At 45.4% G+C, this 144179-nt stretch overlaps 3 protein-coding genes across 3 annotated transcripts; all 3 read right to left on the bottom strand.

Annotated features, from left to right (window-relative positions):
* Positions 1 to 77116: 77116 nt before the first annotated feature.
* slc6a5 (solute carrier family 6 member 5) lies at positions 77117 to 91342 on the bottom strand (the record flags this gene model as incomplete). The annotated part of the gene is made up of 16 exons (XM_084437375.1): positions 77117 to 77269; positions 77860 to 78027; positions 79609 to 79709; positions 80174 to 80273; positions 81765 to 81896; positions 83488 to 83600; positions 83923 to 84047; positions 84319 to 84422; positions 85113 to 85247; positions 85705 to 85837; positions 86297 to 86447; positions 87785 to 87958; positions 88147 to 88278; positions 88872 to 89019; positions 90142 to 90633; positions 91337 to 91342. The coding sequence occupies 16 exons, from the start codon at positions 91340 to 91342 to the stop codon at positions 77117 to 77119; spliced, it is 2367 nt and encodes a 788-aa protein (XP_084293501.1).
* Positions 91343 to 94414: 3072 nt separating this feature from the next.
* On the bottom strand, positions 94415 to 134104 carry prmt3 (protein arginine methyltransferase 3). The gene is made up of 16 exons (XM_084437268.1): positions 134068 to 134104; positions 133719 to 133842; positions 133523 to 133605; positions 133259 to 133308; positions 132952 to 133057; positions 132303 to 132453; positions 131456 to 131600; positions 129989 to 130054; positions 128833 to 128954; positions 124476 to 124575; positions 115806 to 115884; positions 111156 to 111343; positions 109617 to 109703; positions 102933 to 102983; positions 102364 to 102451; positions 94415 to 95135 (listed from the first exon to the last, which is right to left on the bottom strand). Exons 1-16 carry the CDS (start codon positions 134081 to 134083, stop codon positions 95026 to 95028), a joined length of 1566 nt encoding a protein of 521 aa, XP_084293394.1. The 5' UTR covers positions 134084 to 134104; the 3' UTR covers positions 94415 to 95025.
* A 2376-nt stretch (positions 134105 to 136480) lies between these two features.
* On the bottom strand, positions 136481 to 140375 carry htatip2 (HIV-1 Tat interactive protein 2). The gene is made up of 6 exons (XM_084437219.1): positions 140188 to 140375; positions 139330 to 139519; positions 138671 to 138778; positions 138195 to 138332; positions 137976 to 138037; positions 136481 to 137509 (listed from the first exon to the last, which is right to left on the bottom strand). The coding sequence occupies exons 1-6, from the start codon at positions 140301 to 140303 to the stop codon at positions 137293 to 137295; spliced, it is 831 nt and encodes a 276-aa protein (XP_084293345.1). The 5' UTR covers positions 140304 to 140375; the 3' UTR covers positions 136481 to 137292.
* Between the last annotated feature and the right edge of the window lie 3804 nt (positions 140376 to 144179).

The following is a 144179-nucleotide window of genomic DNA, read 5'->3' as shown; positions in this document are numbered from 1 at the left end:
AGTCAGGATGGGCTCTCGTAACGTTCCCTACTTGACCTAGAGTATCAAATCCTCTCACAGTCCCCCTGTCCCTGCTGCAGACATTCAAGAGGCCCTTCCATTCACTACAGTTGTGTGGACACTGAAAGAAAGAAAAAACAGAGGATAAAATATTGCAAGACATGATATTTTAGCCATTGTTAATGACTCCCTATCTACAGGTATCTTCCCACCAATACTTCAAACTGCTTTGGTGAGACCCGTGCTAAAGAAAAACAACTAGGACACTTGAGTTCTTAGCAATTTTTTGACCAATCTCCAACCTTCCCTTTTTGAGTAAAATTCTGGAAAAGATTGTTTTCAAACAGATTAATGATTTCCTAGCTACAAGTTCTACCCTTGACATTTTCCAGTCCGGCTTTCGCGCCCATCATAGCACAGAGACGGCATTAGTCAAAGTTGTAAATGACCTCAGAACTAATGCTGACTCCAAAGAGCTCTCTGTTCCTGGACCTGAGTGCAGCCTTTGATACTATAGATCATGCAATCCTCATCAAAAGACTGGAGAAGTGGGTTGGCCTCTCCGGTCCAGTCCTAAATTGACTTAGGACCTACCTAACCGGTCGTGATTTCTTCGTTGCCCTCGGTGACCATAGCTCAGGAAAGATCCCTATGACCTGTGGGGTGCCCCAAGGATCGATCATAGGACCTCTACTCTTCAGCCTGTACATGCTGCCCCTTGGCAGTGTCATCAGGAGGCACAACATTAGCTACCATAGCTACGCAGATGATACCCAACTCTATATTTCTGTAACACCCAGTAACTACAGCTTGCTTGACTGCCTTGTCAAGTGTATTATGGATATGTATGGATGTCACATAATTTCCTCCAACTAAACCAGGACAAACCAGGACCAACTAAACCAGGACAAAACAGAAGTACTGATCATTGGAGAAAAAGCTGAAAGAGAGAAACTATCTGCACATTTAAAAACCGGAAATTGACACCAAATACCAGGCTAAAAACCTAGGTGTCATACTTGACTCAGATCTTAATTTCGAAAACCACATCAAGAATATTACAAAGACATCTTTTTATCACTTAAGGAACATTGCCAGGGTGCAACCGTTTCTCTCTCAGGCTGACACCGAAAGACTAATGCATGCTTTCATCACAAGCAGGCTGGACTACTGCAATGCTCTACTATCAGGCCTACCAAAGAAAGCAATCTCTAAACTACAAATGATACAGAATGCAGCACAAGTCCTCACTAAGACTAGACGGAGGGCACACATCACACCAGTCTTAAAATCACTACACTGATTACCTGTCAACTCTAGAATAGACTTTAAAATACTATTACTAGTCTATAAATCTCTCCACAGTCACGCACCTGAATACATTTCAGACATGCTTGTCAGGTACATGCCTAACAGACCACTGTTAAGAGTTCAGGTACTGAACTCTTAACAGTTCCAAAAGCCAGGACCAAGAAACACGGAGAGGCAGCTTTTAGTTCCTATGCCCCCAACCTCTGGAACACCCTGCCGGAGTGCTTAAGAAGGGCTTCTTCAAGCGAGATCTCAAGACGTACCTTTTCGGCATAGCCTACAATCACTAGCCAGGACCTTGAGACACAGAAAGGCAGCCTCCAACCTACCTGTGAATCCTCTGTCTACATTGGTGTATATCCTTCTATGCATTGTATGTATATTGAGATGTGTACAGAAGCTGGTTGCCCTGAAACAGGCATGTTCTGTTGTAATATCTGTGTTGCTTCTATGGCTCAGCGTGCTACTAACCGTCGGCTTAGGCCTGGACCTGGACCCAGTTCCCCTTCCCCTCACCCTAACCCAGGTCCGTATCCTTTTCCTACCCACACCCTACCCCCGACCCCTGCCTCTACCTGGACCCAGGCACACTCACACACACACAGACATACACCAGTCCTGGGCTCAGATCCCCTTCCCCTCACCCTAACCCGGGTCCATATCCTTTTCCTACCCCCTCCCTACCCCAACCCCTGCCTCTCTCTGGGCCCAGGCACATTCACACACACACAGACATACACCACTGTTTGTCATGTCTCTCCTATGATGTTTTTAGCCTTTCTTACTCTGAAAATGTAATTTCATGTAATTTATTGCTTTATAAATGTCCTTAGCCGGTAGACAAACATACTCCAGGAGCTTGCTTGATCGCCTTGTTGAGAGGTGTTAGGGAAGAATTTTTACAGCTCACTTTTCTGGCCCCCGGGTGATACTGTTTTTTTTCTTCCCTCTGGAATATGTAGGGGTGGGACGTATGCCCACCTCTCTTGTTCTCTGTAAAGTGCATTGTGTTGCCTCTGGGTATGAAATGCGCTAAACAAATAAAGCTTTGATTGATTGATTGATTGATTGATTGATTGATTGATTGATTGATTGATTGATTGATTGATTGATTGATTGATTGATTGAAGAATGTCTGATCCCTAACAGCCTCAGCTTTATAAAGCTGAATATGGGTAAATCTGCCACAGTGTCGTATTTACTGTGAATTTGTTTTTCACACTTGAGCACTAAGGTGGTGAGGTTTTCTTCACATGGGAATGTGAAAGAAGAAATCTTTATTTGTCATACAGCACACTCCAATGCACGTGCAATGGGCCATAGGCACAGGAACCAGGGGTGATTGTTGGGATGCGTCCCACTCAATAAAGACCAGCTGTTCACTTTCACTTTACTCAGAGCATCTTTTGTAGAGCAGGTTACCCCCACCGGCTTTGAATTTGAGGATAGTCTGGATGAGGTAATTATCAATAGTCTCTCAGACGTGGGTAAAATAGCAAACTTCATGAAATAAAACAATAGATATGATTAAATCAACAAATGAGTTTTGAATCGTTTGACTGGCTGAGTTTTAGCCTACTAAAAACGTCTTGTTTATCAAGTAACTATTCAGCGCTGTGCCTTCAGTGGCAGGGACCAATCTCTCTGACTTCCAACTTAAATACTTTACCTTAGACATCACTGACATCACTGAATGAGGTAAGGTCTTAAAAAGGCTAAGTGATGACATGTTTTCTTCTGGTGTAAACAGAATATTTGTGCATCTGCAAATAAGTGGTATGAAATAATAAAAATCACTAGTTCAGTCTCTGACAAAACCTTAGTAAATACGAGCCTTTGTAATGGTTAAAGGTACAATTAGGAGAATTTGTCAGTTGTGTTTTGTAAACACAACATTCAAACTTCGCCCTTCCTCCCGCCTCCTTCTCCGCCTAATATTTTAAACACGGCTCATAGTATGCAATCTGAGAACAAGTTATCGTCAAACAAATGGCCGGTTGACAGAATCGTTACAGTTGTCTGTCCAATGCTATCCATGTGGAAGATCAAGTCCAGCTGTTCAACTCATTCATTCACAGGGTTGGGGAGTAACGGATTACATGTAACGCCGTTACGTAATCAGATTACAAAAAAACAGTAACTGTAATCCGTTACAGTACAATTTAAAATTTGTAATCTAGATTACAGTTACATTTGCATAGTAACGGGGATTACAGGCGTGATTACAATCACCCATCGCCTCCTCATCAGTTTTACAAAATATCTTAAAAAATATTAAAATAATAAAAATAATAATAAATAAATTAAAAAAAAGAAGTAGGCTAGTACCAACAGCGAGCAGCACGGGCATCATGGCAGAAATACCGCAATGTGCATTAAAATCCTGGAAATACCAGCATTTTTTTTATTTACCTGTCACAGAACCACAACAATATTACAGCACAGTGTAAACTATGCCTCCCAGCCACCTGCCTCGACGGCCAAGAACTCAATGTCCAACCTGAAAAAACATTTGCCGGTAAGTTAACGTTAGCTAATGTCAAACGTTAGGGTAGCTAACGTTAACCTTACTTCCATTGACAGCTAAATTAGCTAGCAGTAGGCTTCTACAGTATAGCACTAATGTTCAACCAGAAAACCAGACCCAAGCGCCCATTCAGATTATTTTCCCTCAATAGTGCCTGTCGGTGTTATGGTGCGTTCGTTTGCATTCGAGCTATAGCGAAATATACGATGATGATATATGATATTGACACCAGCCGGCAACTGGAGGCTGAGAAACATATCCGAATTTGCGACGAGGAAGTGCGAGTTCATGCAGCGTTTTATTTAATCATTCCTAGTAGCAAGTCGCAATTTGCCACCTCCCAGTTATAAACGAACGCACCATTATTCAAGAGCTATAACTAACTGCCTGGGAAAACTGGTCAGTGGGTGCTTTATCCATAATATATAAGGCTGTGTGTCCACTGGCAAGCTGTATAGCTGAATAGCGCCAATCACAGCTGCTTAGAATGCATTAGAGCTGGAGTTTAGAGCTGGCTCCGACGTTTACACCTAACGTTAGCTACATTAGCAACGAGTGTCATGTTTTGCAGACTGCAATTAACTAGCCAAGGCAAGATGACACGCACCCTAACCTCTTGGCATTAACACTTGCTCTAACTGGACGGGGCTGGGCAACTGCTGTTGATGTTGTCAGCTCTAGAACACATAAAAAGAATAAATAATGTAGGATTTCTGGTGGAATACACAGTACATTTTATATCTGGTGAAATACACAGTACATTTTATTTAAAGGAATCCAAAAGTAACTGAAAGTAATCCCTTACTTTACTTTTAAATTGTGGTAATCGGATTACGTTACTGACTACAATGTTTCACAAGTAACTTGTAACTGTAAGGGATTACTTTTTAAAAGTAACCTTCCCAACCCTGTTCATTCATTATATTGTCTTATTGACTTTAGTACTATAATAGACAACAACTGACTGAGACTCTAATTGAGTCTTGAGTGACATTATCAGTTGCCACTGGATGTGTTGTATTTTGTTTGCCGTTTTTGTCCTCACAGGTGAACCGGAAAGGCGGCGCCGTTAGGGTATAAAGGGGACGGAGACCTGCATTATGGCCCTCTTTTTCTCCTCTTGCAAATTCCCACACCGGAGTTGTGCACAATATATGCCAGTGTGGACTGCGCCTCATGCAACGCTCGCCATTTCCATCTCCTTGTTGAATCCAAGCGCGCTGCGCCGTCCCAGCCCGGTAGTTTGGGTCTGTTGGTGAAAGAATTAAGTCAGAGATTCCTACCACTTCGAGATCAAGGCTGTCTGATCCTTTCTTCTGAGCACCTTAAGAGTTTATTCTCCTATTTGGATTGTGTTATTAACAAGTTGGTTTGCCATTGGATATTGTGCCGTGTTTGAAGTGTGTTGGTGCATAGTTCTGTTTGCTCTCATTTATTAAGAGTGTCCTTATGCATGCTGTGTGTGGTGGTTCGATCTTCCCTGCACTATTTGGAGCCCAGATATTGTATATGACTGAATGTTATATTGACTCACCATAGCCCATGCTTTACCTGCCTAGTATAGTCATTGGAGCCTGTTATTTTAATCAGGACTTTTTGTTTGAATTTCATCATTATCAAGTGTATTGATATTTTTCTAATCCATCTATTGCGGTACTTGGGGATTCAAAAGAAACAGTGATTGGTAGAGGTGTAGAGGGGTCATTAGGCAAGGCAAGACAAGTTTATTTGCATAGCACATTTCAGCAACAAGGCAATTCAACATGACATGACTTGGTACAAAGACAAGACTACAGGATTGCTGCTGGAGTTAGAGCAACGGTTTCAGGTATTTGGTGAACTTGAGACAGAATTCACAGTTTTTCGCTCACCATTCACAGTCAAGTCTTCTGATCTGCCCGCCAACAGCATAATCTGCCCCTTTTGGCATAAACCCCCCCCTCCCGTCGGTTGAAATGAGGGCTCCCCCAAGGACCATGGTATAATTCGCACACTGCCAACATCCAACTTGAAATAATTGACTTGCAGTGTCATTCAGATTTGAAGGGCAAATTTGCCTCGGCGGGCTTGGACACATTTTATCAGTATCTCTTGCCAGGGAGCGCCAAATTGACAGCCCTTGTTGCAAAAGTGTTGTGCATATTTGGAACTACCTAGCTTTGTGAATAGGTGTTCTCTCTAGTAGTGAGCATCAATAAAACAAAGTTGCACTCAAGGCTCTCACACAAGCACTTAAAGGACATCCTGAAATTAGCTGCTACTGAGGATTTGACGCCTGATATTGATGCACTTGTGAAGGCTAAAAGATGCCAAATTTCAGGAGCAAATTAAACAGCGAGTAATCCTACTTAATGTAAATGCTGCTCCAGACCCTTTTGCACCCTGAAAAATAGGCCTATATTTCCGTGAAAAGTCAGTCAGCAGCTTCAGTACAAAAGAGTTTGGTTTGGTGGAACCCTATTGTTCATGCACTGCCACAATATTTATGTATTTCTTATGTATACATTTTATAAATTTAAAAGGCAGCCACTCTCTTAAGCACCTATTGTATTTTAGATTGCTATTCTTGCACTTTGACTTCAGCACTAGATTATGCTCTTTGTCACTTGTTTTGGAAAGGAGATGCACTTGTGAGTTCTGGCAAGTAGTAGTACATTGGCTTTTCCTACGTTAAATGCAATTATTGTTAGTCGCTTAGGATAAAAGCAGCTGCTAAATGACTAATGTAATGTAATGCAGAGGGATAACTTAACCTTCTAACCAGTAGTTCCCACTTTAGTTTGTATGGTGTCAGTTCAGGTGGTCAGGATTACTACACATGTGGAAATTAATGTAATTTGTTTTGATCATAAAGTAAATTAGTATATTGTTCAGTTCCAGATACCAGTGACTAAATGTTTTGTGCCTTTGTAGATACACTGTGATCTGTACGGTTGTAAGTTGTAATGCAAATGTAAATGATAAACTGAGGCATTCTATTGTTGAAATTGCACATATTTTTCTTAAGAAATGTCAGGTTGTTCATGTTTTGTAAAAAGTTAATTAAATGTAAAATTTTCAGAATGTAGCCTACTTGTACTTTTTTGCACTAATAGGTTATCATGCTATGATACTGGTCTGGCCCACTTGAGATCAAATTGGGCTGTATGCGGCCTCTGAACTATAATGAGTTTGACACCCCTGCATTCTGGGGTTCAGAGCATGTATGGCCGAAGTAGAAACAGGAACAGAGAGTTGAAGCCATTTTCTTCAATATGAAAAAGGAGAAGTGGGTTGTATATTACCCAGAGATTGCACTGATCATTTCATTCTGTGACTGACTCAATATTGACTGCTCTTGCTAATAATACCTCAGGATAATGGTGAAGTAAAATTTTAAAAAGCACACAGAAAAATGGTAAAGTAAAAAAAAAAAAAAAAAATCCTTCCTGTGGCAAATGTGTCCCCCCCAATGTCAAACTCGCTCTTATGCTCTTGCAATGGGCGACACATGGTAACACACTCACACACACATGCATTTACTGTAGGGTCGCAGATTAAATGTTCTCTGTGGTTAACCCATCCCTTCGTCATTCCCCCAAGGGCAGCCGGGAACATGCATGAGCCACGTGCTCCTGGGACGGTGTTAGCGTTTTTCATATTGGGCTCTTTATGGTGGTAACCCTTGCGAACACATGGAGAACAGGTGCAAACTCCACGCAGAAAGGCCCAGGAGATACCACACCTGAGTACCTGACAACCCTGGGGAGAACATCTCCCCAGTGCAGACATCGTCCCAAGTGGGAATCAAACCCAGGACATTCTTGCTGTGAGGTGACAGTGCTAAGTACTGTGCCACCGTGCCACGTGTGTGAGGTTCCCAGGCTCCTAGAGATGCCAAATTCTCTGAAATTAGGGGTATTCTATGTACAAGAGTCTGCACAGTTCACGCTCAATCCACCATCATAAACTGAGGAGGGCCCTCAATACGAAGAGTTCCACTTTATGTGCATCACCGCTAGCTTAGAGATACCACAGACCAATCACTCACTCTTTAACAGATCAGCATGTTGCGATAAAGAGCTTGCTTCCCTGGGAGACAGACCGTGACCAGTCAGAGATAACCTGCTGCTGGTATCTTTAATAAAGCCTCAATGCCACAACAGCCTCTGAAAATGCCACAGCAGCACACCATCCCAGAGAGAGAGAAATACTCGAGGGTACAGTGTATAGAAACGTCATGGAGCGATGAGGAGTAACAGAACACTCAGCGGAGGTCTGGAGGGTGTTCCTGGGTATTGAGTCATGACACCCAGTCCCAAATCATTGACAAGTAACACTAGTCTACTAGCCTATGGCTCAAGATGCTTCTAGAGCCTAGCGGGAATACCATAACCCAAGAATAGTACATTTCCCTATGTGAATGCATAGGATGGGTAAGTGACCCTACATGTATCTTCCCTCAAAAGTGCATTCTCTAAACCTATGCCTAGGGGTGCATAGCGAGAGTTTACTCACTGAGGGAATGTTATCAGTATACTGTGGCCAGCTCTCTTCTCACTGTGGTTCATTCAGGTTTAAAATGAAAGGTGTAGTACACCCCAACAAGAGTGTGTGTGTGTGTGTGTGTGTGTGTGTCAGCAAGTGTGGCACGCTTTTCCATTATATGTGGCCATGTGCTCCACTCAACTCTGTGCGTCCCCAGCTGAGTTCAACTTACCAATCATAAACTCAAAGCCATGCCCCTATATGTCATCATCAGTTTCTTTCCCTACACTCCACACACAACTCCACTAATATTAACCCTAATTAATCCTAACCAAATCAATTAACATAACTAATCTCAACCAAAAATCCTATACATTTTTAAATCATTTAACAGGCTGCCATGGCTCGTCCTAGATCTGACGGTATTGGATAGGTGTTAGCATGTTAGCAGCAGTGACAAAGACAGACCGGGTGTATTTGCTCTATTTAGCCTTCGCCCATCTGGCCGTTCCAGATCTGTCCGGGGGCATCTTGGACCATCTAATCTCCGTGGTCGGTTTGTCCTCATCTGGACGGAGACGGCTGCTGTCATGAATATGAGCAGATGGACCACATAATGATCTCTTTGAACAGTATTTTGTACCGTATAAAAGGGCACAAAGAGGCCTAATCACTATTCGGTGTGTGTGTGTGTCTGTGTCTGTGTGTGTGTGTGAGAGAAAGAGAGAGAGAGGGAGAAGGAGAGAGAGAGCACAAGTGGAGGAAGACTGATTGATTGTGCGTGTCAAGCACATCCACCTTCTTTAGAGGGAGTCTGCAGTCTGGTCTCCCCTGAACTCTCAGAGAGAGAGTACCCAGACAGACATCGAACCGAGGTCGTAAGCATAAGCGTCTACTATTAGAGAAAGAGGACTTCAAAGAGAAGCATTTGGACTTGCAAGTCTCAAGGTTATTGTTGCTCCGTAGTTAAATGGTAAATGGACTGGACTTTTATAGTGCTTTTACTCAAAGCACTTTACAATTAGAATTGTAAGACCATCCTGATCTCAAGCTCACATTTTTCATTCCACTCATCAGTCTGGCAAAGCTCGATAGAGATCCTTTTGTCCCCGATCAGAAAACAATCCTGCCAATCAGTGTTCTTTGAGGAAATACTAGCAGCTACGCCGGGTGTGGTTTAGGTGTGACAACAGCGAAATGAGACTGTTCAAAACAACAATTGCAGAGGTTAGCGTAGATGCTGCTATCGTATACATTATCTGAACTGGAGAGTAGTTATTTACTGAAAGAAAAGCAAAGAACGACACTGAAGGCTTTTCTCTGTGGAAAATATGTTTTCGCTCTTCTCCCGACTGGTTTCGGTAAGAATTTGATTAACCCGTGATGGACGGTGTTGGACAGATGGTTCATCCAATCACCTGCCAAGTGGTTTTAAAAGTGCCTTTTCAAAACAGTTTCCAAGGAAGCCTTCCCAGATGGCGTGGAGCAAACCATCTGGCGCATCAGGTTACTTTACAATGGCCTCTTATTTACCCATTCACACATACATTCACACACCAATTGGGAGCAATTTGAGGTTCAGTGTCTTGCTCAAGGACACTTTGACAGGAGGAGCCAGTAATCGAACCGTTGACCCTGCGGTCATCGGTCGACCCTCTCTATCTCTGTAGCTTCAGTCGCTCCCTCATTGGATAGGGGCTAGCTCCGTCGTAGTCGTAGAGTCGGAACTCGCCCGGAGAAGGGGGAGTGAGGAAGCACCCTGGCTCCGGTGGTGGACGGCAGAAACCCGGTGAGTTTGCGGCAATGGCGCAGGATTCTGCCGGAGAGGGCCAGAAGCAGCGCGCTGCGCAGGATTACGCATGGGGGGCAAGGAAAGGCATGTTTATTTGTACTGCACATTTCAGCAACAAGGCAATTCAAAGTGCTTTACATGAGACATTAAAAGCATCAAGACAAAGTGCAACACATAAAAGGTCATATAAAACGAAATACAAAAAAGGACACTTAAAACAAAATGCAGGAAAAATAAAATATAGGAATAAAAGTTAGTGCAGTGTATGAATAAATGGTAACACTTTATAATAACGATCACTTATAAGGCATGTATAAAACATTTGTTGATAATGAACTAATCATTAACAGAGTTTATAAACATGTGTAAATGATTCATAAATGATTTGTAAATATACTAGTTAAAGATTCACAAATGATCTGTAGATTTATAACACATTATCAACATTACTTGTAAATGTATAGTTATATTATAAACTTGTTTATAACGGTATTTGGGGCTGCAATAATGTCTACAAATCATTTGATAAACATGAAAAACAAATAAATAAGGCATTCTTCAATCATTTACAAATGTTTTACTACATATTAACTAACATTAATTAATGTTGAACACATCATTTACAAGTAATGTTGATAATGTGTTATAAATCATCTACAGATCATTTGTGAATGTTTAACTAGTATATTTACAAATCATTTATGAATCACTTACACATGTTTATAAATGATATGTTAATCATTTGTTCATTATAAAAAAAATATATATAAATGCCTTATAACTGATCATTATTATAAAGTGTTACCGAATAAATAATTATTTCATTTAATAAAAAGCAGCAAAAAGAAAAGTCTTCAGCATTGCAGCAGACCTGCAATTTTCTGGAAGTTTGTTCCAGATATGTGGAGCATAAAAACTGAACGCTGCTTCTCCATGTTTTGTTTTAACTCTGGGGACAGAAAGCAGGCCTTTGCCAGACAACCTGAGAGGTCTGGATGGTTCATAACGTAGCAGCAGATCAGAAATATATTTGGACCTAGACCATTCAGTGCTTTATAAACCAGCAACAGTATTTTAAAGTAAATTATTTGACAGACAGGAAGCCAGTGTAAGGACCTTAGAACTGGAGTGATGGGATCCACTTTCTTGGTCTTAGTGAGGAATCGAGCAGCAGCGTTCTGAATCAGCTGCAGCTGTCTGATCGATTTTTTAGGCAGACCTGTAAAAACACCGTTACAGTAGTCGAGTCTACTGAAGATAAAAGCATGGACAAGTTTTTCCAGATCCTGCTGAGACATAAATCCTTTAATCCTTGATATATTCTTCAGCGTGGTGGGGGGGGGGGCGGTTGTGGAGGCGAGGGATGAGGGAGTCATGGGATCAGCATGTGGTACGGGCAGCGCCGTTGTTTAGCGGTGAAAGGTGATGATGATTATAAGGGCCCACAAGCAAGCAGGGCCCACAAAAAAAACAAGAGGTCCCTCTTTATATGACGAAATTATTCTGCATGTAGATCAGTCACACTAATGCTGCATCAGAATTCAAATTAAGCCACAAATTATGCAATACAGATGAAAAAAGTTTTACTTTCCTGGGCAATATCCCCCTTCTTAAATGGTTTGGTCCATGCCATGGTTCATGCTGGCAAGTCTCAACTCTTTTGACATTAACGTCACTATACCGGCTGGCTGTCAAATACTAGCACTAATAGCCTAACGTTAAATCATAAACATCAAGCCCATACATAAATCCGGGCACCAGAAAAGAGTGGAGAGAGTGGCCAGGAGAAAGGGCAGCAGAGCGGGAGCCCATAAGCAAGAAAGTTGAGAGTAGCTATGTTAAGACGGTCGGTCAGTTGCCCGCGGTCTCACATTAACCATGACAACGAGAGCCGTTAGCCTAGTGTGTGAAGAAAGTGCTAAGCTAACGTTAGCTAGTTAGCCCTTCTCAGTCCCGTTGTCGCATTACGCTCGCTCATGCCAGACAACAGTCCTTTGCTGGTCCATTCACTTTGCCGTCAAAATAAATCGGTGTCGGCCTATTTAGGAGAGGCGCTCATATTTACAAGTGTCAGATAAACATGAAACTTCACTTACCTAAGCAAAAGGGTCTATTTTAACAAATGCTGGGTTTTGAAGCCTTGGCGCTACCATTAAATAACTTATTTAGACGCGTTCTGTCCAGAAAAATAAATACATAATGATATATATAAAAAAAGGGGGTTGAAAAAAGTGGTGACGAAAAGTCAGAGGGGTAGGGGCCCACACCAATATTCTTTAAGGGGGCCCAAAATTCATAGCAACGGCCCTGGGTACGGGAAGAGAGGAACGGGGCAGGGTATACATGTTAACATGGGAGCAGGCACATGTAAATCATCCGTGTCAGGATGTCATCCGGGCTGTTCCTGATAGAGGAGAACATGGGGGGGAGGGTTCTCCGAAATGGAGTCGAGTCGTGATTTTTATCCGCTGCTGCGTGCCTTCTGCTCCCAGCGCTGGAGACAATCCAGCATGGAAATTGTCTGGAAGGCACTTTGCAAATTGCATTGATCTCTCCCTAGACCTGCCTTCCACCTGCCTTCCATCCTAATGCCCGTCTCTCTCCCCAGGCCTGGTCCGGCAGTGAGCACTGAGATAGGCAATGACAGCCAGAAAGGACAGTCACGAGCTACACAGTTATACACAAAACCCCGCCTTCCTTTTTTTGTTCATGTCCCAGCTAATCTGATTAAAACGGTTGAAACCTCAGTTCCTCAGTACTGTATAAATGCAAGACATGTCAACACTGTAAGCTCTGTAGTAATGAAGGTCTTTGAGTGTCTTGATCTGCTGCACCTCAAATCCATCACAGACCCACCCCTGGACCCTCTGCAGTTTGCCTACAGAGCAAACAGGTCGATGGACGACACAGTAAACATGGCCCTTCGCTACATTCTACAGCACCTGGAACAAGCAGGCACCTATGCCAGGATCCTGTTTGTGGATTTCAGCTCTGCCTTCAACACCATCCTCCCGCCCACACTGGAGTACGAGCTCTCCCAACTCCACGTGCCCGACTCTACCTGCAGGTGGATCACCGACTTCCTGTCCGACAAGAAACAGCATGTGAAGCTGGGCAAAAACATCTCTAACTCCAGGTCCGTCAGCACTGGCTCCCTTCAGGGCTGCGTCCTCCCCCCCCTACTCTTCTCCCTTTACACGGACAGCTGCACCTCCAACCACCCATCTGTCAAGCTCCTGAAGTTTGCAGACGGCACCACCCTCACTGAACTTATTTCTGAGGGAGACGAGTCCAACTACAGGTGGGAGATCAACCAGCTGTGAATTTCCCCAGGCAGGCTTAGACTCTGGCTGGGGTTCCACATGGAGACTCCATGCAGCTACTGAGTGGTGTTGACTGGCCTGCTTCCTCTTCCTCTCTCCTGCACCGGCACCCACCCACACATCCCACATCCGCACCCTGGGCTGCTCCTAGAGGAGGCTGATGACATACGGGCTTCCCTGTCTGCCTACGCAGCGCAGGGGACGTCTATTCATAGTAATGCCCATCAACAACCTCAGCTTTAGCAACGCGCGCGCGCACACACACAGGGAGCCATAAGGGAGGGGGGGGCACTGACAGGGGCCCCCATAGCCCCCATAAACTACTATTATTATTATTAGTAGTAGTAGTAGTAGTAGTAGTAGTATTATCATACAGTCTAGGTTTGGGGGGGCCTAATATATTCTTTCATAGGGCCCAACATTTCTAGTGGCGCCCCTGTGCGCACACACACACACACACACACACACACACACACACACACACCCTGTGCGGTAACCAACGCTGCTTCTCTCCCCTGCCTCAGTCAGCTAATACTGGAGACCCACCAAGAGTATCAAACCTTTGTTCTGGTCACACAGAAATGCCCCCTCATGCCAACCAAAGATCAGCAAGCCTGCGGCGGGGTGGGGAGGGGCCGAGAGCCGAGGGGAAGGGAGGGGAGAGGAGCCACAGTAAAAATCAATTACTATCATTGTTGCGTGCCAAGCAGTGATACATAAGCAGGGCATTGTGTGGACAGCAGCCTGGGTGGCCCTGCTGATGCTCTTGCAGATGGCATCCACACTAGCTCTGCCCACTGGCACACTGAGAGAGATGGAAAGAGTGAGGGAGAGAGAGAGAACAGCAAGAGAGAGAGAGAGAGAGAGAGAGAGAGAGAGAGAGAGAGGGCGTAGCAAGACTGAGGGGGGAAGAAACAGCCCTCAGTATACAGACAAAACACCAAAACAATTTGATTGTTGGGACATTTTACATAGACAGGCCAAAGAAATAGTACCTGTGGCAGTTTCCATTGTCTAAGAATATATTATCTTCTCCTTCACATGATGCATCATCAGTATTCAACAGTCAAGCATGCTAATCAGGGATAATACATTCCTTTCCTAATGAAATGAGTCTATTGACTCCTAAAGCAATTCTAACACTAATAAGACATTTTCCCCTTGCTTCTACAAGCAAATCAATTATGGAACAAAAGCCCATGCATATTTTATTTCTGAGGACACCATCAAATCAAAATGTATATTGTTTACATGAACAATCATTTGACTAACAACTGATTTTCAAGGATACTTAAGGGAAATCCAAATTGAGAATTATCGCTCGCACTGTTGCACTGTAGGATTGTGGATAGTGTAGTTTGATGGGGATGGGATGAGGAGAGAATTCAAAATACTGTCAAATTGTATCTGAGATACTGTATAATTCTGCAAAACGTCACTACATCTACCATGTCAGTGATAGGTATGTATATTTTTTCATCAACATTTTTTGCAGTGAATGAGCATGGCTGGCTTCAGATAGCTCCAACTAAAAAAATCATAAATGGTACAGCCCATTTACACCATAGGAATCCTGGATAAACATTTTAGTGAGCCTACATACTGTGATGGGAATGAGTTGTGGGACTCCGGACGGAGCATAGATTCACTGAAATGATTGGATTGAACGCAGGTGGGACTGATTAGCAGACAAGACTGGTCAGATGAAGAGATGCAAACAAGATTAACAGTAACAGTACCCGTTACAAATTAGGAAAAGGCTGGCCTGATCTAGTTTGAAGCTGTACTGCATTTTCTTAACTATTAGGGGGTGACTAACATTTTAAACATACAAAGTAAAAAATATACTGGAATACTCCTCTAAGAACAAACTGTGCATAAAGGCCAATAGCTAAGCTAAAAAAGACTATAGGGAAGTGTGCATGAGATATGACAAATACATGAGTCCGTCAGCAGAACTGCCCGAACCATAATTCAAAACTTTAAAATATCTTTAAAATCATGTCACATGCATTCACATTTTTATTCTGCATCACCCTGTGCATGCACTCACAAAGTTACACCAAGGGCAAGTTTCCACAAAATGTTAAGGGTACCACAAGCACAATCCAAAAACAAAGACTAAACAATAAAACCAAGGTAAACACTCAACAAGTGGAGAACAAAAGACAAAGCTTACACGCTTACAAGCTGGCACAGGACAACACCAGGGAGAACGCACTGCTACAGCAAATAATGAACAGACAAAGAACAAGAGGGGAGCTACATGTAGGCTATAGACACACAGACAAACAAAACAGGTGGAAACCAATCAATCAGTGGAACGAGTAGTTGAAGTTGTCTGGAAAGGAGTCTGGATTGAGACGGACTTCCAAGGAAGCAATGCGTAACAACGTCATGATAATGTCACTAAATTCCTGTCGGTTAATCCTCACTAAAATATTCTGGAAAAAATGTTTCCTGTGTAACAGAACTTATCAGTTATCAAAACGACAACAAAACGGTTGTTATGCTGGCCAGCTAACGTGTTCCCAAATAAATGCTTGTCTAATACGTTAACCTAGTATTTGACTACTGGAGCCATACAGTCATAAATGATCTTAGCTTCAGATGAAGGAACACGTTTGTTTTTTGTATCCTGTTCTTTTAACAACTGCTAAGACAACAATATAGTAAGCTAGTTACTTAAAGTCGCACAGAAACGGACGTTTGAGATCATCTAACTTCCGTAGTTTGACGTATTTCCGACGCAAACAAGCTATGAGGGTGGGACGTTTAGAGGAATTTGATTGGAACATTGACAAGTGGACGGGTTTTAAGAACTTTAGACAGACTCAATAGAAGGATAGCGTTGATTGACGGGTGGATGTCGTGAGATTATTGGCCTAAAATCTAAGGTACCTGTTGTCGTCATTGCACGTGACCTATCGTTTTCAAGGAAGTAAGAAATTATATACTTTGATATAAGATTACAACAAAAGTTGAATTTTTTGGGGCATAGCTACATCGTTGAATAGGTGAACACTATGACCAATTATGTGAACGAAAATGGGACAGAATGCTTTTTTCATTTCAGTGCGACTTTAAGCTACATAGCTAGCTAAAGATATTGGTCCCCAAATCATTTTACAACTTGTTTAGCTATTTGTTCCGACATTTCTGTCAAACCCTGCATGTATCTGTGTAACTCACGTAACCTAGCTAACTGACGTAGCCTAGCTAATGTTAGCCTACAGAAGAGGAAAGCAAACGTCAGATCAGATATATAAATGGGCAATTTTGATAAACTGGCCACATTTTGGGAATTTACATGGTTACTTTCTTGCCTGAAAACATATTCAAACTTCATAAAGTGACATATTAACAGTCATGGAGACAAAATTGCTCTCCAAAATAGCTCTTTTGGTCTGAGCAGTGGGTCGGCCGCATGAGATTCTGGGATATATTGACCAACGAAGGATACATCTGTGCTGCCTTCAAAACCTGCCCAGTCAGAGGCACCTCAGCAGGCAGCATATTTGGAAACATTCAATTGGGACATGACTTGATGCCTCCCTGCCTCCGAATGCTGCCATTTTAGCCGTTTGAGACAGCCCTAGGCTCAGTTATTGGGGCGGGGTTGCAAACAATGTCTGATTGGTGGGGACATTGCTGTTGCACTATAGGATTGTGGGTAGTGTATTTTTTCCTGTATGAACAGCAGTTGTTTGAGGAAAATTAGGACATTAGTTCAAGAGACAGAGATGAAGACAATAGATAAAATTCTGTAATGTCATTTTTTTCATGAACATAGATTTACTGAGTGAGTATTTGCAGTAGCGGCATACAGTACCATTTACAGTAAACCATTTTGATGCGCTGTGGGCTCAATTTTTGATATTTAAAAAATCTGTGAAGATCGTCTGTGGAGGATAGTCTGAAGATGTAGTGTAGCATTTGGGGTGTCAATTGACCAAAAAATCTGGGAGGAGTAGGGTTTGATTTTTTAATAAAAATTTTAAACGTTAGATGGTTGCTGTAGCGCCACCATCAGGACTATTGGCCCACAATGCCAGTTGAGGGCTTTTGGCATACCATTGGACCTATGTGCAAAGTTTGGTGATTTTTCATGCATGGGAAGTCAGACTTCCTCAGAAGAAGAAGAAGAAGATTCAGAATATTGGGAAATACAAGAGGGCCGGCAGCTGAGGCCACCCGACCCCTAAGAATGAGGGAAATGAGGGGGAAAATAAAGATGTGAGAACATTGGATTCATTAAATCATATAATGCTTTTTTTTTTTCTTTCTTTTTTTTTACCACCGGGAAAAGTTTTAGAAAAGGAAAAAGGTACAACAAAGATAATTGTCATACCTGCATATCTGAGCAGAGAGGCAGGTTGCCCACTGTTCAGTGAGACGGTCTATAAGTCTATAATGTGCCGCCCGAACAGTCGCCTCATTACAGTAACAATGTCAAGACAAGACAAATGACTAAACAAACACTTCTCTGCCACTGAATGTGTGTGTGTGTTTGTGTGTGTGCATGTTCAAGTTTCAAGGTACAATGGAATGTGTAAAAAGTGTGTGTGTGTGTGTGTGTGTGTGTGTGTGTGTGTGTTTGTGTGTGTGCATGTTCAAGTTTCAAGGTACAATGGAATGTGTTAAAAAAGTGTGTGTGCGTGTGTGTGTGTGTGTGTACGAGCACGCAGACAAGCGCACATCTGTTACGTACGTGCAGCCTATAGTCAGATTAGGAGTGCCAGTAGTGGTCTCAGGAAGAATAAGGGAAGCCTAGAATTTATGCATATTTTGGTTATTGTTGAAATGTATGTATATCTAGTTTATGTATTAGTGGGGTCAGGATATCACCGGTTAATGCCTGCTGCATACAGAATATGATAGTTAACAATGGTTGTGATTCTGGTGACATAGGGGGCGTGGTCTGCCCTTGGTGTGAGAGGCTATCACTTTAAAGCACTCTTGAGAAGAGCCTACGACAGGAAAGAGGGACACAGGAAGAAGCTGGAACATGAGGGATGAGCATGGCGGCAGAGCCAGCCCTAGCGAATGCGTAGGCATCTTCCTGGTGAAACTATTGTTGATTGCAGTAAATGGATAATTGGCCGGTGAGCCTGACTCTTTAAGAAAAGACTCTGGCGTCTGCAGTGGCTGTCTGCCAGCTGGAGAGATGGCTGTGTGTGTGGCTGGGACCAGCGCCCACGCAGGGGTCCGGAGCCAGAAGAGCCAGCACCGTGGGGAAAGGTATACTATAGGCTTTTGTTCATTATAATTTCTGTGCCACAAGTAAGCCGGTGCTATGTATAGGTTTGGCCCTGGGAGGAATACGGGAGACTAGTAGCGAGAAATGCACGCACATCCAAGAGAAAGTCTTGTTCAGTCAAAAACTAAACAAAACAAAAAAAGCATAACAACAGCAAAAAGAAATATACAACATATAAACAGAAGAGTACAAAGCACAGATACACAGTCATACACTCATACACTGCCCCAGCATACCCACAGCCCAAAATAAAAATAAAATAAAAAATAATAATAATATATCAAAAACAAGCACAGGTTGTCTTGAGTTGAGCAAATGATAATGACCTAAAGATATGCAATGAAGAGCTGGAACGAAGTGAGTTTGGCAAATGGTTCCAGTCCAATGGGGCTTTATATTTGAAGGCCCGGCGTCCAACTTCTTTAGAGATGCGGGGAACAATGAAGGAGGGGAACTGCATGTCTGAGGGAGTAGGCAGCATTGCATGGAACTAGGTATTGCTTTAGATAGATGGAAAAGTTGAAAAATATACATTTGAAAATAAATTGCAGCCAATTGAGGGAGTCGTACATAAAACAATGATGAGTGGGGTATGGGCATCTAAGGATAAATCTACACTGTTGTAGACTACAATAAGCGGATGTAAGTGAGATTCTGATGTATTGTAAACTATATCTGCATAACCAAGGATGGGGAGTACTAACTGAGTAATAATTATTTTCCTGACCTGACGTGTGAAGCAGTTTATTGACCTATAAAGTGTGCAAAGGCTGTAGTTTATTTTCTTTACAATAGAATCAATATGAGACTTAAAAGAAAGTTCCGGGTCGAGCCAAATACCAAGGTGTGTAAAAACTTAGACTTTCTCAAGTGTTGTGACATCGAAAAAATTAAGACTAAGGTTATTACATGAGCGAAGTTTATGTCTAGTCCCAAAAAGCAAACAGCAGGACTTATTTTTGTTTAAAAGAAGTTTGTTGTGGAAGAACCAGTTTTGGACAGCATTGAAATCAGACTGCAATGACTTTTGAATTGATGATATATCAGAGTAGGATGTATAGGTAACAGTGTCACCAGCGTATAAATGGACATGACAGTTAGAACAGATGAGGAAGATCGTTGATGAAGATGCAGAAGAGGAGAGGGCCCAGGGAAGGACCCTGTGGTACACCCTTTTCCATAACTAGGTAACCGGACTGTTTACCATGATATACAACACAGTGATGCCTGTTATGAAGATATGCATTGAACCAAAATAGGGATTGCTGAGAGATGCCGATAGAATGAAGCTTATCAAGGAGTAAATAGTGGTCAACAAGGTCAAAAGCCTTGGTGAGATCAATAAAGATTGATCCAGTGAGCTGGTTCTTGTCAAAAGCTGAGAATACATCATTAGTGAAGTTGATGAGAGGAGTAGTAGTGGAGAAATTTGGTCTAAAACCGGATTGGGATTCGGATAAGATGTTAGAGTCATTGATATACTTGTATAATTGGTTAAAGATAATCTTCTCAAGAATTCTTGCCACCGAACTAATAATTGAAATAGGCCTGTAGTTGTTAAAGACCAGGGGGTCGCCACCTTTATGAAGTGGGGTAACTTTGGTGCATTTCCAGATGTAAGGAAGTGTGCAGGTTGAAAGAGATGGATTAAATCAGTCAGCAAGGGGAAACATTAATATGTGAGAGGCAAGCTAACATTTTTGTAAGATTACAAAACCAGCCAATCCTCCGAAATGAGAAAGGAAATTGAGTAAAGTTCTCCCCAGCAATTCTGTCTACCTTCATCTCAGGACATTTGAAATCACCAGCTTCCCAAAATAAATAGTTGATAAGCACATTAGACATGGACTTAGCCTAATAAGCTCCAAACTGGGCAGTTTAAATCCCTCCACCCTCAGGGAAACTCACCCCGTAGCTCAGATTTAGAATCAAAACAAAGCCTAGAAACCAGGCAGTGTAATGGGAAGTGGTCCAACCTTGGCAATGCAGAAAGAAAAATAGCTATCCCAAAATGAAACGGGGAAACTGTGAAAATCACATCTATGCACTGTAAGAACCTTGAATATGGTTCTGGACTCTGAATATGGTTCTAAAATACTTCAGAGGAGTAAGTGTCAAGTTAGATGTCTCTAATCCGTCCCAGCAGAGCTCCAGTGTGTTCCTGCGCTAGGCCCTGGCTCCGTGGCAGCAGCCTAGACGGTTTACAACTAGCAGAATGGATCGATTGTCCATGGACACCCATTCCTGCTCTGCCGCCAACTCTCAGCTAATTAAAGTGCACTTATTCTCTTGTGCAACAGCAGCAAACCAACACATATCGCTCACATGGAAATGCACCAGCCTAAATCGTTCTGCATGTGCTGCTGGGCTCTGGTTCTGTGCGGGGAGCGTAGAGTCGGAGGTGTTCCATCCTTGGCTAATTGTCCGCCTCCCTTCAGTGATTCCCCAGGCTACCCTTGATATTCTCTGAGCCGGTCTGAGGGGTCGTAGCATGCAATTACCTCTTGTCTTGTAAACAAAGCTTCATCCGAGGTTGTCTCCTGTCAGTGGCTGCAGAGAATTAACTGTTCATTGAGGAGCCACACAGACCCCGGCATCCAGCAAAGCGAGGCAGCACAGATGAATAGAAATGAGACCGATGACATCATGCCTGTATCATCAGAATAGTTCAATAGGCCTACTAAAATGTAATTGTAAATGTTGTAAATATAAATAAGCTGTGACATGTATTCTTTTTTGTAGCTATCTGAAGCCTTGCTCTCCTCATATTCACTGCAAAATATCAGATGCTCATGAACAAATGACATTTCACTGACATGGTAGATGTAATGTGACATTCTTCAGAATAATAAAGTATCTCAAATACAATTTGACAGTATTTTGAATTCTGTCCTCATCCCGTCCCCCTCAAACTATTGCTCTTATATGGAAAAAAGAATACACTACCCACAATCATATAGTGCAACAGCACAAGCTCCACCAATCAGAGACGTCGCTGTTGGCAACCCCACCCAACCCCCGCCTAGGACTACATCCGGCCAAATTGATGGATTGGCCACTGAGCACAGCTGCAGTTACTCTGCAATTAGGATGACAAGCCAAAAATGTTTCGAACCCCAGCCAGTTTGTCACTCATGAAGATAATACATACATACATACATACATACATACATACATACATACATACATACATGAAGACTGCCACATGCCTTGTGTGATTTAAGTTTAAGAACTTTTTTTGTAGAACTTTTATTAGAAGATCAAGCGAAGTTTAAACTGCTAGCTTCTCACTTGGCTGAACAAGAACTTGACCTTCCCTTGGTGTCTATGGTTGTGAGTTCAGGCCCTGGATGATGCACAATAAACATGCTAATTCCTACTCAGGCATTGTACTGTTTGGATTTCAGACACATGCTTTTAAAGATATTTTTAAATAAGTTTTAAATAATTAGGGTCCAGGCAGAAACCCTCATGTACAGTATTTGTTACTTGTCTCCTCCCTCTTCCTCCTAAAAACGCCCGACCCCGATCCAGTGCTGCACATCAGCTATAGTTATACTTTGTATTTGTTTGAGTGTTGTTTGTTGCATTATCCTCCAGAACCATATTGACAACTGCAATCTCCTGCTAAGCTGTCAATAGATCTCTCCCACCTCGTTGTGGTAATTGTTCAATCCAGCAAAAGATACTAATAATCTAAACACTACAGTAATACTGGGAAGTAACAATACTATAGATTACTGTTTAGATAAAGTAGCAATACAGTTCCTAATCTCATCATATGTACAGTAAATACTGTAGAACATGCTTTGGTTACAGTACTATGGTCCACTTGCAACTCTATTCTACAGTAATCATTGAGTACTGTATTGATATGCAGTACTACAGTAAGGCGAGTATTTCTTACCTTTTCTGAAGGTCCAAATAATGGATGCAACTGAGAAGTGGCTCAAGTTGGGTTGAACCCTCTGGCTAGCCTCTTCCTCTCTGGTTGCCTCTCTCTTCAAAGTTGTCATCCATTGTTCTCCAAACCAGGAGCTCAGCTGTGGATCCTTTTATTGCTGATTGCAAATTGCACAACAGACTTGAGTGTTAAGCAATTCGAATGGTTGTGTGTTCCATGTGAATACAGTGAGATTTTATTTGAGACGATTGTGCAAAATATAGAGGATTGTGTGTAGCGTTTTGTCAAAAGGGTGGTTTAGAATTGACATCTGAGTGTAAAGCAGGACATGTGTGTGTAGTTCAGAAGAATTGGTTGAGAGAGTTGGTACATGAATTACAGATTGTGCACATTGTGTCTTAAGTTCCAGTTTTAGTGTGTAAACACTTTTGAAAAACTGTAGGAAAAACCACTCAGCATGAACAACTTAATCTAAGATCATAAATACATGTTGCCTCTGTAATATACACCTGCTTGTCCTGTCCCAAGAAGGTCAGAAGGGATGTGTGTGTGTGTGTGTGTGTGTGTGTGTGTGTGTGTGTGTGTGTGTGTGTGTGTGTGTGTGTGTGTGTGTGTGTGTGTGTGTGTGTGTGTGTGTGTGTGAGAGAGAGAGAGAGAGAGAGAGAGGGCAGAAAGAGGAAGAGAGAGTGAGAGAGAGCTTGGCAAGACTGAGGGGGAAGAAGAAAGGCAGGCAGGCAGGCAGGCAGGCAGACAGACAGACAGACAGACAGACAGACAGACAGACAGACAGACAGACAGACAGACAGACAGACAGACAGACAGACAGACAGACAGACAGACAGACAGACAGACAGACAGACAGGCAGACAGACAGTCAGACAGCTAGACATATTGATGTTGAGTGACAACATCATGTGACACATGCGGGAATCCTTCACAGAGCACATGGCCTTCTTTCATCATCACAGGCCTCCTGGGTCCTACTGCACACTGATATTAGACCAGCCCACTGCAGAACACAGAGAGAGGAGAAGAGAGGAGAGAAGGAGAGAGGTGAGGAGGAAAAGAGTGGAGAAGAGGAGAGCTGAGGAGGGGTGAGGTGGAAAAGAGGAGAAGAGAAGGGGAGAGGAGGAAGGAGAGGTGAGGTGGAGAGGAGAGGAGGGAAGAGAGGAGAGCATAAATATACTGATACCAAGATGATGTGGAGCTGATATATCATGACAGATTACAACATCGGTAGAATTATTCCTAATGTACCTTGAATGTCATACCACTGAGCAGTCCATCAAAGACCAAATGAAGCCTGGGATGGATAAGTTACAGATAACAGAGGATGAAACAAGGTCAAACGCCGTTGTGAACCAACTGGCATCTGAATAGAGGAATTCCATATGCTCATGTCTTCCACTGAGAGCTGCTTGTTCTTTATGTAACACAGTGTTTATGCTTCACCATTATCCTCATGGAGAAATACCATTTCACCTCTCACTTTGCTGGCTATGAATTATGTATGCAATTGCGCGGCCTGTGCCTTCTACCTGTGTAGGAACTGAATATGGATTTGTTCCCCTGTTGATCTGACAAGAAAAAATACATACTTAACATGTGTGACCTTAGTCAAGAGAGCACATTTTAGATTTTCTATTATCTGGTCTTCATTGTTTACATGTAAATATGTTTGATTATAAAAGGGAATACAAAAAGGGGTCTCTCCCTTTCCTTCCTTGTTTTTCTAGCAGGGTTTTGGTGTAATGTTTTAATCAGACACACCTCTGTTCCATGGTACCTCTGGGACGTGAGGACTGTTAACAGGCTGCGTAATAGAGTTGCAACTCATTTCAGACCAAGGTAATTCATTTCTCTGCTTCTCTCTCTCTCTCTCTCTCTCTCGCGCGCGCGCGCTTGCTCACTCACTCACTCACTCACTCACTCACTCACTCACTCACTCACTCGCTCACTCACTCACTCACTCATGCACCCACTCACTCACTCACTCACTCTTGATTAGATTTTAATTACAGGTGTCAATTTAATTAACAGTCATTACTGCCTTAAGAAGACAGTTATACACATACAAAATTAATACAACATAACGTGATATTGTAACTATGCAAATATTGAAATGGTACTCTCGGAGGTGAATTGGGGGCCGTGTTTGGGCAGCTCTGTGGCGCCCCCCTTGAATGTTCAAAAGACAACTCAAGACACTTGTTCAGACAGGCCTTTGGTCATTTATAATTGATACTGTTTTGCTGCTTGCAATGTTCTCTTTTTGGTTTTGTTTCTCATTTTAATGTGTTTTTGGATTGCATATTTTATGTTTGATTTTAATTTATTACTGTAAAGCACTCTGTGCATTCGTGCTGTTTAGAGCTCTATCAACAAAGTTTACTTACTTATTTTACTTACTTATCCCCTTGGGTCGCAGCCGGCGGCGGGTGGTTCGGTTCACCCCGCACCCCCCAGTCCAAACTCTGTCTCTAGCACCCCCCACACAGGGAGTTGGCTTCACTCAAAGTATTATTTTAATTTGTGAAAAGAGGGAGTCTTGGAGCACACGGATCATCTTTTAATTATAAACTTTATTTGGTGCGTTTCACCAACGTTTCGACTTGCATCCTTTTCAAGGCTTTTCACACTTTTAGTCCTCTCTGTGAGCACCGGACATCTAACAAAAGAAGGCTGAGCGCGGGACCTCCGAGCATATTATTTAAATTTGTGGAGTTTAATGGGTTCTAAATTGGCCTATGCTACACAGAGTTTAATGAAAATTGGTCTGGTACATTTGGCATAATCACCATAAACAAACCAACCAGTAAACGAACGAACAAACGAAAAAACACGCACCACCGAAAACATTACCCCTCGCCCTGCGCTGTTGCTGGGGTGGAGATAGTCCTCAGATTATGGCATGGGAGTTTAAATGTACTGTAGTAATTTGCTTTTCTCTCTCTTGCTCTCTCTCTCTATCTCTTTTTGCTGCTGGTGTGTGGATTAGGATCTCCTGTTAACCCCCATGATAGAGAGATGGCTAACTGAAATCAGTAAGACGCTGAGAAGGTTACAGGCAGTGCTATCAGTGTTGTCATGGGAGCCAGAAGTGCAATGCTGGGAGGCTAAAGCCTGTACATCATCTCACCTCATCCTACCACTGAGTCATCCATCACTATCACTGAGGATGGCATCTTTCTATAAAGAGAGAGAGACTACTGTCTGCTGGTGTTCGCCTGTATCATTATCTCTTCAATCGCGGGCCACTGTATGAAATTAAGTTAGTTTTGACTCATTTTAACATATCGTCATATTTAGTGGAGAGATAGGCTCGCACTCAGAAAAGTATTTGAGAAAGGTTCTTTACATTGCGTTTAATCTCAGCTATTTGGAGCATAAAAAATCTGAATCAGGCTGTGTGCACACTGCAGATTTTTTATGTAGCGGATAGGTTACGCAGAGCGGATTTTGGGTTGAAAAAAAGATGTGTATTTCGATTCCATAACAACATTCTTGACTCTACCCAAGTTCGATACATTGTAGGCTACCTTACGTTTTATCTTGTAACCAACCGTTACATTATTTATTTGCACTGGCTTTTACTGTCATGTCAAAAAGTAGAAAGATTGCTCTGGCTGTAGCCTATTTAGAGGCTGAGGAGTTGGTCGGACTCGATTATGGGTTCACGATATCCTCCATGCCTGCTATCCCACCTCCGTCACGATTGGTCGTCTGATGAAAATATGTTCCACGTCCTAGCGGATTTCTAAAAAAGTTGAACTATTTTCAACTTCAGGAATCCGCTCTGGCCAGCGCACAGCGCACATGCGCAGCGCATAGGGATGGATATTGATAAGATTTTAACGATTCCGATTCCATTTTCGATTCTGCTTATCGATCCGAATCCTTATCGATTCTCTTATCGATTCTCATTGGGCAAAAGAGTACAAACAGGTTTATTAACATTAATTTTTCTTTTATATATACTTTGAACATGCCAATTACAGTGCTGTTTTTTAGGTGTATTCACCTTGAACTAAAAATAAAACTGACATAAACAAATCAGTGTTTTTTCTATAGAAAAAGATAAATAAAACATGAATTATTCTGCTGAATTTTAAATCCAATAACAGTCTAACATGTTACTTGTAGAAATTGCAATGCTCCTTCCATTTAAAAAGGGTATATGAGCTGAGCTGACAAAAATAAAACTAGCAGCGGCAACTGGCAACAAATACAATCAAGTGAAGTCCAAATGGAACTGAGTAGGTCTGCAACCATCAACTGTATGGAGAATTAACAATTCTACAAGAAGTAGCCTCTGACCCAGACCGACCACGAGCCTGACTCTGAACGTCATCATCTAAATTACATGGATGGAAATGGAGATTATTCATATAGTGAAATCTGGTTTACACAATTAAACAAATGGCACTAACACAATAGTCAGGACTCTGTAGGAGTTTACCTTCGACTACATGTTAGCTGCGCTGCTGTCGTCACCCTGGAGCACATAAAAAACGGGACATTCCTGTAAAGTTATCGCATGCTGTGTGGCCAAATGTTTTTGCATATTTGTAGTATTTCCCCCCTTTGATGATATACGTTTTTTGCAAGCATGGCAAGTGGCCGTGTTGTCATCTTGTCGCGTGAAATGTAACCATACCTTCGAACATTTATGCCTAGACGACATGTTGCTGGCTTCTTCTACCGTGGTCTAATAAAATAAAACAAGGCATGCACTGGGCGCTCTCTAAACTGACCAGCCTTGCTGCAGGTTGCTTGACAACACTTGAATGTTTTTAACAATCCTTGGTTGAATAAACTCTGGTAACTCTGTTGAATTGTTTTGCTTCTTAACCCATATTGAACGAGAAATTCTACAACAGCCACTGCGTGACAGGCATGGAGATTACAACCAGACCAAAGGAATCTTTCTGAACAGATAATAAACTCTCCATTCCTTAGAGCACAGGTGCTTTGATAGAGAAAACTCTCTGGTAGCCTGCTCACTGTCACTCTGTCTCTCCCTGCATTGCAGTTCCTCATTCACAATGTTCTCTCATGCAGACGTGTGTACAGTCAATGCATCATTTCCTGTACAGCCCCCACCCCCCACACCCTCCAAACAGACATATTCAGCAACTGATATCCTTTGTGTCTAAATCGACACAGAAATCTAAAGTCCAGTAATACCTCACAACCTCCAGAATACGTGCGATTGGAGCCTGAGTTTGAACAGTCCTTCATATTCAGAGCTACAGTGTATTAACTATTAAGTATAATTAAAGCAGTTATATTTTCCCGGCCTGGGGGTGGCAGTTTGCTGATAAGACCCAACCGTTCCCAGAATTAACTGTCACTCATGGTCCACCTCTCTGAGACTGCTATCTGAAACAGCCAGGACACCTCTAATAAGAATGGCTGAATTTTATTTGGGAGGGAAATGACTCAACAACACATTGCCTGTTTGAGTGGTGGTGGTGGTGATGGGGGGGGGGGGGGGGGGGACTGAGAAACGGCCAAGGAAAAAGGGCCTTGCTTTGGGACAACCGCAATCCTATATGATCCATCTAAGCACTCACCTGCCTGCTGCAGACAGGGCAGGGATAGAGAGAGAGACAAGAGATATCAGTGTCAGGAGACTGTTCCTCTCTGGGGAACCTCCAGCAGAATAGACTCTGTCCCCTGGATCACACTCATAGAGACACTGATTAAATGAGAGTACGATGCATCTGTAATTACCAAGCCATTATCTATTAGATTAACTTTCTGCTGCTGAATATTTAAAATCATATTATGAGGCTTTCTTTGGAAGACCGACTTTGAATTTAAAATTATCCTCATTAAAGTATAAGATCTGAAAAAATCCACCCATGGTTATAATGTACAGTAAAGTATACTTATCACTAGCCCTTTCTTTAGCATGAACCACCCATGCAATGACAGAATATGGACTCATATAGTAAAGGTCACCTTTGAGCAGCATGCGATTTCACCCAGGGAGAGCCATGAGGAGAGAGAGAGAGACAGAGAGAGAGAGAGAGACAGACAGTGAAAGGGCCAGACAGAGAAAGAGAGAGTGCAGTCTGCAGCATCAGTGGTCCAGAGTGGTCTGTGTGTGTCTGCAAGAGGCGCGGCCTGGCCTCAGCCTCTGAAGAGGAGCCAGAACCAGGCGGGAGTCTCCTGGTGGTTGCCAGGGTGGAGAGGGAACCATAACCAGAGGGGAGCCAGGGACACCAGAGTGGCTGTAGTTGAGCCTCTCTTTCGGGGCAATCAGGCTCTGGGAACAAGACCAGAACGTCCGGTCATCAGCCAGCACATCTGTCGCTACCCACATTTAACTACGACTCACCCCCCTTATCAGCAGACGGCATCAGCTATCAGCACACTATCCCCAGATCACGCGTACACATGGACAAGTCAATATTAATTAAAACAAGCTTTATTAGTACAAAGTGTAAAACTAATTCATAGATAGCCTTCAACCCCGGGCCACTCAGGTCCTAAGATGTATCCCCACAATACCCCCTGGTTGTTGCGGGGGGCCTGACAGATCACCAATAAATACTACTATAAATAATACGGAAGGGGTGGCTACGCCTAAGTGTAAGAAGGCTAGTCACCTACACTGCAAACACCAAACAGCTTATTACACACAAAGTAAAATTCACACATTAGAAACCCACATTAAGACACTGCTGGATCGGAGTCAAAGACATATTACTGAACGGGCCTGCCGGGCCCACACCCAGGGGCCCAAGAGCTCAGGGGGCCCTTTGCATTTCTTGTCACATAGTGAAAAGTATTAGTCATTCATTCAATAACAGAGCCTCAAAAATTCTGCTGAAATACTGAAGCAATAGCCTAAACATTCACTTTGAAGACGTCACAAGAAAGAAACCATCATGATACTTGTAGTTCTGAAGTGAGTGTTTATCTATAGTACTTTAGAGGGGCTGAGTACTACATGCAATATGGGCCCTTCAACTCTTTTGGGGAGAAATCCAAAAAGCAGGTCCTCCTCAGTTGAGGTCCCTCGAGTCAAAACCGAGCTGGGTAAAGCTGCTTTCATTGTGAGCTTTCTCAAATCATCTGCAAATTGGATGCCGTCTCATTGGGCAAATTCAAAAATTCGATAAATTAAATGGGTGGGGGGGGGGCCTTTACGTGTCTGTGCCCAGGGGCCCATCATTTCATAATCCGTCTATGATCGGAGTGGCACCCAAAGGCTGCAAGATCCTAATCTACTGAACATACAACACATACAAATAGTCCGCTCGGTCTGCTGCAAAACCTCTGCGAAAACTATAAGTCACACTGCTTAGATACTTACAAGTTACGAATCAGCACAGTTGTGTGAATGTTTTGATGTATAATATGTGTGTGAGCTTTCAAAACTGTAGGAGTGCCAGCAGTTTACAAAATGTGTGAATATTTTCAAAGCAACTGCTGCCACCACTCTAAAAACATAAAGTTTCTGAACATTCCAAAAGCAGTTTCAAGCAGTTTCAATGGGACAAAAAATAGTTTTAAAAGTTACATTTCTAAAAAACTATAAAAAATATCAAAAATCTGAATGGATCCGTTCAAGAGCTGAACGTCATGAACATTTTAAAGTTTGAATGAAGTTTCTAGCAAAAAGTATGAAGAACTAGTTAAGGTTCAAAAAAGCGGGGATAATAATAATAAGAAAGAAAGAAAGAAAGAAAGAAAGAAAGAAAGAAAGAAAGAAAGAAAGAAAGAAAGAAAGAAAGAAAGAAAGAAAGAAAGAAAGAAAGAAAGAAAGAAAGAAAGAAATAGTGGGAATATCACAAGTTGGGCTAGCTTTTGCAAGCTAGCCCACCTAATAATAATAAGAGTAGTGGGCTGTTTAGTAGACCCTCTCTATAAGCCTGCCATGCTGTGCTCTCAATGACCAGACCTGGTACTCTAAGTCACATGTCTCTAGAACTAATAGGATGGTATTTTTGTCTTTGATGGTACATCTCAGCAGATGACCTGTTTCCCAGAGGATTAAGTGAGGGCTCCTTTCTCTTTAAATCCTTCCCCTTGCCAGGCTCAGACTGTCGGGGTGTGTTATTGATCACTGGAGGTTCCCAGCTCAGCTCGCAGCCTCATTTAGGACCCTTTCATTGTTTTCAAAATGAAATTCACAACGGCAGCCTCTTGTGGATTGAAACTGGGGCACACTGCTTTCCCTCACTTGCCCACTTTTCAAGGGTTTCTTTATTATGCATTCTTCCCAGTTCCCCAGATTTCTAGGATTAAAAAATGTAATGCAAAAGTAGACACAGACCATTTCTCTCTATGCATTTACAATGACTACTGGGAGATACAGTAGCACAAACATGTGGGGCAGCGTTTTGATGGGCTGGACTTTAGGGACAAACAGAATAATGTGTTATCACATTGGTTGAGCTAAGACAATGGGCAGAGTAGTTTTATCCATTATTCATGTCTTGTAGCAGTCTCTTGGCTTCAGACTGAAAACAGTATTGGCATGCAGTCTGTCTCCTATACAGAGGCACTCTTGTTCAGAGTTCATTCCATCATTTGAAAAACCGCTAAGGTCAACTTTTTTCAAAATTGCTTATGAAGTCTTTACTCAACTGATTAACAACCATGCTGTCACAAACCCCTAATGCAAATTTGCAATTAGAAATATTCTTTTAAAATGCTGCATTGTTTTGTGGTTGTATTGCCATTGAAGTATTGTTCTGTTGTTATTTATGTATTTGTGTGAACTCGTCAACACTGTAAATGAGGGACACCTTAGTGCTTTACGAGAATAAATAAAGGTTTGAAAATCAAAATGAAAAATGAAACAAATCTAAATTCTGGATGCTACAGTATCTGCACAACTCTCTGGGCTTTGATGACGCAATCCCAACTTATTTCACTAGCAAGAGCTGGCGTAAAAACAATGGCCACTCTTAAATGTGTGAGAAAGAAATGAGTGGGGAAATTAAGCTGCCATTTGAGTTATTTAAGCTGCCATTGTGTATTTGTGGAATGAATTATAACAAAAAAAAATCTATTTCGTGGAGCTCCGCCCCACAGGGCTAGCGTTTGTATCGTTTCAATTTTATCAATTCCGATTCCGATTCCAATTCTCCTTATCGAATCCCGTTGTTATCGAATCTCAGTTCTGATTCCAATATTTTTTGGAGAGAATAAAGAACAACTATTTCAAGAAAAAAAAAAGGTATACCTTTATTGGCAGTATAATCAGTCAACTGTCAAGACAGGAAGGTTTGACCAACAGCTGTGCAGACCAGCCCTGAGGAGAAGCGCAGGCAGGTGCCGCTTACTTAGATAACTCATCCACTGACCTTCAATCTCTCCCTCTAGTCTCGAGTGACTGGGGTTGCAACAGTGAAGCTTTCCCTCATGCGAGACTAAAGGGACATTAGCAGCAGAAAGCAAGCCAGCCCTGTCCTCAGAGCGCCCAGTGTTGAATTCCTCCAAGTGGACCAAGAAATAAGAACTTTCTCACACTTGAGGCTCTCTGGGGGACAACACCACATTGACGGCCATTAAAATACAATTTCTGCCCTAACCCAGGCACTCACAGATAAGCAATGGGGGATCAGATCGATAAAAGGTTGATCTGGAGGCAGAATTCCGTAGATCTCAGTGTTAAACATTCAGCCACCACCCTACAGTGGTGTATTAGCATTTTTATTGTGCCGGCTCCGTTGTTGACCAGAACTGCTGGGCCTTATCTTTGTATACAGGCTTGTCTGGGTTCCCTCCGCTGAGTGCCTGTTATAGCCTGCCATTCAGGACTGATGCACTGGGACCCTCCACTGGCCTGATTTGGAGCATCTCGCTGCAAGGGGGAAGAAGCAACTCTTCCAGTCTCAAACTCCACAATCAACTCATGCGCACACACACACACGCACACGCACACGCACACACACAGAGTACTACACACACTAGTGTGTGTGCGCGCACGCACACAAACACACGCACACACACACACACAGGCACACACATGGCAACTCACCATCAAATTCTGGTACTGTTGAAACTCTGGGAAAGCACATACTGTATACCCTGCAAGCTAGTCAAAACCATCGCTCATTCAGTCAAACACCTCAATGCGTGTCTGAAAAAGTCTGTGGGAGTAGATGAACCTTATCTGTTTGGATGGAACATTTCAAAATCTTTAGGCTGCTACAGCAGCCCTCATCTCTCAAAACACTATACATCCCCTTAAGCCTCAAATGAAGACAGTCTTTAGATGCAGTGGGAAGAAGCAGTTTGCCCATACCTGAATTACAAACACTCTCCAACTCGACTCCAACTCCAACTCTGGAAGGGATTCAATGACTTCGGTGAAGAGAGGAACTTGTGTGTTGCTTTGCACAGTGGTTACTGCAACCTTGAACTAAGGTCAGTGTAAGTAACTCCGAATTTCATTCGTACTATTGAATCAGAGACTCTGATTCAATAGTAAATCGAATGATGGAAATCTGCAGGTGGAAAAAAATAGTTATGTAATGCAGGTGGAAGACAGCGTTATGTAAATGTCTGAGTTTCTGTCCACTGGAGAGCAAGCTATTTCATAAAGCTTCACAAAAGTGATGAGGACATTATTCAGTCTGGGAGCATTTCAAATGTCAAGGGAGCACATAACATCCCATGAAATTATATCACAAGTCCGGTTTAGCATAACCTTGACTGATTGTCGTATAAAACAAGCCATCAAGGAAGGAGTGTTGAGTGATGTTCTGGAGTAGGCCAATGGCCTTATACAGCAGGCCAGCTGTGGTCACCGATTGAGAGCAGTGTCGGGGCTGGATCTGGGACAGACAACTCTTCATTATTCATGGTATAGTATGCCATTGTTTTTTATCTATATGTACAGGGCACATTGGAAAGCTTTTTATCCATAAACATAAGCATTGAAAAATAAATGTCTATTTCCATATCCTAGTGTAATTGTGAATGTCCTCAAATGAATGGAGCGGACACTGTTTAGAGGATGAGGCCGAGAGATGCTTGTTTTCCACCATCAAACCAGTCATTCAAATTTAGAGAGAGCACACAGTCTGCATTGTAAGTATCATGTGATGTGCATGCATTAAGAATAATGCTCCCGTTTACGGGCCAAAGCTTTTTATGCTTTAAAAAATTCCATCTGGATGCTCCGCATAAACAAGACAATGGATGATTGCTAATCTGACGTGATCTACAGCACAAATTGTGTCTCCATCAGACACAAGCCCTTCCCAGCCAAATGAAAAGGCCAAAAACAAAAACACTGCATAGCAGCAGCGCCTGTGAAGCCTGTCTCACTTAGCTGAGGGAAGTCAACAAAAACTTCAGGGAGACTGGATTGCCATGATATGTGCAGGAAAAAAAAAAGAAGGGAAATAGCAGCCCCCCCCCCCCCCCCCCTCCCCACCCACCTGTATGAGCGAGCGGTGGCAGGTAATCCCCCATTGTGTCTGTGACAGGAGCACACAGCTCTCAGACAGCCTCTATGTTAATGGTGTTTATGTGCCTGGGCTCCACAAGGCAAAGCAATACTGGCAGTATGCAAACAATGGAGTCAGCAGACAGAGAGAGAGAGAGAGAGAGAGAGAGAGAGAGAGAGAGAGAGAGAGAGAGGCAGCTAAAAGTGATTCATCTGAAACTGAGACTGATTGTCTGTTAAACTACAAATGAAGGTGTCTACTACAATAACACAGCATTTATATGACACACATGCTGTAATATGGTGGTTTCAACAACAACAACAAGCGTTATCAACATGACAGTAGGTTTTGTACACCTGGGTTGTCTGCACTGATGACAAATTGTGCAATTTCCCCCTGGGGCTCAATAAAGTACACTACAACTAATTTAGATACACAGTGGTATCTAAAGGCCCCTCAAACAGGAAGCCGGTGTAACAGAGTGGAGTTGAGGGAAAGATGAGGAGGAACTAGAAACCACAGTTTTCCCCACATGCACGCCTTCAGCTAGCCTGAAGAGCACAGACAAGGAGTCAGTTCAAAAGCTGTGGTTTTATTTATCGAAAAGGCTGTGGAAGGAAATGCTGCAAGGGAACTAGGGATTAGGTGAATCACAACTTTATTTAATGAATAATTTGTCCTTTGATCAATAACTAGGTGCCCTTTGTGGGCAGAAGGCGCGGGTAGAGGGAGATACTCAGTGATCAAAGGACAAACACCAATGATTGTAGGGTCGGCGGTTCGAATCCTGGCTCCTCCTGTCTACATGTGAAAGTATCCTTGGGCAAGACACTGAACCCCAAATTGCTCCCAATGAGCAGGCTAGCAACTTGCATGGCATTGGGGTGTGAATGTATGTGTGAATGAGTGAATGAGAGGCTATTGTATATGGGGTGTGATTCGTGCCAGCGTAACACTCAGTGCTTTCGTCGCCTGCATTGCGTGTATAAAGGTACTTTGGCGAGCTGATTAATAGGCGTGCATATACGCACGCGTTAGGAGTCGCTCGCATTCTCAGAGGGTGACGTGTAAACAGTGCCGTGCCACTTTTGCGCACATGCATGTAACGTTTGCACGCTCGTGTCAGCGGGCACTAGAAGCTGCGAGCGGGGCTCATTTGTCCATATTGAATACAAATTAAGAATATTTATTTGCACTCAATCAAATTCCAGGACCCTCCTTGCATAACTTTTCCTAGATATGTGTCGTTTTATCTCCACTATCGCTACATTTTCAAATAAGAGCGCGCACGAACTGGTGCTGACGGTGCTGCAGCGCCCTCTATTGACAAGAAACACGTGTATCTGAACATTTGTTTTAAATTGCGAAGAAAGAGTCATTCAGTTATTAGGCTTTATTAAAAACAAGTTGCTTAACATGTGCGAATTCCATTTATTGAGAATGCATTACCAATTGGCAAGGACGAGATTAGAACCAGCTATGATTTAAAGGCAACTGACCTTACACGTGCGGCCGCTAACACGCCTGCTGCGCTAGCAAGGCACTGGCACGTTTGACACGTCGCTATGCAATTTCTGCACACATTACAAGACGTACGTACGTACGTACATCTATGATTTTACCAAACTGTCATGTGTAGTGTTGGTGTCGCATATGTGAGGCGCATCTATCCTGTAGTGTTGCCGTCACGCACACGATGCGCAATACGTGTAAACAACATGTGCACAGCGTCTGCGTTACAGGTACGTTACAGCTATGAGACGTCTGTCTCTCCATTGTTTGTCAATGGAAATTATACACGTGCGTTTAGACGTTTGATGTCATCGCGTCTTCTGAAGTAGGCGCAAGTCAAGCGTTTCAGTATGGTGTGCTGGCACTAATCACACCCCATGATTGTAAAGCTATGGGGTGTGATTCGTGCCAGCGTAACAAACACTCAGTGCTTTCGTTGCCTGCATTGCGTGTATAAAGGTACTTTGGCGAGCTGATTAATAGGCGTGCATATACGCACGCGTTACGAGTCGCTCGCATTCTCAGAGGGTGACGTGTCAAAACTGCCGTGCCACTTTTGCCCACATGCATGTAACGTTTGCACGCTCGTGTTAAGTCAGCGGGCACTAGAAGCTGCGAGCGGGGCTCATTTGTCCATATTGAATACAAATTAAGAATATTTATTTGCACTCAATCAAATTCCAGGACCCTCCTTGCATAACTTTTCCTAGATATGTGTCGTTTTATCTCCACTATCGCTACATTTTCAAATAAGAGCGCGTATCATCAACTAGCTGTAGCATAGGGGTGCTGAGGATCAGCACCAAAACACGTAGGCTATAATAGTATAAGAATGTATTTTGTATTTTGACATACAGTAGGCTATGGCGCAAAAGGGATTGTGAGTGTAGGCTACACTAATTAGCCTACAATCAACTAGGATGGGCTCCATAGCCTAATGATTATCAATCCCAGCTGTGCGTAATTATGCGTCCTGTGTAGCCTATAAATTGACCTTGCTTTTCATTGTAAAATATTATGCTAGATGTGCTTCAGTTTTAGGAGTCAAACCATGGCATGCCAGCCTTAACACGTGCGGGCGTTTAAACGTCTGTTGCGTACGTTGGCATGGCACGTTCCACACGTCACACTATAATATTAGCAAACCACACAAACGTGTGTCTATACGCACGCTTATTCGTTTGATCAAACTATAAGGTGTAGTGTTAGGTGTCAGGTATTTGATGCACATATTAGGAGTGACGTGTCAAAAGTGCCGTGCCAACGTTCAAAACATAGAACACGCGGGCACACGCCTTTACGTGTTAACTGCGAGCACTAGAAGCACCGAGTGGTGGTAATTTTAACACAAGTGAATCAAAATGATAATTGTTTGCACTCGATCAAATTCAAGGACCCTCCTTTCATTACTTTTCCTAGATATCAGTGTTTTTATCACATGTTTACATTTCGGCCTTCTGTCTAGACTGCAGTGCTCTTTTCTGTCAGCAGATGTCGCAGGCGGGTGATTTATATTTATATTTGTAGCATAATGTAGGCTATGTGTTATAATTATGTGCAAAATGATGACAATCACCTAAATCAAAAACAATGAAGCACATGTATTGCTATAGTTCGTTACCAAATGTTAGGCTTGTAAGACTCAACTTAATCATTATTAATTCCGCTATTCCTAAATATCAGAAGAGATATCTGTCTCACTCGCTCTCGGAGCAGGTATTGCGCAACACAAAGCAGGTATTGCGCAACATAGCCGCGCGCCAGGAGACCCGCTCTGAGAGACAGAGAGAATGAGTCTTTTTCTGTGAGGGAGGAAACACGAGCAATATTTTCAATCATGCTTTCCATTGATGAATCACGAATAATGTATATAAACAGTGCAAATAAAAATAAATCGAAATAATAGGCCTATTGTGCAAAAAAAATAGCCAAACGAATTGTAGGCTACATTTGAAAGTGTTCAGCCTGGTGTAGGCTGGCCTATAGGCAAAAAAATGAATGCATTGATACTGCAAAATGGTTTCATTTGAGCTGAACACTACACAACTGATTTAATAATTTCTATAATATCAGGTGATTGCTTTGAATGTTACAAATTAGTTGAAACAGTGGTAGCGATTTGCAACCTGGTAGCCTACAGTCTGGGGAAGCATTGGGCCTTCCCGCGCCACCACAGAAGTGGGTCTTCGCTCGCTCCAGGTCATCTTGAGTTGAAGGCATAGTCCTCCTCCCCAAAGAAAGACCTGTAGGCCTATTGTTTATTTCGATTCATTTTTATTTGCAGTTTTACATTATTCTATATGTGTTTTTTTGTGGACCAATGTTTGAATAAAATTTGGCTTCAAAACGACATCTGGTAATTTACCTACATTTGATTTATTTTATTTAGAAATAGATAGCCCTCTATTGACAAGAAACACGTGTATCTGAACATTTGTTTTAAATTGCGAAGAAAGAGTCATTCAGATATTAGGCTTTATTAAAAACAAGTTGCTTAACATGTGCGAATTCCATTTATTGAGAATGCATTACCAATTGGCAAGGACGAGATTAGAACCAGCTATGATTTAAAGGCAACTGACCTTACACGTGCGGCGCTAACACGTCTGCTGCGCTAGCAAGGCACTGGCACGTTTGACACGTCGCTATGCAATTTCTGCACACATTACAAGACGTACGTACGTACGTACATCTATGATTTTACCAAACTGTCATGTGTAGTGTTGGTGTCGCATATGTGAGGCGCATCTAACCTGTAGTGTTGCCATCACGCACACGATGCGCAATACGTGTAAACAACATGTGCACAGCGTCTGCGTTACAGGTACGTTACAGCTATGAGACGTCTGTCTCTCCATTGTTTGTCAATGGAAATTATACACGTGCGTTTAGACATTTGATGTCATCGCGTCTTCTTAAGTAGGCGCAAGTCAAGCGTTTCAGTATGGTGTGCTGGCACTAATCACACCCCATACCCATAATTGTAAAGCACGTGCGCGCGCACACACACACGCACGCACACGCGCACACACACGCACACACACACGCGCACGCACAAACACACACACACACACACACACACACTTTGCTCAAAGGAAAGAAAATAAGTATTTAAAAGACATGGGCAGCTACAATCGGACCAGTTGGTTCATGGGCATTCATGCTGTGTCTCTAATATTCAAATCTCACCCACCGGTACTGTAGATGTCAAGTAATGTAGTATTCCTATTAAAACGTAAGGCAAAACAGCAGTGGCAATGTCCTACAGGGCAGACAACAACAACAAGAATAGGATACATGCAAAATACTATTTCTCTCAACCTACCCCAAGCAAACAGAAAAGCAGCTACTTGCAGGGAAGAGAGGAAACTGACCAAGCAGCACACCAAACAGAGGGTTTGATTGCAACTGACAACACCTACAGTAGATAAAGGCCCACTTGAAAGGTACATGCATCCCCCTTTGGGTGCTGATTTACCGTCATACTGGCTTTGTATAACTTTTTTACTCACTGAAATTAACCTCATACTAATTGAATTTGGGGTTGAAGTTCAGGGCAGTCTCTGTGGTCCTCATTTCCAAGTAGCAGTCAGGAAGACATGACAGAAATATCGAGGCCCTCTCTTATCAAGGCATACTGTCTGCACCGTCCCTTTTTAGCATGATGTGGATCTGATGTCTCTAAACATATAACTGTTTTTCTTTGCTTGTGAGTGTTTTTGCTGTGTTTTTAACTGTGGATAATTTAAAGGTCCCCATTATGAAAAACTTACTTTAAAGTGCTTGTGCACATGCATTTGGGTCTCTGATGGGCCTACTAACATACACACTTTAAAATAAGACCCAGTAATAAAAAAGATTTCGCCAAATTCAGAAAACATGTAATTCAATAAGACATTCAGATTTGTCTCCCGCTCCTATGTCAGAAGGGGACTCATTCGAATTATATTCAATATTCAAAGACAGGATTTGGACTTAGTCCAAACTTAGCATAATAGGGGAGGAGGAAGGAGGGTTGGAAACACCGTCCTGTCCACCAGGCTCAGCTGGTGCGGCCAGCAGTTAGCCTCGTCAGGAGCCTTTGAAGCGGTGAGCGTTGGCATGAACAATCAATGGCAGCGGCTTCCCCCAGGAGCGGCAGCGGCTCCTGGCGCATGGAGATGACTCCTCTCTCAGGAGGATGAGGTGCTGGGGAGGGGTGCCATCGCGCAGCCAGAGAAATGTGTCTGCTATTGGTAATGTTATAGATAACAAGGGTTGGTTTGATCAGACAAGAGAGAAGAAGAAGATAAATCAATTTGCGCCAATTCATCAATTAGTCCCACACATCTACAGTAACTACAGTACATGGCAAGAGTGTTAGAAACAGAACAGCATGCTGGGTTTAGTTTGGGGTCTAAGAGAATAATAAGGACTGCATACTTTGTTGTGGAGTTTGTTTAGTTTCTTTGATGTTACAGAAACTTCAAGTGGGCCAGAGTTATGGCGATGCTCACTAAGACAAGTCAAGGCTGCAGCACTTCAGCACTCTTAGATTATTCTCTGTGGCAGCCAACGTGCCTAGAATCTCTAACATTCAAGTCTGCACATTCACTACAGACAATCCATCATCGTCATCGTCATCATCATCACAGTGCCCACTGTACAGTCCCCAGCTCAGCAGGTACTACTCCGATTAAGCCTCTCTGGGCAGCTGACGTTCAAGCAAAGCTCTGTCACTTCCACTTGTCTGCAGAAACCGACAGAAAACAGCAACAACAGGATATGAATCACGCCAGCAGCGGCCCACTACACTCTCTTTGTATTTGTAGAATATATAAAATGTCAATGCGCACAAGAATTTCTTACAAAGATGGATGATATTGTTTTGCAAAGGTGCTCCGTCTGCTGTTAAGGTACCTCAGCACTTCACACTTCCTTGTAAATGTCACAAACAGGTTAGGCAAACAGATGGGACTACATCAGGCAAACTTTTATCATCAAGGACATCTGCCAATCTGTTTGACCGGGCTGAGGAACGTCACAACCATTTGTTGAACACCGAAAGAGAACTGGGACAAGGTCAGCATGGGGGCCTCTATGTCTGTGAATACTGCTGAACCCTCAGAGCTGCATTTACATTAAACGAGGTATTTCTGCATATTCCTCTGGCAATAGAGCAGAAATAGAAGATGAGCCACATGAAGTCCTGCTTGTCTGCTCTCCTGGGGAGAGGACTGGGAAGCTCACAATCGCCCGTGAGGGGAAAGAATTTGGAGCCGCACTGCTCCTCTAAGCCAGGACTCCGATGTTCACAGGGGGCAGGGAGAGAGGGAGGACAGAGGGAGGGAAAACGGAGGGAGAGAAAGAGTGAGGGAAGCATTCCGAGAGGGATTCCTGAGAGACAGAAACTGCTTTCTGTGGGAACTAAACTCAGGCGAGGTTCCATCTTGCACCTTATATGGCGTCTTTCCATAGCATGTACTGGGTCAACTTGATCCGATTTTACTTGCTTTACTTCTTTCCACCGCAAAATAGTATTCCCCTAAATGTATATGGTCATCATAGCAGCGCCCGTGAAGTCATATAGAGGGAGTTTCCCTTCCTCCGTGCTACTCGAGAGCAATCGAAAGGGAATAAATATCACACATATGAACACAAACAAACACAAAACTGCTTTCCTAGATCAATCAATCTTGTATTAACTAAGATATTCGCTGGAATTTGTTTTCCATGGACAGATTTACTACTGCTTAGCGTAGTAAACTGAATAAATAATAATGAACACAGAACTGTATATATCCGCCCGAAAAAATATTTGTTCTCTTGGACTGAAATACAAGGATGAAGAGTACTTTGGGAGGTTTGCATGCAATGTAGAGAGGTAAGTTGTTGCAACTTGCAGCCCTCTAGTAGTTGATCGGAAGTATTAATACACTCACAACTAAAGAGAAAAATAATTTGTGGATTTGTGCCCCGTTATTCGGATCCATTACAAAATCTAATCAGGTCCAGGGAACCTTGGGTGGAATATATGTACCAAGTATGTTTTCGAGCTTTGGTGTGAACAAGACCCATCCAGCCAACCACCCACCCACACACACACACATAGTAGTGAACACCCTACTTGTGCGCATGGCGGCGGCGCAAATAATGAGACCCCTTAGAAGGACAAGAAAGAAGTAAAATATAGTAACTCAAAATGTAGCTGGCCCAGGTTACTGCAGTTCACATATAGCCATTTCCTGCAGAGGAAGTGGAGACAGAACAAGGTGACAGGACATCGTCCTTCACCACATTTAAGTGTGCAACTTGCGGACATTGCCAGCCAATAAAAACCTTGTTCACGCTATAAATGTTCAGACTATGGGTCTGCCATTGGCAGGAAATGGGTGATACACTTTTGTACTCTGCATTGACTGTGCCTGGTGGTGCTTTTTTCGATCAATAGACTGAGCATTACCAGACTCAACAGGCTATTATGGAGCAGGTCAAGACTATGACATTCAACAGAAGGAGGAGAAACACAGGGATCCAGGCTTCATTGTATGCACTATGATTGTGAAACGCAACAGCCCAGGATTATTCTTTTATCTATCGTTGTAAAGAACCGGTTATGTCTTTCCAACAAATAACTGATTAATTAAACTGGGTTTTGTAAAGGAAGAGGTAGCCGTGACCTTTAGGAGATGTATAGATATCCCTTTCAAGCATTCATCATTTTCTAATTAACTTATATATGACAAAACATGTATGGTGGGGAAAGGGTCTCTATTAGTCTGGTATTATTACACGGCCATGTTTAATTAATGAAGATATGACCCTCATGTCAAAGTGAATAAATCAAAAAGAGCAGGCTATGGTCACACTCGTCTGAAGCAATGAATAACCTTAGAAAACATCCCTGAGGGGAAACAGATGCTACCTCAGATAGCAGTGGTTGAAACGACAAAGAATCCTATATTGATTTGTATCTGTCGTGTAGCCAGTTAGAACCAGAGAGATGTTTTCTATATCAATAAAAAGTCATTTTTTTCCAACAAGGTTCCCGCAGGTGGAACAATAATTGATTCAACGTCAAGGCAACAAAAAGTGTTATTGATCAAGCTGAAGTGTAGACTTGTAAGGAGTAGTCTACTCCCCATATTTTTCACCAGGTCTTCATTCGAATTAATCAGTGCTTGTTTCTCTGACTTGAAACATGAACCAGAAACCATTATTTAAAGAATTGCCCTTATGCCACTGACCCTCTGAGTGGCACACTGTAGCTGGTTGCTGATTCCAGGTACAATAGTGACTTATTCAGCTCATGTTGTTCAAGGTGTTGGCCATAAGCCCATGCACAGCTTCTTTAATTGCTGCTCACATCCATTAAACACTGAATAAAGGGCTCATTCTGCTCTTCCCAGGGCTGACTGATTCCACTATGCATTCATAATGATAATACTCTGTTTCCCCCATGAATTAACTTGCTTACTACCGTCTACCGGCCAGAATCTAAATACCAAATTACTGTATGTCAATCAACCATGACAATATGTCTCTGTGAAGACAAGACGGGGGATGTGTATACAAAAACAACAAAATTGCTTCCTCTCCATTTCCCCTTTAGACTTAACAAACAGTGAGGGTCCTCAGAGCCGAGTATGACTTCCACTCTCTCGGCGGCGGCCATTTTGTCCTCTGCCTGGTTTCTGCGGAGGACATCACAGGACAAGGTGTTTGAGCTGTATGCATTCCTTGCGCGGTCAGCCTGCTCTCTTCAGCCTAGCTGTCTCCAAACATCCGTAACGGTGTTTCTCAGCATCACTGTACAGGTACCAGTGTGTAGAGTAGTAGTTGAGACACTTATGACCAAACTGAGCATCCTGCTGATCACAGCAATCCCCTCTCTTCCATTTAACCCCCAGTCCCGCGAATAAGCAAATCAAAGTGAAGGGATGTGAAGTAAGTACAATAGGCAGATGATTATGTTAATGCTGGGGTCAGTCAGAGGTGTATGTTCAGCTCCTAGTCCTCACAGCTCCGACATCAGGAGCAGAGTGGTAGTTAATGGAGGATGCAAAGTGCAGCATAATCACCTCATTCTCACCATGGCGTTTCACTTGGCTTTAATTACTATAACATTACCCCAAGCATGGAGGGAATAATGATAGCTTTATATAAAAGACGATGGAAGGATGCACAAGGAACTAGGAGAGCAATAAAGCTGCAGCGAGGCCTGATAATTTAGAGGGGCATGATACGTAATAATATAATCGATGGATGCGGTCAGTGGAAGGACATTCTTCAGACTGATATTTCAAAATCAATACCAATATGCCCCATTCTATTTATTGTGAATAATATGTTTGATAATGAAAGTGAACGTTGGAATAGGAGGGAACTGTTACGGAACCGCCTCCACACACAACCCCCTCGGGCTCCGCTCCTCCGAGCTCACCGGTGGTGGACCCACGACACAACGCGCGCCTGTCCGGCTCTGCCCCGCGGCATTCGGGGTCTCCCGAATTCCTGCCTCCTGACTCCAGAGTTGGGACGCGTTCGCGCTCCTCATTCCCGGAGAGTGATCCTGACACGCCCAGCACCTCAGCACACGCACGGCGCGTGCTCCGTCGCCACAGGTGAAGGCAATCGTGGTGATTAGCTTATGGCTGAATGCTGCGCATCGGGTCCCAATCATCATCATCGCCGAACCCTGATTTTCTCCATGTCATCGCCAGATATTCTCATAGAACTAATGTGGCAAGTATCTAGCCATTGTAGCCAACTCTGATTGCCGTTCGTATCTCTGTTGTGCTTTTTGCCCCCTCGTCAGTTCCCATCCCGTCTTTTGTCTTTCCGTTTTCTCCCGTCAAGCTACACTGTGCGATAAAACCCACAATTCTGAGGTCGTAAGGTGGTCGTGGGTTGTCTCAGACAATCGTAGCTCATCGTATGCAAAATTGGGACTCGCAAGTCGCACAGTGTGAGAAGGTGTACGATCTGCGATTCATTGCTACGACGTTCTACGACGAGGCTACGACCTCCCGACAAAATATCTGGCATGTCAGATATTTTTGTCGTAGATCGCAGATCACATGATGAATCGTGGGCATAATTGTGGCTGACAGAAATCGTATAGTGTGAATACACACGTCGTATGGTTGTATGGTCTTGAGACAGAGTCCTGGTCGTACAGTGGGAAGGGATCCCCGATCTAAGATTTTTTCAGTCGCACAGTGTACATGCGGCTTCAGACCCAGTGTGCAGTGCTCGGCTTGCCTGCTACGGATTCCCTGACACCCCTTCTGGATATAGACCTTTGATTACGGATTACTGATATTGGACATTGTTTGTTGATCGCCTGACCCCTGCCTGATTATCGTTTTTGACCTTGTCTGCTGGACTTGTACTTTAATATTAAACCGCCCTTTGGGCTTTGCATTTTTTCTCTGCCTCCTGTTTCGTGTGTTTGGGTCCAATTCCAACCTGGTCATAACAGAAACTATGAGGAATATTGAGTGTGTGCGTTCATCAATGTGTCTGAACGTGTATGTCCATGTGAGAGAGGAGAGAAAGAGAAGGAAACATATAGAACATAAAGGTCAGGTGAGCAAAAGAGAAACAATTGAATTACAGAATAATTCATCTGAACCGATTGAATTGCAGACAGAATTCCCTCTGCACTGATTTCCTTGGGGATATAATCTCAAAAGCAATTATTCTCAAACCACATGCCCCTAAGATGTCTATTTTATGAACTTATGGAAATGGGAGGTCTGTCATGTTGGCTAGCTAGTTTCCCTTTGGCAAAGTCCATAACCTTGGATACAAATCAATTCCAGATTAAAGCGTATCATTATTACACCTCTCAAGTGGAATGGTGCTATGACAACTGGAGAAAAATCTGTCCCTTGCAACACCATCAGTCTTGCTTTATTTAAGCAAGCCACGACTGTAGGGACATTTTTCCTAAAGGTTCATGTCACCATTCCTCCGCAATGCAGAGCTCAGTCAGTCAAGGAGGATCTGGGAGATACATGTGATTGAAAAAAAAACAGGTTTAGCTTTCTCTTACTTCCTCATAGAACATTTAGTATGGAAACAATACTTACAGTACATGCAACTGTGTGTTTTTAGTTAACTTACACTTACCAGCTCAGTGGCTTTGTGGTTAGAGTGTCTGCCGAGACTGGAAGGTTGGCGGTTCGATCCCTGGTTGAGTCATACCAAGAGCTGTAAAAACGGTACCCAATACCTCCCTTCAAGCCACACAGCATCAAGGGTTGGATTGGGGGTGAGTCCTAGCGTCATGTCCAGGCGGTGTACTTGTACATCAAGCTGCTTCACGCTAAAGAATCAGGAGACTATGGGTCAAGAGGCTCAAGAGCATTGGTTCTCAAGGCTACTTACTTTTACACTTTCACTGCAACCTCCTGTAGATCGTAACATCAGCTGGAAGATGTGTGTGCTGTTCGGCCAGTGACTGTGACAGAGGTCATCATGTCCTGGGCTCTGGCTTGTAGCTGAGAGAGGCTGTTAGATCCAGCCCATCCTAGGCATTGCTAATGAACTGTGCAGGTTTCATCACTGATCCAATAAGGGTAAATAACACTGAGCAAATCCAATCGTGAGGAGGGGGAACGGGGGTACTTGTCCACACCTCCCTCCAGGGGAAATGGGATCTGGAGCCAAGCAGCTCTCCTCAAGCATGACGGTCTCTAACACACTACTGATATCTGTTCCATAGCCCTGCCCCCCCCCCCCCCCCCCCCCCCCCCGCAAAACAGGAAGTCAGAGGCTTACAGCGCTGTCTTGTATTTGCATTGTCACTTTGTTTGCTTATGGGTTGCAATGCATTTATGTGAGTTTCCCAGACACCTCTCTGTCATTCATTACGCCATAAAACAAACAGGTCGATAGTCTTCATGTGGAGTATAGGCATGGCAGAGACTGCGCTTCAGTGGTCCCATTGACTGATGAGTGCTTTGCTATGGGGACAGTGTGATAGATGTAGCAGGTGTGTGTGTGTTTGTGTGCGCGCTCATGCACACACGTTTGTACTGGTGTGTGCATGTGTGTGTTGTTAATGAAATTCAATTATCACCAATGTGTTACACCCAATTTGTTTTTTCTGTTTTCCTACTTGATTGATGTTTTCTGAGTTTCTCTCAGTTTATTGTTTTAACCTCTGTTAACCTTCCTTTTCCTCCGTTCCCAGAGAATCCCTCTGTTTAGATAGAACATTTGGTTTGTGACCTCACTCCCCTTTACCCTTTGTCTGAGTGCCCGTCACCTCCCTCTATACGAAGTTATAAAAGAGACTGCACAACTGCACACTCTTGACTTGGATGCACTTCCTGTTCTAGAGTCCTTTTTGCAAATCGTAACAGAATAAAACTATTGTCTTTTGTTTGAAACCAGCTTGAATCGGGGAACCAGGGGAAACGCACTCAGGGAACCAGGGGAAACGCACTCGGAACCAGGGGAAACGCACTCAGGGAACCAGGGGAAACGCACTCAGGGAACCAGGGGAAACGCACTCAGGGAACCAGGGGAAACGCACTCAGGGAACCAGGGGAAACGCACTCAGGGAACCAGGGGAAACGCACTCAGGGAACCAGGGGAAACGCACTCAGGGAACCAGGGGAAACGCACTCAGGGAACCAGGGGAAACGCACTCAGGGAACCAGGGGAAACGCACTCAGGGAACCAGGGGAAACGCACTGCCAATCAGGCCAATGATCTAGCCGTGCTGACATTTGTGTTCTCTGCACTGGGGCATAAGTAGCATCAAGACCTCAATTTGGAATGAAAATAAAAGGAACAATGCCTGAAATGGGGCCTTGATAATACTGATACATTCTCTGTCAACACGAGCTGGTGAAATGAAAACAGACAAGCGATGATGATACTGTAATAACAATGTCCTGGCTGATAAAAAAAAAGAGGCCAAGGCTGTTATTCCCTCCCCGGTGTGAATCTGGTTGATGATGACTCAGAGAGGCCGGATTTCTTGTTTTCCTTTCCTGCTTTTAGTTCAATCGCCACATGGGGAATCAGGGTTTTCAGAATTAATTGAACTGGTTTCTGTAGGACGAGAGGGACACAAGCGAAAGAGAAGCAACAGAGAGCATAGATGGTTCAGGGGGAGAATCGCCAGGGAGGCTGGGAATGGAGCATTGTGCAGATTCTGAGGCAATTCATTGTCACGTTCAGTTCATTCATGATTAGACTAATGAGGCCAGGGCTAGTCTATTTCAACTGAGTTTCAATTAACCTTCTCTCAAAGGTAGACACACCAATAAGTGACTTGGGACTGGACTGTTACTGTTTTGGGAAATAGAACTATTTTGAACCGTGTGTTCTTGTAGACACTAGAATAGGCTACTACTGTGTTTATGTATCAGACACCTCTGTGCTCATGGCTTGACGTGACTGCAGAGATGACCAACGCCTGCAGGCCGTCACAATCAGAAAGTATCATAAAAGAACAGATTATGGGTTGCATGAACAGACTTTACTACTGCAATTACAAATTATGGTCCACGTTGAGTGCATGTGGCTGGAGAGTTAGATGGCAATGTAAAGGGCTTCCAGGGGCTACTACCAAATGGATAAACCTAGCCGATGAATGACTAAAGCAGTTAATGTCCGTGGTTCTACACCAGCTATAAAACCCATCAGTGGCAGTAAACTGGGCCGTAGACAGGAGGTCGTTCACCATGGCTGGGTTTGACCGAGGGGTCCAGGGCTGCTATAGAGCAAGTCAAGTGGAAAACAAATGTTATAGTTGGCCCTTTGTCTCAGCCTGTCAGCTTGTCCAGGCTCCGATATGACATCAGATGATGCATATTATATGGTAATCTCTTTCTTCAGCCACAAAAGATAATGCTCCAGCACAATAATAAAATAAAAAAAACATTAGGGGTAGCTGTTGCTATAGAAACACCTTTCTGTCATGTTTGCCGGAGTCCAAAAATTCAACAGAAATTAGTGATGAATACCCAGATATGAGTCAATAAAGCAGCAAACAGAAGACAGGCATCTGAAAGAAGTGGCACAGTGCAAAAGGAAATGAAGCGAAGTTGTGACAAGCATCTAAGGGTAGACAAGGGGCCCGTGAACCATGAGACTGAGCTGCCTCCAGCGAGCATAAACACCCCAAACATATTCATACAGGATGTCTCTATTGCAGCCTGAAAAGCTTTCGAACACATCTCATGAATAAAATAATGACAGCCTCCTTCGCCTGAATCCCTGGACAGTAATGGAGGATTATCCATTCGGGGGTTAAGAGACAAGATGCAAACCGATGACTCACTGCAACCCCAGAGTCTGTTCTCCTCCATTCATGCTGTATATTAATTACTTCATCCGGAAAAAAAGAAAGAAAAGATTTGTACACACTAGAGATACGAGGGATTTCGTTGGCAGTTCCCTTGTTTGTGTCTCGAGAAACTGGTTGTTTTTGTGAAATAATTTTTTTTTATTTTATTTTACCAGAAAGTTTAATCTCCTCCCAAGGAGACGAACAAGCAGTTTTATTTTTTTATCCTTCAAGTACAATGTATCACACTGTGCGATGAGAGTGAAGTTTTACACAGGACACTTTATATAAGTGCAGACAGGGTGAGCTAGAACAGAAGAAGCACTCCATCCTGGCCCAAGATGTGCAGCAAGCCTTGGGAGGCTGGAGAGTCAGACGGCTATGGAGGTGGGTGGGTGTCCCTGGCTGCTCCCCTAGGTCCCCCTGCCACAGACCTCCTCCTGGCCTCATCCCTCTCTCCTCATCCTGATTCCCAGGGGGCCAGGCTGGGCCTGCAGACTGTCGGCTACAAAAGGTGGGCAGGACCCTGCTGTGCAGTGCTCTGGGAGGCTCGGGTAATGACACACTCCATCACACCTGGCACAGCCCAGGACGGCCCAGAACACCGGATGAGCCTTCTCAATGGAGGCCATGAAACCAGGTCTTCCAAAATAGCTGTGAGACAAAATGGCGCCGACAGAAACCTGTTCCTCAGAGATACCGTATACAGCAAGGATCTTACAGCAGTGCAACAAATGTGTTTTAATATACAGTATGATAGCACAAAATATAACAAGCCACCAGGAGGACTTGTGAAATAAATACTGCTAAATGCAGCTGTTGATGCAAACATCTACTGAAAGCTCCACCAGTAGATTCTATACTTCATAGTACATACTGTCTCCCACCTGAAACTCAGCTGTTTGCACCAAATACTAGCTGTACAGTACAGTGTGTCCTGGCTTGCTGTAACGCAGTGGCCCCTAATGGTTTAGAAAGTCACAGCTCATCAATTACAGTAGTTTCCTCAGGGAGTAGTCATGCAGCTGACTGCTGCTGGCCAAAAACACAATCAATGGCAGAAAAGGATTTCAATTTAACATTCATTGACATTTAAAGTTTTCCTTCATTAGACTCCATAGGGCAGCATGAGTAATTATCAGCAGAGACCGCTGGTGCACTGCAAAGAGGGACTCTCATTGATCTGAGTTTCAATTGTGTTAAGCTGAAAGTCCTCCCATTGACTGCAAGCTCAAATCGTTTCTTACTCCAGTGTTTACGGTGTAAAACTGTAATAAATGATGGGGCCTTCTGAAGCAGAGACAAATCAAAGGCCCTGATAGAGCAGCAGGCTAATGTTGACTTCTGTTCTCCAGCCTGCCACCCTGTGTTGACAGCCACACAAAGTAAACCTTCAGATTGAATTTAATTCACACAGTGTGAGAGACAAGGTTACACTATACTCACTAATTAGCTCATTTGAGGCGTAAGCGTAAAAAAAAAAGTGATGATTGCTCCTAATTCATTTCAATTGTAGAAGCAAAGCAAAGGTTTCCCAAACAAACAAACAAACACACGCACACACACACAAACACACACAGACACACACACACACACACACACCCAAGGGAATTAACGTGTCATGATGACCAAAGACAATGAGATCACAGGTCAACCTATCCATGTCTCCTTGGTAACCAAGCGCTGGAGATTGTGAGGCATGGTTGTAATCCCACTTGAGCCCCCTGTGATCTGATGAATGGCCCTCTTTAAATCTGTCCCCTGGCCCTCACGCAGACTGTCTCCTCCCACGGGGGGAGGGGGGGGGGGGGGTACGGCCATCGATTTCTCCCGCTCTGCTGTTGCCACTCACACCCTACCGGGGAGGGGCCTACCCCCATCTCCCATCTCTCAAGGGATTGCTGTATGTTATCCCCAGTATACCCCACCAAATGAGCATTGAAGGAGTCAATTCTAATACCACACAAGGGAACTATCTCCGCTCAACAGCGCACACCGACAAACATTATACACACGTTCGGTCTTTGTGAGGATGTGCCTTCCCAGTGTATTTTGTTGGTGGTGCTAAACCAAAAACATATAGTTCCAAAGTTGACTACCCAAACTTACCGGTACTTACCCCGGTACTTACCGGTACTCTACATTAAACTAAGGTATTCCACTGGTTTCACAAATTCCTAATGATTATTTGCGAAGATATTGAGCTTTTTTCCCATGTTTATTTTGTCACCGTAAAGTAGCCATCTTTAATATCACTGCCCTGAATTTCTTTGTTTTCATCACTTCTGTCCCAACGTGCCCGCTCACTCCGATGCCGATTGCACATGCTCAAATATCCCGACTTGTCCCGTAAATTGTCCGACGTAGCCAATGGTGCGCGACACACCGCACCAACTCGAGCCACCGACACTCACGACGCTCACAGATGTTCACGACGGCCGATTATCGGTTTGGTGCGTCAGGGGCTTAAAAGGTAAAAGGCAAAGCAAATTGGGTTTGTATGCGTGTGTGTGTGTGTGTGTGTGTGTGTGTGTGGTGGTGGGGGGGGGGGGGGGGGGGCGACAAAAAAAACCTTGAATCATTGACTGGCCTATAACGTGTGTATAATTCCAAAATTGACTACCCAAAGGGTAGATAGGTAGCACACACACCAAAATTCAGGATACCAGTGACTTTTTTCCATTTCACCTTTTTATTTTGGCCATGTGCCAAACAATCACGCTAACGTTTCAGCCTTGTGGCCTTCATCAGAGCATGAAAGGAAATGTTAGTCATGTAATTTACATAGGTTGCAGGGGGTTCGGGGTTCAAAGGTCACATGAACAACTTCCTGTATATAGATCTTATTTAAACAATTTGACAGTGACTAAACATTGGTGAAATGGTACATATCATTAGGTTTACATATTTACATTTTGGCTGACTGAGGTTAAAGGTTTTTTCTCGTCTACATTTGTCTAAACTGTTCAGAGGAAACATTTAAAACTGACATTCAGTCCAGCAGGTGTCATTGTGTTGAGTGTTGAAATCTAGTACATCTCTCTCTGAGAGAGCAGTTTAGGCAGATTGCCCCCTCTGGTTGGAAGAGTTACATGTTCAAGTCCAATGAAGTGCAGTGAGGCTGGAGAGCCATGGCTGTCTTCATGGTAATGCTTAACAATGGCATAGTCCATATTCCCTGTGCGAATGGCTGTTTTATGTTCCGAGATTCGTTGTTTAAGTGCTCTCTTTGTTTGTCCAATGTATGCTTGTCCACAGGGACATGTGAGCATGTAGATTACTCCTGATGTGTTCCAATTTGTGAACTGTTTGATGGGAAACTTTTTGCCACTGTGTGGATAGGTAAAGGACTTGTTATTGGTGGTGTTGTTGCAATGGGTGCAATTTCCGCATCTAAAGTTTCCTTTGAGGTGGAGCCAAGTGTGGTTAGGTTTGGTGGATTGAAAAGTATGAACCACTTTGTCTCTGATTGTTGGTGCTCACCGAAATGCTAAGAGGGGGGGACATTCAGTGATGGTTCTGCACTTAGAATGTGCCAGTGCTTGTTGATTATGTCTCTGAGTTTCTGGTGGCTGTGATTGAGTTACACTTGAAGCACTTATTTTTCCCTCTCAACAGAAACCTAGGCTACACTTTGATGCCTCTCAGTGAGACCCCAAAGCTAACAATTTTTACTAGACCTTCATCTTTCATAGCCAATACAAATTCAAGTCCAACCATCACTACTTTTGGTAAATTAATAGAACAAGATATGGACAAAATGATTAACAAGGATGGGGGACCGCAATATCACAACCTCAACCAGGCAGAATGTCAAGCTTTGGCAGAACCAAAGGACAACCCAGAAATAACCATCAGAGCTGTAGTCAAGGGAGAGGCATCGTGATTATGGATGCAAACTACTATAGGACTCAGATGCTTATCCATGTGGAAGACACAGATTCCTACAAGAGCCTAAAAAACAACCCAGTCAGTGGTATAAAAAGTGAAATGGTGGTGTTGTTGCAACACCGGTTGTGGGTGCAATTTCCGCATCTAAAGTTTCCTTTGAGGTGGAGCCAAGTGTGGTTATTAAAGATGGTTACCTTACGGTGACAAAATAAACATGGGGAAAAAAAGCTCAATATCTTCGCAAATAATCATTAGAAATTTGTAAAACCAGTGGAATACCTTAGTTTAATGTAGAGTACCGGTAAGTACCAGGGTAAGTAATGGTTAAGTACCCCGTAAGACACTGGTAAAAGACGGGTAAGACACTGGTAAGACAGTGTAAGACACTGGTAAAACACGGGTAAGACACTGGTAAGACAGTGTAAGACACTGGTAAAACACGGGTAAGACACTGGTAAGACAGTGTAAGACACTGGTAAAACACGGGTTGTATTTACTTGCTGCCACTCTTCCACTGTGTCTGGGCACTGGAAAATGACAATACAATGTATCGTTATTTATTTGGACCCTGAGTCAAGATGAAATTTAAAAAATTGTATAACCCATGAAGTGTACAGGCCACCGATTGTCCAGGTGGGAGCTACACCTCCATTCACATGTATCCTATGCGACCTGGTGTGATTACACCCAATTGTCTTCCATTGTCGTCCACAATATCCCAGGGAGTGCTATTTTAGCATACAGATGGCCCATCAGCATCTGATTTTAGCATAGAGACGGCTCATCGCCATAGCCTGCATTGTGAAGGAATGGACTTTGTTGTTCAAATGCCTACAGTCTGCACTATAAACATCAAAGTATCTAAAACAGGTATATATCACATACCTTTATACATTTCACTTTTAAAACCTGGTAGATTGCTGCACAGGTTTCGGGAACGAGTTTGCAAATTGTTGACACACTGAATTGGTAAGGCTCTTAAAATGTCCCCCTGTAAATATTAACATTGCACAAGTTTAAGCACTTCATTCAAAATCCTTGCGCTTATCAGACCATGAAAAACATAATACATAAACAGAAAATGCTGTAACGTTAATGTAACTAAACCGTTAGCTTACCTGTTGCCAAGTGCAGTAATCAGACATTCGCCTACGGACGTGGTAGTTTGGGGTTTTCTCTCTGGATGAGTGGACTGACTAGTTCCTTCAACTCGTGGAGCTGATCAGGGAAGAGCCAAGCGATTTTTTTTACATCAGATATTTTATTTATCTCTAACTATTGACACAAGTTCTGGAAAGTTTCTTGACTGTCACTGTAGGATCCGTGCACATTTTCATGTGGTTTCTTCTTCACCGACGCCTCTTCATCTGTTCTACAACACAAGGAGCCAGGGCCGATAATGACAGTGCTTATTTCAATTTATCAGACCTCTTCAATTTATACAATTTAGTAGACATTTTCAGAGATTATCGTCTATGCTGAGCGAGAGTGCTGTATTTGTAGCTAAACAAACGCTGTTGTTCACGTTTCATGCATCTGATGGTCTTCCTCTTCCACCTGGTCATCTCACGCAAGCGCATAAATGTACGCACTCGTCGGCTGATGGTTGTTCACTTGGTGTGTTCAAGTGAAACTTGTCGGCCCTGAAACAGGCGACGCAAGGCGACACAGCAGTTGTCCTCATCAGTGCTAGTTCTTTGATGTTGGGTTGGTGTAGCCTGGTACGACACTAACGCAGAATGGTCTGGCCTTCGCCTGCTTGAGAGCGATTATCCCAAAATCCAGACCATACCGGGCCAATCAGGGACTGCGTTTTAACTGCTGTTCCGTACCACAGTGGAAAGCAGCCCCTGATTGGTTCGTGTACCTGCCGCTCGCTAAACAAACATGGCGGCTCCCGAAGCAATGAGTGGTAACGTTAATGTTAGAAGAATAAACGCAGCTATAAGTGCAGTTATTGCAGAAATAGACTTAATCACAACACTTAAACAAGAACAAGAGTATGCACTAGCGGAGTTTCTCGGTGGAAAAGACGTTTTTGCCATTCTTCCGACTGGATTTGGCAAGTTTGCTGAACGCTGATTGGCTGAAGGTCTTTGTCTGTCAAGGCAAGTACCCCCGCCCACAAAATCGCTCTCTATGGGGCGAAGGCCAGACCGATATTGCGGAGCGAAGCAGTGAGCTCGCTAGATCGGGATGGTCATACCAGGCTAGGGTTGGTGTGCCTGGGCCTTTAAAGAGAAAATAAAGAGGGCAAAGAGTAGTTGGAGTCACTCTGTAATGGATTTCAGTGTCACTTCTTGAGTAGAGGTGTACTGTATCAATGTCCTGCTCCCAATGTCTCTTTACATCAATGGGACAATCTATATAGATGACCTGAATATAGATGACCGCTTAAATTGAAGAAAGTGCATTCATGGGTGGCTGTCTGGTGCACTTAACAGCATGGGAGTCATGATGAAAATCCGAAAGAGCTCCGTTTATCTGCAGCAGTGCATAGGCCTAGATGGATTTTCAGTATTGAGGTGAAATGAATGACCGCATGTTGAGTAATTAGAGTCCAGATGCTCCTCTGTAAGTTATTCAGCTCATCCATCAGTGAACCCTCTTATTGATTACTGTAGATAACCTCTTCTGGACACACACACACTCATACATACTGTACACACACGCACATACAAACAAACCACACACACACACGTACACACACACTACCGCACAGGCATCACACACACACACACACACACACACACACACACACACACACACACACACACACACACACACACACACACACACACACACAGTTTCTGCAGTTTGAATGAGGTCATGCAGAAGTGCCTACCTCTCAGTTCAGCCTGATCTGGAGCATGGATCAAACAGGGAACGGACAAATCACACTGGCAGCTATATGTGTGCATGTGCATGAGTACAAGGTATTGAAATACAACAGCAAAAAAACAATGTATCGCTGTGGTCTGACATCACATTATTTATCACACAACGTTGAAATGACACTGCCACCCTGCAGGTTAGTTTACCATTGAACTTAAAGGAACTCGCCAACTGTAGGGGAAATTAGCCTATTTGCCACCTTCCCCAGAGTAGATTAGAAGATACATACCCTTCACTCCACTGTGTGTGCAGTAGGAAGCACTGAGACCTGTTAGAGCCGTTTGCCTAAGCTAATGTTTCAAATTCCCATCCAGTGATTGAGATCAGCTGGGCTAACAGCTCTAATAGGTTTCAAGATAGATTTGATAGATAAATCTTTATTTTTGTGTCACTCCTTAACAAACATTTCCATCACATCAGTACAAAAGTGCAATAATAAAAAGTTAAGGACCACTCACAATGAGTTGTGAGACACGATATAATTACAAATAAAAATAGAAGTGTAGGCTACATTATAGTACTACACAAATACAACGATACAATTGAGAATACAGCACAGTATAGGGACATACAAATACAGTATAAAGGAGAATGAGGACTAAAAGAATAGAGAGGAATAGAAATGGGTCAGTTTATGGATCAGTACTCATGAAAGCTACTCTTCTTTTTAGGATGAGGTGGCAGGCTTTGGCGCATTCGTTGATACAGTGTCTACCGGCTAAAATTATACACAATTTATTTGGATCATCAAGATCATTAAAAAGTTCAAAGTGCTTTGAGAGGGCGATAAAAAGATATGAGCGAATGTTCTTATAAAGTTCACTTTCAATGCTTCCTACTAAAAGCACAGAGAACGGTATGCATCTCCTTATCTGACTTTGGGGAAGAGGGCAAATACGCTAATTTTCCTCAAAGTTGTCATGTTCCTTTAATACTGGAGAGCAGCTTCAAAATAGAGCTAACTGACGTTAAGATATCAAGTAGTCTCAAATAGCAAGCAAGGGATTTCATTACGTGCTTATTAAAGGCCAGTGGAAAATCGGTCCCCCGCTGGTTGTACATTGAGCAGTTGAAATTAGTAGTAAACAAGCTGGCATAATAGATGTGCTCTCAATAATTACCTTAACTAAGTACTTTCAATAATTGCCTTCACAGTACTTTCAATAAGTACCTTAACTAGGTACTTTCGATAATTAGGCTACCTTAACTAAGTACTTTCAATAATTATCTTAACAGGTGTCTGACCTGGGAGAATGCTGGTCATTGATGGCCTAGATAAAATGAAGTCTTTTGCAATGTCATTAGGCTACCCCTCCTCATTCTTTCAATCTTTCTAACGCCTCACACACTATAGACAATTTTAGCCCTGATTTAGCTGTTGCAGACCAGATTCTTGTGACAAAATCCTCCAGTTGTAGTGGTGTAGGACATGACACAGTCTACTGACCAACCGTTCTACTGACCACAAAACAGTTCTGTGATATTGTGGGACACTGCCTCAGGTTGGAATGCAGATCTCGATAAGGAGACCCTCTCACACCCTGTTGCTCCCCCATCCCCCACGACAGGCCAGGCCAACAATACACATCTACAGACACTCACAGTGGAACAAAGGAACCTCCATTCTTGCTTTGTTTCTTTAATAAAGATGAAACTGCTCCATCCTCCAGCCATGTGATGCAAACACCATGTGAATAAGCCCGATGAATAAAGTCATTGTGCTGATGCATCATATTTGTATGCAAGTGTAACTGTGTATTACAAATAACGGATTCTATGCTGTTGATTCTGTATATCCGTGTTTGGTATCCATCTTTGGCTAAAATCATGAATCAGTTGTTTAGGCATGTTGTGGAATTGTCATATCATGTTGAAACCATAACCGGGATATTTGATGATTCCAGAGTGAGTACAGAATGTGAGCTCTGTTTTACGATGGTAACAAGAACTCTGTAGTCGACACACGGCTTAGGAATCTTCACCAACTCTTCAAAGATCCACCTCTGGCGAGAGCAGAGGTTTTGAATGAGGTATTTGCAACTTGTGAACTCTGAAACTGAACTTTAAACTCTGCGAACATCAACTTCGCGCAGCAACGCTACTATCACTGTTTGAACGGGAGTGCAGGCGCCCCTTCATCAAACCGAGCGATCATCAGTCACGTGCCTCCTCCATGCTTCGAGCCAGACCACACCGCCCTGACAACGCGCACACCTCACTGTAAGGTTCGACATCCATGCATTCTCTTTGATGTGGGGTGATGCATAAGTGTTGTTTAAGCTTAGAAGATTTAGGATAGGCTGTGATAATCTGACATCATTTTTTTCATTTCTGCTGTGTTTTCATATTGCCACGTGTTTTTCCATCTACTATTGCATTTTGTTATAATATTATTTTGATAATTGATTAGTATAACTTCAATAAATATTAACTTTTGACCACGTCCGAGCGTCATCACATTATCTTAGGTCACTTGATTGAGTCACAGAATGAGATTGATGAATAAATTTGACTATTGATAAAGGTTATCTGTTTCTCTGTACATAACAGAGTGGTGCCCCATACGAGTTGACTTAATGCCTTAATGACTTAATGACTTAAATCCATTTTCCTTCATATTTATGATAACCGTGGTATAATCATAAATTATACCGATAATAGTCAGAGCTCTAACCCTAGAACACGCTACCCAGTCGTTGGGAACTCGGGAGTGCGCTCGTCTCCGTCGCTCGTTTAATGCGACATGCCCAGAGAGGCAATCCGAGGGCTACCAATCCCATCTCTGGGTCATAGCAGGCATCCTGATTTCTTCAAACATGTTTCATTTTATCGGAGCACAATGTGCTACTGTAGTGTGACATGTGTAATGGAATTACTGATCTAGTAAAAAGGATTTACCAAGATTCGCTCAAAAGGTTAAGTCTGGTTTATTGTAAAAACATACGAGCGCAAGGACTTTCCGGACAACGCAACAAAAGTGGTTTATCCAGACAAGTGCCGGCTCTGGGTTTTGCTGTGCCTTATATGCAATCAAAACACAGGTACGGTGCTTCCAGGATGTGATTGGCTACTCCATTGTACGTCATATGAAATGGCAGGCGTGGCCAAGAGTACAGACATGTGACATGAGAAAAAGGCGGCAATTGGGGACAAAGGATGACAAAGGATGGTTATTCTGTTGTAGACAGATTCAAAGTGTATGGCCTCCTGGAGGCCATTTTGTATGTTAGCACAGCTATGTGAATATTTGGGGGAGGTGATGAATTACAAAAGGAGAGAGAGAACAAAGGTTTAAGGTGTTTGGATGTAAATTCCTCAACAATCCCCCATTTGTGCCTGAACAGGTACACAAAAATAAAATATAAAATCCAAACACAAAGTGTAAACATTCAGCTATGCTATACATGTGAAAAGGAAATAATCTCTCCACTAGGTGGAGCAAAAAAAAAAAAAAATTTATTTTATTGTGAAATATTTAACAAAAAAAATAGATTATTTTCTTTCCACGTGCAAAATCACGCACCAAAACCCCTTGTTTCAGAAATATGACAGGAAACAAGGTAAAAAAGATGACATGATTATATACTATTTATAGTCTAAAAGTGGACAACCATTCACCAAAAACCTTGATTTAAAGTTTGAACAAGGCAAAAAGATGAATGGTTACCAGTGTAAGAAGGGCAAAAAACCTCTTGGTCAATTTAGAGGAAAAACCCAAACTTATTTATCAACTCATGTTTCAACCATTGTAACTCTTGTAAACAAATATGATATTTTTTCAAGATAATTTCAAAGTTCATTCACTCTTGTTGTGAATAATCGCATGTAATTTCCTCTGGATCATAGCTTCCATGTTTGCGTCTCTGAATGTTTAATGTAGGTTCCAGTGTGTGCGGTTAGAGGTGCAGTCATTGTTGTTGAGATTGTCCACGTTGTTATACCACAACCACGAGAAGGAGGTGACCGGCAAGGTCAGTCTCCGATTGCTCATCAGAGGAGAGGACAGTGTGGCGGTGACCGTCAAGGTCACTCTCCGATTGCTCATCAGAGGAGAGGACAGTGTGGCGGTGACCGCTTTGCCCTTGAGATCTCTGGTTCGGCTGCATGGACCGTCCTCTCAGCTACTTTTGACAGCTATTCCACACAGGCCAGAATGCCCTGGTCCTGATTGTTCCATCTTTGACGGGTAGGTTCACCCCGCAACTTCTCTCTGACGGGTAGGTTCACCCCGCTACATCTCTCTGACGGGTAGGTTCACCCCGCTACATCTACTTCTCTTCCATGTTTTTTGGCCTGTTCTCAGGCTGCTCCTCTGCTCCTTGGTTTGGGACGCAACGGCATCAAAGTTCTCTCAGCTACTCTGGCAGCCGTCTGCGTGGTGAGTTGAATCTGGTACGGCCCCAGGTCGCGGATCAGGACCCAACGGCCTGGTTGGAGATGATAAGAAGAAGCCCTCTCTGGCGTCCGGAATGGTCACCTTTCCTTAGTGGGGACTTCATACGGGGAGCAGGTCGGCAATGTCTTTGAGAGACATGGGAGGAGAGACCTGAGAATCCACAGATGAGAGAGACAACAGAGACAAAACAGAAGAGCAAAAGGAGAGTCCTCTGGTCTGGTCTCCCTGTTCCCCTCTTTGAGTGCTCTGGTCTGGTCTCCCTGTTCCCCTTTTTGGTCAGGAACGGTTATCAGCAGTCTGTTGAAGATACTCAGAAACATGGTTAAGTGCAAGCTCCTGCTTTGGGGGAAAATTGTGTTATTCAGTCAGGAAAACTTAAACAGGGTGTCTGTTCAAGTGTCATTAGAGCCAGTCGGGCTCGTCAGTCTATGTAGTTTGTCAGTGGGGAATCTAGCTTTTGTCCATTTACCGAATCGGACAGTAGCAGGGATCTAGGCTCTGCAGTAGCCTACAGTGACATCAGGGGCAGTGTAAGAATTACTTTAACACGCCCAGTCTCCAGTCATGATCAAGGCAATTGGATTTTGCTCTTAGAATTTCTCTCGCGATTTTATGAAATAAAAATAAAAAGATTCTCATCTCAACAAAACAACACCCCCTAAGGGTGAAAACAAATTCCCTGAAGTCAGGATAAAACAGAGATGGGGGAAAAAAGAAAATGCATCACTCAAATAAAATAACACTAAAATGAACTCGCTTCATCTACAATTAACAAAACATCAATTATCAATTAATCAAAAAAATCAATCAAAGCTTTATTTGTATAGCTAATTATTAAATATTGTATATCTAAAACTTCCCTCTTCTGCATTTGAGGACAGAATATTGGGCACGCTTCGGACAAAATGGTCTCTTCCCTATGTCATACTTATCTGTCGTTCACGGTGAGTCGGTGACATGGCGTTGGCCCTGCATCCCACGAACCACAGGTCGCCCATCTGTAGGGAAACAGGCCGGTAACCTCCATCTCCACCTCCGGTCCTGTGCCCGTCTCCTGGTTTGGCATTCACCCATCACTCCCGGAACGACAGTTGTCTGTAAAAACACTCAGAAAAACACTCAGACCCGATGAATGTGCCTCAAACTATAAACATGAGATATTTAACATAACCATTTAAAAATATATAATTGGGTTAGGAGATGCTGCATGCAGATCAAGACACTGGCAAACATTATCTATCCCCCCACTATCATGTACAAACCTTACGTCCTCAGCTACATCAGTCTTGTCCTGTTTATTTACCTTAAAAAAAATAAGTCTATATTGGCTAGATAAAATCTGCCTTGTGGGTTGTTCAAGGGAACCCCAGCAGGTGGCGCCGAATCCCAGGTTGCAGGATTCTCCCTCTCATTTTGCCTGCGGTAACTGTAACAATTTCTAATCCAGTGGCCAGTTTTACCACAATGAAAACACGCGTCAGTTTTGTCTCCGTTTTCGTTTCTCTCGCTCTTTTTTATCCTGTAGTCCGTTCTGTTTCTACCTTTACGATTCTTGTTCATGTGACGGCCCTGTGGTCGTTGTTGGTTGGGAGCAGACGGAAAAACAGAGTTGGGAGGCGGGGCGGCAGCTACAACAGCGGGTGAACCAGTCATAGTTTGGGAAGGATATGCGAGCTCTGAGTGCCGAGTCGGCGTGATAGAGTTCAAAACGGAATGACTAGGAGGGGGGAGGGACTCTGAATATTCATCTCTCTGATTAACTTCCTCAGCTACGCTTCTTTCTGACTTGAAAAAACACTCGTGTGCGACTATTTCCCACTTCCTGAATGCATTCCAATCTATCGCATTTCCAGGCTCCCTTCCTAATCTAGTCATCTCAAACGCCTGTAACTGAGCCCTAACAGTCGCCAACTCGAGAATCTTGAGTGTACCGGACAGGGGGAAATCAGAATGTCTCGCCCAGAGCAAAAACTGCATACAAGCATCATCCCAAAACCTTTGCGCAACAATCTTAGCTGGCCCAGACAGCGAACTAGTATTGGTATTCATAATTAACACAATACCCTACAGCCTATAATTCAAAACTAACGGTGAAAAGAAAAGTATAGTTAAAACAGCAAGGCGGGAAATAAACAAAGGAAATACAATTTCGAAATAAACAATTTCGAAATAAACAGACACAATAAACCGCTAAGTAACTTACCCAGCAACTGGTCCTTTGTTCTCCCTCTGGCTCGATGGCGGATCACGGGAGAGCGGAGTGGTGTTTTCTGCGTCTCCCAGGCGACCAGCTACTAGATTCTAGCAGTTAGGATTTAACAGTCGAAACAGTGTACAAAATACTTACAATACTTACCTGGATAATAGGCGCGCTTAATAAACAATACAAGGCAAGAGCCGAAGCTCAAACAGTAAACAACAAAACGAACAACCCCGTGTAGGGACACGGAACACAAAAGACGAACAAAGGGGACGAACACAGGCCCACGTTTACGACAAGCAAAAAAATATATGCCTGCCCGGCTGAAAACCAGCCTCTTGGTTGAAAGCTAAAACTCGTTTAGGTTATACCAACCACCCGGGATCAAAGGGACAAACGCTTCTTTAAAGAAACGCGGGTCGGACTACTACCAAACCACTCCCAGTAGCTACCTTCGCTGAGAAAAACATTCAACGGTACAACTCCCGCGACCGGCCAAAGGGAAGCCCGTTCTGTGCCAACTTTGGCGTATTAACTCAAAACCGTTCTAAACTGCAACCGATAAACAACCTAAACTGTACATCAACTGCAGGGGAACAAATCACGAGACCAAAATCCACACTTCTTCCGAAAGGCATATACCCTAGTAACGAAACAAGGACGAAGTCAAAGAACAATACAATATAATATATCTATTGTTGAGTCACAACTACTTAGATAGTTACTAAACCCACCCCGGGGGTTTCTGTTTACAACAATCTAGACCAACACAATCTGAAACGAAACCAAGGCAAATACCAAGCATAAAAGGATTCGTTTTTCAACGTACCGTGAGTTTAGCCGAGTGAAACCAACGAGGCGGACTTCTCCGAACCAATGCGAATAGGCGCAAAGAGAGAAGATTTTCCAGAGCTCGCTACTGCTCCGTACGTCTGGCTTCCTTTGTTGTTCACTCCAGGCGAACCTCACAGCAGCCGATCCCATCCCCGTCGCCAAATTGTAATGGAATTACTGATCTAGTAAAAAGGATTTACCAAGATTCGCTCAAAAGGTTAAGTCTGGTTTATTGTGAAAACATACGAGCGCAAGGACTTTCCGGACAACGCAACAAAAGTGGTTTATCCAGACAAGTGCCGGCTCTGGGTTTTGCTGTGCCTTATATGCAATCAAAACACAGGTACGGTGCTTCCAGGATGTGATTGGCTACTCCATTGTACGTCATATGAAATGGCAGGCGTGGCCAAGAGTACAGACATGTGACATGAGAAAAAGGCGGCAATTGGGGACAAAGGATGACAAAGGATGGTTATTCTGTTGTAGACAGATTCAAAGTGTATGGCCTCCTGGAGGCCATTTTGTATGTTAGCACAGCTATGTGAATATTTGGGGGAGGTGATGAATTACAAAAGGAGAGAGAGAACAAAGGTTTAAGGTGTTTGGATGTAAATTCCTCAACACATGGGCAATGACCAGAGTGAACAGCAATAGCCAATGAAAGGCCTAATATTAATATTATGGCATTACATGTTGCATTACTTATTATAGGATTACTGACTGACTGACTGACTGACTGAGTCTGAATGTGACTGAGCCCAATGGTCTGTTTTAAGAGAAACAATTAGCCTAGGCCCACAATACTGTATAACCCATAGGGCTATTATCACGCATGAAGCATGGATACATTTTATTTTATTTTAAGCATGGGATGAATTACAATGATAGAGCCAAATAATTATATGAGCTGTTATAGTTGCTTGGGAGGAGATTGGACATTTTTTGTTATGGACAGATTTAGAATCACTTTTGTCTTTTGTATATGGTCAAATATGCTTTTTTGTGCAAGATAGGCCTACTAGAGGGAGAGAAGTGTGTATTATTCAAGCCAGACTTCAATGTTTTCTAATGGTGTGGAACAAATGGCTCATAGGCCAGACATAAGTAAAAATAAATGAATTTGGATAATGGAATTTTGGCTTGTTGGGAAAAGAAAAAGAATGTTTGGAAGATCATCCATTGTGAACCATGAATGTGTGAAACCGTGTCAATGATATGGACCACTGCGCTCAGAAATGTTTGTTTTGGATCCACAAATGGATGGACGTTTGAATCCTGGTAAATGTTGATTTTGCTCTGAAAGGATAAAAGAATAAAAGTTAAAACGTAGCAAGAGGAAGTAGATGAGATGGTGGGGAAGGAAGGGAACTGGTTAAATTAATGGCAAAACGTACAGGAAAGGCTGTCCTCACATGAATGCATAATGAAATAAATGTGCTTATTGAGGCTGGTGATAAATGATGAAGTAGTCTAGCCTAAAACAGCAAGTTGATGTTTTTAATCATTACCTGGCTGAGTTTATGGAGGGCCTACTAGATGAATTGAATGTATTTAATGTGCTCTGTGTGTATGTGTGAGATGTAGTGTCTTGTTGTGAGATATATCAAAATGCCAGTACACTTTGGAAACTTGAATGAGACATAAAAAAACGTAGCCTATTTCCCAACGCAGATACCTAGGATATTGGTTTACTTTACTTTACTGACTTTACTATTACTCTGGGTTATACTGTAGGGTTATACTGTAGAGAATCCCTCCAACTTACCACTATAAAGCTGTGAATTACGACACTGCAGTTTGGTTAATCATCGTGTGGAGTGGGAGGCAAACGCCTCCAGACTCCGTGATTTCATCCCGGCCGTCGGTCCTTCCCCTCCCGGAATGGACTTACGCAGACTGGCGTGGGTGAGGCTTAATTGCCTCTGGACTGGCGTCGCACGCTTCTGCTCATCAATGCACAGATGGGGCTTGGGTTGCGTTCCGAATCACATACTTCTACTTCTTACTACCAGTACCTACTACAGCCTCCCTTAGAAAGTACGTACTTTGCAAGCAGTAGGCATTCAATTGGGACATACTACCTTGTCATAACATTGCGCCTTGAAATTTGCCCACACCCATCGCTGTCCATAACGCGACATTTGTCTACAGCTGTCATGACTCGCACATGTGACGCACATTTCCGCTGCGCACAGGATTGTGGGTCAGAATAACCAGAAAAGCCTGCTGGCTTGCATACTGCAAAATACGACCGGATGTAGTAGGTCATCCTGGTATTTTTGCCATACTGCATGTGGCATACTATGTATTGGGACATACTACATCCTGTTTTGGCATAGTAGGGTAGTATGCAATTCGGAACGCAGTCCTAGTATCCTGTGTGGCGTGCGAGTGTGGCGCCGAGGAACAAACCGAAGACCATAGCTGTGTTCGGAATCGCTCCCTCGTTCCCTCACTCCCTATTCCCTATATAGGGTTCACCATGTAGTGAACTACCTAGGGAACAGAGAAAATGTAGGGAAGCTACATGCACTGTTCCCTGCAAATCAAGGTGAATTGTGGGTAATAAATAGTGAACTATATAGGGAACGAAAACTCTGTGGAGAATTCGGACACTACAAACAAATTGGCTGACGCCCTATATAGTGCACTATATAGTGAATAGGGAGCGAGTCCCAACACAGCTCATGTCATCCAGGACTGTCCGACATACCGGACACTCAACGAAACGCATGGCCTGACGATTTTGGATGATGAAACGGTGACATGGCTCCTGGAGGTGTGCCTGGATATATAGCGCGGGTGACCCCTCACCCAGGCTCGGGGTGGTAAAAGGATAACCCCTCGGCCCCGAGCCTGGGGAGGAGAGAACACAACACCTAACCCGCACGAAGAAGAAGAAGCACCACAACAAGCTCAAATGTTTTCTGACTCCAGGCATTACAAAGGTCGCATAAAAATATATAGATATTTCGGTTTCTTTCAGCGGGCAAAGATGTTCTCAGGCCTCTGGAGGGCCACACAGGGTACAGCCCGCACATCAATATTCCAGATTTTTCCATAGCCTACAGATATAGACCACAGTGTATTAGTAAGAGACTGCTTGCATACAAACACAAGTAATTACCAGCCCATCTGTCTGCTCTCAAGTGCCTCAAGTGTTGTAAGGATGGAAAATCTATATTTTTCCAAGACATTTGCTTTGGAAAGCCTCTTGACAGGATAAATGCCAGGACACTCCACAGGCTTTTTTTCCACAACCTTTAAAAGAAAAATGTCATTGTGTTGTGATATGACACATGGAATTTTAATAGAATAGCCTACACCCCTTACCGTTGAAATAAAGACAAACGTAGAATGGCATACGGTTTCTTTCCTCAAAATGTTTAATGTTAAGCAGACATGCACTGCACTTTACTCTATACTCTATCTGTCTGTCACTCTCCGTGATATTAGCAGTCCAGTTTAATCTGAAATTGATCTTGTCACTTGGCTGATGGAATTCATCTGCAAATGTCTCAGAAATGAATAGGTGAGCATTTATCTGTTGGTTCAATTCCAGCAGGGCCATTCAGAGTCAAAGTCATATGGGTTGAGGACTGTACAGCTATATGCAGGCAGACGAGAAGGCCAGTAATCACAGGACTAAGGACACTGTGCCTGTGTTCCGACTCCTGATGGACCAGATCCATAGCTACTGTACCAAGGTTATGAGTTATGTTTCAGATCACTGCAACATGAGAAAAATCCAGGGGCTTGTGCATTTCACACAGCGTAGAACTCAATATCTACTCAGAAATGACACGCCTGCACTTGTTCCATTCAACAGACTTTCAAACCCCTCAAGTCGAAGAGCGATGACTAACCAGGACAGACGAGGCTGGTCTGCCCATCTTGGCAGTTCCTGTCATTATTACTGAGCCTACCGTGTATCTCACTACCAGGTGTAGCATGGTAGAGAGCTACAGAAAATGATGGGAGATCAAAGAGATTAGAGGGATTTAATCTCCATTTAAGGGGACGCAGACTGGCATTTTCACTTCGCTAACGTTACATATAGAAATAAAAGGAATACTGGTATGGTTATGCAAACACAGTTTAGAGTAGGGCCAAATCAAACTAGTTAGGCCTACTTTAGAGCTGAACAGCATTTTTGTTTGGGACTAGAGACTAGACTTCAGCCAAGACTCCCTGTATTTTTCAAAGGTGACTGGGATGTTCACGGCTGTCTCGGGTAGCAAGATTGGTCCTTGTGCTTCCACACGCAAATGCAGATGCTGAACGGGTATTTTGGTGGGAATGAACAAGACCAAGAACTGGAACAGTCTGGCCCCTGAGGGAACACTGGACCTCATTCCTGAACATTCAATCGTCAGATCATCCCCTCTAACTTCAGATAATAAATTACTTTACCTGTTAATTTTGTTTCGGTTCTCGAACTGAGGCCGAGTCTGTACGGCTATGTGGCTCTTCAGGGCCAACTCAGCCATACTTGAGGAGGGCGTGAGCAGGACTACTCTCAGTCAGTGTCATTCAAGCTTTTGGCATTCTCACCACAGCAGCAGGGCTTGTTCACTTGTCTAGGAGGTGCCTGGGCATCTGTCAAAGAGACCAGGTACAAGGAAATCAGTCATGCTTAAACTTATCATATTATGAGGTCGAATGACCTTGAAAAGTTCTCATAAACTAGTATATTGTGAGGCTCATAGATTGATAAATTGAATGCAGTTGTGGATGCTATTTTTACCTATGAAAGAGAGTGTATGCATTTTACATTGAGTGCTTTATAATATAAATATTATAATACACTTTTTTATGCAGACCAAATGGGTTCTGAAGGCAGTTATGTTCAAGATCATTATTATTTTGCTTTTCCCATAAGAAACGCAATATGAGGCTGGGGATGACATGAAATGTATTCAGTGAAAATCCCATATCTGCTTAGTTGCCATTTCCATTATATATTAAGTGCATTATTCATGATAGCATTCTACAAATCATGCACCTTTAATTCTCTCCCCACCTGAACTGGAATCCTAATGTGACTAATTAGTTAAAGCAGTAAAGCTAAAGCTACTGTAATTCCCACAGATTGTCACTTTCCTTTTTCATTTCCCTTGTCCCCCATTTTGCGCTGAATTCGACCTTGTAGATGAAACACTTAGACTACATGAATGGGAATTTATTTGAATTGTCCAGTACTTTGAAATTCACAAGTGAACATCAGTGTTAAAAGGTGGTTAAAGGTTTTCAGACCTCCCCTGTTTTGCTTCTCATGCTGCTTTTGCGTTGCTCCAGCTGCCTCAATTCCAAACTGAAAGTTTACAGTAGACAGAGACAGCCAATTATTATTATTTAAAATGAGCAACAACCACGTGCAAATGAGCCAAGTCATTAATACTTATATTGGAATACTATTTATATTGCCATTTAATTTCATACCCTGGCCTATGCTAAACATAACAAAACCACAACTGACTGTACAATAAAGTCTTTAAAATGTCACTTAACTCGCCCGCTCGTAGTAGCAGGTGCAATTAGGACTCGTTGTCAGTGTCAATGCAGTAGTCTAACAGCGGCTACAGCACTCCTCTAGTCCCGGGCCCTAGCTAGCTACAGGAGGCAGCAGACCTCCCCTCCTCGCACAGGAACAGCTATCCCCTCTCTGCCTGTCTTCGTCGCCGGTAGTCCTAACAACTACGAACGACCAGCCACCTTCCCCACAAGAGTGCCCAGCCGTGCAGCAAGATGCTCTCCTCGATGCGGCGTCTTCCTTGGCATCTAGCTCTTCCCCATCAATCAGTCCCAGCTGAGTTGTTGTTCTTCTTCTTTAAATTAATGGCAGGTCGCGGATCAACTAAAGGTGCATACCGCCACCTACCTTACCGGAGTGTACTACCTCGGGCGACACACACTACAGGATACTAGAGAGCACCAGATGGGAAAATGACCGCTCCCCACAGAAGAACCAGACAAACAGACCAGCCACACACACCACTCAAAACACCAGAGACCATCGGCAGACCCAAACACGACGCCGCGCTCCAAGCAACAACCACTCCAGCCCCCCGGCCACCAACAAGACACACCAGCGAGCACTCCTCCAGCACCCCCACCACAACCTCCCCAGCCCTGTCAGCGTGACCGCCGCCCCACAGAGAGCCGCGCACACGAAAATCCCCACACCACATTCCCCTCCCATCAACAGCACCCAAAACCACAGAAACCCACAGCACTGACAGCGCCTCACAGGGAGTACAAAAACCTACCAGCCGCAGCACGCACGCACACACACACACACACACACACACACACACACACACACACACACAAATAGCACCTGGAACAACAGACATAACGGACATGACAGACACAACGACCCTGAAGCCCTTTCCAATCGAAACCAGACTCCCGGCAGTCCAATGAAGGAAACAAAGAGCCATACCCAGGCTAAACACTGCCGCCAACAACAACAGCAGCAGGAGAGTTCAACATCCCATGGACCAGCTCAGCCATAATATCCTCAATCCCAAGGAATTCAACCGCTGCCACAACAACAGTCTGGATCCGATCACTCTTAGAACGCTGCTGCAGCGCCACGTTGACAGCCTTACAGACAAAGGTAACAAAGCTGTGCTTCTTCACAATCAGCGTGTCCTCAGCGATCGCCACCACACACGGGCGTTCCACAGGCGGCGGACGCGGGGCCACAGTCCCCGGCGCCGCCGGTCCCAAGCCAACAGGCCGGGAGCCAGGCAGGCCAGCACCAGAGCCAGCCACCCCAGAGCCCGCCACCCTCTTAACCGTGTCCGCATACGAGACCTGGTGCGCCACTCGGTACTTCTGCACCTCCCTATCCCGCACCTGCACAGGACAGCCACCAAACGCAGCACTATGTTCCCCCACCACAATTACAGCAACACACCTTGGCACCCGGAGCACACTCGCCGTAGCCATGACCACCCCCACACTTAGCGCACCTAGGCTTGCCCCTACACTGATCAGCCACATGACCCATCCGCTGGCACTTAAAACACCGAAGGGGATTTGGAACAAACTCCCACACAGCAAAACACCCCACCCTTACCTCCGGGGGCCTCAGCGACTCAAACTCGAGCACAACAGTCAAGCTATCGTCTTCACACCCTGCCTATTCGTCTGCAGTCGCTTCGCACTCACCACCTTGCCACCCCTCAATTCCCGAACCAACTCAGCCGTAGTCAGCTCCAGAGGCACACCAGATATAACGCCGCGACAGGATGGACTTCAGTTTGTTCCTCACCCTCCTCGTGAGTCCTTCAGACTGTCCAGTTTTTGCCCAGAGCTGGCCAAGCATTGAGCTTGTTGGTCTCCCCAGTCCTGATGTTGCCTCCCTACCAAGTCATGGCAAAGAACAGTGTGCTGGCTACCACAGACTGATAGAATGTCCGCAGCAGCCTGCTACTATGTACGTTGAAGGACCTGAGCCTCCTAACAAAGACCAGTCTGCTCTGTCCTTTCCTATAGAGGGCCTCTGTGTTTTCTGTCCAATCCAGTTTATTGTTCAAGTGCACTCCCAAGAACTTGTACGAGTCCACCATCTCAATTTCCTCCCCCTGAATGGTAATAGGGGTTGGGGGTCTCCTGCTCCGCTGGAGGTGTACCACCAGCTCCTTTGTCTTGCTGATGTTGAGTTGCAGCTGGTTCTCTTCAGAACATCTAACGAATCTCCCAACCACAGCTCTGAACTCCTCGTCCTCACTGATGCAGCCCACAATAGACGAGTCATCTGAGAACTTCTGGAGGTGGCACGCTCCAGAATTGTGGCTGAAGTCAGAGGTGTAGAGGGTGAACAGGAATGGTGACAGTACAGTTCCTTGGGTGGCACCAGTGTTGATCCAGGCCACCATGTTGTGGTCTACTTGCATGGCTGGAGGTTTCTCTGCAAGCAGGAGGGGCAAGGTGGTGTTGAATGCACTAGAAAAATCTAGACACAAAAGAACATGACACTCACTGTGCTTCCCGGCCTCTCCAGCTACAAGTAAGCTCTGCAAAGCAGGTAGATAATGGCATCATCAACGTTTATTTTGAGTTAATAGGAAATAGTAGTATGTTAAGTCTTGTAGTACTCAATAGCTACATGTCTGTGACTATGTTTTGTCTAGTAGTAGTAGTAGTCTAGTCTAGTAGTCTAGTCGGTAGCTATATGTCTATGACTATGTCTACTTGTACTCAGTAACTAAGCTAAGGATTTTTGTCAACCACATTATTCTCTGCATCCTTGGTATGAAAGAGCATAATGTTTTACAGGAACTAATAGCAGAACCGCATGTTTTTGCTGCTCTGTCAGGATGTATATACAATGCATTAATTAAACATTAAGTGCCTTAGTTCAAGACGAAATTGCACACATGCCTACAGAGGCTGTATGATTATTTTTTTAAAGGTAGCTGATTAACTTCATTCCGACTAATTGTTTATTTCTGCTTCCTAATAGGCCTGCTGGGTAACCACTTCCTGAATACTTGATCACTGTGCTGCACACCATAGGAAATTGCTTTGGCATTACAGTCTTATATTCTACAGTGACTGCTGCTTCGCAACATGCTTTTTACAGTACTTTGTACTGCATGTCAAAGGCAAACATAACAGTGCCTTGAGGGGCAATCACTGCTGCTTCTTAATCTCACCGCCTTTGATCATGCTTTGACTGTGATTTTATACAGAGCCATGCCTCATTTTATTATTATTTTTTTAAACATTTTTAAACTTGCGGGCACGTACGCCATTCTTGTTGCTGTTGTATAGCACCACCATCTAGCCAGTTCACACAGGCTAGCAAGAGATGAGGCTGTCAAGAAAACCACAAAACGCACACCGTTGAAAACATTGACATTTATTTATTGATTTATAGGTTATACATTTCATGATTTAATAGCGATATATTATTATTGGCAAAGATACTATAATCCAATTGCATTTCTATACATAAATACAAAATCTGAGGTAGGGCCTCAATGATTGATGACATTCAAAATAAATAATGCATTTCACATATGATATATATCATTTTTATGTCTGGCACTGAATTAAAAAGATATTTCTGTATAGCTACTCTCTATTTTCAAACCAAAGGATGTTATGGGTTGTCAGAGGCACATATCTATATCCATAGGCAGCAGTGCCTCACATAGAACACAGAAATATATGACATTACCCAAGTAATTAGAAATCTAACCTATGCATTCATAGGTCCACAATAAAGTGCCAAAAAGACACAACATACATAACAGTAGGAATATACTGGTACTATATGAGACAGACAATAAGCTACTCTCTGTGCTGTTATTTTGAAATACATAATATTCTAACATTAGAGGACATCTATAAGGCCAATGGTTACCTGAAGATGTTTTGTAACATATTGGCAAACATCAAAGATCACTACATGGATATGAATGGCAGTATCTCGATCTCCTAAACGCGAACAGCAAGGTTTTTTTTTCTCTTCATCTACAGTATGTAATTTTTATCTACCATATTCTTTTTTTCATCAGAACCCTATGAGAAGTTCTCCTCCTTCTTCTTTGGTTACCTACAGTACTGCCCAAAGTTGACCGACAGTCATAGCAATGGAAAGTTACATATCTTTTCTTTTTTTGTTTTGTTTCTTCTTTGAAAAGGAAAAATGTGGGGTAAACTATTACCCTCAGTTAGTCTGTCTTATGAGGAACAGAATCGACTCTAAATAAAACATGCAGGGGAGGGGGTGAGCGGAGCGGAGGGGTAAGAGGAGGGGAGGGGTACTGTACATGGACACAACAGCACAGCAACACAAATAGCACATGCAAGCGTTTCCCAACACTGCGCCTCAGGTGTTCCATCATCAGTGTGGTTGATGCTGAATGCTCAGCCTCGTCTACTTCAATAACAGAAAGCACGACAGAAGTAGCACACTAAAGACGGGTGAGTATACCTCCAGCTTTTACATGACTACTGACCCAAAGCAAAATGCTACAGTCTGTCTTAGATAAGTCTTAGATACATTTATTTTTCTTTCCCTTTCTCTCTTCTGTGTGTGTGTGTGGGGGGGGGGGGGGGGAGGTTATGTCAGGATCATGCTGTACATGGCTTGGGAACGCACAAGGATACACACAAGTATAAATAATTTAGCCAAGTTGCTTCTTCAATCATCGTTACCTTCAAGCAAGCAACTGTCAGTGACATGTTTTTTTTATTAATCTCTATGTTTTGGAGTGTTGTTCAACCCACTTCAAATTCACCAGGGTGGTGTGATATCATATCAGGCAAACACAAGAGTTGAGATGATGCAGGAGGCTCCCTGGAGAAAATCCTCAACCTCTGTCTACTCGTCTACACCTGCACTGTACTGTAGGTCTCACAATGTTCTGGACAGACATCGACCGTACAGACGGGCGATAAAGAATTCATGTATAGTCTTTATAAAGGAACACAAGCAAACACACACTGTACAAAGATACATAGAGCGCACGCGCACGCACGCACACGCGCACTATGGGGTGTGATTAGTGCCAGCACACCATACTTAAACGCTTGACTTGCGCCTACTTAAGAAGACGCGATGACATCAAACGTCTAAACGCACGTGTATAATTTCCATTGACAAACAATGGAGAGACAGACGTCTCATAGCTGTAACGTACCTGTAACGCAGACGCTGTGCACATGTTGTTTTCACGTATTGCGCATCGTGTGCGTGACGGCAACACTACAGGTTAGATGCGCCTCACATATGCGACACCAACACTACACGACAGTTTGGTAAAATCATAGATGTACGTCCGTACGTACGTCTTGTAATGTGTGCAGAAATTGCATAGCGACGTGTCAAACGTGCCAGTGCCTTGCTAGCGCAGCAGGCGTGTTAGCGGCCGCACGTGTAAGGTCAGTTGCCTTTAAATCATAGCTGGTTCTAATCTCGTCCTTGCCAATTGGTAATGCATTCTCAATAAATGGAATTCGCACATGTTAAGCAACTTGTTTTTAATAAAGCCTAATATCTGAATGACTCTTTCTTCGCAATTTAAAACAAATGTTCAGCTACACGTGTTTCTTGTCAATAGAGGGCGCTGCAGCACCATCAGCACCAGTTCGAACAGCCAAAATGTAGCGATAGTGGAGATAAAACGACACATATCTAGGAAAAGTTATGCAAGGAGGGTCCTGGAATTTGATTGAGTGCAAATAAATATTCTTAATTTTTATTCAATATGGACAAATGAGCCCCGCTCACAGCTTCTAGTGCCCGCTGACTTAACACGAGCGTGCAAACGTTACATGCATGTGCGCAAAAATGGCACTGCACTTTTTACACGTCACCCTCTGAGAATGCGAGCGACTCGTAACGCGTGCGTATATGCACGCCTATTAATCAGCTCGCCAAAGTACCTTTATACACGCAATGCAGGCGACGAAAGCACTGAGTGTTTGTTACGCTGGCACGAATCACACCCATAACGCGCACACACACACACACACACACACACACACACACACACACAGGGGGTTATGGTGCACTTATCAACAAAAACATTTTCACAATGAGCAAGCTGCGTACTTCTGCGACGAGTTTTCGTGTTCCATGATCGTATTGTTAAATGCTCCTCTTTTCTTTTTTCATGACATTATTACAATCACAATTAAAGGACCATGTTTGCGTGATGTTTTTGCCCTTCATCAGAAGGCAATGAAACAGCGTGTGCCAGACTAGACTTATTGCTTCTTGGGTACCTGCAGCCTTCAGTATCAGCACTTGGCCCAGTCTGTGCGCCTGCAGGGTTAAAAGCCCATGAAAGGAAATTGCAGCCATTCTAATCAAGTCTTTTATCCGTTTGACTGAAAATGGCAAGCATAACCAGCTTCAGTATGAGTGGAAAATAGACTAATTGCTTGCAGGATGCATAGTACCACACTCTCGGTAATTGGATGGCAGCGCTGTAAGTGGAGGCAGATTGGTTGCCTGACATGTAATATCGAAAGCAATGTGGTCACGTGGCTTCCTGTCCCACCGAGCTGCCTGCTGTGCTGATGACTGACAGCTAGCTACCTACTCATATTCGGCTTGCCCATTCAACAAATCAAGTTCCCACAACATTTAAAGGGAAATATGTGCTCGTTTCATAACCATAACTCAACCAACTCACTGCACTTGTAAAAAGAGATGATTCTGTCCTGGAGGTGCTTGTTTGTCCAATAACTTGCATGATGCTTTATTACTGAGCTAGAATTCATTAAGACGTATCATAGTGAGTGCGAAGCTGAGAACAGGCACACTTTCAAGGGCGTCTGGTAATTGCAGCCCAATTTTTAACCTCTATGAAATACAGGTTTTATGTTCTTCTTACAAAGGTAAGATTCTGGAGGCTTGGCTGTATACCTTCATGGTGTAAGCTGTTCTTCCTACTGCACAGCTACAGTGATAGGCTGATGGAATCAAGTTTACCTGAGACCCTGTTTCATGAGGACACACAGACAAGAGACACAGTTCAAATGGCTCGATGGTCCGGTACAGGTCTAGGACAGGAAGAGGCCATATTCTAGTCTAACGCATGACTCACACACACACACACACATACATACACACACACAACACACATCTAGCAGCTGCATCTAACATAGTGAGGACGCGACAACACAAGCACACATTAGTACATCAACACACATCTGGGCTTTAAAAAAGTGTACAAGATACAGCTACACGCCCAGCAGAAAAAGCACGGAGCCATACACATTCTCTCTGGCTGTAGGCTAGACATTAAGAATATTCTGTTGCCCTAGTGGAGTTGCGTATGAAGAAAGAGGGTTTTCACAGATGGTATGACGAGACCACAACAATACTCTATAGCAATAAATAGACTGTCTACTTCAATATGCACAGAAAGACTATCTGACCATTCTTAACACTGAGAAGATTCACTACGATTTCACATGGCCGCGCTGCGTATCTCAAGCTACTAAAGGAAGGATCGACTAGACTGGTGATGTCCTACGTCATGACTGCGCAACACTAAGGTAATATAAGAGATCATCTGAATTAGCAAATTCATCAATAGAGAGGAAGGGTACCACAATAGAGTCTCCCGGTTTGAGAGAGAAACTAAGCCCAGGCTTCTATAATGCAGAATTATTACAAGACTAAGGTGTTTATAATGGAAGTCATTAGCAGGAAGCATTCTCTTAACTACTGGGGGGAGTTGGAGGCACAAATAGCAGAGATCTGAAATCCATTTCTGATATAGCAAGAGAGACTGAGCAGCATCTAGTGTAAGCTATATGTAAAGTATATATAGATTTATATACCGTATATCGATGGACAGGAACAAATACTTGTTAGAAATCCACCATTTAATCAGTGCGTACTGCATTTTTCCAGGCAGTTCATATTACGGGTATTGCCAATGTTTTTTAGAATATAAATGGAATATACCGTAGCATGTCCCTTATAGATGAGCTTGATGCATACCAATGTTTTTCTCTCCCTCAGCAAGCGTGCTGTTTGCACCAAGGGGCTCATTATCCGAGTCTCTCAGTGGGACATCTACATACTCTGTACTCATACTCTGTACTCATACTCTGTACTCATACTCTGTACTCTATGTGCAGACTAATACTGCCAGACTACAGTCTGAACTGTGTCATTTGACGACATTATTTTTCTCTTGTAAAAACTCTGCCGTAAGGGTTCTGGAATAATCAGTGAGTGTGAGCAGGAGGAAGTGACATGCCATTCACAGGAAGAGGGCTGGGGTGGGGGGGGGGGTCTTCCACCAAGCAGTGATGGAGAGGGTGAGACAGGTTTCCACCGGGACCGACACTCCTTACTGGCGACTGAGGGGAGAGAACGAGGGAAGGGGTGGAGAGAGAGAAAGAGTGGAGGAGGAGAGGGAGCTTATAGCCAGCCGTTCTCTCCTCCATTTTTAGGGAGGAGAGAAAACGAGATCAAGGGGTGAAGCACAGGAAGCAGAGAGGGAGGAGGTGGCGGAGGCCAGTTTGCTGTGTCTCACACTCCCAGCTCTATGTTGGCAGTGGGGGTCACAGCGGGGGGGGGGTGGGATCAGCGCGGGCAGAGGCTGCTACTGAGAGCCCAGCTGGAAGTCCTTGGGGGGCAGTTTGAGGCCCAGGGAGTTGGTCCCCAGGGGGTCAATCATGTTCTTGTAGCGCTCGCCGCGGTGCTTCATCAGGAAGGGGCCCCAGTCTGGCTGAGGGGAGCACACCAGCTTCAACCGCTGCAGCAGACACACATACATACACGCACGCACGCACGCACACACACAAACAAACACAAACACACACACACATAGCTCAGAATGCAACAGAATAGAACCGAACAGAACAGAGCAGAACAAACTAGAATAGAACCGAACTACAGATCTATTTGATGAACAATTATCAGATATGCTAAATGAACTACTGATCTACTTGATGATTAATAGAGTGTCAACATCTCATCAGATATGTTAAATGAAGTGAGAGATCCTGTGTGGCCAGCTGAGGTGAGAACAGCAGAGCCACTCCGCAATCTCGCTCTGTGTCTACTGAAGGTCCGACATCACTCATTAATCAGGGTGTTTAAGCGTCGCCCACCAGACTCCCAGCAAAATACGCCCAGATTAATACTCACAGTGTCTTGCCTCTACCCACTAATGAGAAGGCTATCAGACTATTGATTCTTAAGACAGTGTGTGTGTGTGTGTGTGTGTGTGTGTGTGTGTGTGTGTGTGTGTGTGTGTGTGTGTGTGTGTGCGTGTGTGTCTGTGTGTGTGTGTGCATGTGTGGGCATATGTGCATATCGGGGTGTGTGTTTGTGTGTGTGTACCTCAGCAAAACCTCCGGGGGCCAGGTACATCTTGATGACAAACATGATGGGAATCCAGATGACAGAGCAGATGACCATGAGCCAGCCCATGACCATGGACCAGGTAGGGTAGGTGTAGTCCTCATAGGTCATGACCTTCCACTGGTACAGACTCAGACCCAGGATACCCTGGGGAGAAGAGGAGGAGGGGAGAGGGAGGAGGAGGAGGGAGAGGAGGAGGAGGGGTAGAGGGAGAGGAGAAGGAGAGGAAGAGAAGTAGGAGGAGGAAAAGAGAAGAGAGGAAGAGGAGGAAGTGAAAGGAGAAGGCAAAGGAGAGGGCGGGAGAGAAGACAGCCAGACAAAGAGGCGGAGAGAGCGCCCCAGCAGGAGAGGGAGGAGGGAGGACAGAGATGAAACATGCATGATGCATCGCTGAGGTTCCCAGTCGAATTTGCCCCCCCACCCCCTTGAGAGGGGCGGGCTGGCCAGTAGGGCGGTAACTGATGCATGAGGTGCTCATGACTGTCATTCCTCATAGTCACCTCAGCCAGGGTGTTGCCATCACTATAACATGTCACCATGACCACCATTATCACATGTTAATGTCAGCATCACTACCATTATATTCCCTACACAGCATGTCAGCCATGCTAAAGAGCACCTTGACAACAGATTAATTCAACCCTGGTGTGTAAAGGAGCGATACAAGAGGTCATCGCTCCCAGGTGCTATTAGACTTTACAGCTGCCTTTAACAGGCCTGCTGACATTGAACAGTTGTGGAATAAGCTTGCATTTGCTTTTTAACATTTCAACAACAGCACTTGCATGTGTCTGTGTTGAGTATATCTGGACTGCTATTGTATATTGTGTCTTTGAATATGAATATGAATGTTTATGTAGGCCTACTTGTTATTTGCATTTTAATGTATTTGGCTGCTATGATGATTGAATTTCCCTTCAAGGTTTAATAACGTCAGACATCTCATCCATCCATCTATCTCTCTATCTCTCTATCTCTCTATCTCTCTATCCATCTATCTATCTCTCTCTCATCTATCTCTCTCTCTCTCATCTATCTATCTATCTATCTATCTATCTATCTATCTCTCATCTATATCTATCTGTCTATCTATCTATCTATCTATCTATCTCTCTCTCTCTCTCTCTCTCATCCATCTATCTATCTATCTATCTATCTACAGTATATATCTACAGTATCTATCTATCTATCTATCTATCTATCCATCTCTTTTGAATGATGAATCATTTTAGATTTACTGCACTCGCCGTGCCACGCCCTATTAAGATTTAGGACTTAGGTTTGCTATCTACAACGCTAATTGGCACTTCCATAGCCCTATTATCCAAAACACTTTAAAATGGGTTCCCATTCACGTATACATTCACAAAAAAAAATGGCAGCAGTTGCCATGCAAGGTGCTAGCCTGCTCACTGGGAGCAATTTGGGGTTCAGTGTCTTGCCCAAGGACACTTCGACATGTGGACAGGAGGTGGGATTCGACCGCCGACCCTACGATCTTTGGACGACCCGCTCTACCTCCTGAGTCACAGCCGCCCCAGATGTTTTATCTTTGGGCCCGCCCTGTAGCAAACACTTACTCCTCCAAATCAATGTGGGTTCTTCAATTTGAAAAGGCACTATAGAAAAGGCAAACACATTAGGTGTGTGTGTGTGTGTGTGTGTGTGTGTGTGTGTGTGTGTGTGTGTGTGTGTGTGTGTGTGTGTGTGTGTGTTGTGTGCACATACGGTCAAAATGGTTGGCGTGACAAAGGCCCAGCAAATCCTCCAGAAGCGGTTTGGCTGGAAACCAATCATCATTTCAATGTCCTCACAGAACCTCTGCAGGCCTGAATAAGAGAGAGAGAGAGAGAAAGAGAGAGATTGGAGGGGGGGGGGAGAGAGCGAGGGGGGAGAGAGAGAGAGAAGAGGGGGGGGGGGGGGTTATGACTCCTCTCCATTGCGAACCAGTCACACACACAGTGACCCAGATTTTCTGAGAGTTCCAACAGGCCTGGAATGGGTCATCAACTGAGTAGCCAAGCTGCGTCAACATATCTTTCCTATCCACATTGACCAAAAAAAAAACATGCTTGATTCACAGTCATGCAAATGCAACTCCGTTGCTGCTGGTGTGCACCATACACTCTGCTCTGTCCTCAGCAAACTCCCAGCTCACCTGGTCACGGATATGGTGACAGAGACATCTAGTGGTGAGGAGCAGAAGTGCACTATTATGGTTTTTAGGGGGGGTGTCTGAGCATCATGCGTATCTCTCTGACCATACAAGGGGAACCTACAGGATTAAACTCACCATAAAGATAGGACACGCCCACCAGCTCAAAGATGGCGATGATGACCAGAGAGTAGGAGGCGGCAAACGTGTCCACCAGCTGGAGCATGTACATTCCACTCTGTCACACACACATGCGCGCACACACACAAGCACACACACACACACACACACACACAGAGGCACACACTCACAGAGACACGCACATACACAAACATACATACATACAACACACACACAAAGAAACAAACATACACACACACACACAAACAGAAGCACACACACATGCATGCACGCACACATACATACACAAACAAAAACACATACAGACACACACACAGACACACACACACACACACACACATACACACACATAAACATGGTGAGACTTCACAGTGATATACAGTACAACCATCCTTAAAGGAGTAGTAAAGGGGAAAATCATGTTTAGCCCTGTTTTAAGGTTACTTATGATCATATACAATGGTTCAGATCAAAACGTTGACAAAACTAGTACTTCTGAGAGAAATTTGATAATTGCTCTACCACCGTTTAGGTCATACAATGGATGTGGGTGGGCACCTTGAAAAATCATTCAAAAACATGTTAAACTCTCGATTTCAAAGACAAGAAGCTCACCGAGGGGGTAATTGGTGTCCGTTGGTGTTCTGACATCAAATTCACAGCAAAGTATGAATCCAGTAGGGTTTTATTGATCATTTTATAAAATCCATTGACTTGTATTGACGCGACCGTTGTAGATGTGTAGATCAATCCGCAGAGGGGATTCAGGAAGTGGAACTACTTACGGTAGCTATTGTTATTGTTTATGTTGCTAGGCTGCCTAGTTTGTGGAAGTTTACACACGTATGTGCTGCGACTAAATAGTTCTATGCTAAATATTTAAAAAAGCCTTTCCAGATGAACTACAATCTTACTTTATGGCGAATTATATATCAGAATGCCAACTAACACCTCTGTGAGTTTCTTGTCTTTGAAATTGAGAGTTTAACATGTTTTTTGAATGATTTTTCACGGTGCCCACTCACATCCATTGTATGACCAAAACGGTGGTAGAGCAATTATCAGACTTTCTCAAAAGTACTAGTTTTGTCAACTTTTTGATCTGAACCATTGTATATGATCATAAGTAACCTTAAAACAGGGCTAAACATGATTTTTCCCTTTACTACTCCTTTAACATGTGAAAGTTCTACTTCTGGCAGTTCTCGTTAGCCAAACTGGGTACGGGTATTTTCCCACTGTACTGTGTGCTGCCTACAGCATTAATTTAATGAAGTTGTGTGATTCAGATTGGATTGGTGCTCTGATCGTCTGAAGGCGAGGACCTGTCCTACATACAGGGGGAGCAGCTGGAGATATCTGGGCCCATTCACATGAGTGCCAGACAGACACAGAGCTATCTGGGCTGCCAGAGGTACATCTGTCTCTGCCTGTGTGGCTCCTGTGGTCTCACAGGGGATGTGACAAGAAATGACAGAACACCTTTTCTAAGACTAACGGGAGAGGTGATGGACAGGGGCATGCATGTGTGTGTGTGTGTGTGTGTGTGTGTGTGTGTGTGTGTGTGTGTGTGTGCACACACGTGTACCTCTGTGATCATAGGGAATCCCAGGATGAAGAAGCAGGCACAGCAGATCAAGGTGAAGATAGGCTTGTGCTTCCTCAGGTACTTGGGGAACTCATCAGACACTGAGGTCACGATGGTCTCAATGGTAGCAAACTTGGGGGCAGAGAGACAAGAGATGGACAGCGGAGAGATGGACAGAGGAGAGATAGAGGATAAATGTGAGAGATCGGTGAAGAAAGGCAAGAAAGAAAGGAGGAGGACAGAGGAAAGACAACAGGAAGCAGTTAATGAATCAGTCCGAAAAAATAGAAAACAAAGAGAGAGTCTTTAAAATCCCGCAAGTCTGCAGATGGGGGGTAGGATAAGAGAGTGAGCAAGGGAGAAGGGGGAGAGAGAGAGAGAGAGAGAGAGAGAGAGAGAGAGAGAGAGAGAGAGAGAGAGAGAGAGAGAGGATTTGACGCATGAGAGATTAAGGAGTTTTGGATGATGACATGAGGGGCCGAGGGGCCAGGGGATGAACTCACAGGAAAGAGGGGATGAATAGTCAGATTGAGCGAGGCAAGAGAGAGTGCTGTGTCTTATAAAAACGACCCCATTGGCACTGAGCTGTCTGCCACTTTCTGCTAGCTGACATGACCTCCTCCCGAGCTCCCAAAACAAATTTCCTGTCAACATCCCAAACCTCTTAACGTGCAGCGAGTCAGTGCCACCGTGTACGATTAAGTCCCCCCCCCCACACACACACATACACACACACGCGCGCGCACACACGCACACACACACACACACACACACACACACACACACACGTCCCTACCCAGACACCCCGAGCCACAGCTGCCAAGGCAAACCAACATCATCGTTCACTGTTTACAGAGCTCTCCTGACTCCAGACAGAGCCCTTCTGCTCACCGGGGGGAGGGACGTCACAAACAGGAAGAGGCTGACTTTACATCCCAAATTGGTTTCACCTGGACTTTAAACAGAGTCTCTGGGTTGGTTCGTTGTAAGCGACACCAGGTAAAAGTCAAAATGGAGAGATAGCTTAGCTTTGAGAGAGGTCAGGGAAGACTTTTTACAGCTCACTTTTCTGGCCCCCGGGGGAAACTGTTTTTTTGCTTTCCTCTGGAATATGTAGGGGTTCAGTAGGACCTATGCCCACCCCCGCATTGCTCTCTGTAAAGTGCATTGTGTTGCCTCTGTGTATGAAATGCGCTATACAAATAAAGTTTGATTTGATATGTCTTCAACTACTGGCACCACTCGTATCAAAATATCTTACATAAACAATCAACAATCAGAAGTGGAGTGGAGTTATTTGCGGCCATATATATTTTAATTGGACAGTTAGCACAGGGAGGGGGAATCAGAAGCTCAGCGGACACCAAACCTCTCATTTCCATGGCGACCAGCGAGAAGGCGACCGGGCACAGCACAACCTCAAGACGCCGGTGGAGCCAAATGAACTGGCAAACCCACCAATTAGAGCTCTCACACCCCGCAGGCTGGGCGAATAGTCTCTCTTTGTATCCCTCCTCTCTCTCTCTCTCTCTCTCTCTCTCTCTCTCTCTCTCTCTCTCTCTCTCCCTCCCTCTATCTCCGTCTATAATATAAAGATTGAAATTGTTAAATAAGTATACTGCAGTACATTGGATTTGTGCTTCGCGAGTATGAATAAAGGTTTGAAATGAAAATGAAATATACAGAGGCGCGCACACAAACACAGGCAATGTGGTGTGGTTACCATGGTATCCAGACCCAGAGTCAGCAGCATGAGGAAGAAGATGATGGCCCAAAATGGCGAGAGAGGAAGTCTGGTCAGAGCCTCCGGGTACACCACGAACGCTATGCCTGGACCTGAGACACGCACACGCACATGCACGCGCACACACACATACACATTAACACACACTCACACACACATACATACACACACACACACACACACATACAGACACACACACAAGGACACACATACACAGAGATACAGTACACACACACACAAATAAACAAACAAACACACACACAAATACAAACACACACATAAAGGCACACACAATGGCAGATACATAACAAATAAGATACTTCACAAATGCACCTCTACGATTCTATTGGAGCAGTGAGGGGTCCTGAGTCCAGCCAGGCAGTGACCTGGTGATGTCAGTGTGCGGTAGCTCACCTTCATCTGCCACCTTCTCTATAGGCACCTTCAGCTCATGGGCCATGAAGCCAATGACAGAGAAGATGACAAAGCCAGCAAATATACTGGTAGCACTGTTGGTACACGTCACTATGATGGTGTCTCTGAGAAGAGGGATGAACGACATTGGTGAGGAACGAATCGGACATCATGGATTTATGGCATATAAGCACAGAACTAACACAAGTATTGTTTTGATGCACGACATCAACCGTGTATAAAGATATCACATATATTGATCTGAGCGTTCAATGTAGTTTTTATATTTTTTAATAAAAAAAAAAAAAAAATTCCCTCTAGTGAGACAAAATGAGAATAAAACATTGGAAGGGCTGAAGAACAGCGGGGAACAGCGGTTGGTTGAGTGCACCGTACCTGTAGCAGTTGTTGTGGAACTTATTGTAGGAGGAGAGAGTGATGAGACCGCCCCAGGCTGCTGACAGAGAGAAGAAGATCTGGGTGGCGGCATCCTTCCACACCTAGCGCCGGCAAACACGCAGACGGAAGGTCAGTTATACACAGGCAGATGAGCGGGAGACACGGCAGAGTGTTATGATGTGTGTGTTTTTTCAGGGACTATGAGTGTGCTGAAGGCATACGCTAATAGATGCCGGTCCCTATTTGAATACCGTGTTAGGAGCCTCTCAGAAGAAGCTCAAATGCCACCATTCGGCTACTGTTAGCGCAGTGGCTAGCAGCCCTGATCCTGACCATCACCTCCTGCTCACCAACTGCTCTCTATCGTCCAGGACCTGTGTCTTTTATGGTCAGAGGTCACTACTCTGTTAGACAATACCTGTTCTCCTCTATGTATAGGGCTGGCTCTGTATAAGGACAGCATTTGTGTAACATTAAATTTAGGGTGTACTGACCTACAAAAGTACTATAAATATGGGCTTGCTCGGCCACTAAGTTGTCTGACCGTGTGGACGCTGTGTCACAGTGTGTCGTGTGCAGTCCCAGATCTGAACCTCTGAATTAAACCTTTGATTGATGCAGCGCGTTATTCCTCTCGGAACATGGCTCCTCTCTATCAATATCAAATATTCATAGTTACACTGAGAGAGATGGAGAAACTGTCGGAGAGAGGGAGAAGTCGAGACAGAGAGAGAGAGAGAGAGAGAGAGAGAGAGAGAGAGAGAGAGAGAGAGAGAGAAAGAGAGCTGTACCTTTGCATCGTTAAGTCTCTCCCACTTGGGTGTGATGAAGTAGAGGATGCCGTCCCCGGCCCCTGGGAGGGTGATCCCTCTGAAAAGCAGGATGACCAGGACCACGTAGGGGAAGGTGGCTGTGAAATACACCACCTGGGAGGAGGAGGAGGAAGTGGAGGTAGGAGAGCAGGAGGAAGAGGAGCAGAAGGAGGAGGAGGAGGAGGAGAAGGGGGAGAAGCAGGAGGAGGGGGAAGATGAGGAGAAGCAGGAGGAGCAGGAGGAGGAAGAAGAGGAGAAGGAGGAGGAGGAGGAGAAGGAGGAGGAGTGGGACGAGGAGGAGGAGCAGGAGGAGGGGTGGAGGAGGAACAGGAGGAGAAGGAGGAGGAGGAAAGGAGAGGGAGAGAATAGGGGCAGAGTGAGAGAAGGAAGACAGCAGATACCTGTCCTGAGCTTGTGACTGTACACTGCATTTCAAATACATATCCACTAGAGGACAGTGTTACACTTCAAGTCTCACGGCATCAGAGAGCCTTGACTCATGTCTCCCCTCTAGTGGCTGAATGGAAACACTGGCACCAGCAGCAGCTGAGCTGAGAGAGATTTATCTTACTTTCCCTGATGACTTGATTCCTTTGGCCAGGGAGAGGTAGACGATGATCCAGGCCAGAAGCAAACAGCCAGCCAGAGACCAACGCAGGTCTCCTGGGAACTCGATCCCCTTAGAGATGTGCAACACATTGTACCTGCGGAGATAGGCGTGGAGAGACAAGGGTTGGTGGCATGTCAGACTAAACACACAAAACAGGAACAACCTCAATTGACTGCAATGAACAAAGTCCCCTTTATTTCTTCTCAGAGTGTATGTGGTCTATGCACTAGCGGGTAGACGCATTATGAGAAATGAAATCAAGGTGCATGGGGGATCATCAAGCAGTAACAACAGAAAACATGTAGGCTACTGGAAGAAATTATTTTCAACCATTTTCTTGACTGTTGTTTTTTACATTATGGTTGTCCTTGAAGGTTTTTAATCATTGTTTTAGAGGATTTTAACTTATGTGTTACTGTCTGTCCTACTACGAGTGTTTACACTTTTACATGTTATCCCTTGGATTCAATGTCTGCAATATCCATAAATAGAATCAATCAATCAATCAATCAATCAAATGGACACATGCACAGAGTGTTCGGAGAGTACTCACTTGAAGTATTCTTCACTGGGGCTGACATAGGTCTTGTTTAAATCTACAGTCATGTTAACCAGTTTAGACAGGTTTCCCATGGTGTTAGCAGACAGACAGAACGTGGAGTTCTTTATAGACGTCATGTTTCTATCCCGAAGGATACACGTGTCTGTCACAACCAGAAACCAACATAGGTCAAACAGACAGACACACGCAAAGCACACAGAGGTACAGATAGATGCATACACATACTGTACATGACACACATACTAGACTTCTCACAGTGAGCCAATACACAGTATTGTGTGTATGACATGAATCTATAATCAAATCTATTGTAGAATGAATACCGGCTTCATCAACCTGATTACCTTATTTTTCTGAAAAGTATTGTCATGAAAGCATAATTCAACAATGATGCTAAATTATTTCCGCATAGAGTTAATTAGTATGGGATATCTTTCTCTGGGGTCAAGTTTTCAAGCATATGCTTACCAAAAAGAAAATTAGGCTACAAATACTTACAATAAGAAATCCCATTATTGTATTAGTATAATTGTATATAAGCATCATAAGGCATTAAGACAGAAATAACATATTTTTCGGCATTTGCGGGGGTTTTTTTGCATCAATTTTAGCCAAGGATGCAGAGGAGTAGATGTGTCTAATACTCGGGTTAACCAGCGGAGGGCGATCTGGCGCACACTGCGGCACTGCAGCAACACCATACAGTAAATTTGTCAAGCAAGCAGTTTTTGTGCTGAATCCACACAAATGCAAAAAGCAAATATTCTTTATTTTCTGATCAAATTTCGATATTTTTTCAAAACAATTAGGTGTTAGGCCTACATTTGCCATATTTCTACTGCATCATTTGTCTTCGTCAAAAGAGATGTTTCTCCCCATTCCTTTTTACTCATTTTAGCCTAGTCAATTTCAGGTAAAAAATCAATTTGCCAATATGACACCGGGGGCATCTTACATCCAGCTTATCGCATCAATCGAAACCCGTTGTTGTAGTGACAGTTTATATTTACCTCTGGTGGCATTCAGACAGAAAAATATACAGGTATGACCATGTTTTATCTCTCATATAGCCTATAGAATAAGTAGCCTAATTTTGGCCAATAATAATACCAAAGCAATAAGCTAATATAAACGTATTGCAATGAATCTATGGATGGAAAGAGATCATTTCATAGTAAAATGATCATGCAGATAGCCTACACCGCATAGATAGTACCAGGTCACAATTCATTATGGCAGTCTTCACTTCAGTTAAGGTACGCGTTGCGCATTGCGCATCGGTGCTTGGTGTGTGTGTGTGTGTGTGTGTGTGTGTGTGTGTGTGTGTGTGTGTGTGTGTGTGTGTGTGTGTGTGTGTGTGTGTGTGTGTGTGTGTGTGTGTGTGAGAGAGAGAGAGAGAGAGAGAGAGAGAGAGAGAGAGTGACTGAGAGAGAGAGAGAGTGACTGAGAGAGAGAGAGAGAGAGAGATTGTAGTCTTACCTAAGAGGAGCATGTCTTTGTCCTTACAGTCCATCGTGTTCCACTCATTCCTACAGTTAGCCCATGGTAGTGAGCCCTTCAACGAAGCGAACAGGTAGTATAGTGTCCAGCACATTATAATATTATAGTATATGGCTATCAAGACAGATATTATCAACATGGCAATCCCGCAACCTAAAATAAATAAATGAGACGAAATATATAAATTACTCTTAAGCAGGAAGAGGAGCTTGATCAAAAGTCATGATAAGATGTATAAGTTGCATGTTCTCAGTAGCGTTATGTCTTACTCTGATATAGTGAAGAAGACATTAACTTAAGGGCCCATGCATAAGAGCGCAGACTGAGTGATCGCAGTTTACCTTGCAGGGCAGGGATGGCTTTCCATACTGACACGGGGCCCTGGCTGGCAAACTGGCCAAGGGAAACTTCCAATAAAAATATTGGGATCCCGGCGAGTCCCAACATTATCAGGTAAGGTATCAAAAAAGCACCTACGAGGAAATGGGACAGCATTTCAAACTAGCACACATGTAGGCCACAGGTAAAAAAGAGAACATATCCCACTTCTAAAAACCGGGATTAAAGTTCACAGATGAGTGTGAAGGCCATGCAGCTCCAAGAGAAAAAAAATCGTGCATTCATTTATTGTTGTTTTAAAACCACAAAAACGAAAAGACAAAAATGTCAGCCTGTGGGCTACAATGTGTTACTTATATTTTCAGATTCAACTGACTATTTATGAATGGAAATAATAAGATAGTACTACAGGTAATAATATTAATTAATAATTATAATTTACAATGTACAACAGTGGCCTACCCCTCAAAATGTAGGCTACACTGCTGTTGGGCCTACTTGTGTTTCAAGAAAACGAAAAATGTGTTTATCTCCTTTAACATTTAAAACCTCCACAAGAATTGTGACATGTCGAATAATAACGGCTAAATAACTCAAGAGTTCTTGTGCCATTAATTGTAAATGATGCTTTGTTATATTCGTTATTCAAAGTGAATGAGATGTTTGTGCTTGATTTATCTTTTTTGGCATTTAGTTTGTTCGCACCTGTTCTGTGATATATTCTTACCTCCGCCGTTTTGAAAGGCTAGATATGGGAACCTCCATACATTTCCCAGTCCCACGGCATATCCAACCATGGAGAGTATGAAGTCCATTTTATTTGTCCAGTTCCCCCTGGCCTTATTCTCATCTCCCTCCTCATCATCGTCGTCATCCTGAGAACATAAGTGGGATTATTGTCATTGAAATCATGATCCCTCTGCGTCTGACCCTAGAAGATAGGTTTCGTTTTATTCGTTATACCCAATTACGCATAAGCTAATTACGCACAAAAACATTAACTGAGAACAAGCTAAAGCTGGGAGCACAAGGTGCAACTCTGTCACAAAAAACACCCAATACAAAACTACTCTCACGATTGACGTGGGTAAATTCAGAACTAGGTGGAAGTAATTCGTATTCATACCCACAGTTAATTACATGTTCCTGATTGTGCGCCCAAAAAGAGGGGGACGAGGACCACGTTATCAATGGAACAGACAGTGCAGGCGCGCGCCTGGGAGGGAGAGGAATGCCCTCGCGGGGATTGGAACAATGGGCAGAAACCGCAACCTTATGTAACACATTACGGAGCGCTGTCATGAACATCAACAACCAATCCCGAGAGAGCATGATGCGGGGTTTTGGGCTATACCTAAACAGAGCACGGCGCAGTGCAGGGAGGACAACTACACGGCCTACGAAATACAGTATTTGTAATGAAAGGCTACCAATCATTCAGCACGTGACTATATCACTAACATAGGCTATAGTCTGTCTAATAAAGATAACCGTTTTATCATCCAGGCTCTCCTTTCCTAGAACATCCAGTTGTTATGGTAAGCTTATGGTGTTATGGATCTCTGATTTGCCTATCCCATTTTTGTCCAGTTTTCCCTTAGTGCCATTTTTAAACAACCTTTTAAATCTTGTTTTATCATATCAGTGACAGCCTGACGCACATCAGTATTCCATTATTCGAAGACAATCACAAACCTCGATAATCACATTCTATTATTATAGCCCATTCTCTCACATCACCCAACACGAGTCTCCAAGCCAGGCACAGTGCAGTAGCAGGCCTCCCGTGATCTTAATTACAGCCCTCCCGCAGCGTGTCACCCCTTATCGGTGAAAGCACAAGATCCGCCTCACCTCTACCGTGATAAAGACTACAGGCCATGTTCCCCAATCCCACCCAAAACTGCTTGGTCGTCACGTCCCTCTCGCTTTCCTGACCTGGACCATCTAACATTATTTTGTCAATGTATTGAAACAATTCATTTGAGCCCACTTACCCCCGTCACTGCAGCGGGCTGAACAGACGTGTTGCCATCTGTGCCCAGTATGATGGTGGTCTGGCTCATGGTCGTCCAGTTGCCCGAGGCGTTGTTTTGCTCCACGCTGGCCCTAAGCGGGTCCCCGTATTGGACAGACATCCCCCGGCCCTGAACGGCCGCAGAGCCCCCTGTCTGGGCCGCTGCCGAGCCGGTGGAATCCTTTCGGGAGGCCGAGTTGGCAGCCACGGATCCAGGCACGGCCGGAGCGGCATTTTTAAACGTCCCATAGACCTTATTGGTTTCCGGTTCTCCCGGTTTATTTTCCGAGGGACAAAAAGTTTTGCTCTCGTTGGATTGAGGTGGCTGCGGGGCCGGGTGCGTGTGAGGAGCGGCCGGCTGGCTTGGGACATTTTCCGGTTTGTTTTCTTTAAGTCCCGCCGCACCCTCGGGTTGCTGCGACGGGTTAAGGCCGGTAGGCTGCTTGGACATCTCTCTCTGGTCGGATAAATCCTAGAACAATGGAATTAAAAAATGTTTAGCACAGTAAATCCCACGGGAGCAACACCAAGAAGGTACAATTAGCCTAATCTAAACGTCTTATAGAGACGAATGAATTATCGTATGCTTTTGTGATTAAAATAGCGATAGCCTAGCCAAACTCGTTTAGCGTCCATCTTACAAACTAATCACCGTGCACTAAAACGAAGGTATATGTTAGACTCGTAAGGATTAGACACGATCGCGTGTATAAAAGAAAAGTTCATTCATTTATTTTCCTCACGGTGACTGGCGGTGACCATTCAATTCAGTAGCCAAAACACAACTGCCCTAAAACAGTTCTAAGGCTATTCTAGTATAAACAATAAGATAATAATACTAACGTTACTATTGTAGCTATGCTCGTGCATTGGGCCTAATACATTCTAAACATGTCCTAACATTCTAAACAGATCCTACATATACATCGGAGGCTGTTTCTGCGGCGTTTTAAAAGCCCTTTGTCGCATGTTTTGGCTTCGCTGCTCTGGGTTTCAGATCACGGTCTGCGGGGGTTTGCTTCTCCCGGTTGCCGTTACTGCGAGAAGCTTTAATTTTACGCCCCATTTCCCACATGTCATTCAGCCCCACACATCCACTGATTTTATGGGCAATAGAGAAGCTGCCGGGCTCTCGCTCTGCAGCTCGCCTCTCCCCGACAGGCACGCAGGATCACCTGCATTACAACACTGACGACTGCGAACAGAATTATCAATAGCCTAGTTTCTCTCCGAATTTTGCTTTGCAGAAGAGGGGCGAGCCAAGTAAAACAACACCGTAAGATTCTGAATAGAAAAACACAACATAACCCGAAGAGGACAGGGAGAAGGAAGCCTAGGTTATTATCTATGGTGTAGACGATTCCATTATAGCCTATGAAGGAAATAGCATTCAAATTATCTCGTAAATTGAAAACGATTTTTTTTTTAAATGTTCCCATAGTTCCATACGAAAATGTATGAAAAGTATGAAAAATATCGGGGGGAACATACTACGTAGCATTCCAATCAAACTAAATGCACCAAGAGAACAAATAACGATAGAATGGATCCATATGCATGATATAGGAACGGAAAAAAGTTTTCGTGTGTAGAGCAGCGCTGCAGATGCATTTCAGCACCATGGACAGCGCACTCCCCGGATTACAACGCATTTCTCTGTAGTTTAAACCGTTCCGTGTAGCCTGTAATAAGTAGGATACAAAATAGAGCAACTTGTAGTACTAAAAAGAAACAATTCTTAATCGAAAATAGAAAAAGTGCGCACTTACCATTTGTGCAGAGGCGTAGGATGTGCTGAAAGGGTGGAAAGCAGCTGTAAAGAAGACAGGGCTGGAAGTGGGACTGAATTTAGCCGTGCTTCGTGCAAAGCTTTCTATACTTCCGTGGGAAAGCTTTGGTTTGCGTCAGTGCAGAGCAAGGTGCCCTTCGCTTGACATTTTCTTGATAATAGGAGTTTGATAAATCATTGGCCTTGGATTCTGATTTTTAAAGGGACACTGGACGAAGACGCGTACGCGTGCGCTGTTAACGCACATGCCGTTTGTACGCGCGTGTTTGGACTGACTCATTCGCAGCTGATTAATACGCTCGGCCCCAGGGAATGTGTACACAGGCACACGACTCGTTAAGACAGGATTTGCAGGTAGCTTTCGTTTTGGGGAGAGTTGTATTACTGCACCTGAGTAGATGCATAGAAGCCTATTTCAACTATTTCATGCGATTTCAACTAATCGCAGACATTCTAGTTCGTTAGACAGAATGTGGGAGTGCATATTCTGCATCCTTTCTTCAAAAGGACAAAGCATCCACAATAAAGCCTACTTACACAGATTACATTTGCTTTGTTTTCTTTATGCATGCTCTATAGGTACATTTTAAAAGTAAATGTAGGCCTAGTAAATAAGCTAATTAGTCCAAGGTGTCATAACAAATGCGTCTTTTTTAAATCTCGTTTTAGTGAAATAGTAAACAATAGTTTTAATGAAATAGGAAACTAAAGTAAAACAATAAAACAACCCCCCAGAAGTATAGCAAATATTTTGCCATGACGGAGAACTGCAGATTATTGCAAACTAAGTCATATTGCTTAAATGAACGTATAAACTATATATAGGTTTCACACTTGAAGGAATTTACGCACACATGGGCTATAGGCTATATACCCACGTGCGTCACTGAAACGAGCATTGATCAAGCGCAGAAAAAAGTGGGCGAGGTCTTCATGAAATCGCTGAAGCTACTCATTTGTTAAAGGGAGTAAATACCTTTTTTTAGTAACACGTGGTAACTGAGGAATTGGCCTACGACAAATTGGAACATACTGGCAGTGGACGTTTCAGAATAGTCCAGTGCCACAAATAGCTCATCCCAAAATACTGCATTGCGCATGGCATTGTTCAGCTTTAATGACCTAACGGAATGTGGGCCTGCATTCAAGTTCATTTGGATTTGCGTAAAAAAGCACCTATGCAAAACCTCATTCAAATTCAAAAAAACTCATTCAAAATACTGCCTGCTTTCAACCTCAGATCTTGAAGCACCCATCATCTGAACCCGCAGTGTCATGAAAATAGCTTATTGGCGAGCCTTTGCCCCTTCGTGTTCTAGGCCTGCGCGCGATAATCACCTGGCATGCACGCCGAGCTCGAGCCGCTCGTAAATCTGCGGCAGCTCCAGATAAGGGCCACGCGCGACTGAATTAGCTTGCTGCTATGGGTTTAATTACTTTGTCAACAGAGAATAATTGTAATTGATTTCTGCCCCTCTTCCCTTGTCTGCTCCAACACTCTCCTTCTAACGACACAAGAGGGGAGTGCACAGAGATGGACAGCTCGCTGCCACAAGTCGTGGCTGTGCTGTTCTAATTGCCCAAGCCGGACAAATTAATTTTAATGTAGGCCTATGGGGAATTTTGATTTAGTCTCACGAGGAGCTATGAAAATAATCCTAAATATATGCCTATAGCCTACTCTCAAAATCATTCAAATTGCACTGTCAATTCATCAGCACACAAATCGTGTCAGGCGATAAGATCATTTTCGATCATTATATTTGTATTAATTTAACTTGCATATAATATGCCTACTATTAAATAAACCTAGCGCTGTTAAACATTAGCAAGAACTCACCGACAAAAAAAGCTAGAGTTGTCTCATCTCGTGACCCTCCTTGGCCCTAGATAATACTGATCACGATCGCAAGCTCGTTAATTACAAGTGCCCATATAATTAATTTCACTCTTTTGACCGGGCTTGAGATAACGGCTCGAGTTCTAGCTCAGTCGCTTTGGAGGAGATTCAGCGAAGCGGAGGGCCACGCATCTCCCACAAAACGCTACTCCAGGCACACAACCACCGCAGGCTTTTTCCACACATTGAGTTTCTCAAATAAGCCAAGTCGCCAAAAGCGACGAGACACATCAACACAGAATGGAAATTGATCAGTCTCTGGTTTGATGAGTTATCACCGAAGGCAACCCCGTTTTGTGAGACATGCGAAACCTCTAACTTAATTTCTAAGGCGTGAGCCCAGTCAGTTTTACTTCACCACCTGCTTTCTGCACAACATATAGTGAATTATATCTTCGTGCCTGAAATGCATTGACGAAACAAAGTGATGAACAAAGTGAAGACAGGACTGCACACACAGTCTTTATCATGGAAAAAAGAGCTTTATTAAGCAAACGCTAAATCACAGAGGATGCAGCAGCTCATCAGAAACGCCTCTCAGTTTATGATGCATGGTCTGGGGGTAGTGGAGAAACATTTAGTTCCCAGCATGGCTATTCGGTGGAGGATGCAGGGGGGGGGGTAGTCAGCCATTTTTATTACTTTTTTTAAGGCAGAAATTCACTCTGGGCCACTACAGCAGAACTTGCTTTCATAAAGGGACACTTAGAAAACCATTACAAAAAGGCATGAATGCACCTGCAGAAGGCTACATTAAAATTGGGTTAATGCAGTAGAATTTTTGACATTTTGCAACTGAAAATATATGGTAGTAGGGAAACCTGTCGAGAGCAGCTCAGATTGAACCGATGGGATGTTTTGACTACTGTACGCATGGAATGGAACACATGAACCAAACACCACCATGTTCAATTGTACTCCTTGACTTAATTTATTATTTGGTCATGGAGTAATGAGTCATGTATATCTGATCAACATTTCAATGCTGGCCTTGAGGTCAAAGTGTCTTAAACATTACATTTCCTAAAAACCTAATCTCTACTTCTAACAGTCCTCTTGGGTGAAATGTTCTGTCTTTACTTTGAGCAAGGCAGGGCAGGGCACTGTGCTGATGATGTCATCCTGGTTATACAAAAGGTTATCTTTGATTGGCAGTAACTAAGTGATGTGGGACCTCACTGCAGGCTGTACGTCTGCTTCCTGTCCCGGAGTTCAAAGGTGACGAATAGGGAGCGAGGGTCCTTCCTGTTCTTGCGCACTGTGATCTTCCCCTTAAGCTCCTCCCCTACAAAGGGAAAACAGGAAAGTAGAGGTGTGAGAGGCGGAGCAGCGACCGGGCGTCCTGAGAGTGGGATAACGCGTCTTGGTCTTTATTGGACCAAGATGTCTCACAACATTACAATCCGTTTTACCTGCACCAAGCAAACAACACAGAGGAAGGAGAAAAGTGCAGGAGGACCAAGGGACAAGAAATGTCTTCTTTTTTTTTTTTTGCATTGCTGCGACACGAAAATGAAACCCTTCCAGAACAATACTGTCTGTCCTAAAGAAGGGATACACATTGAGTACAATGGAGTGTGTTTTATTTAAATTTTATTTCAACACTTTGATGCGCGCAGTGACGATATGTGTATGGGTGTGATGTGCTTTGATGCATGTTTATGAGAGGACGTGTGTGTGTGTGTGTGTGTGTGTGTGTGTGTGTGTGAAGGGAGGACACGTAACTCAGGCAGATGGCAGGGAAAATCTCCATGCATTTACAGTATGATTACACACCCCACGCTGGCGTACAGGAGGCCAGGAGGAGAAAGCGATGATTACGACGAATAATCACTTTGATTAACTTCACGTGTGACTGCCGGGGGTAAATGAATGTTTACCCAATCGGCAAACAAGCATCTTCGCTACACCCCCGCCTCCGCCAAGCGTACCCTATAGCTGGAGGTTAGAGGACGACGGGGAGCAGAAGCGAAAGGTGGAGGGGGGGGGGGGGGGGGGGGGAAGACGTTGACTGTGGTGTTTTCCCCCAGCGAGCCGACCGCCATCGCTGCTGTCAAATCTCAGCTGCCGCCGCCGTGGCAATGCCGCTGGCGCTGTGCTCCGAGGACGTCGCTCGATTACAGAGGAGTGAAAGAACTAGAGCGTTGACTGGAGGAGTGTGTGTGCATGTGTGAGTGAGTGAGTGTGTGTGTGTAGGAGCATATGTAGTATGTGAGGAGGGAGTAGGGAAATATGAAAACACCCGATGTTTTAACAAACTACCTTCAGTTCTAAATACACGCCATCACTAGCGCAGGGCCAGGCTCTCTTGGGCAGCCTCTAAACTCTCCCTTCCCCCTGTGCAGCGAGCGGAGAGAGCTGCAGGAACAGAAGATATCTAGCTTATAAAATAAACCCAGTCTAGAGCAGAGCCTTTTAATCCCAGGCCATGCAGAGTAGAGCTTCCAAGGAGGAGACAAGGTAGCAGTTTCTGTGGTTATTCATTCCTCGGTCGCACGTCTGTCTGGCCGGGTCACACCAGGAATCACATGTTCCGAGAGAGTCCACTCACCCACAGGGAAAGGAAATGAGGCCTGTGACTGTGGATTCCAGACTGCTGGGTGCTGTTCCGGTTCGGGCCACACCTCTGCCCCAGTTCTGAAAGGGCCGGGTGAGTAGAGAATCAAGGAAGTGGTTGGCGGGTGCCGGGCTACAGTAGGTGGAGCACTGCGCTGATTGAGTCCATTCATTCTTTTTATAGTGAGGCTGGGGGGGGGAGAGGGGTCCAGAGGTTGTTCCCAGACTAAGCAGTTGTGTTTGGAATTTGCAGAGCCGGGATGTGTGTGTGGTGTGTGGTGTGGTGTGTGTGGTGTGTCTGTGTGTTGTGGTGTGTGTGTGGTGTGTCTGTGTGGTGTGTGTGTGTGTGTGTGTGTCTGTGTGTGTTGTGGTGTGGTGTGTGTGTGTGGTGTGTCTGTGTGTTGTGGTGTGTGTGTGGTGTGTGTGTGTGTGTGGTGTGTCTGTGTGGTGTGTGTGTGTGTGGTGTGTCTGTGTGGTGTGTGTGTGTGTGTGTGTAGTGTGTGTGTGTGGTGTGTGTGGTGTGGTGTGTGTGTGGTGTGTCTGTGTGGTGTGTGTATGTGTGTGTGTGAGAGAGAGAGCTGAGGGGCAGCAGTAAGCCGTCTCAGCAGGACCAGAATGCACTAGGGGCTACAGCTGGGCAAAATTACAGCTGGGCAAAATACTTGGAAATAAAAGGCCAAAAGAGTAATTGTTTGACCTGTGACAGTCTCCTGAGAAAAAAAATCCCTACAGAGAGAATTCAGAGTTTGGAATCAAAGAATTAAAGAGTTAAAGGAATAGTCTGGTATTTAGCATCATGAGCCCTGTAATAAGTTATTTACGATCATTTACAACTGTCCATATCAACATTTTGACAGACTGCACTCTTGAGATATTAGTGCTCATTGGTCATGTTAGAGCATATATATGCCCACAGAGATCCATGGGGTACTTAGCTGTGACATGAGCAATGAGTAATATCTCAAGAGCGATAATGAGCAATATCTCAAGAGTGCAGTCTTGTCAAATTTTTGATATGGACCGTTGCATATGATCGTAAATAACCTTATTACAGGGCTTATAACGCTAAACTTTGCGAATGACTGTAGTACTTATCTGCCCAGAAAAAAAAAAAAACACACACACACACACTGACCAAAGCAAAACCTCCACAGTGAGCAGACAGGCGCGTCGAACGGTGCTAAACCACAGTTTCTTCCCGCGGTGCTTGAGGAGGCGCCGGTGCCTCTCTGGTAATCAGGCGCGGGGCTGAGAGAGTTAACCATGTGTGGAAATGAGAGGAGAAATGGAGCTGGTCTTCCGCGGAGACGTCGTACATCAACGCGCCTCGGACGGCGGCCGCTCGCGTCCCAGGAGAGACGCTGCCTCACGGCCCTTCGGCGAGGCTCGGGAGGGGGGTGGGGACGGGGGGGGGGCGCTCGTCACGCGGGGGTATAGGAGGACTTAAGCACCAATCAACTGTTGATATGTTTGACTAATCGCTGTGTGTTGTCCATCCATCATCAGTACTGCGGCGTGTTGGGCAGACGGGTCAAGTTGTGACAGGAGGCCCAGGGCCCAGGCTCTCTCTCTCTCTCTCTCTCTCTCTCTCTCTCTCTGCAGCAGTGTGGACGGCAGCGTTTCAGCCTTGCCTCCTCCACCTGTACCAGTTGTTTTGATGCAGCCCCGCCCGCCACTGTTTGCCCGTACCCCCTCCCATTCTTCTCTTCTCCTCTGTCCATCCATCCATCCATCCATCTCTCTCTCCCTCCCTCTCTCTCTGGGGAGGTGAGAGGGGGTGCCAAGGGGCTGTATATCCTGAGCACCTGTCTAAGAACATAACGGCAGCCCCCCCAAGACACCTTAAGGAGCTTAGAGAGAGACAGAGAGTGAGAAAGAGAGAGAGCGATAAAAAGAGAGAGAGAGAAAGAGTGATAGAGACAGAGAGAGAAGGAGAGAGAGAGTGGAGCGCTAGAGAGAAAAAGCCGTGTCGCTGCAATAACCCGAGGCAGAAGAGTTATGGCCGGACTCAGGAAGGAGAGTTGCAGGAGGAAGGAAGAGCGCGAGACCTGCTGGCCAATCACGTCCGCCACAAACTCACACCCGCGTCTCGCAACTTCCGATTGGCGGCTGGCAGTAGGAACCAGGCCACCAAGAGGATCATGGGATTTTTTGCGCAGAAGTATGAGCTCCTTTCCTTGACAAACACAACCCAAAGTGAGTAAATAAGTAAAAAGAAAAAAAAAATGTTTCAAAGGAGGAGGATGTAGAAAGCTTCCTATAAGGAACCACCACTCCTCCATTCAAAACCCAAACAAACGGTGGAGCTTGACAAATGATGCAGTGTTTAATTTATTAACCTGCCAGACAGGACTTTTCGCGGAGATGTTTTGTTCCGGCCCGCCGCGTTTCTTTTCCTCGTCCCCCCCCCCCCCCTCCGACACACACACACACATCCCCCCCCCCCCACACACACTCGGAGTCGCCTCGGTTAATTACTGCACTCGTACAAATGGATCAAATAAGCTTCCGTTTTGCCCACCATAAATCACCAGAGACAAGAGCTGACAAACGTGGTGTACCTGCGAACCACGCTCCTGTGTATAGACCTACCAGTTAAGTAGTATAAAAAGTATTTGTAGGGAGAGGGGGAAAGGGGTTGTGTTTGTTTGTGTGTGTGTGTGTGTGTGTGTGTGTGTGTGAGTGAGAGAGAGAGTTTTGTCATCTTCAGGGTGGAACACTTTCTGCTTGTTTCTGTTTATGTATTTTAGTGTGAGTGTGTGTGTGTGTTTATCACAGTGAGAGGAGAGGGAGAGAGGGAGAGTAAGAGAAAGGGAGAGAGTGTATGTGAGTTGTAAACCAGCTCTGTAGAGCATGGGGGGGGGGGGGGGGCAGCCACTGACTGCTGTTAAAAAAGCCCATTTGTGCTCCAGCACTGTGGGAGGGGGGGGGCCCGGGGCCACCAGGGTGCTGGGCTGGGGGCCAACGAGTTTCAGGAGTGTGTCAATAACCTCTCTCCTCCCTCTCTCTCACTGCTTCCATCCTGGCTTTTTAACTCGTTTCCTCTTCTATTTAATACCTCTCACCCGATCTCGGCTTCTCTCTCGCCCCGGCGTGTCCCTCTTCGGCTTCTCTCTCGCCCCGGCGTGTCCCTCTTCGGCTTCTCTCTCGCCCCGGCGTGTCCCTCTTCGGCTTCTCTCTCGCCCCGGTGTGTCCCTCTTCGGGTCCCTCGCGTCCCTGTGCGATGTCAAGGCCTTCGTGGGCAGAGAGCTCAGCCTGTTTAACGCTTTAACGCCACGTAAACGGACAGCGCGCGCAGACGCAGGGGCCGTCTGCAGCGTGGGAAGATTCGCAGACGCGTCCACAAGGAGAGGGAGAGGCCCGCGGAGGTATGATTGGGCTTCAACGCATGAGGGTGGGATTTCCGGTCGAACACACCGCGTCCGTTCTTCTGTAAACAAGCAGGCACGGGTGGATTCGAGGAGATGCTAGAGGAGCAAGTTAAGAAAATGCCAGCACTGTGGGAGGGGGGGGGGCCCGGGGCCACCAGGGTGCTGGGCTGGGGGCCAACGAGTTTCAGGAGTGTGTTAATAACCTCTCGCCTCCCTGCACAACGATCCAACTTTTAAAGACAACTAAAAAACAAACAAATCTATCTCTAAATTCATGCAGGGAAATCGCTTAAGTGCTGAACACTGATGTCACAACCAGCCGCTGCGCCATGAATGACTAGGGTGTGTGCGAGTTGGCGCACAGACCGCATGTGTGTGTGTGTGTGTGTGTGTGGGGGGGGGGGGGGGGGGGTTCGCGTGCCTGCGTGTGTCCGTGCATGTGTGTGTGAGACTCCTGGCTCAGGATCATGGCCCGACAGCGTCCCCTTGTATTACCCAGGGTGCAGCAGAACAGATGCTCATTGGCTGTAAAACCAGCACAGCTAATCAGAGAGGTGGAGAGAAAGAGTGGGGTGGGGGGGGGGGGAGAGAGTAAGAAATGTGTTTTTGTGGGAGTGTATGCGTGTGGTGAGGGAGTAATTGAACTACATTCACTGAGCTGGCAGCAGACTATTACCAAGGTCTTTCCGTTTCATTCATGTCTGCAGCGCGGTGTCTCTGGGTGCGTCCTCGCTGCGTGACATTAATCACAGGGACCCCAGCATGCAGCGGCTCCTAAATGGCTTCCCTATTGTACGTCGTGCATACTGTCCAGGTCTGAGCCAGTGAGTTTGTGTTAAGTACTTGGTTTGAACTTTGGGTGCATATCAGAGAGAGAGAGAGAGAGAGAGAGAGAGAGAGAGAATGAGAAAGACTGAGCGAGGAAATGAGTGTGTGTGTGTGTGTGTGTGTGTGTGTGTGTGTGTGTGTGTGTGTGTGTGTGGGTGTGTGGTGTGTCTGTCTGTGCATGCGTGTCCATTGATAAATCAAGGAGAACTGCCTAGGCACTGGCCAGTGTCAAAATAAGTATCTTATTAAGGAAAAATAGGGGGGAAAAAAACACACATGTACACACGCACGCACGCGCGCGCGCACACACACACACACACACACACACACAAACAGCTGCCAAGAGTTGTCAGCAGATGCCAGCAGGCCTGTGGCAGATCAGTGTATCCTTAAATGTAATCTATTAGCGTTTTACACACACGAACACACAGACACACACTCACAATCGCACAAACTTCATCAATGAACCCATTTCATTTAGTTGCATCGCTTCATTTGAATCGGACGATCGTTCAAATGACAGCGCCCAGCCTAGGCTGTCTGTGAAACTTGACACTCTTGACTGAGCGGCGTCGGCGAGGACGAATCGGCAAAACGTGAACTCCGGCGTGCGGCAGCGGCGCCCGATCTGTCGGCCGCATCTCCGCGGGAGCAGCGATAGCGTCGGCGCCGTGATGGTCTTATCGCCGCCGCCTCTGGCCGGGCTGTGGAGTCGGAGCGGACCGCGGACGTCCAGCCCGTCTGCGCAGGTCATTTATTACCCCGGCTTCTATCTGACAGAACTGGGCTGAGACCGGACAGCGCGGACTTACGGCGCCATCCATCGTCACATCACCTGACACGTCCCCGATTCCCATTACGATAACGCACGCACACACACACAACTAATCACTTACAGCGCACACATCGCTTACAATACACACCATCATCTCAAATGACTTCCTATTCATCATTCGTAACGCGCGCACACACCACGATGTCTAATCGTGTCGATAGTGTTTGAGCGTGGAACACAAATATATATTCAAAAGCAAAAAAAATATTCCCCAGGCCTCCGCCGCCGAAGACGAGTTCATGTGTGTCGTTCATAAACTGGCTTTCGCTCAGAACTAGTTGTACTAGTTGTAAATGATGGTATGTATGCGCTGGGCTGTGACAGCTGTCATAGGCCTGCTTCGCCGTTGACGTACGGCGCTCTCCCTGTGAAGCGGCGTGATCCAGCGACGGGGGTCGGCCGCGGCGAGCCATCAGATAAAGTTTTGACACGCTGTTTCTGACGACGGACCGCGATTGGTCTGGATCCGTCTCCGTCTCCCTATCGGTGACAGATAACTGGTGTCACCCTCTCCGACTGCGCCCGCCGCGGCAGACGGATGACCTGCGTCTCGCCGTCGTGTTCCTCTACAGAGTCCCTGACGGGAACAATCAAATCGCGGGTCGACAGCCGAGGGCGGAGACGGACGGACGGATGGACGCACAGACGCGCACGCAGACAGACGCGCACGCAGAGAGACACGCACGCAGACTCGGACACGCGCCGACGCGCCTCGACATCAGCGCGGACGCTCGCTCACGAACAGGCGTTGTGGGGTTTAGGCGTTGCCATCCATTCGCTAACGGCACGATGTCAACAAAAAGGTTTTTTATTTATGTAGTAAACAAATGATACAAAAAAAGTGGGCCCTGCTCACGAACATGAACACACGCACCGGTTCTCCACAGAGGGACAGCCGGTGAGCGCAGCTGGGGGAGACTGACCTGTCTGGACTGGGAGGGGCTTCTCCAGCAGGAACACGGTCTGCTTCCAGTGAGTCTTAGTGACCCGGGGACCCGTGGAGAACATCACCTGTCGGAACAAACTTTATTCAGGACTTAACCCACTGGTGCCAAATTGGAACAAAAACTATCACAGGAACAGAGAAGGAGTGGTGAAGCCTTATTCCAGCAGTCTTATTTCCATATTCCCTAACCTACTAAAAAAAAACAGCCAATCCTATAAATATTTTTTGTCCTCACTGATGTGCAGAGACAAATCCCATCCACAAGCCACAGTTCTCATTAGAGGACGCCGTGTAGCGCTCCACCTTAACGGCTATGCTTGGGTCTCAGGTAAAAGAGGAAATGCAATTAACAGACATGTCATTGGCTGCTCAGAGAGCTCGCCGTCGCCTGTTCCGCGTGGCCGGCGCCGGCGCTAGGGAAACGCTTACATCAGCGTCCGGCTAGGACGCCCGTCGATCGCCGGCAAACGCCCCAGGGACGCGGAAACACGCCGGAGCGTGAACGTGACTGGGTTCCCGTTAAAACGATTCGCCGCTGCTGCTTACCTTGCTGCTGCAGTCTTTGTCGAAGAAAATGTCAAAGTAGCCGACGATTGCCTGGAATGAAATATGAGAGGGCTGTTAGGAAGTGACATTACATTAAACCCCTGGACTTGTTTGGTTAAACTGGTCGGTGGTACAGTATGTACAGTGCTGGGAAGGCTACAGTATAGCTGTGAGACTCGCATGTGGAACATAGACAATGGAAATGCAACTTCAAGAACTAGTGGGGAAAAAAAATGGGGGAAAAAAAGATATAAGAACAACCAGAATAGTGTGGATGTGTGCGTAGCCTAGAACCGCAATGGCGTGCCAGCCAGCCGGCCTATGGTGTGTTGAAGCATTGATTCCGCAGCTGTAACATAGGTGGCCATACGTTTGCTGTTGGTGAGGCGTAGGCTACAATTCACCCACATCCTATTTCTATGGGTTACCCCCACCTCTACTCTCTCCACCCTCCTAAAAACACCTTGGCTTCTTAAATTCAGCAGAGTCAACACCTGGTCCCATGTGCTTCCTCCCACCTCAACTCAAGAGGCCTGTCACCACACAAAAGAAATATAAATTACGTTTCTGTCACCAACGGCGCCGCTCATACTAGGAACATTTCGCTGACTGGCCAAAAATGGCATATTACACTAAATTAGCAGTGTTGGCTCTTTGATGTTGGCAGCGGACCTAAATTTCAACGTGAGAGTGTTCTCAAACTGCCCCAATAAAGCGGAATGAGAGGCACTACAGCTGCATACTCAGACATGTAGGCTTGTGTACACACAGTGTTACGGCCAGATGACCGCAGTGAATTTCCAAGAGATAATTTCTGCTCTCCTGATTCTCCATTAAAAAACGATGGGTGTCTACTGGCCAGGATTTTCTCTAAGCTATAAACAAATACTTGAGCTAAAAACAATTCACATGACTATATAAACAGAAATAAAACACACACACACACAGTGTTTGTGCCCGGAGGTGGCTGTTCTCAAATGTGAGGTAAACCCCCCCTCACTCACCCCCCCCAAGGGCTGTTTGCCTCTCGTCTCTCCCCCACTGAAGGAAGAGAGGTACTCTATCAATCTCAGGAGCGCACTTGTAGTGGCAACGATGCAGAACTAATAGCTTTTAATCCTGACGCAGCTGACAACTTGGAGGCCGGCTCTCGCAGACAAAGGGGAGCAGAATCAATGCAGGGGAGAGAGAGAGAGAGAGAGAGAGAGGAGAAAAAGAGAGAAAGGAAGGGGACAAGAGAGAGAGAGAGAGAGAGAGAGAGAGAGGTAAATAGACAGAAAAGAGCAAAAGAAAGACAGTATCAGTTTGATGAAGCGTGAGTCAATGAACTCTCCTTGGTGTTGGTTCTGTTTGGGACCCCGGTTATGTGACTGGATGGACTAGAAGACGAACTCTTCCCTGACATACAGCAGTACCTAGCCAGCCTTGGCCTGTCAGGGTACCTGAATGCACACACACAACATCACGGAGCCTATGTTTCACACACACTCCTCAGACCAGGGCTCCAATCAGCCTTCATCAATTCAGACAAGCGGGAGAGGGACCTCTAGCTCGAGTTAAACTGGGAGAAACGGACTCAAAGAGGATAAAAGGAGCACGTCAACCCGATGCAATTATGGCTTTTAATGAACACCACAGGGCGCTCGTTGGTGAGGTAATTAGGAAATTAGCAGTAATTGCTCGTCAGGCAGAGCAGGTTCACCTCTCACGTCTGAGGAAGAGACCCGTCCACGTCTCTCACTCCCCATGACAACGCCTCGTAAGCGAGATTGATCGTCACCTCTGCACCGTCAAGAGAATTGGGTAAAACTCAAAGAAACCAAACTCACAAACAGACCCAGAAGTTCTGGCAAGTGGTGAGACTGGACTGGAATTTGACACTGACACCCGTTTTCCTCAAATCAAGAGTGCCTTAATGCCAATTATATATTAAGCCTGAATAAAATCCAGAGTAAAGCCCAATTACCTAAAATAATTAGGGGATAATTAATTACTGACAACTAAACAAGAATAAGAATGTTCTTAATAGGCAAGCCTGAATAAAAAATAATAGTACATAAATAAATACTAGATACAAAGGTACCCTCTCACTTCCCTGACCAGCTGGCTACTAGGGGGTGTGATGCCAGACCACAGGACCTAGCTGGACTCAAGTGGTTTAGCCTGGCCAGGACAGCAATAGTCCTGGAGCACTATAGACATGACATTAATCATGACTTCTAAAAATATCCTTTCTCCTTTCACAGGGGACTGGAAAAACAATTAGCCGTTTTATTCCGATTGAGATTTTATTTCCATTAATGAATTTTCTTCATCTCCTATACAGTATGTTGATATGTTCAATAGTACACCACTATGGTAATGGACAAATGAAAATGAAAAAGTTAAAACAGATAGACTAATTCCTGAGCGGCAGAGGACACGCCCACTACACTGCTGGCCCTGAGCCAAAGAGCTGGGAGCTAAAAACAAGACCCCCAATCCGCTACTACTACACCAGCACCAGGGTCTCGATGGGGGAGAGAGGTGGGAGGGGGGGGTGGAGAGAGAGAGAGCAAGAGAGAGGAAGAGGGAGGGAGGACTGATGTTTAAAAAAATATATTAAAAAAACCTCTACTGTATTATCTGCAAATAACAGGACAAATCAAATGAGCGCGTTTGGTTTTCATCGGCGTTTAGCCCTCTGCCCCGGGATCTGTTCCGGGATCGGCGGCGAGGGCCTGGCTACCCGACACTGGCCCCGCGTTGGAGGAGGAGGAAGAGTAGGGGGCTTCCGGTACGCCCCCCTCCCTACGCTCCCGGGGAGGAAGGGACGGGCGAAAATTAATAATTATCATCACGGATAACACCAACAGGGAGCAATTCATCATCGCTCCACTCTCGGCCTGGCCACGTGTCAGCGCGCCGCGTGGCTCGGCCAGATACTATTATACAGCGTTGGGGCGGGTGGGGGGCTGTTGAAAGGGGGAGGGGGGGGTGGGGGGTAGGAGGGGGAAGGGCTAATGCGCTTTTGATGGGGTTTATCCAGGCGTGGAGGCTTCACGCACGGCCACCTCACGGGCGGGTTAGTGTGAATGTGCCCCCCCCTCCTCCTCCCCCCCTCTCCTCTGAGCCCAGTGCTCCTCTGGCGCTGTTGAGCAACCGCCACGCACCTCCTCGCTCCGCACAACACCTCCTCCTGCTGTTCCGCCGCAGTGCCGGCCATACGCTCACACACAAACACACACACACACACACACACACACACGTTTGCACACAACGCAAGGCTGAGGTTTTAATGCTCGAGGTGCAAGTTTACCAAAAGAATAACACAGAATATAGTACACTAAGGCTCTCAGTGAAAAGCAGGATTGAGATAAGGCACTGTGGCTCCATGGCTCAACATACTGTAGAAATCTCTAGCCGGTGTATTTCACTGATAGGACAGCCCATCTTATCTTGTTTTGTAAATCAGGATCATCACTGCTTTGGGACTCTTCTTTCACAGTCGAGGGACAGCAATCTCAGAACACATACTGTACAGAATATTGGTTGGGGATTCATTGGGTTCTCTCTCTCTCGCACGCACGCACGCACGCACGCACGCACGCACGCACACACAGTGAGTGATCCTGACAAATAACCTGGGGAGAGGATTTCACAATTCTGCTCTTATTGCGCTTAAAACGTCCTTGGGAGTTCTCTCTGTCTGCTTGGAAGGCCGCGTTTTCCATACTATTTACGGAGATGGAGAGCGGGCGAGAGATGAGTCACGCAGAAGTGATTTTCCGTCAAGGCAGCCAGACTACCTTCTCAGTGGAGAGAGAGAAAGGGGTGTTCAAATGAATTAAAAACAGACGCCTTTATTCTCCCCAATCATTTTTCATGTGGACCTGGAGGTCAGAAAAGGTTTTGTGGCTAGTGGCTACTCTTTTTTTTTTTTCCTTCAATTTACACTTGTGAAATTCCCCACCAGTGATCCAATGTACCTGTACTGATTAAATATGGCGGAAAAAAAAAAACACAAAAGAGTAGCCTACCTGATAGGACAAGTGGATACTATTAAGTACGACTACTACTACTCCTACAACTTTGTAGCTCATAAAATGTATTACTGTTATTCATCACCCTAGCCTTGAACAGTCAAAAAAGTCAAAAATGCCAGCCAGTTGCTACGTTGGCACTTCCTCAAAACTACAAAAACACACAACCTTAAAACTACAGTATAAACATGCTGGTCAATAGGGGTGTGCATAGCCTACACAAGGAGGGAGAGGGAGAGGGAGGGAGAGGGAGGGGGGTAAAACAGGAGGAGATGGAGATAAAGATAGGAAGATGGGAGGCGGAGAGAGGTACAAACAAAGAGAGAGATACAGAGAGAGAGGTACAGAGGGAGAGAGGTACAAACAAAGAGAGAGATACAGAGAGAGAGGTACAAACAGAGAGAGAGATACAGAGAGAGAGGTACAAACAGAGAGAGAGATACAGAGATAGAGGTACAAACAGAGAGAGATACAGAGAGGTACAAACGGAGAGAGAGATACAGAGAGGTACAAACAGAGAGAGAGATACAGAGGGAGAGAGGTACAAACAGAGAGAGATACAGAGGGGGAGAGGTACAAACAGAGAGAGAGATACAGAGGGAGAGAGGTACAAACAGAGAGAGATACAGAGGGAGAGAGGTACAAACAGAGAGAAAGGTACAAACAGAGGGAGAGATACAGAGGGAGAGAGGTACAAACAGAGAGAGATACAGAGGGGGAGAGGTACAAACAGAGAGAGAGATACAGAGGGAGAGAGGTACAAACAGAGAGAGATACAGAGGGAGAGAGGTACAAACAGAGAGAAAGGTACAAACAGAGGGAGAGATACAGAGAGAGAGGGACAAACAGAGGTACAAAGAGAGAGAGAGAGAGAGAGAGAGAGGTAAACTGAGAGAGAGGTACAAACAGAGGGAGAGAGATACAGAGAGAGAGAGATACAAACAGAGGGAGAGAGAAAGGTAAAAACAGGAGGAGGCGGCAGGAGAGAAAGAGAGGTAAAAACAGATTTAAAAAAAACGGGAGGTAAGGAAGAGAGAGGGACAGAGAGAGAGAAAGTAAAATTGGAGGAAAGGAGGCAGGGGAGAGAGAGAGAGGTAAAAACAGAGGTGGAGAGAGAGATAAAAACAGTGTAGGGAAGGTAGGGGGAGAGAGAGAGAGGTAAAACATAGAGGGAGAGAGGGGGTATTTGTCTTGAGCGAGTGTGGCGCAGACGCAGGGTTGCTCTGTTCGTTTAATGCAAGGCTAGGCAGCGGCGCTGATGAATGGACTGTCGACAGGAGAACAAAAGCGGGCGCTCCATCACGGGGGCCAGGCGCAGCCCCAGCCCCCCCCCCAGACCCCGCCTCTCCTCCCAACGCTCCCTGGATCTCCTCTGCCCCTACTAACGCTCCCTGGATCTCCTCTGCCCATCCTAACGCTCCCTGGATCTCCTCTGCCCATCCTAACGCTCCCTGGACCTAGAATCAGTTCACACTCCAGATCCTCACCCTTAACACTCCAGATCCTCACCCTTAACACTCCAGATCCTCACCCTTAACACTCCAGATCCTCACCCTTAACACTCCAGATCCTCACCCTTAACACTCCAGATCACCCTTAACACTCCAGATCCTCACCTCAAAGTCTTACCACAGATCACAATTCACCAGTGGCTTTATCCCATATAATCCTCTTGGTGATTTGCCAAATCTCCCTTTTGTATCTATTATATTCACAGGAACAGAAATACACTCGTGCACACACACACACACACACACACACACACACACACACACACACACACACACACACACACACACACACACACACAACCATTACTCACAGCAGTGCTACCATCAGTGTCTCACCTCTCTCTGAACCAGGTCCCAAATATAACCAGGTACTGTAACAACCCCCAAGAAGTGGAACAAAGACGAAAAAAAGGTGGATGTTTTCAATTACATGGCATAGAAGCCAGGGGTGTAAAAAATAATAATAAAAAAAATGAAGAGGATGTTTACCGGTCCCATTAAATCCAGAGGGCCGAACGGGAGCACAGACAGATAACAGGCTATCGATTACCCATTAAAGCAATACAGGAGATAGTGGCGGCAACAGTTCACAAAGCTCTCTCCCGGCACAATAGGCCTGTCCTGACGGATGAGCGCTCAGGCTGGGAGAGAACAGCTCTTCAGGGCTCCACGGCCGCTCTCTGGAAGACCGGGGCGAGAGAGAGCCCAGACCAGGCTCCCTTCACAGAACCCACTGTTGAGACTACCTACCAGACCTGGGCTTGAGCTGCTCGCTGGTGTGACACACACACACACACACACACACACACACACACACACACACACACACACCTGCTTCACACACACACACAGTTGGAGGATTCCTTTCTCATTGCGGCGGCTGGTGTCACAGGTCTGCTACTTAAGTGTGTGTCGTGTATTGATCATCCATTAATTCAGGCTTCTGCACCACTGAGAGACAGCCTGTGTTGTGCGTGTATCTTAGCTCAGGCCGTGTGTGTGAAGCACTCTCCACATACAAGCAGCACCTGATACTGGCATTCATCTACCACCACACCTGGGGATCAATCCTCCTCACGCCTGACAACCCTGATCAATGCACTAGATTAAAGTGCGTGTGTGTGTGTGTGTGTGTGCGCGCGCAAACTCACCGTGCAGTCCGTGCTGTCTGTTATCTTTAGACAGAAGTCTGACGCAAACTCCAGCTCGGAGAGGCACACCGAGTTACAATCGATCACCTAGGGAGAGGAGTCCACAAACAATAGTCAATTCACACACACACACACACACACACACACACACACACAAAGTATACACTGAACACATGCGCACACATAAGCATGATCGACACACACGAAAAAGTCTGTGATTTATCAAAATGGTGAAAAGCTAAAATGCATTGCCAGTGGCTATCGGCTTAAGCTTCAACAGCACATTCCCACATCCTTGCAAGGGAAAAAAAAAAACAGTAACCGTTGTGTAGGAATTCACGATTCCGTGAGAGGCTCTCAATTTTACGCCATTGCGGCCAGCCTTAATGGAATGTTATTGGATCGTATCAGGGGGAGACGGCGGACGAGAATCCATGTAATTTGGGTGAGGGAGCTGTCCATTTTTCACTGGAGGGGAGAAACTATCGATTAGAGGATTCAAATTCCATTAGATATCGCCAATGTCCCCATTCATCATGGAGGGTGCCGGAGGAGAACCTGATAGATAAAATGGAGAGTAAAAAAGAAACCAACATCTTTAATAATATGTTCTAGGACGACTACCCTTACCTTATATTATGTCCCAAAGTTCCTACTGTATGTCAAATTAGAAATTGGTGTTTTGGAGAAACAAGTGAGTTCACCTCAAAACAAACCAGGTAAGTTAACTGAGGACATATGCTAATTTCCAGATGATGTTGCACATGTGAGTGAGAGCTTCTGATGTGTGCATGGAGTGCGTGAGGTTTGTGTGTGTTTTCTCTGAGGTGTGTTCCATCTCTGTGGTGTGTGTGTTTTCTCTCTGTGGTGTGTGTACGTGCGTTTTCCCTCTGTGGTGTGTGTGTGTGTGTGTGTGTGTGTTTTCCCTCTGTGGTGTGTGTGTGTTTTCTCTCTGTGGTGTGTGTGTTTTCCCTCTGTGGTGTGTGTGTGTTTTCCGTCTGTGGTTTGTGTGTGTTCTCCCTCTGTGGTGTGTGTGTGTGTGTGTTTTCTTTCTGTGGTGTGTGTGCATGGTGTGTGCGTGCATGTTAGTGTGTGTATGTGCGTTTTCCTGTGTGTGTGTGTGTTTTCTCTCTGGTGTGTGTGTGTATTTTCTCTCTGTGGTGTGTGTGTGTGTGTTTTCTCTCTGTGGTGAATTTCTCATCAACTCTGTGAGAGCGACTCTACCCACAGGGGGGAGAGAATAATGAAGTTTCCTAAAGAGGAACTTAAACAAGGATTAGATAGATCAATCACCCAGCACCACCAGACAGACAGACACACACACACACACACACCTCCAGGGCCCTATCTCTCTCTACGACTAACACCCTCTCTCTGTCTCTGTCTCTGGCCACAACCCTTGTACCTTTCAACTCTATCCCTGCTGCTCTCTCAGGTCCACTATCACAGTATTAACTCTTAGGCACTGTGTGTGTGTGTGTGTGTGTGTGTGTGTGTGTGTGTGTGTGTGTGTGTGTGCGTGTGTGCGTGTGTGTCCACCTGTATGACTGCGGACTCAGAGATCAGCGTGTCGGGATTGAGGACCTCCACCACGGCCTCGGGCACCACGGCCTTCTTCATGCACGCCATCTTGAAGCCGTACACGTCGTCCCAGAAGGCAATGCGGTCGCGATGCTTCTGGGTGTCCCCCACCGCGGCCAGGCTGATGTTGCAGCGGTCTGGATAGACTGAGGGGACGAGACGAGAGACGGACGGATAGGTCATAGATACACCGGTCAGATCATTGCCCCTACAGTATACTTCTACAGTATCTGACCACATACTACATACTACAGTATCTGACTACGTACTACATACTGCAGTATCTCTACTACAGTATCTGACGTTTCGTTAAGGTTTTACTCAGCTGACCTTCCTGTCTCTTAAAAGAGGTTCTTCAGGATCAACCTAATGACAACGCTGTTTATTCAAAACCATTCGGCAATCTTATTTACCTGTGGGGGAATTGGGTTGGGTACACTTGGGTCCTTCTACAAGCGCACTATGAATCTAAATCTAGACTGACTAACTGGAATGAATGTGTCTGAGATTACTAACTCATTAGAAAAGGCCCTGGTGTTGAGGTTGAGGGAGTGGAGCTACGCATCCATTTCATACAGCTTGAGTAATGAGTATCCATCAAACACACACGCACACACCAAGTTACTTTGTCCCACTTTTCACACTTTCGCGGTCGATCCTGGCCTTGTTACTTAAGATTCTGAGACACACAGAAGCAAATGCATTTCCGCATTAACAGATGTATTATTCCTGACAAGACATCCGAACAAATCCCTTGACTAACACACATTAGCCACATCTCAACGTAATCAGCACACATTAGCCATTAATTCCGAATGAGCATTAAACATAAGTCTTAATGCGTTTTCCCAATGCAAAATCTCAGAAGGGGACATTTAGAATAGCTAATCTGCTTTGTGATTTGGCCAGAGCTGAAACGCTTGGAGCCATTGATGTGCCCCCTGTGAAGTGACATTACAGCCATTTGATGTCGAGCTAAAAGTGGCCCGTACCATAACAGACACACACAAGCATGCATAAGCACACTCGCACAGAGACGCACATAGAGAAACACCCCCCCAACACACACACACCAACTCCCTAACTGTACGAGAGCTGTGATAGCAGCCAAACAGGATTAGATGAAAAAAAAAAAAAAAAACTGATGGTGGGAGACAAACTCCTTCACACACACACACACACACTCACTCTCTCTCTCTCTCTCTCTCTCTCTCTCTCTCTCTCACACACACACACACACACACACACACACACAAACACACACACACACACACACACACACACACTTCACTTAAACAAATGTCCAATGTTCCCTTATCTCTAGAGCCTGTACCTTCAGTCCAGCTCATTACATTTTTAACGAGTCTCCACCTGTGCTAGACGGTAACAGTCAGTAGACATTAAGTGAGTCGAATAGGCACACACTGACTTGCACTGCAAATTCAGAGTGAGGGAGACGGAGTGATGGGATTTGGGCTGAGATTTAGATAGATATACTGATCCCCTGGTATCTACAGCACATTGTCAAACACTAGGTCGATCTTACTTAACTAGACTGTACCAATTAGGGCTGAAGAAAAACTGAAAGAAGAAGTTGGGTGTTAAACGATGCTCCAAATCACCCTGCGAAACCTGTGCAGTGTCTTAAACAGTTAAAACATAAAGTATGATGTAATGAATCATGACTCGCGCACACACGCAGCAGAAAAGGAAGTGTCTATCTCATGGTCTCCTTTTGATTGGCTTAACTTTCCCTGCTGTGACCCTGTAGGTGAAAGCGTGGCTGATGAGAAACACATTCGCTCGCGCACGCACGCACGCACGCACGCACGCACACACCTTGTCACTTCATTTTTCTCGGATTACTGGAGCAAGTGAGTAATTATGAGGGCCAGGTGAGAGGGGGGTTGCTGATTGGACAGGAATGGGACAGGCCGGGGAGAGAGAAGGGGGATTCGTGGGGAGAAGGGGGAAGAGAGATGGATAGCAAAAGAGGGGAGGAAGGGTGCTATACTGTAGTGTAGATGAAGAGAGAGAGAGAGTGAGTGAGAGAGACAGAGACAGTGAGGGAGAGAAAGAGAGAAATAGTGTGTGTGTGGGTGGAGGGGGGGGGGCACACCGGCACCCCCAGATTCATGGCTTTGACATCTGCGTCCTTCTCGACTCGCTGCCCACAGCCCGTTTGTCATCGCCTCCCCCCCCTCTCCCCACAAAACCCCCGCTCCTGGTCGGCCGTGAAGGGAGGAGGAAGAGGAGAGGGAGGGAGAGGAGAGGAGAGGAGAGGAGAGGAGAGGAGAGGAGAGGAGAGGAGAGGAGAGGAGAGGAGAGGAGAGGAGAGGAGAGGAGAGGAGAGGAGAGGAGAGGAGAGGAGAGGAGAGGAGAGGAGAGGAAGGGGAGGGAGGGAGGGAGGGAGGGAGGGAGGGAGGGAGGGAGGGAGGGAGGGAGGGAGGGAGGGAGGGAGGGAGGAGGGGGTTGAGAGGAGCCGTCTCCCTGTCCGCGGCGCGGTGCCTGGCGCCCGGCGTAGCGGGACGCGTTGGGGGACGAGGGTGAGGTTAATGTGGTGTTGAGAACGAGGGAGCAGCTGTACCACTCTCTCATGTAGCTAAAACACACAGACTGCAGCACAGTGGATGGAGGGCCTAACACACGCACACACAAACGCTTGAACTCGCTTCACGGACACACTCGCGCATCCGTGCAAAAATGCTAAAATTGCGAAACGTCGCAACGACGCAAATCCCGAGCCTGAGCCTAAGGGGCGGGTTTACGGCCCGTGGAGGAGAGCATGTGGCGCTCCCTGACCTGTCTCGCGGTATTACCCAGGCAAAACCTCCGTCCGTGCCATCTCGCTTGCTCGTCATCCTCCTTTTTGCTCGTTCTCTTTCCCTCTATCACCCCTCCCTCCCCCCTTTCCCTCCGTCACCCCTCCCCCCCCCCCTCCGTCTGTCTGTCCGTCTCCAGGTGTATAACCTCTCTGCTGCCCTCTCTCAGGGACAGTAAAGCCAGCCGGGCAGAACCACTCCTGTGTCACAAATCATTAAGCCTGGTCAGTGACAGAGAGAAGATGACCAAACACACACACACACGCACACGCACATTCCGTTTGGGAAAATCCTGAAAATCCCTGTCTGAAGCCTCAACTGCGGGATGGTTTAGTGCTTAGTGAAATAAGACCCTCAGGAAAGTGTCTGAAAGAAGTGACTTCCCCCGCATCTAGAACTCTAACGTTGTTTCTCTGTGTCCCGCCACACTGACTCCTCCCTCCCACTCCGGGGGAGAGGGGTACTCTGGCCGACGCAGAGCAGCATGCGTGTCCGGCCAGAGAGGAGGGGCTGTGATCAGATGGACACACATACGTTATTGCTTAGGGGGGTCAAATCACACGTCAAGAAACCAAACTGATCTGCCACTGATGACTGCTGAGCGCTATTGGAGTAATGCTGTGCGCTATTGGCTAGGGTGTGTGTGTCTCCTCCCCACCCCGCCTATATCCAGCCACTCATGAGAGAGACATGTTGTTGCTGGAACAGCTGTGTGCGGGCCTATGGGGGCGGGACGGGATTGGGGGGGGGGGGGCGCAGCCCAGGACACGCTCACTCAACCCGGTGCCCCACCCCAACGCTTCCGCCGCCAGCTCAAGGGAACGGACACGTGACTGGCATGCTTCGGCGTAGTCAAATTCCTCCTCCGTCGTTTTATTGCGTGTGTAATTATGTTTGTCGTAATCGTACGCCTGCTGATGTTTATTTTACCACTCAGGACCGCGATAGAAATCAAACACGTTTGTGTGTTCTGCTCTGATCTGATGCATGTCTTTGACATTTCTTACTATTACTTTTATTTGGCCATTAGCCGCTCTATGAGTATGAGCTTACTGTACCGCCAAATCCTGACAGTCAAAGAGTGTGTTAAGGCAATAGCACGTGAGTGAGGGGAGAGGTTAGGTAGTGGGTTAGTGTGTAGCTTGAGGGTGTGTATTGAATTGTAGTCTAGAACAGTGTAGTGTATGGTAGTGTAGCATAGTGCAGGGTGAGGTGGTCTTGTAGTGTGTGGTAGTGTTCAGTAGCATAGTGCAGTGTGAGGTGGTATTGTAGTGTGTGGTAGTGTGCGGTAGCATAGTGCAGGGTGAGGTGCTCTTGTAGTGTGTGGTAGTGTGCGGTAGCATAGTGCAGTGTGAGGTGGTCTTGTAGTGTGTGGTAGTGTTCAGTAGCATAGTGCAGTGTGAGGTGGTCTTGTAGTGTGTGGTAGTGTTCAGTAGCATAGTGCAGTGTGAGGTGGTCTTGTAGTGTGTGGTAGTGTTCAGTAGCATAGTGCAGTGTGAGGTGGTCTTGTAGTGTGTGGTAGTGTTCAGTAGCATAGTGCAGTGTGAGGTGGTCTTGTAGTATGTGGTAGTGTGCGGTAGCATAGTGCAGTGAGGTGGTCTTGTAGTGTGTGGTAGTGTTCAGTAGCATAGTGCAGTGTGAGGTGGTCTTGTAGTGTGTGGTAGTGTAGCATAGTGCAGTGTGAGGTGGTCTTGTAGTGTGTGGTAGTGTAGCATAGTGCTGTGTGAGGTGGTCTTGTAGTGTGTGGTAGTGTTCAGTAGCATAGTGCAGTGTGAGGTAGTCTTACCCGAGCCGCCCTCCACCAGGTAGCGGTCTCTGGCGTAGAGCACAGAGTCCAGCATGGACTCAAACAGCAGAAAGTAGCCCTGCAGCAGAGGAGGGAGACAACACCAACAATGTCATCATACGTATTCATGTACATGATGAAAGCCGGGTTCAGATCAAATATCCGAGACGGTTTAAAGCAGAAACAGACTGGAATTGGAGTGTTTTGGGTTCGAAAAAACGTATCAAACGTTATCACGTTTAAACGTATCAAAAAATAACATGTTAATTCCGATCAAATAGTATACAGGTGCATCTCAGAAAATCTGAATATTATTTTCCGTAATTGAATTCAAGAAGTGAAACTTTCATGTATTCTAGATCCATTACACAGTGAAATATTTCAAGCCTTTTTTATTTTAATCTTTATGATTGTACAGTATCGTCATTTATACACAATATTTGGTCGGGGATCCTTTTGCACAAATTACTGCATCAACGATTTCACTTCATGTGTAATGAATCTATATATTAAAGTTTCACTTTTTTAATTAAATTACAGAATATAATGAACTTTCCACAATATTCTAATTTTCTGAGATGCACCTGTAATACCAAGTTGAATCAAGCTGAGAGGTTTAACAGGACAGAACATCAAGCTCTTCTTTTTCTAATTGCAATTCCATTTGCCTTATACAACGGCACTGAGGTATGCTGTATGCTTGGTTACCATGGAGACGTGAATTGATGACTGTCGCGGAGTGGAACCCCGTCCCCATGCAGCTTGCTACCCAGAAGGCCCTGCACAGGTTTGACCCCTGCCTGACCCCGTGTTCTGCTCCACCAGACTGCACATTAGCCTGGTATTATTCCATTATTGCTGAAATTGAGTTTTTGTCCACAGCTTGTTGGCTTCTTCCTGAGCGGCGTCTACTGCTGACAAATGGCTTTTTCCACCTCCCCAAACCACCTCCGATAGGCCTGTCTACCCACCCCTGGCTCCTCCCCCTTTAGAACTGCTTCAGCCCTGGCCTGGCCTCGTTCCCACACACACCAATATAAAACAACAAGGCCGCAGCACTGGAGAGCTGGTGGGGCAGAGCCATCGCCACACTACTGACACCAAGCCGCTCTAGATCTGTGCAGAAGCGGAGGAGGAAGGATCTCGGGGAGAGGGACATAGAGAGGGAAATTGTACAGGGCCCATATGTTTCCAGGGAGGGAAATGAAACAGGGCCCATATTTCCAGATGGAAAGTGGAACTGGGCCCTTGTTTCCAGAGGGAAAATGGAACTGGGCCCATGTTTCCAGAGGGGAAAATGGAACTGGACCCATGTTTCCAGAGCGGGAAATGGAACTGGGCCCATATTTCCAGAGGGAAAATGGAATTGGGCCCATGTTTCTAGAGAAGAAAATGGAACTAGGGCATGTTTCCAGAGGGAAAGTGGAACTGGGCCCATATTTCCAGAGGGGTAAATGGAACTGGGCCCATATTTCGAAAGGGGTAAATGGAACTGGGCCCATATTTCCAGAGGGGTAAATGGAACTGGGCCCAGGTTTTTGGCTGAATGTGAGGGAATGATCAGAAGGGGAGGGGCGTGACTGGTGAGAGGGGGGCGGTGAGGTCATTGAAGCTATTGGATATACTGTAAAGGAGGGGGGGGGGTGAGAGGAAGGGAGGAAGGGAGGTGGGGAGCGAGCGAGAGCAAGAGAGTGATGGCTGTGGCCTACTGAATAGTAATTTGCAGAGATAAGAGCTGTATTATTCAAATGAAGACAACCTTTCAACGGGGGGGGGGGGGGGCAAGAAAGCGGTACTAATTTACAACTGTCGTACAACGATCGCCACCATCTCTGTCCTGTGCATGAACTTCCAACGCTGACGCCCGTGCCTCCTCTCCCTCTGCCCCCCGAGACAGCGCCACACTGTCCTTCAGTCGGACGCCGAGCAAGCCAGGGTCCAACATGGCGACCAGAGACCCCCCCCCCCCCGAGCACCCCCTGCGTGCCGTCGGTCTCAGTCCAGTCGGTCCGTGTCCTCTGGTCTGGTCAAAACAGGTCGTATTTAAAACCGCCGCTCGGTGTCCCCGTGCCTCGTAATCCGGAGCCCAATTTCACGGGACACTGGCTCACTTGAAGGAGACGGGGGGAGTGGGGGGAGAGAGATGCCGGAAAGTTACGCCACCTCTCATCTCCCATGATGCTTTGTATGCCCCGCCCCCTCGCTTCCGCACCTGGTTCGCATGTTGCCGCCTAAACACAGAGGAACAGGGACGCACCCCTGCCTTGGGTGGGAGGGGGGTTACAGTGCAGGCGTGGGGATTTGGGGACTTTGGGCCCAGGGCCCAGCAACCAGCTGCCTTTAGGCTGCGTTCACACGGCAGGTTTTGTCGTTGTCGTCTACGGAGCGGCGCGCTCTGAGCCCTTCGGCGAAGCCAGGCGTCTTGCATTTTATGGGCGCTGAAAAGTTGCGAAATATTGTAACTTTTCCACAGAGCGCAGAGGAAGCGCCCTGTGATTGGTTGTGTTCTGTCGCTTGGCGACGAATAGCGTCGGCCAGGGAGAGTGCAGCGCTCCCCGCGTTTTTAGCGGCTTGCGAAATCTGCTGTGTGGATGCGCCCTTCGGCGAGGTGAGCTCTCCTCCCTCCCTCCATCGCTCATGGCCGCTTCTGAAGCTCCCTTCATGTCTTTGGGGGACTGGCTGCTCCGGCCTTCACTCTCAACCGGCCTCCGTGATTGGATGGCTCGTGGAGGTCAAAACACAGAGGGAGGGAGGGGTGTGTGTGTGTGTGTGTGTGTGTGTGTGCGTGTTTGTGTGTGGGAGGGAGGGTGAAGCTGTCTGTGTTTGTGTGTGTGTATGCATGTGTTTATGTGGCGTGTGTGTGTGTGTGTGTGTGTGTGCGCGCGCGCGCGCGAGCTTTAGACAAGGTCAGTTGCTCCGCAGCAGTGTAAGCATTAACAAAACACAGCGGCTCAGCCTAGTCTCAGCCATGTTTTCTAATGCTTTCTCCCACCCAGGCATTGTATGGGACGTGTGAGCTGAAGGGAAAGTTGATTGTTTTGGACGGCGGCGCGTCCCCGGAGCGTATACGGAGCCGGTCTCAGGCTCGGGCCAGTCTGCTTGCAGAACAGCGTAGTCAGAGGGCAGTAACATTAAACAGCCCTAATGACAGCATAATGAGAATGGGGCAATGCAGCTCATATGCATTAACACAATTACCATATAAACATTCATTCCTCGGCGTGTGCGCCCCTCCCCCCACACACGCACACGCACACAAGCATGCATACACACACCAATGGCAATGAACTGTACTTCAGAAAAACAGGTCCAGCCTGGCTTATGTGCGTGGCTGTCTTGTTTCTGTTCTGGACTGGTAGGACGGAAGCTAGTCATGCCATTGAAATAGCTGTGACCTGGACACATCAGTTCCAATGCTTCCAATGCTAATCCAGCACAATAAGAGCGGGATAGCCAGTTAGCTCGTGAGCTCACAACAACTAGCAGCAGCTTCCATAACATTAATGGTAGCAGTCAGTGGCTAAAGCAGTTACACTGATGATTCCTGTAACGTTAGCTATTTTGCTGCAATTGGTTCAACTTCTGTTTCTGGACAAAGGTCCATAAAGAAAAGAAAGAAAGAAAAGGTCCAATAAAAAGGTTGGAGTGAAAGGATGAACGTGTGGAGGTTTGGGGTATAGTCCCATAAAATCATCCCCACCGGGGTCTTGAACCCCCGTCTCCTGGGTGGGAGTCCTATGCTCTCACCACTATACTTGCAGCGGAGATTGGTGGGTTGGTTTTGGCGTCTTTCTTCCAGTCCCTAGAGTGTGTTGGGGTTAGAATAAGGGTTGGGGTTGGGACAGGATCTGACCTATAAGGCAAGGGGTAAAGGTTGGAGTGAAAGGATGAACATGTGGAGGTTTGGGGTATAGTCCCATAAAATCATCCCCACCGGGGCGTTGAACCCCGATCTCCCGCGTGGGACTCCATTGCTTGCACCGCTACTCTACTTGTGCCGTGGAGATCAGCAGGTTGATTTTGGTGTCCTTTATTTTGGTGTGCTGGGACTACTGCCTCTTGTGGTGCCAACAGAGAAATGCAGGTCAACATTCAACAGAGGGAGGGAGTGATAACCAGACAAACGTTATCCTAGGTGCGCTGGCTTACAGCCATGCACAAAAAACATATGTTGACATATTTTACAACTGCCCAGCTTATGCGAAGGATTTTACCATTGCTCAAAGTTGTCAAAGTTTCCCAGGAGCTCACAGTACTGGAACCATTTTGTTAACTACGGTATAACAATATATATAAGTAAAACAATATCCTATACCAGTCAAAATGTTACATTTCCCTAATTAGACATGAAATAAATAAAAAAATCTAATGTGCAGCAGCCAATTAGAATGACGTTCATCTTGATAGTTTAAAACGCAAGCTGTCTATAATGAGTTTTGTGTGTGTGTGTGTTGTTTCTGTCTTCCTTACGAGAGGGTGGTTATACAGCTGTCAATTATGGGCACCAAAAGGCGATTTTTGGTCCAGTAAAAAGCTCTGCATCAGCAGATGAGCCCTCCTCTCTCTGCTTCTGTATTCGTATCACGCCTTGCTCAATTACTGCAGAACATCATCAGCTTCAGTCCCAGGAGGACACAGACAGAATGGAGGAAATGGTGTGTGTGTGTGTGTGTGTCTGAGGGGACAGCTGCACACGCACACACATACACACCCTGCAATCAAATCTACGTTACAGGATGTGACGGGTACGTTATAGGACGGAGTATTGTGTGGGTCCTGGTAAAAGCCTCATTTACATTTAAAGGCACACAGACAGTATTCATACGAGACGCCACTGCGCATCTCTGCTGAAACGGACGCCCGGTCGGCAGGTGATGACGCTTCTCTGACGCACCATTCCTCCGTTCCCTCCGGACCACGCGGGATCTGAGGGGGCCACCTTCTGTTGACCTGGCCGATCTAGGGACCGGAGCCAGGGTGAGGCGGAGCAGTGTCACGCGGCGACCGTCGATGACACCGCCGTACATTACAGAAGCCTGGAGGAGAAGGCGCCGTCCGCTGCATATTTACTAGATACAGAAACACGCCATGGCTGTAAACCATGGAGAGCTTATTACTGGTGAATTACACGCACAGATGGGCGGGAAATCACCTTCCAAACTATGCAGAACTTGGGAAGAAAGTACACCAATAAATCCTCATTACAACATGGACACATCTGAGGGTACCTGTGGTGTGTGTGTGTGTGTGTGTGTGCGTGTGAGAATGCGCATGAGTGTGTGAGGGGGAGTGTTGTGAGTGAGCATGTGTGTATGTGCATTGGGGTGTGTGTGTGTGTGCGTATCGGTGTGCCTACTTGCGTGTTTGTACGTGTTTGCGTGTGCGTGTATGTGTGCGTGCGTGCATCAGTGTGCATGCTTGCGTGTGTGTTTGTGCGTGTGTGTGTGCGTGCTTGTATCGGTGTGCCTACTTGCGTGTGTGTTTGTGCGTGCGTGTGTGTGGGTGTGTGTATGTGTGTTTGCGTGTGTGTGTGCGTGAGTGACAGTCAGACAGGCTGGAGGATGGGATGACTGATGACTGCTGTCTCCTCAGTGAGCAGGTGAGCCTCCTATCATCACTGATAATGAGGCTGGAGAGGATGCATGCATATGCACAGCGCCCCGCCTCCAACCAACTTCCATGGTCAAACTTAGTCCACTTCCGAGGAAAAGTGAAACCCAAGCAGAGAGATCAACTTTAAATGGAGCGTAGCAGTTCAATGCGCTCCTTTCACTTTCCAGTGAGGAGTAAAGTGACCGTTCCCTGACCTAGAGTGTCCCTGTGGAGGGATCCGTCTCAATAAACACATCCTGCTTCATTTAGCTCCAAGTCCATCCATCGTGCTTGCAGCTCGGGGATTTAGCCTCTATCCCACAGTCTTGGCCGCTCGCGAGCAGAAGGGCACGGTACGGACGAGACTTCACCCTGCCCTCCTGCCTCACCTCACACCCGGGGGGGGGGGCTCAAAAGTTTTCCAAGTCTCCGCCCAACCCGCCCCGATTCTGTACTCCTTGTCCTCTTTGCGTCCAACGCTATCTACCAGGGCCCTCGGCGGTGATTGATCTCGGGGTGACGCCCCCCCGCCGCCCCCCACCAGTCAGGAACCTCTTATCTGCGCTGGCCTGTTTGTTTTTCGGCCCGTTAAGAGGTTCCCGGATCAATGTCGTGAGTTATGAAATGACAGAAGCCTCTCTATCGGCCGTCTCTCAAACGCTGCCCCGGCGGACAGCCTCTCCTCCTCCGCTGCAAAATCAACCCCCCCCCCCCCCCGCCCTCCTGCTCCCACCGCCTCAAACCCCCCCTGTCTACACCCATCCATCAACCCCCAGCGAGAAGCATGCCCCGACCCCTCGCGGCACTGGCGTCTGGTCTGATGGTCCGGCCGGACTTTTTCCAAACCTGTTGCTTCTCGGTGACGACGGATCAAGGCTTTGCGGTCGGGAAAATCTTTTGAATCTTCGCCAGGGTTTGGCGAAGCGTGATGACTTCTGGGAGATTCTGCCACCGCTCGCCGTTCGGCGTGGCGCCGAGTTAACGGTGGATGGAACGGTGATGCGTCAGGAAGCGCTGACTTAATTGGCGCAAAGATCAAGCCTCACAACGGCACGGTCGAACAATCATCGCCCCTGAATTCTAGGTAGCTCGCTCAAATTCAAGATGTCCTCTAGGAACACCTTGCGATAGCATAGCACCGTCTCTATGCATCTCAAAGCAGGATTCCGTTCAGTCTTTTAAAATGCAATCAAAGCCACACAACTTTTCTCAATCCTTGCTGGGCTCTGAACCCATTCAAAGCAATGTCCATTTGTCATGAACTGCCTTCCACACGATACACTCTAAAGCCCACGGAACGACATTTTCAATCACATCGCATGTGGAGAAAAATGAGTCGTCGCCAGGGAGACGTTTTTTAGCCGCCATAATGGAAAGTGTGTTGTTTTGCCACCATTTGTAATATCTCAAATTGATTAACAACTGCATCAAAGTACAGGAGTCCAAGCCTTCCAGCTGATGCATGTAACAGACTTGACTATTACATTTCCCATCCATTCCCTCAAAGCAGAGAAAAAGCTAAAGTATACAGTAACGTCCCCGATGGGGACAAAGGTGTCTATTTTTATTCGTTTTACCCTAGTACACCCCTTTGGCTGGCTGGAAGGGGTATGACCCAGATTACCAGTCCCCTGTTGGAGGCATTAGGAGACTCAGGGTTGGCATTGCCCTCCTGTGTGTCCGTGGTGTGTGTGTGTGTGTGTGTGTGTGTGTGTGTGCGCGTGTGTGTGTGTGAGTGAGTGAGTATGTGTGTGTGTGTGTGTGTGTGTGTGTGTGTGTGTGTGGCCCAGTGATGTATTACAGCATTCACTGCCTGGCACAATGATATGGGAATTAACCTGGTAACCTCTGTCGGGACACAGGAAACCCTGTATAAAATACAGTATTATATTCTGTATACTGTAACTAAACTCCTTTAATACTTAAACTCTGATTCAAGATTTCCTGAGGTACAGACTGGGGTCATTCCACTCTGCCAATAAGATCTAACGTAGACTAAATTAGCCAATAAGATCTAACGTAGACTAAATTAGTCAATAAGATCTAACGTAGACTAAAATTAACCAATAAGTTCTAATGTAGACTACATCAGCCAATGAGATTTAACGTAGACAAAATCAATTAACGGCAGGGCGAAAATTGAACTTCCTGACAACTGTCAGTTTTTCACTTTACACAGGCAGATCAGAGGGCAACCTTCGGGGCCCTCGGCTCTCTGAGAAATGTCCGTTGCTGGCTTGAGTGATGAGAAGTGACGGGTGGATTCTCAGATTTATTAGCGCTCGGCGAGCCGGCGTCATTAGAGATTACGCCCCCTATCCGTCACCGCTTCGCCGACACATCACCCGGCCAATTTCAATTTCACCCCGGGCGGCGCTGGTCGGCGACCCCGGCTCACGACCCGGGGGTTTGTGGGGGATGGCTGGGGCGGGACGGGGGACGGACAGATACGGCCTGCTCATGAATTAGGGATGACTGCAGCGTTGCGTTCAACTTTGCCTGCCCCCCCCCCCCCCCCACCTCCTCCTCGTCCGTATCGCCATGTTGAATCTCCCTGACGAATGGGCATCAGGGCTTGGAGAGACTGCTTTCCCCCGGTAAGAGATGCAGGGGGATGAGGCAGGGGAGGAGCCCTGGACGAGGCATGTTTAAAACATGACCCGGGCAGCGAGCCACTGACGGACTCGGAGTCTCTGAGCCGAGGAAGGCGCCGTTGGCTGGGGTCAGTTCCTCGGCTGTTAAGATTATATGTCAGAGCCATTTGTAGGTGTCATATTGTGATATGACATCAGAGCTGTATCTGTAGCGGTTATAATGGAGCCCGTCTCGCAGCTCGGGGGCGTATGAGGTGGACGGACTAAAAAGGGCTTGTAATTATACATACATTACTGACTACGTGTAGAGGAAGGAGAGAGGGGGAGAGAAAGCCAGACGGAGAGAACGAGAGGAACAGGAGGGGGAGAGAGACAGAGAGAGAGAGAAAGAGAGAGGGAGGGAAGGAGAGACAGAAAAAGAGACGGAGAGAGAGGGAGGGAGGGGGAGAGAGAGAGAGAGAGAAAGAGAAAAAGAGAGACTCACCATCCACTCGGAGATGATGATGTCCACCTTCTCCACGGGCAGGGCCACCTCCTCTATCCTGCCTTTGACCAGAGTGACTCTGTCCTCCAGCTGGTTGGACCTGGGGGACCAGAGACGACAACAACTGCTACTTCAAACCTTCATGCCATGGGTGGAAAGCCGGGAAGGAAACCCTGCTTGATGTTTATGAGACCAAACAGTGACTTTGGTCCAGAATGGCTATTCCAAGAACTGTGCCGTCACTGTGTTAATCAGCACTGACCTGTGTGTGCGTGAGAGAGAGAGAGCGAGCGAGAGAGAGACTGTGTGCCTGCTTGCAGTTGTATTGTACAGGACTGCCTCCGACACCCTCGTTTAAACGAGCCTTCCTTTCTGACCAGCATCCCTGGGTATCAATCTCTGTGAATATTCCATTATCATGACAGCTAATGTTACTGGGGACAGAACAATTACTCACGGCCCAAGAGTGCATTTCTGTGGCGCTGATCCTTATCTCCCTTGCCTCTCCTCTCTGCACTATCACATCCTCCCAGAATCCCTCTCCACCAGCTCGCTCCACCCCCCCCCCCTCCAACGCCTTTCTCTCCCTCCCCCTCTGCCTCTCTTCACAAGAGGGAAACACTGTAATCTCATTATTGGGGTAATTTAGAGGACAATGTCAGGACTCTGGAGGGAGATAGAGAGAAAGAGAGAGAGAGAGAGAGAGAGAGAGGGCCATGTTCCCATTTACACGCGGAGACTGCATGAGGCCCTTGTCTCTTGCTCGGGAACTCAAAGAGTTTGTCAGTTTGCCTAATGCTCGTTTCCTCTGTGGATTTAATACATGCGCCTCATCACTGTGTCATCACTGTAGTCTAAATCAATGTGGGACGCCAGGTGCCAGCGTTCTCTTCTGCTGGCCCTCAAACTAACGAGCTCGGCTTTTGGTAAAACGCGACCGTTCTCTGATTATCACACTCAAAACATCATAAAGGATCATCCCTATACGTCAAATTAATGGAAGTCGTTATGAACTGGTTTAAATCCCAGAGAAACCCCCATCTATTTCAAAACGGCAGAGGCCGTAAAAATCAGTCACGTCCTGTTTTTCCATTTACACTTGGGACAGGGAGGAGAGGAGACAGGAGATGGATGCTTCTGCCTAACCAGCGACAGCCATTTTAATTACCGTCCTTATATTAGCATCTAGGGGGAAGTGAGGGAAGCTCGTACAGTAGGCACACGAGTGCGCGGGCCCTCACACACACACACACACACACACGCACACGCAGTGGGGCCTGAAGATTGCGTGTTCGATTCAGGGGGCAAGGGGGGGTAGGGATGCGAGGGCGGGTACGGGGGTCCGCCACGTCAACATCGCCGTTCCAACGGGACGCCAGAGGCCCGGGACGCCGCCCGCCCGCCGCCACCAGCACGCGCTCCCCCGACGGCGAGTCAGTGGGCTGTAAAATTAAAACGTCCCTTCTTTCCGCGGTGCTGTCGTTTTGCTTATGTGACACTCGCTTACGTAATGATGATAATCACGCTAATAATGGCCCGTAACTCCAAGGTGCGTCGGCGTGACGACGGGAAGAGGCGTAGGTAGATGAGCGGAGAGCGAGGGCTGGGGGGGGGGGTATACGGTGGGGGGGTGGCGGGCCGGGGTTCCAGGAACCGTCCAGTTCAGCGGGAGCGCCGGAGCAGGACTGGCATAAAAACGGCTGCCGCTGTTATAAAGCGCACAGCTGGCGAGATTGGACTCGGGATTGGACTCTGATGATGTGGCGGCGAGGCGGCGTGTGCGTGCGTGTGTGTGGGTGGGTGGAGGGGGGGGTTAGGGGGGCTATGGTAGGAGTTGTGGGAGGGGGGGAGGGGGACTTGAGACAGACGGGGTGTAAATTATGTGCGTTACGGCCGGGCCAAACTGACAACAGTTTTATTGAGCCCAACCAGCTGAAGCAAATAGAAAGGTGGCTGGAGGTCACAGAGACCTCTACTGACAGAGTGCACTCCACTGAGGGTAGGGTGCTAGCTAGTCCACACTCCACTGAGGGTAGGGTGCTAGCTAGTCCACACTCCACTGAGGGTAGGGTGCTAGCTAGTCCACACTCCACTGAGGGTAGGGTGCTAGCTAGTCCACACTCCACTGAGGGTAGGGTGCTAGTCCACACTCCACTGAGGGTAGGGTGCTAGCTAGTCCACACTCCACTGAGGGTAGGGTGCTAGTCCACACTCCACTGAGGGTAGAGTGCTAGTCCACACTCCACTGAGGGTAGGGTGCTAGTCCACACTCCACTGAGGGTAGGGTGCTAGCTAGTCCACACTCCAATGAGGGTACTACTGTAGTCCACACTCCACTGTAGGAAGTTTGCTAGCTACCTGACATGGTCAACTCACATAGACACTGTGGTGAGGAACACTCGTCAGAGACTGTACCCCCTCAGACAACTGAGGAAATTCAGAGCGTTCCACCAGATCCGACAGAGCTCCTACTCAACCACGAGAGAGCATCCTGACTGGGAATATCCCCCCCTGGTACGGGAACAGCAGCTCTCAGGAACGCAAGGCCCTACAGAGTGGTACAGTCAGATGAACGTACCTTGGGGCCACTCCCCAACCTCGAAGACATCTACTCCAGAAGATGCAGGGAAGAAATACCACACTCACTCTAACCCCCCCCCCCGGCGTGCTATTTATTTATTTATTCTAAATCCATTTAGCATGTATATAATCCATCCAGACCCTTATCTATCCCCTATACTTCTATACTTATAGAAAGGGTACCCATTGTGTAATTTGTAAATTCTTAATTTTAACTTGTAAATGTGTAATTTGTAATTGTAGCATTATCTTGGAGCCGGCAGCAACATTTCACTGTGACTGTACACCGTACATTATGTGACAAATAAAATAATCTTGAGTCTTGAATGGAGATGGAGCTAGTAATGTAACGTTATGAATATTTCACATCACAGTAATCACTATTATCGCGGTATTGTTAAAATGTGCAGAAAATGTTCAAAAACTACTGATACAGACATTGAAATAATTTCACCAAGTTTTACATTGAAAACATAAAATTAGCAGCACTATGCATTTTTCATTAGCATTTACATTAAAATAATGTGTCTTTTCTGTTACGAACTTTGGTTGATACTGGACTGGAGTTTTTTTAAAGCATGGTAATCAAACACGGTTTTAATGATCATTTAGTCACGATACATTTAATAGTTTTATCACGGTTTATCATTATACAGGTTATCGTTCCATCCCTAGATGGAGCCCTATTATTCAGCAGTGTATTAAGCCGCCTTTACACCATTGCGGAAAAATGACTGCGGTGCGGTTCTGAAAAGACCGGAAGTCATTCATTTCCTATGAGAGTCCGCAGACCGCATGCGACCGGGCTCCGAGGGATGCGGGGCGGACAGAATCCCGCTCAGGTGGACGCGTCCCTATGCCTTCAAAACATTTAACTCATCCGGCAAATCCCAGTACGGCAGTACGACCGCAAAATAGCGTTGCTATGGTTTTGGTAAACAATGGTGTGTGTAAACAATCATAGATCGCTTTCTTTTCACTTTACTTGAATAATTTAATGTTATAAACTATATCGTTTTCCAAACAGAATTAACAAGCCCATGTGATCTAGTGAAGCACGTTGTCAATATAACGAATATACCAGACAATCTAGCCAGCATAGAGCCGGCTTCGGCTATGGCTAGTTAGCTAAAGTTAGCTATAAGCTTCGTAGATTTGTCAAACTTAATAAATACGACACACACACAACCCAAAGCTGTCAAAATAGTTAAATATTGGTGTAACTAAGATAGCTGGGTAATAAAATATTTTTTCCACAGACACATTTTGCTACAGTCTGTAACCTTTTGATATAGTTTGGCAAATTTGTACCGCTTCAATGTCCGCCATGATTGTTGACAGATTTACTGACTGCTCGGTGACGTCGACACCCGACGTATCGTCCGGCAGTTTCAGTTCCACGCATCCGAAAGTTTTTGGGCTGGTGTACGGTGGTACGGGGTGTCCACCAGGATGCGAATTGCGGAAACCGGAGTCATTTTTCCGCAATGGTGTAAAGGCGGCTTTAGTGTGAAGCCTTACGGCCACATTCTGGAACAACAGCCCCTAAACATCTGGTCACTGGAACTAGCAATGTCATTGATTCCCATCTGACCTGTTGATGTGAGGATAACAGTTATACAAGGGAGAGGTATGGACACACACACACACACTACTCATAAAGCCTTATCTGATGTCTCACTCACACACGCACACACACGCCAACCTTCAATCCTCCACCGGGGTGTATATTACAGGTGTCCCCCATCTCTGGGGCAACCATGACGACATGTCTCACCTGACAATGTCCATGGCCTGGTAAATGATCTCTGATTGGTCCACTCCGATGACCATCTTGGCGCCGGCTCTGGCGGCAAACATGGAGAGGATGCCAGTCCCGCAGCCCACATCTAGCACCACCTAGAGGAAGGGAGGGGGAAAGGCAGTCATTCATGAGTCCCACCTACAGTACACTATTAGACTTACTACAAAATCCATGGCTGAGGTGGGATGAGATCCACATTTAGGAGCACAGATTCCTAACTTCACCATTATCATCACTTTACCCCAATAACCTCCCAAAAACTCCTCCATCTTAATCCGAGTACCCAGAAGCTCTCGCTGTGACGAGAACTTCTGGGAAAAAACGATGATATTCACGGACACCAATGGGTAGACTCTTGGATTCTGTGGGCGGAGGGATGATTGGCCGTGCGAGGAGGCTGATTTGGCCTCTGATTGGTCACGGACCGCAGCTTTCCACTTTTAAAGTATTGCTAACGAGTCGAGCTGTTGGTAGCATATCTGGCACATGAAGTGTGATTTAGTCTACTTTCCACTACATTCACTCACTTTATCACGCTGACGGGGGTCAAAGCAAGGTCACGCGCGGGCCTCATCCAGCGCCGCCGCTGACCCGATGGCGGGGATAACACGCTGCCCGCTCCGTGCCCAGCCACCCTCTCTCCTCCTCCTAACCCCCCCCCCCACCTCCTCCTCTCCACTGACTCCTCCCTCCCTCCCCTCCCAATGCCGGGAGGAATGAGAACGATAATGCGCTCTTTCCCCAGCTCAGCCCAAATCCTACGACAAGGATATCATACCTCCCCATCACCTCTATATCCCAGCCCCTCCCCCGCTGTCCTCCTAGTGGTCCTAACCAGCAGTCGCCCATAATGGATGGCCTTGGTGTGGGCCACTGGCTGCCTGATCCCACTGACAGTGGGGGGGGGGGCTAGAGTGCCCCCCGTTATCAGCTCTCTACAGTCGGCACTGCGCAGACACTATGGCATGTAATAAAGTCACTGTTTTAAATTCAGTCCCCCCCCCCCTCCAAGCACTAACTACCACCTATCTACCACCCCCCCCCCCCTCTCTAGAACATGTCTCCTGGCTCACACACACACACACACACACACACGTTTCCCTGGCATACGGACGACCGCGCTGCTCACCTTGTCTTTGAACACTTCCGGGTTCAGGTGCATGAAGTCCCGGTAGCTCTCTGTCCGCACCTTGTCCTGAGAGAGAGAGAGAGAGAAAGAGGGGGGAGAGAGAGAAGTGCAAGGATCATCAGTCACTGAGCCGAGAAAATCCAACAAGGGCACGTACTAGAGCAAATCTTCCACATGAAGTAACAGAGACTCTCTCTCTCGAATAATCCAATCAGATGGTGGTGCGATCGTTCCCTTATTTGTGCGGAGCTAACCTAAGCATACGGCTCGTGTGCTTGCATGAGTTGTCACCATCTGGTGTGAGCCGTCTTGGAATTCCATTCCGGGGAAATTGGATGAAATCAAACATGGAAATATAATTGGAATTGACCCTGGTCGTTTGGTGTAACGACTGGTTAATTAGGCTGTCAAAGGAATGCTCAAGCCCAGCTACAGCCCAAAGTGGGTTCAATTGAAATTGTAATCAAATGGGTTTTGGGGGGGGGGGGGGTGCACAAATAACTGAATATCTGTTACATTTGGCTGACATGCATGAAGGGTGGTGTACAAGCAAATACAGCAATGCGGGTGATTTCAATCCAACGCCTAATAAAAATAGTGACTAGTAAATAGTCTAGTCACTATTTTTATTAGGCGTTGCATTGAAATCACCCGCACTGCTGTATTGAGTACTTAGGTTCATTTGCAATAGCTTAAGTAGAGTTATTCTGTTTTAATAGACAAACAGATTCATCTTTGGTGGGTACTGGACACGAAAGGGGGATTAAAATGAACGTCCCTTTCTCCCGTATAACCTCACAGACAGACAGAGACAGACAGACAGAGACAGACAGAGAGATAGACAGAGAGACAGAGAGAGAGACAAAGACAGAGACAGACAGAGAGACAGACAGACAGAGCATCAGAGATGTTCCGCTTTCTGGCACCATTAAAAAGTTGGCAACCTTCTACTGCAGCCTTTGCACGCGTCTCTATACCCTCCTAAAGGCAGTGACGGAGTTTATGGTATGACGCATACACGTATGACGCAGGCGCTGACTGGGCTCAGCCAGCATCGGACGAGCCAAAAGGATCTTGTCTAGGCAATGCAGTAAGCAGAACAGGACAGGACAAGAGAGCTGAGGCCCCACCCACCCCACCCACAAACCCTCTAGCTCAAACCTGGGCACTCTGGCTTAATCAGCGTGTTCAACTATTTCAATCTCCGAGTCAGCGCCACTGTTTCGCATGAAAGCTCGCTGCTGCTTATTGCCGATTTGTCACTTTGAGAAAACGTCTTAACTCAATATCAGTGTATATGCCCATCAATGTATATATGCATTGGGGTGATCATATGAATTTAATGCTACATAAAGCCTTTCAGCCAAAGACACACTACTGCCTCTGCAGCAGCTCTTCACCCTCCATCTCTGTGTCTGTGTGTGTGTGTGCGCGTGTGTGTGTGTGCCATGCGTGCGCGGGGTTAACCTTCAGCATCTCCTCGTGGATGCTGTAGTGGCCGTAGGAGCTGAAGTAGGCCTCGTCCTCGTCCTCGCGCAGCTCTGCCACAGACCCCAAGGTGCCCGCTCCCCTGCCCGTGTCTGCGTTCAACACCAGCCCCTGGGCCAGCAACCTACCCAACACACACACACACACACACACATACACACACAGTGTTACAGAGGGCCACGGCGTGTCCCCCGAGGTGGGTGAGCGGCCCGAGAGCAGGACGCGCCCGGATCGGAGACCGCCGGCCGTGTTAGGCGGCGTCTGTCGGGAGCGCGGCGACGGCCTAGGCGTCCTCGTAGGCCCCAGCCTTCACGGCGGCACCCGCCGCACGCGCAACCTTCACGCAGGACGTGGAGGTAAATGGAGGGAGGGAAGCATCCGTCTTTCTCTCACACGTTGTTGCACCCCCCTCCCCCTTTCTCTCTCCCACTCTCTTTCGCTGGCTTTTTCCCTAACTGCCCCCCCACCCACCCCCCTGCCGTGCCCCCCTCCTCTTTTCTGCTGCAGTGGAATTTTCCCTTCCTTCTGTCCCCTTGCTCCTAACTTTTCCCACTCAGGGACAGACACCTCTGAGATACTGGGGTAAATGACTCCCCCTGCTGGTAGCAAGAGGGAGGTGCATGTCTGAAACTGACTATGCAGCAGGATCAAATAAAAGGCTACATATGGGCTCAGCTTCAAGTAACGATTTCAATTCGTATCAAGCATGCTGCTTAAACCCTCTTAGGAGTAGTGCAGATGACAGTTGTTATAATGAATGTGGTGGATAGTAATCAAAGTAGTTTCCCTGCTATTTGTAGAAGCAGTAGTAGTACAGCCAACTGACTTGAGTTTGTGCAGGTCGTCCATGGCTCTGGCCAGGGCCTCCTCGGCAGCCTGGGCCCGCTGTAGCAGAGCAGCAGGGGACTGGCCCCCAGACGAGGGCCCCGCCAGCGGCCCCGGCCCCATCGCAAAGCCCTCACACAGCTCCTCCAGGTCTGACAGGAGGGAGGTAGGGGGGGAAGGGGAGAGAGAGAGAGAGGGAGAGAGGGAGAGAGAGAGAGCGAGGGAGAGAGAAAGAGAGAGAGGGAGAGAGAGGGGTCACTCCTGAGTCAGACGGGCCGACGCTAGCTAGTGACAATCAAATAAGCTACTCACTCTCCTGGCTGTCAGTGCCTGCGAGATCAATGTGATGGCTGTGTAATATGCATAATATGTCTTCAGGCAGGGATAGGGGGAGAATACCTCCCTTTAAAAAAAAAATAATAATAATAATAATAATAATAACAGGACCCGAGGGGGGGGGGGGGGGGGGGGGGGGCTTTATTCAGCCACACATTGCACACATAGTGAGAGACGACATGGCACAACACACACACAATTTTCAGGTGTCGCCAACATCCGACATTTCTGCAATTTCAATGTATGACTTCCCATTTCTGGAGTCTGGATGCATTAAGGTAACTATTCTGTGTTTGGCAGAGAGACAATCACACCTATCTGTAGTAAGGGGTCATCCTGCAGAGCTGGCCTCATGAAGTCATCACTATCCCATGGCAGAGGCCTTTCTGGAAGCCTTCTCAGGCTCTCCCCTTCACATTTCTGAAAGAACAAACACAGACACAGTCACAAACACAAGTCACCTTGAAAAGTAGTTCTACGTGTAATTAAGCAGCTCACCTCTGTCATGCTGTCAAAACCGAATGCACAATCTGTGGTTTGTGATGGGATTTTAGAGCAGTAGCTTCCACTTAGTAATCTTTCTTAAATCTTTTGCTGATGGAATGGGCTAACGATACTTACTGTGGTGCGAATGAAGTTGATCATCTTTATGTAGCCATAGTCATCTAGTTCTGAAGAGAGGAAAGGTTGGAGAGTTAACCCTATCAGATAACTCGCACAACAGCTTGAGTAACGGTACGGCTAGCTAGACACATTGCATTTATATACATGTACATGACAGTAATTTAGCAGACGTGTTATCCAAAGCGACTTAGAATAATTGAACATACATTAGTGCTAACGTAAATGTTTACGTAGCAAACAGCTGGATAAATCATCACTTACTGTGTTTTTTCACCAGTTCAACGACGTCAACTTCGTGTTCAGCTACGCAATGCTGTAGTGTATCTGATACAGAACTTAGTGACCTACGAAAATATTTACACTTATGTTATTAGAATCGCCATTTAACTGCAGAAATCAATACGTTAGGGTGGCTCGTTAATTGGCTAGCAAGGGTTTAGGGTTAGCTTAACGTTACCTGTCACAGAACAGGCAGGGAACTTGCACGCTGTTTTCAGGTCCCTCTTCCATCCACTGCCACTGTTCGTCGTCGTCGTCACTGTCCGAAAGGTCTGGCACTTCATCGCCTGCTCCATACTTCTCTGTAAAAGGATTTCGACAAGGGTTGTGATGCTGCCGACTGGCTAACGTTCGCTGGCTACTGACCCACTTCAGAATCGGATAGCTAGCCACTAGCGTTAGCTATTGTAAGAGTTTAAGGTTAATTAACAGGCACACGAGGTTCAACAGATGATCAGTTTTCTCCATAGTAAGCTGTATCCTACAATGTAATCGCATTGCTATCAACGTTACACACCCACGTGTACCTGTGTATTCTGCCATGATCCGTCTCCTTGGTTTCGACCACGCTGCTTCCGGGTTAGCCTACTTTGGTTCAAAACTGTACTTCCATACATTCGCCACGTGAGGTCACCCACTCTACCCATGCACACTACCATATTCTATTAATACATCATGATACTACCGAACAATTTTATTCAACAAAATCAGACGATGAAAGGATTCAACTATTTATTAATAGGCAGTCCATTGCAAGGCAAGGAGATGGGATGGAGTGTGGTTTCATAGGAAGAACAAAAAGTGAGCTGTGGAATGCGTTCTCACATCTACATTTTACTGACTAGGTTTCATCACTCTGGACAGACGAGATGAGATTGCACTGCCACCCATCCACCTGTAAATAACAAAAGATCATAATCAGAAATAGAATGAAGTAGGACTACTTAGTAGCAAAAGTGGGATAATTCAACACAGCCTACCTCTAATCAGCATCGCCAGTAGTCTGGGCTAAAAGAGTTTCTGTTTTTGAGACATTCTTCGATGCACTGGACAGATCTGGTTCCAGGGGAGAGATGACCTGGACTAAAAGAGTACTTATTTTTGAGACATTCTTTGACACACTGGACTGGTCTGGTTCCAGGGGATTCATGGTCATCACAACATACAAATCATCTCCCTCAGCATCCTCTTCTGGCTTTAGTTCAGGAAGACTTGCTGGCGTCAGGTCTGACTGGCCCAGGAGAGGAGTACTTTGCTCTTTACTTCCAGTGGGGCCCTCATCTCTGTCCACTGGTGCCCTGGTTACAGGCACAACCTCCGGGGTAACTTCTGTCTGGGGAAAGGCAGGGGCTGCATTTGCAGTGGCTGCTGTATTCTCCGGTACAGTGGAGTTGCTGTGATCACCATCGGGGAACACGGTGACCATCGGGGGAACAGTGACAGTTGTGGAACCAGGGACCCTAGATGCCATGTTGAAGCCACGGAGGGGGGCATGGCCTGTTAAACTGTGACTTCCCTGGAATGGTTTGAATTTGCCTTGAACAAGGCTTCCTGGGGTGACCATAGGTCCAGGAAGCCAGACACCAGGTTTCATACCTCTGGGATCCAACTTTTTATCTTCTGCACGCTCGAAAAGATAGAGGACACTTCCACCCAAGGCACCGCTCTGACTGGAACTTGGTCTCCTTGACCGAGGACCAAATCTCCTTTGAAAATAGTCTGTCCTAATGCTTGCCTCATACATATCAGAGGTACGACTCCAACAACCAACATGTGCCCTGGGTGCTGAGTGGGGAGCATGTCTGCTTTGAGAAGTTACTTTGTTTGGCGTAGGTCTACTCGGAGGGCTGACCGTGGCAGTCGAGCTACCGTCCAATCCATAGCTGCCTGGGGACTGTCCAGAGGAGGAGTCTGACTGACAAGCGCTCTGGGCTGTGTGGTATTTGTGTGTGCCTGGTCTTCTGCTCACATAGCCATTCTCCCTCAGAAGAGAGGTGGTTTTGGGTTTTGATGCACGTGGAGAGGATTCGTCTGCCCTGTCCCTATTAAAACGACCCAGTATCTTAGAACCCCCGGTGAGGGATGGTGAATGAGACCCAGTCGCTGTCAGGTGTGGCTCTTCGCCATGGCTGCTGTGGACTCTTGAGCCAAGGGGGCGCGGAGGAGCTTCAGCAGCCTCCGAGCGAAGTATAGACTCAGACTTCAGATTGGGCTTGATCACTCTTGCCGCTGTACCTGGGGAAGACACGGTATCGATGCCATCCAGATAGCTCTTGGTTTGGTATTCAGATTTGTACTTCACAACCTCACCCTCTCCATATCTGGATGGTACAGCATCATAACCACCAACTACCAAAGGGATGTCAATAACAATTGCTTCAGTTTAAGCAAAATACTATACATTTTAAGACTGACCCAAATACAGCCTCTTTATACAGCAGTATTCCTACCTTTTTGAGCATCAACACAATTTACTGCAAGAACCAGCACTGAGCAAAGCCAACACACCCTGCAGAGTCAAGGACAATTTGTCAAAAGTATAATTTTTCCATATTAAGACTGCATTGAGGTTACTATAATCAGTGCCATCAGAAACCATTCTAATATGACAAGTTATTGTACCTGACATAACATCCAACGGCCATTGTTCAGCAGTCATGGACAGCAAGAAAACCCCGTCATCGGGGTTCAAAAGATGAAGATCAGAAGTCTCCTAATTATAACCTCCCTTCCCCTCGTTAACCTGCAGGCCTGCATGAGCTCAGCTGGAGGTCATTTTAACTAACTGCTTCACAGGGAGGGGAGGAGCAAAAGCTTTCACCACAGAAGCAAAACCCTGGTATATCTTCCCTATGAATAACTTGAATGAATAAAACATGGACAAATGAAACCCCACAATATTGTTGATCCCTTAAAATTTATTAGAACAGCAGAGTCTGCAGCCAATATGAATAACATATCCCTGATTCAAGATTACACTGACTTCAAACAAAGCACATTAATGAAATAACATAAGTTATACATTTACTTAACATATACAATTTGTGTAAAATAAACTCTTTGCAATGGTTTGAAGGTAGTGCATCATCATCATCATCATCATCGATACACAGTGCTGTACTGTTCTCGTAGAAAATAGCATTAAGTTAAGAGTTGAAGCAACAGTAGACGGGACATAAGCATGAAACCAGATTTCCCTCTTCCCTTATTTTAACTTATGTAACATATTACACACAACAGAATCTAGTCTCGTCTGGTTGCAACCGTTTCTGTGACAGGATAAGGTGTGTTCTTGCAACAACTGCTTGTTGATACATTTCAAGCACAACCAAGCAAAACTCAACCATGTATCAGTTGCCACAGTTTACAGTACTCATTGATACTGTAGTATAAGGGCACTTCTTGTGATAAGGAAAGCCCCTTTGGACTCTTGGAGAAGTCATGATGCTCCACCAGAAAGAATATATCACAGAAGGGAAAGCTTAAGAGCTAAAACTCCTTCAATCCTTTCCTGCAGATGTCAGAATGATTGAACTGGTTGAACTGGTTGCACTTCAACTGGCTGCTATAACCCATCACATCACCCAGCATGCATCTGGCCTTCCCCTTAGTCATCACTGACTATGAATGAACAGGTGAGGCAGAGTCCACATTCACACACCTCTCATTAAATTGAAATAGGAAGGAGAAAGAGAAAGACCCATTTTTCCCATTTGATGAAGACCACAGCCCGCTCCCTCTTGCCATCTGTCTCATTTCCCCGGGGCCTTTCCCAGGTCGTAGATGGCCTTGTTCTCCAGGATCTCCACCTGCTTCTCTGGCTGGATCACAGTGTTGGAGACCATGGCCCTCACCACCATCTGGATGGGGATGGACATGGCCGTGGGAAACAAAGAGGAAATGGGGCTCAGGAACTTCCTGGCTAGCCACTCAGCAGGCCGGCTCTCCTGCCTGTCCACCATCAGCACCCTGGTGGAGAAACAAGAACATGCACGTCAACGTGAGGTGGTGCTCACATAGGACTGGCAACGGGTTAGTGTTTTTAAACGTGATATTACTCGTGCTGGACAACTGCACTGCTCGCCTCTCTCTCTTTGTCTTGTCCCGAGCAGGTCTTGTTGCTATGTGCAATAGATATCTATGCGCAGTGCCATGAGAATGATTAAAACCTTCCATGGCATACTGAATTAAGCTTATGGAGCCCCTTAGGAGTCATGGTGGAGGGGAAAAAAGTCTTTAGTGATGCACACTTTTGTAATCTGTTCCCTCAATTTATAAAACCATGCCCACAGTTTAAAATGCATGCCTACAGTCAAGTAATCTGTCCCCTCAGTTTAGTAAAATCTGTGCTCTTGAATGAGTGCTTCGCAAGCACACGCGCGCGCGCGCACACGGACACACTGTGAATGTGTATTAGACAAAGTACATTACTCACGCAGGTCTGTAGATGGAGTACCTCTCAAAGCCCAGCACCTCTATATCTGCCTCCACTTGTCCCTGGCAAAGAAGACATTTTCCATAATGTAAACAACTCAAAAAAGCATTACTTTATAAACCAGCAAAGAGGCATTTGTGATTATATCTGTGATCAGTTGGCTTCTTATTCAACAGTTACATGTGACATGTGCAGTAATGAAAATGAGTATGACAGTACCTTCACTTTGAGATAGAGGAAGCCACTGTTTTTTTCAGCCCCTTTAGAGGACTCAAGGTTGAAGTGTGAGCAGCCGCCTGCCTTTGCCAGCTCCGCTGACTTCAGTACATAGTCATGGTCAACTCGGATGAATCCATCCTGGAATGACACATGTGGGGACATTTTTTTCTTGTGAGTTGCGGGGCGACCTTAATATACAATACATGACCGTCTTGGGTGTAGAGACGTCCGAGCAGGGGTGAAAATGAACTTTTTGGCTCACAGTGAGTCACCTGCCAAGGGGACTGTAGATGAAAAAATCTACCGGCCAAGTATATATTTTTTTCAGATAGCCTTCCGAAATCTAGTCGCCAATTGGAAATTTTATCTGCATTTGGCCGGTGGCAGGTGTTAATTTTCAGCCCTGCGTCCGAGTATGACAGTCAACACAACAATGCCCTGTACAGCCGTTGTGGACGCGGCGACTTTCAACTCACAGTCCCTGCTTTGGCATTGGTTGTTCCCAGGCAGCAGTAGCCAACATCGTGTCCTTGGAACGCAGCAGCGTAGTCGTCCAGCTTCTCAAAATCCACCACCTCCTGCACCTGGACAGGAGGGGGACATTCATAACACACCTGCCGTGGCCCTGCTTGACTGACCCTTTCCTGCCTCGCTGTAGACTCACGAGTCCGTCTCTAAACGCTGCGCTCAACTAGAGACTGAAGACATTCGTCCAAATGTTGTCGCTAAAAGTGGGCGGAACTATTTTAGAGATTGGAAACAAAAACATGCATTGCAGAGCCAATCCAAAGTCTTTAGGGCGGTCCTTCCTAATGGAGTGGTGGATGTTTTGTTTTGATTCTCAACTCCAGTTTGTTTGAGGACATAATTTCTGTTAAGGCAGGTCCTATACCCTATTGGAGATGTAGTGAGTGGCTCTGATTGGTAGCGTCGGTTTTTCAATGCTGTTCTAGCAACGATTTTCAATGGAGATGTCTCCAGACTTTCAGAGGAGTAGATCTCCAAAATGTAGTATCGCAAGACTAATCTGACTGTAACAGCCTATTTGAACAGTTGCAGCAACCAACTTAACTGGTAGTGGTCTGAACTGTAGAAGAGGAGTCTGAATTAGATAGCTGGTAGATAATTCACTTACCAGATTTTCGTACGCTTTGTCCTCAAAGGTGAGCTGTCGTCTGCCAATGAGAGTGATCTTGGAGAAGATATTCCGCTGGACAATCTCTTGCAGTAACAGCTTTCCTGTTTCTCCAGAGGCACCGAGGATGAAACAGCTTTGATTCTTCTGTCTGAAGATCTCCTCTTGACTGTTCATGTCTGGAGACATCCTATGCGATAACACAAGGCTCAGAACTGCTGGAACTGCAGTTGGTTTGATAGCTCTCTTGTACAGAGCATGACAGTGCATTTCTGTGAGTGACCTAATCGCCTTTCGAGTGACATTGGTTAACGTTAGCTAATGTAGTGTCTAGCCTACATAATAAGGGACTACTTTATGTTATATAGTAACATGCTGTTGCATGCGTAATGAGGCGCGAATTGATCTCTCTCTGCCTGTTCACCCTGAGTCTCGACCATTAAACATCGTTAAACTGAGTGCTCTTCTCAAGTGTTTGATTAATGTATAGTTGTGTAGTTAGGCTACATACACAACAGCTAACTTAACTAACTCTAGGTTGGACAATATGACCCAGTAATTTGGGGGGAAAGCTGACCAAAGCAAAGGCCACAGGCTAACGTTATAGCAAGAATAATCAGCTGGAAGGCTGGCGCGAGGTCATCATCAGGTAACCCATTGAATCGGACGTTCAGAGAGCATGCTTGGTCTTGACTGGAAACTCGTCTCTCCTCGTTTTATTTTCTTAGCTAATACCAAGCTGTTACTAGCAAGAAATTGAACCAGTGCCCAAATATACTGTGTCAAACGTATGATGCGATATAAGATGTGTCCAGAACCCTACTAAAAACGTACTGCACTTCTCTCATTTAACGTTACCTGATGTAGGAAGTCGTTCCGGAGCTTTCCAAGTAATATAAAACGGCTGCAATCACGGCGAAAAAAACTGAGAAAAAGCCAAGAGCTTTGCCTACATTGCTTTCCAATGGTTTCATAACCGACAGAAATAGAACGATAATGCTTCGTTATGTTCTCGTTAGGTTCCCATCGACATGGGTTGACGTCTCACTTCCTGTTTCACAGCTGTCACGTGAGTAAAATCAAAGAGTGCATTACATATCCTGTATATCCTGTTTCACAGCTGTCACGTGAGTAAAATCAAAGAGTGCATTACATATCCTGTATATCCTCTTTGGATAGAAAATGCCGAAAAGGTATCCTTAAAGTTTTCAATTGTATCTTTTTAAAATATACATATTTTTATCTAACTTTAGGCTACTATAATTTTAAGTAAATCCAATGAGATAATTAGGCTACGTTAGTTATATAAGTATCAATGGGAACATAGTAGGCCTACAAAAAACAATAATTTACGGTTATTTTTATCATCATGAAATCGTCATTGTCAACATCATTAACAAGATTCAATATTGAAAAATACTGACTTTATATAATAAATAAATAATCTGTTACAGATACAGATACAATTTTGATTCTTGTAGCCAGTGGACAGCAGAGGGCAGCAGTCACTCTATTGCCTCTCATTTCTTCTCTAAATAAGAATCAGAATCAATTTTTGAATGAACCATTGCCTACTAATTAAAATGTGACTGTTTGTTTTGATAACTCTCTTGCACAGAGCATCACAGTGCATTTACTCGATGACGTAGCCACAAATGAATTATCCCTTAGACACAAAAAGTAATGAATTCATGTTTAATGTAATGTGTTGATTGATAATAGATAGATATCAACTTTAATAATCTCCATAGGAGGAAATGTTGCGTCTCAGCAGTGGGAGACTACAGCAAAGGCTGGGAATGCAGAGTATAGTAACGAATAAGCGTAAAAAAGAACAAGGAATATATACATCCATACATATAGCATGTGTAAAATATAGAATATATGCATACATACATCCAGACTGTCTGGCCTCTGGCACAAAGAGTCTGATAGCCGCTGGCACAAAAGAACGCTCTATTTTGCATGATGATGGTACATTAATGTATCTTACCTACCTATAGTGAGCTTAATGCTCATTTAGCCAAGAGCATTTAGTTAAAACTGCATTCATTGATTTTATTCACATTGTCAAAACTAATTTAAACCCCCAGATATCAGATTGTTTCACTGAGCCATAGCATCCTAATGGTGTCCTACTTCAATGACTTACAATACAATACAATGACTCACCCCTGTCTATTGTTATTCCAGAATTTCTGCCTGTGTTGCCTATAGCTGGCCTGTACCTTTGCTCCGCCCCCCGTGCCTATGGCTCTGGCCAAAGCCGTTCGTTCGTAAACGAGTTTGCAGTAGTCCCTTACTGCCATCTAGTGGTAAAATAAAACCAATGAATGCATCTTTAATTTGACCAATTTGCTTACGATTGTCTTTTATGTAGTTCTGCAGTAATGCAAATAAAACTAGAAAGGGTGCTCGAGGAGCACAAACCTCCGACCATGAATGCATTTTGTCAGTATGTGCAGTTGTTGAATGTGTAAATGGAGAAAATCAACAGACAGTGTTTGAGAGATAAGAAAGTCGCAAGGTCTCTTTCTCCCTAAGTTACCCGAGCCGATTTAGCAGGCCTAGGGCACAATAAAACCTAAATAACAGAAACATATTGACACTTTTATGAAACCATTCTTATATTCAATTAGATACATTACGTTAGTTCAACTTAGTATAAAAAACAATACTTTGCGGTTAATCTTATCACAATCATCATTGTCAACATCATCTATTAGGCTACAGATTATTTTCTAAGGTTAGTATTTCAATGTTGAATCTTGAACCATTGCCTATACCATTACCATGCACTCTCCGCGCATCTACTCATTCACCTGTTTATCAGTTGTGTGTCTGTTCATCTGTTACTATCCGTTAAGAATTATATTTATAGACCGAGGTTCATAGCAGCAGCTGTCTGTGAAGACTCCTCTTGTAGAGAACACATTTCTTGTACTCAATCCACCATTGGCAAAGCAAATGGCAATTATTTTCAATTCCGTCCTCACAAAAAAGTTGGCTGTTGCTCACAAACCTTTAATAACCTTAATTTGAATGGCACAACTATGAAAATCACATAAGAAAATATAGTATACTGGCATTGTTTAATAGTACAAACTACTCCTCATGGGCCTGGGCCTACATATTGGGTAGGAAGTAATGTAGAACATACTGGGCATAATGTCCTACAGTATGTGGCATGTAAATCAATTGAAGCCTCAAGAAAATGTGTTACTTTTTTTCAGACGTCCTGGGGGGCTCATTAAGTAAAATCCCACTCACACAGCAAGTCACTGGCGTGCAATGAATTCATCAACACCCCATGATTTCAACACCCCTGCCACTAACAACACAGGGCATTGACCACACGCCCTTACAAAGCTCCGAGTGAGGGATGATCGTTGAGAGATGTCAGCAGAAAGTGACAGAAAGAGAGAAAGAGCGAGTTGAGTGAGAGAAGAGGCTTTTAACTAGCACTCTACTGAAATGAAATGTAATGTCGCCTCTTTGTTCCTTAGCAGTGGGTGCTAATTGGAGTTAGCGGCGGGGTGGAGGGATGCTGCTGGCTCCTGTCTGTCACACCTGTTGAGTCATTGTTTCCTGCATCGATCAGAGAGAAAGTCGAAGGTGGAAGTAGAGGCTCACACCACAGTGGGTGCATGGAAGAAACGTGGTTCAATTTCCTTTTAGAGAACCACTGCTGGAAATAGAAATGCCAATGGTGAACAGTGGTCAGTGGTCACTTAAAAGGACTTATGGATCATACAGAATGGAGACATGTTTTTGATATTAAAAGAAAGTATTTTTGACTGTCATTCAAGAACTGCATGGTACTAGCGGGTAGCCAAATTAATTGGTCAGTTCTCGTATCATCACTTCTATCATACTATTAGGCAACTGTTTTTATGATCACACATTCACTTCTAAACGCTATGAAGAAATATGTGGTTTGCTACTTTACAGTTCTGCAAGTATGTTTGCTTCGATAACACATGCACATACAAACATGCATGCATGCACACACACTACACACACAACACACACACACAACACACACACATACACACATACACACACACACACACACACACACACACAGCTTATGGCTTAACACCACAGACTCTAGAGTGTGATGCTAATGATGGCAATTAATGGAGCCCGACAGCACAATCTGCTGCCCATTGTCCTCCAATCAACAGCCCCACTGTCCACATGAACCACAGAGGGGACTGGGGCTTTATTCTGAAGGAGTGTCTGAGAAGGTGTGTGTGTGTGTGTGTGTGTGAGAGAGAGAGAGAGAGTATGTTTGTGTGTGTTTGTGAGAGAGAGAGAGGGGAGGTTAGGAGGGGTGTGTGGAGAGCAGGCCCTATGGGACATGCTCCTGTCACAGCTGATCCTGAGGTGAGGATTAGCTCAATTAGAGAGTGACTATCAGATCGAGATTCAGAGTTTGATGTTCTATTGGTCAACCGGTCCCTGTGGTCCAATGTGTGTGTGTGTGTGTGTGTGTGTGTGTTGAGATGTAAGTCTCCACTGTTGCCATTATTTGTTGCCGTCCTTTTTGAAGCAGCTGCTTCAGAGAGCTTATATGATGCAGTGACCCCCTGGTGGATATCCATTTATTGTCACATATTTCAATGCTAATTAATCCCCGTCTTATTTTCATCATCTTAGTATTTCTTCGTTAATGAAGGGGTGCCCCTCGCTCAATGAATGTATGAATGGACTTCAAAGTTAAATAAGTAGGGGTTCCTGTTTTTTCAACTCCCAAAACTGTTTTCTCAGTTTCTCAGCCACACACATGCATGTAAAATGTATATTATTCCCATATACTGTCTTATACTATTCTGTCTTCTACTGTA

The sequence above is a fragment of the Borostomias antarcticus genome, assembly GCF_949987555.1.
Source record: "Borostomias antarcticus genome assembly, chromosome: 4".
NCBI classification, from domain to species: domain Eukaryota; kingdom Metazoa; phylum Chordata; class Actinopteri; order Stomiiformes; family Stomiidae; genus Borostomias; species Borostomias antarcticus.
Note: the sequence above shows the minus strand (reverse complement) of the source record. Positions and strands in the feature narration are given on the sequence as shown.

What these genes read in the sequence shown, in the direction of transcription:
- prmt3 (XM_084437268.1), bottom strand. An exon ending in TCAACTTCATTCGCACCACA is followed by an intron (nt 133,058 to 133,258) that starts GTAAGTATCGTT and finishes TTGTTCTTTCAG; the next exon opens with AAATGTGAAGGGGAGAGCCT. An exon ending in TCCACGAGGAGATGCTGAAG is followed by an intron (nt 130,055 to 131,455) that starts GTTAACCCCGCG and finishes TCTCTCTCTCAG; the next exon opens with GACAAGGTGCGGACAGAGAG.
- htatip2 (XM_084437219.1), bottom strand. Translation starts at nt 140,303, where the DNA reads ATGAAACCATTGGAAAGCAATGTAGGCAAAGCTCTTGGCTTTTTCTCA. An exon ending in CCAATGCCAAAGCAGGGACT is followed by an intron (nt 138,333 to 138,670) that starts GTGAGTTGAAAG and finishes GTGTCATTCCAG; the next exon opens with GATGGATTCATCCGAGTTGA. An exon ending in TACTCCATCTACAGACCTGC is followed by an intron (nt 137,510 to 137,975) that starts GTGAGTAATGTA and finishes TTTCTCCACCAG; the next exon opens with GGTGCTGATGGTGGACAGGC.